Source organism: Ahaetulla prasina, chromosome 2 (assembly GCF_028640845.1).
Source record: "Ahaetulla prasina isolate Xishuangbanna chromosome 2, ASM2864084v1, whole genome shotgun sequence".
In the NCBI taxonomy this organism is placed as follows: domain Eukaryota; kingdom Metazoa; phylum Chordata; class Lepidosauria; order Squamata; family Colubridae; genus Ahaetulla; species Ahaetulla prasina.
In genome coordinates, this window is record NC_080540.1 from 1,066,542 (window position 1) to 1,200,685 (window position 134,144).

Below are 134,144 nucleotides of genomic sequence, written 5' to 3' on the forward strand. Positions count from 1 at the left end.
GGCTGATTGGCTTGGAAGCCTGGCAGGATTCTCCGCCGCCCAGGCCAGATGCCCTCACCTATCAGCCCCAGCGCCACGGCCAGGGAGGATGGGAACCCCAGGGGTGGCCGAGAGGCTGCGACCCGACCAGCCACGTCCGGCGGAGGGGCCTGGGGGAACCGGGAAAGCAGCCGGCGCTCTTGGCTTCCCTCCCCCACCCCGAGACCCCCCATGGAAGAAGCCTGCGCCCCCCGCCCTCCCCCCCCGGGAGCCGAGCCGAGCCAACGGACCGGGGTCCCCACTGCGGCCCCTTGGGAAGCCCGAAGGCTTCGCGGACGCAAAACCGAGTCTAGGAAAGGCCAAATCTTTTTTTTGGGGTGGGGGGGGCGGCGGCCTTGAAATGCTCGCCCCCTCCCCACATTTTTCTCTCGGGTTTGCTTCCAGTTCCCCCAAGTCCGCTTCCCCTCCTGAAAGAGCCGCGTCCCCAGGCTGGGAAAGGCCGGGCGGCGCTCTGTGCACGCCCAGAGGACCCCTTCTCCCTCCCATCCCCACCCGCCCCCGCGGGCGCCTCTCTCCCGGCGCTCTGCACACGCTCAGGAGGAACCTCGCCCGCTGCTCAGCTCAGAGCCGGCGCCCTCTGCACATGCTCGCCGTCCCCGCCGCTCCGCCCGAGCGGTCACAAAAGAGGCTGGCTTCCTCCGGGGAAAGCGGGGGCGCCCCTCCCCCCACTGCAGCCCCCCCCCCGTCCCGCCGGCCCCCACCTTCTTTCCCGCGGCGGGAGGGGGAGGGGCGGCGCCGGAGTCTTTTCCCCGCTCTTCCGTCCTCCGCCTCCCGCTCCGTCTTTCCCTGCCGGGAGGCGGGCGAGGGTGGGAACCTCCGAGCGCGTCACTTCCCCTCCCCGCCCCGTGACGTCACGAGAGGGGTGTTCCCCCACCAAAGTCGCCCCGCCCCCCCGGACAGCTGCTCCGCGGGAAGCCCCCCCCCGCGAGACCCGCAGGTGCAAAGCCCCCTCCTCCCCCCAGGGGGCGGGGGGCCCGTCAGCTCCTGCCCTTCGGGGTCCCCGGACCGAGGAGGACGGGGGAGGGGAGAGATGGGGGCGGATCGGTTCCGCCCCCCCCCGCCCGAAAAGTTTGGATTAAGGGGTGCCTTCTCCCTTTTCCCTCCGAGCAATCAGGGTCTCCCCAAAGAAAAAAGGCCCGGGTGGGGGGAGTGGAGGCTTGCGGTGGGCTGGGCCAGCTGCCCTGACTTTATTCCCCCGATTTTAAATGGGTGGGCCATAAACCTGATATATTTGCCCCAAAGAAGGGAAAAAGTGGGGGGGGGTTTCTTCCAAAAATTTAATGCGAGTGGAGGAAAACACAAGAGCGCCTAACTGATCTTGAACTCAGAGCAGGGCCTGGGATGGGGGACCACCAGGCGATCCCAGGTTGTTCCCCAGATGCATCAAGAGCTCTTCAGGGCTCCTGCCAAGCAGGGCTGATCCAGGGGGGCTTGGCCAGAGGAGCAACGGGGGGTGATCATTGACCCCAGCCAGGGCGGGAGATGTCTCTGGCTCCTGAGCCTGCCTCTGGGTGGAAGGGGGGGCGAGGGGGGGCTGGACAGGAGGCTGGGAAGGCGGGACTGGCCTGGGCCTGCAGAAATGCCCACCTCCCTCCCAATTGGGGGGGGTCCCTTCCAGGCTTTGAGGGGAAGTTAAAGGCCAGCTTCACCCCCACAGTGAATAAGGGGGGGGGGGAAGAGACCAGTTGGGCCCAAAGCCTGTGGGGGTGGGGTCGGCTCCAAGTTTTGTTCTCCTCTGTGGAGGGTCGGCCGGAGAGAGGCCTGGCTGCTGGGAAGGGCCGGCCGGTGGGCCTGGACGGAGCGAGTGGCTGGAAGGATCCTGAAAGGGCCTGGACCACCCAGGCGGAGCCCGCCCACTCTGGCACAAGAAAGGGGCCTGAGGTGGGGGGCCTGAGGTGGGGGGCAGGCTGAATGAGGCTGGGGGGGGGACCGCTCTCTGTTGTCCCCCCTCCAACCCAAAGAGATGGGAAGCCCCCCTTTTTTACATGGGAAATTGTGGGTTGTGGGGGGAGACTTTTTGAGGGCTGGGATGCAAAGGAAGAGAAGTGGGGCTTCAGCCCATATTACACACCAGGAAGGTGAGGCCAAGAGAGATCTGGAGAGGAAGAAGCCCCCCCCCTCCGCCCCTTTCCCTGCTTGCAGAGGAGGGGGGCACCAAATTGGAGAAGTGGAATTTGGGGGAAGGGCTCCATCCTTCAGTGGCTCCATTTCCTTGCTCAGACTGTCCAGAGAACAGCCTCCGGTCAGTTTCCAGCATTCCACAGAAGGTGAGACATCAGGGAACAGCCAGAGGCTCTGCATCACTCTGGGCCACACCCTCCAAGTGGGACTGCCCCACTTTGTCATGATGGAAACAGGGTCTGGCATCAGACGCTGTTCTGGTGCCCGGGAACTTATGGGGCTGCCGTTCCCCACTCACACGGCCCCCCATGGGTGCAACTCTCAAAAAAAAGGCAGCGCAGCCGCAGGGCGGATCTGATGGGACTCCCTTTTCCTTGGAGGGGTGGCCAAAGTGGGAGGAAAAGCGCTTGGGGGTCGCAGCCAAGGTGGCTTTCGAGTCGGTCTTGGGGGTGCTGTGTGGGGCAGAAGCTGGAGGGTCTCCTCGGAAGAAGAGTTGCTTGCGCCCACTCGGACCCAACACCGAGGGCACTTTCTTTACTTCTTTCTTTCCAAAACTAGACCCGAAGCCCCCCCCCCCAGCTGAGAAATAAATACCCCTTGAATCCTGTGCCGCAGGTCCTTCGGAGGGCTGGGCCCCTGGGGGCCTCTTGGGCCGCTGACCACCAACCCCGGCTCTTGATGTCCAGACTCAACTCTCGGTGGAGAGACAAGAATTGCGTTTGGACAATCACAAGCCGGGGCTCCAGGTTGAGGGGAGGGAAAACCGAGAGGCGGCCATTGGAGTTAACAGAGCTCCGGGCCCCGGCTGGCCCCGAACGTCCCCGGGAAGGGAAGAGTGTGGTGTGCCAGCCAGCTGCCCCTCCCAAGACAGGCCCTCTCCCATCCTTGCCCCTGCCCGGTTTTCCTCCTTCTGTATGTGTCAGTCTTTCCAGAACAAGAGTGTTGGAAAGGACCTCGGAGGTCTTCTAGTCCAACTTCTAGTCTAGGACAAATGGCTGTCCAGTCTCTTCTTGAAAACCTCCAGCGATGGAGCACCTGCAGCTTCTGGAGGCAAGGAGTTCCACTGGTTGTCCCCACTGGCAGGAAGTTTCTCCTTTAATCCCAGGTTGCTTCTCTCCTTGGTTGGTTTCCATCCCTTGTTGTTTCTTCTCCTGCCTTCTGGTGCCTTGGAGAATAGATGCCCCCCCTCTTCTCTGTGGCAGCCCCTCCAATATTGAAACACTGCTATCGTGTCACCCCTGGACCTTCTTTTCTCTTGACTGGGCATCCCTGTTTCCCTTCTGGCCATTAATCCCTCTGACCCTCCACAAGGAAGTTGCTTCCCATAACCTGCCCGAATGTGCTTCCTGTCCTGTCCAGTGGCGCACGTGGGCAGCCGGTTGTCTCCCTTAAGAGCTTTTCTGAAGTTGGTTGTGGGTGAAGCTGCAATGAGTGAAGCTTTGCCACATTTTTGGGATGTACTGGAAAAGTGTCTCCAGTTTCAGACATTTTCCTAGACCAGAAAGTAAGCTAAGTAAGCAACAGATTAAATGTATTGTGTTAGATGTGTGTTGTGTGCATTTTTTTCAAAGCACCTGAAGCAGAGGGGCAGGTTCTCTTACCTTGGCCCCCCAACCCCTTCCTCTTGTGCCCAGGGCCAAAAACTGCCACCCTTTTGGAAGAGGAGGACAACCGTCAACTTCCGGACCTCCGAACCTTCCCTTGCGAGCTCAAGACACATTTATTCATCTGTGCAGGACTGGCTTAGATTTTAAATTTATAGGGGTTTTAAATTTATAGGGGTTTTAAATTGGTTTTAATATTTATATTTCCATTTTAATAATTGGGCATTAGAATAAGTTTTTTAATGATTATTTTAATTTGTATATTGATGTTTTATATGCCTGTGAACCGCCCTGAGTCCTTTGGGAGATAGGGCGGTATATAAATTCGAATAATAAATAAATAAAATAAATAAACCCTGGAGGGAAGTTTCCAGAGTCAACTAAAATTTATTTTTCTTTCTTTCTTTCTCTTTCTTTCTTTCTTTCTCTCTCTCTCTCTTTCTTTCTTTCTTTCCCTCCCTGCCTCCCTCTCTCCCTCTCTCTGCCTTCAGCCTCCCCTCCCCGCCTGCTTGGGGGCTGCTGGGACACCCAAGCGGAAGGAGCAGCCCTTAACCCCACTGAGAACAGCTGCTGTCCCAAAGCTTCCTTCCTCTTCCCTCCTCCGGCATTTTTCCTTTCGTGTTGTCACCATGATCCCGAAAGAAAAGAGCAGCTGAAAACAGGAGGCCTGGGCTCTCGCCTCCAATAGGTACAGAGTGCAGACTTCAGGACTTTTTTGATTTGGCAAATGTTAATAATGTTAGCAGGGGGAAAAAAATCACATAAATCTGGCTTCTCTCTCTCTCTCCTCCAAACCAAGGACAAAAGAGGATTTAAATTTGGTTTTAAGTGCTCCACATTCTGATTTTCTTGCTAACCGCCCTGTGTGGCCGATGTGACCAAAGGGAGGTTTTATCTCTGAAACCAGGACTGCTCGACTGACCCTCCTCTTTTGACCCCTCCTGCGTGGGGCATCCTGGCTCTCAGAGCTCCTTGGGATGCCAAAGGGCAGGGAAGCTGCTTCTTGGAAGACCAGGGTGGTGAGGATGGTTCTGCTGGCTGCCGGGAGGAAAATTCACCACCCAAAATGGCAGCCTGGATGGCCAAAGTGGCTCCCTTTCCTGCTTCCCAGAGAGCCGGGTGACCACCTCCTCTTGGTGCCTTCCCTCCCTCCCTCCCTCCCAGGCTGGCATTCCTCAGCCATGGCACCGGGGAGCCTGGAGGCCCTGCCGGTTTAAGGGCGAAGGGGGCAGGAGCAGTCTTGAGGAAAAGGATTGGGGTGCAAAAAACGGCTTTGGCGAACGGGGCACTGCAAGGGGGCTGGGAGAGGCTGCCTTTCGCCTCCTCTGCCTTTGGGATGGGGTGGAGGGGTGGGACCCCCAGGCCCTACATTGCCCGCCCTACATTGGCTGCTGAATCCAGGACCTCCCGGGGACACAGCAGGCGAAAGCCAGCGCGACTGGACCTGGCGCAGGATGCAGCCCTTCGCGGGCTCCGTCGCAGCTTTTCCGTCGGGCTCCAGATGTGCGCGGAACAATACCTGAAAAGAAACCCGGGCGGGGTGGGGGGGGTGAGTGACGTCATCCTCCCTGCTAAGGCGGTCCCGGGAAAGGCGGGCGAGAGGCGGCTGGCCCCCTGGTGCTGCCGCGGCGCTTCCGACCGGCTCCCCTTCTGCCCCGGGCGACAAAGGGCCGCCTAAAAGGCGGCAGCCAGAGCCCCGCAAGATAGCAGAAGCTGCGTTCAGACGACGCGCCTTTCCCCAACCCGGGTCAACTCTGCGCTCAGAAACTCTGGAACAAGAGCGAGCAGGGACGGCCCCCCCACCGCGTGCCGGGCTCCGCGCCAGGCTCCGAGGCAGCAGCCGTGGGGCCTTTAACTAGCTGGCGGTGTCTGGTTAAACCATGTTTAAAGGAAGCTTTGCTTGGGGAGCACCCAGATCGGCACCTCGGATCGTTTTCTCTCTCTCGCTTCCCTCCCAGGGTGGCTGGGGGGACCAAGGAGGGGGAGTCAGGGACAGGCAAGGGGGGGACCGGCTGCCCCGCTCCTCTGCCCGTGGGAACCCACTGGGGCTGGACTACAGTTCCCATCACCTAGCATATGGGAGTAGTAGTCCAATGCAGAGTATTCTCGTAGCTAAGAATGGGAAATCTACCTTGAGGCCATCTAGTCCAGCCCCTGCTTGGTCCAGGGAAGCAAATAACAGGCGTCTCTGCAGCGAATATGGGGACCAGCTGCCGCCACCCCTCTCTCGGTCACGTGTTCCTCAACCCAGCTACTCCCTTAAACGGATTCTGGGCACCATCCATCTCAGCCTACCTTGCCTGAGCACATCTGCTTATTGGCAGAACTAAGGACAGGCGTGCTGTGTGAACGTACCTGACGAAGGCTTCCTCTTCTCTTGGGGGGGCAGCTACCCTTGTGTGGGTCAGAGAGCTTTGATGCAGCCTCCATTTCCCTGGGTCTGAAAGCAAATCCCGTTTCAACGGGGGAAGAGCTGGAGCGCTCCGTTTTCAAGATCCCCCAGTCGTGGGTGTCGTGTGTGTCCCTTCCATGACTTCAGCCCCAACCGCTCCCTCAGCTCTGCCCCCAAACTGTCCTGCGGGGCTGCCCTCTGCCCCCCTCCAGCAGCCCCCGGACCAGAGCCGGCATCCGGCTCCCAAGAAACAGCTTTACGGAGCAGCTCTCGCAGAGCGTCTTCGCTGCCCTTGGCTGGGGAACTTCAAGGGGGCCGGTCGGGGCCCTTCTCTCCCCCGAGTTGGAAGCAGGGAGAGCGGGGGCTTCGGCGGCGGCTCAGCCCCAGAGGAATGGCGGGATATTTCAGACGCTCCAGAAGAGAGGAAAGGGGCGACCGAGGCCGCAGCAGGGATCGCAGGGACGGTCCGTTCCCCAGGCTTGCATGAAGGACGCCCCCACCGGACTTGGGCCGCTCTTGTTCCAGAGCACCGAACGCGGGAGAACGGATTCCGACGAAAGAAGAATAGGAGCGGGACCAGAGCCCGGGACCAGCAGCCAGCGGGTAAAAAGGCCGGCCTCGGCTCTACAGAGCCTCCACATTCAAAGGCAGTATATCCCGGAATACCAGATCTTGGCAGCCATCTCTATTTCACTGGATCCAAATTACCCGCAACTCCCATGAAGTGACGGGCCCCAAAATAAGGCCAGCGGTGGGGAAGCCCATCGACTTCAGCCTGGTTACTGACTCTAACCCCACCCGGCTCCCCCGTTTCTGAAGCCTGCCGAGACGGCCAGCCCGGCTGGGCTGCGCAACAGGAGGAAGGCGCAGAATTTGACCCCCGTCCCGCTCCGCGCGCAAGAGCGCCCGCGAAGGCGTTGACTGACCTGGTTGCCGGGCGGGTGGTGCGAAGGCAGCCGCGGGACCCTGGGCGGCGAGCGCTCCTCCTCCGGGACGCTTAGCCCGCTCGCTCAGCCTCCGCCACCCCGGCAGCCTCGCTCAGGTGCCGCCGCCCTGGTGCCGGGGCGGGGGGAGGCGAGGAGGGCGCGGCGGCCTCGGCGCTCCAAGGCCATCCTTGCAGGTCGTGGGACTCCGGAGCGCCCGCCGGCCCGGAGCCTCCTTCCTGAGCCTCTCCGGCGCCGCCTTGAAGCCTTAGCCTTTCTCGCCTCCCGCGGAGTTGTGCACCCCGCTTTCCGCCACGAGCGCCCGGGCGCTTCTCTCCAAGTTCCCGGCCGGCACCGTTAATCCCTCGGACGATCCCAGATAAAGCTCAGTCCCGCCCCTCGCCCCCCAACGCCGATGGGAGCTTGGGAAGGAAAGTTATTCCCCCGGTCCCAAATGGGAGGGGGTGGGCGGGCTTCCCCACCTCCTCTATGGATGCAGAGGCTGAGCGACCCCCCCTCCCCAATTTCCACCCAGCGTTGCTTCCTGGGGGTCTTGCTGTCAGGAAAGTTGCCCCTTCTCTCCGCCCCCCTTGGGGGAGAATTCCCCGCCTCCCCCTGGCCCGGCTGGCTTCTCGGGGGGCCTGGGCAGCTGTGCCCACAATAGGACGGAGGGAGGGGGAGGGAGGGGAGGCGAGTGGCTGAATAGGGGAGAGGCCGCCTTCCGTCCCCGCTGAGGAGGGGGGGGCGGAGCCACCCAGGGAGACGGGGGTCTCCTGTTGCCCTGGAGATGGGAAGGGATGCCAAGGAAGGCCCCGGGGGTGAGGGCGACCGAGGACCCTCCTGGGGTTGGGGAGCACCCACCCTGGGCCCCGGTGTGTTTGGGGGGGAGGCGGACCAGCTCCCGCTCGCATCCCCTTTTATGCCCTCTTCGGTTGCCCCGGGTGACGAGGCCGTGAATGGGAGGTATGGGGAGCCGGCGGCTTCAAACGGGGCCCAGAGAATAGAGACCCCGGGCTAATCCCTCCCGCCTTCCCCACCTCCTCACCCCCGTGCTCTGCCCGCCCCCTCCATTCATCCCGGCCAGAAAGAAAGGCTGCCAGGCCTTCTTCCCGAGTGTGTGTGTGTGGGGGAGCTGGGGGGGTGTTGTGTATCCCAATTTTGGGAGCTCCCAAGACGCAAGGAGACCCAACTGATCTTCTGTGGAGGGGAGGGAGGGGGGAATAGCCCCCCACTCCAGACACCCAGTTCCACTGGGATGACAGAAGCAGGATAGGCTCTTCTTAACTCAACACCCACCCCCCTTTAGCCTGGTCTCCTCTACCTTTTCCAGCTCTGAGCCAGACGGAAGTACCACCGGTGAAGCTCTCCTCAGCGCTTAGAAAGCCACCGAAAACCCTCCCAGGGTTTCTAGGGCATGTTCACTCTGCAAAAGGATTGGACTAGAATGCCCATTATCCACCGACCTGTGACTCCCGGGGACGATGGTGACTGCTTCCCACTCCCTCTAGAGAGCGCCAGGCAGGGGGGAGGACCAGGAAGATTTCAAGGAAAAGGGTCCTCCTGCCCCTGGAGGGTTGAGGGGGCCGGTCTTCCCTCTGCAAACTTTTCTTGACTCAGGTGGGGAGGGTCCAGGCTCGGCCTGGCCTCCTGTGGACCTCCCTGGAGCACTCTCTCTCTCTCTCTCTCTCTGTCTGTGTGTGTGCAACAGATTTGGAGAAAGGAGGTTCCGGATGCCCTCTTTGGGATCTGACTTGGCAGAGAAAAAAATGGCCGCTTTCCTTGACCCACAACCTTACCTGGCCCAGAAACTCAGCAGGAAGAAGCTCCCTGCGCTCCACACTCTCTCCCAGAGTTGCTATTGGGCGGGGCACTAAAGACCTCGGGGATGTTACCAAACTGCCCAGCCTGATGGTTTCTCAAACCGTTCCCCAGGAGAGCCATCCTGCGATAAATTGCCGTGGGAGGCTGAGCTCCAAGGGGGGCTGAAGAAATTCACGTGGCCTGGAGGCAGCTGGGGTCCAGGGCCACAACTGGCTTCATGGGTCCGTCCTCGAGCCCCTGGAAGACCCTTCCCCACTGCCTAGCCAGAGCCTGAGTGCTCCCAGAGAAGAGATCCCCTCCCTCAGTAGTGCTTGCGGTTGGGACTAACTTCTCTCTGCAACCACTTAACCTTAGTAAAAGATCCTGCCACTTCAGCCACATGGAGTCGAGGGTTTTTCTTTCCTAAGGACCTGAGCTGAGGCAGGGCTGACACTCCCTCCCTTCTGCCCTTCAGGTGGGGCTGGGGACACAGCTACCTCACACACCCCGAGATGGTAAGGCCACGGTTTGGTCACATGACATGGGGCCTGATGCAACCCACTATGCCTTGCAGGCCTGCCCCATGGAAGGTTGCTCCTGCTGGGGCCTGTTGGCTCGGCATGATGGAAGGTGTAGTCCAGCACAGAAAGACTGTTCCAATTCCAGAAACTCGGTTTTGCACAGTTCACAAAAGTCCTTGGTGGAAATGGGTCGGCTCATTGTGGGAAGTTGTGTGTTGCATTCTTGCTCCCCAGGGAGCGGGTCGGTTAGGATCCTGTATTATATGAACGCAGCCGCTGGGGGTGTCAACCTGCGTGGAGGATGGGGAGCATTTCTGCCCCTCGGCCCTTGTGGGCTGATGCCTTCTGCTTGATCTGTCATGCTGGGGGGCGGGCTTGTTGAGGGGACCAGAGAGGCCGCTCCCCCCCTTAATCTTTAGAAGAGTCCCAAATGGTCGGAAGGGGCCTGTGAGCCCCCCACTAATCCTCTACCCCACACCATCCTTCCACGCAGACCCCGGTAATCCTTTTGGCAAACATTGGTTAGTGTGCCTGCATCCCCAGCCCAGCTCTCTATAATCCCTGGGAGGAGGGGGCCTGCTGACCCCCAACTTGCAGCTGGCACCTGCCCCCCACAACCCATTGGGGAAAGAACCACAATGAGGTCACGGAAAGCACCCCCCCCCCAAGAGGCCCCCCTCCCCCACATCTCCAGGAAGCCGGGGGGGGGGGAAGGCCACTGGCCAGTTTGGAGTGCATATCCCCACTATAGCAAGGGTGCCCACATGATGATGGGTTGGCCAGAGCCTTGCCAAAGCCCCATCCAAGCCAGAAGGGGAGAGGAGGTGGTGCAGCAAAGCCCCTGCCGGGTGGGGGAGGAGCTCACAAATTGCCCAAGCTGTGCTCCCAGAAGTCTCCCAGTAGGACCAACCCTCCCAGTGTAGATCCCATGACGGGGGGGGGGGGGCTAAGGGGGGGCAGGCTTTTTAAGGGTCTTGATCATTGGGCTATTTGCATATTCCAGCAAGGTTTTGAGCTGGGCTGTTTATCAAGCGTAGAGATAGCAAGCAATTTTCAAGAGGGCCCAGAGGGGGGCACAGGTGGGGGATCCTTCCTGCAAGGAGCCTTCCAGAGGCCGGAAAAGGCTTTGGTGGTCGACACCCCTCTTCCCTCAATGGGGGGGGGGGGAAATGGCACTGGCACTAGACCTGGGTCAGCCTTCCCCACTCTGCCCCCCCCCCCGAGACCCCTTGGGAAAAGCCGCTTTCTGGCTCTGCTTATAGTTCCAAGCTCCCTTGTATGCCCAGCACCTTCACCCTGTGCAAATTCCTCTGTGGGTAACTCATTCGTGGCTTGCGGGCTCCCCCTGGACTGGTGAAGGAACTCTGCTTCTTCTCCGAAGCCTTCGCTCCAACACAAATGTGGGCCCTTTTTTCAGCTTAAGTGAAAACGCACCTTTATTTTAATTCAACCGATTGCTTGATTAATCCACAAGTGAATATAAAATTCCTCCTAGTCACCACCAGCCTGAAACAGCAATTGCACCCCTCTGCTGCGGAGGGGGGAGCCTGGGCAGGAAGAGGCCCACTCCCTTCCGTACAAGTCCAGGGCCCATCCTCTACGGCCCCCTGGCAGCGATGGGCATTGGCCGAGGGCCAGGTCCGTCCATGGATGCAGCGTCTACTGAAAGAGGCCCAGAATCCTTCCTGGAAGTGTGTTCGTGAGGGTCTCCCCAGCAGGGGGCGGCAGAGGCTCAGATGAAGAGGCCCCCTGGCGGAGGAAGAGGTGGTCAGAGCTGGGAAGATCAATGCTTGAGCAGCCCACCCACCCCCCACTCCTAGCCGGCCCTACCTGTCACTTCCAGGCTGGCCCCAGTGATATACCGGCTCTCGTCCGAAGCGAGGAAGGCACAGACGTCAGCCACATCTGGGGGAAGGAGGAGGGGGGGTGTCAGAGTGACCCCGGAAGAGAAGACAGCAAAGAGCAGAGCCCACTCCAGATGCCGTGTGTGTGTGTGTGTGTGTGTGTGTGTGTGTGTGTGTGGGGTCAAGCAGGTCCCTGCAACCAGGCTGTTTTCCTAGCCGCCAAACCCAGCTGCGAGATCTCGGAAGGAGCCCGAAAGCCCATTTTCCAGCTGAAATTTTATTCTAGGGAAGAAGCTTCTGGAAAATTCTGGAAAAGGGGCTTCTGCCCTTCGAGGTCTGGCTCCCGAAATGCCTTGCGAGCTCCGTAGCAGTGTTGCATCCAGTTTTGGTCACCAGACTATAAAAAAGAGGTTGAGACTCTAGAAAAAGTCCAGAGAAGAGCAACCAGGATGACTGGAGTCAAAAACATAGGAAGAACGGTTGCAGGAACCGGGCCTGGCTAGTCCAGTGAAGAGAAGGACCAGGGGAGACACGATATTCCAATATTTCAGGGGCTGCCACAGAGAGGAGGATGGGGGTCAAGCTGTTTTCCAAGGCACCCGAAGGCCTGAAGACAAGGAGTAATGGATGGAAACTGAGCAAGGAGAGATTCAACCTAGAAATGAGGAGAAGTTTCCTGACAGTGAGAGCAATCAACCCGTGGAACAGAAGCTGCCTTCGGAAGTGATGGGAGCTTCATCCCTGGAGGCTTTCAAGAAGAGACTGGACTGCCATCGGTCAGAAATGGTGTAGGGTCTCCTGCTTCAGTGGGTGGGGGGTTGGACTAGATGACCTACAAGTCCCAACTCTGTGATTTTGTTCTGTTCTGAGTTGAGGCATCCTGTGTGGAGCCAGGCCTTTGGTCCTCTCCCCATGCAGCCCAGGCTCAGCCCCTCCAGGAGGGATGCCTCTTCTCCCCACTGGGCCCATCTCTTCCTTGCCCCATAGCAGACTCCAGCCCTCTTTTCTGGGATCTCCCCCCTCCCCATGGACAGGCAGAGGCAGGGAGGAACTCCCCAGATGACACAGGGACGGGCAGCCTCTCCTCAGCGGCAGGCAAGAGAGGCACTCTGGGGGTGAGCAGAGGCACCCTTTCCGTCCGGGTCCCCCCCATTGCGGCAGCTGGATGAAGGCCTCACCTTCAGGCTCCCCCAGGCGTCCCATTGGCACCATCGCAGCGAACTGGGGAAGAAACAAAAGGAAATCGGCTCTGGGACCCCAGCTCGTGTCTCTATACACACACACAGAGGTTCTGCAGGAGGTGCTGACCTTATCCAGGACTTTGGGGGGGACCTTGTCCGTCATGGGGGTGCGGATGAAGCCCGGCAGAACGGTGTTGCAGCGGATGCTGTACCTGGGCAAAGGAGGAGGAGGAGGAGAAGGAAGAGTTGGCGCTTCTCTCACCATTCGCCTGCCTGGCACAACAGCACCTCCGTTAATTGTCCTCAGAGGCTCCCTCTTAAAGAAGACCCCATGGAGTACGGGCAGTTCTCGACCTGTGACCGTTCATTTAGCAACCGAAGGGACATTGGCACTGAAAAAAGCGACTTAGGACCATTTTTCACATTTACGACGACCTGGTCATGTGATCAAACTTTAGATGCTCAGCAACCGATGCGTATTTATGACGGCTGCGGTGTCACCTGATCCCCTCTGGAGACCTTTTGACAAGCAAAGTCAAGGAGGAAGCCGGATTCTCTTAACAACCAGGTTGCTCATTTAGCAACCGCAGCAATTCACTTAACAAACGTGTCGAGAAAGGCCGTGAAACGGGGCAAGAGTCACTGAACAAAATTCCTTCCTTAGCAACAGAAATTTTAGGCTCTGTTGCGGTCGTAAGTCGAGGACTACCTGTGCATCAAGATCGAGGCTCAGTCATTGCCCGTGGGATTCTGGCTGAAAACTGCAGCGCAAGAGGTAAAGTAGAGGAGGAGGGAAGAGGAAAACCGACAAGACCCCATCAGCCTTCCACTCCTTCCCCAGGGAGCCTGGCCAGCAGGAGACAAGGGGGAGGGGGGCCTTTCGCGGATGGCCCAATCCCCCCCTCCACACCCAGAGGGAGCCTCACCTGGCCAGCTCCTTGGCCGCCGTCTTGGCCAGGGCCTCCACCCCTGCCTTAGACGCTGCGTAGTTCACCTGGCCCAGATTCCCCACCTGGCTGGGGCGAGAGAGAGAAGGTGGGGAGGGAGCCCTCCCAGCCTCTCACCCCACACACCTCCCCAGCAGGGAGGGACGGCCGTCGCACCTTCCCTACCACACTGCCCAGGTGGATGATGGAGCCCCCGCTGGCCCCGCTCTCCACCAGCGCCTTCGCCACCGCCTGCGTCACCAGGAAGGCCCCCTGCGAGGAAGGGGAGAGAGTGAGTTGGAGGGAGGTCCTTGGTGGGCTCTGAGCTTCTTGGCTTTCTTGCAGGCATTGCAATAGATAGAAGGGATAGGGAATAGGAATAGGAATAAAATAGCTGGAAGGGACTTTGGAGGTCTTCTAGTCCAGCCCCGAGCCCAAGCAGGAGACCCCAGGCCATTTCAGACCAAGCGACCGTCCAGTCTCTTCTTAAAAGCCTCCATTTGCCAAACGCGGATGTCACCCAAACCTCCAAGGAGCGCTGATGCCGTTCCCTAGCTGGGTGATGAGACGTCTTGCAAGGAAAGGTCCCCCCCCCCACCTCCTCCGGGGTCCCCCTTTGTTATTCTCCCCCTCCATCGGGGAGGCACCTTCAGGTTGACCCTCAGGACGGCCTCGAAGGCGGCCTCGCTCTGCCGCAGCAGGAACTCGTCGCGCGTGATCCCCGCGCAGTTCACGCAGACCGTGGGGGGCCGGGAGAAGCGCGCCTGCGCAGAAAGAGGAGGGTGAGGAGGAGGCGGGGCCCCGGGGGTTCAGGCCCCGCCCACTCCCGAGAGCCCCGCCCCTCGCCCCACCTGCAGCCCCCTCAGCAGCTCCTCCACGCTTTCGGCGCAGCCCACGTCCACCCGCGCGGCCTGGTGGTCCCCCGGCGGCAGCGCCCGCAGCGTCTCGCCCGCCGCGGCCTCGTCCACGTCCGCCGCCGCCACCGTGGCGCCTTCGCGGGCCAGGCGGAGGCTCACCGCCCGCCCGATGCCGCTGCCGGCCCCTGCGAGGAGGGAGACCCTGTCAGGCCCAGCCCGGGAGCCCTTCTCACCCGCCCCCCCGCCAAAACCGACACGCCCCCCCCCTCACCGGTGACCAGCGCCAGCGCCCCGCGGAGCCTCAGGTGCGCCGCCATGGCCGGAAGCCCCTTCCCGGAAGAGAGCGGCGCTCTAGGCGGCGCTCTCAGCGGCCTCGGTCCTCCCGAGGGAGCGGAGCGAAGGGTGCGCAGGCGCAGATCAAGGCAGCTTTTCCCACCGGGATCCACGCCCCTCCCGTTCAAATCCATGGTCAGGCGATGGGGCCAAACTTCCTCGGGGGGTGTTGGGGGGGGGGAAGAACGATTGGCGCCGCTGCTGCAAGGGCACCTGGGGCAGACACACACACAGAGTGGGGCCCTGAGGGGCTTGTGGGAAGAGAAACCCTGCAGAAGCCCCCCTCCCAGCTAGGCCTGCTGCAGGGGGGCTCAAAGGGATGGAGAAGACCACCTCCCAGTCTGGCTGCCTTTAGAGACAGTCCTCCACTTATGGCCACGCTTGAGCCCCAAATTTCTGTCAACACCCCCATTTTACGACCTTCCTTGCCACAGTTAAGCAAATCACAGCAATTGATAAGCTGGCAACCTGGTTGTTAAGTGAATCTGGCTTGTCAGGAGGTCGCAAAAAGGGGATCACGTGACCCTGGGAGACCGCGACCGTCATAAACGTGAGCCGCTTGCCAAGCATCTGAATGCGACCATGTGGAGGTCGCGACAGTGTGAAACTTTTTTCGCCTTTTTCAGTGCAGGTTCGAGGCGTCACAAACGAACGGTTGTAAGTTGAGGACTTCCTGTGTTGTGGAAGGAATCCCTTTCCCCACGGGGCACCCCCGGAATCCTTCCTTCCAAAGGCCCCATTGCTCCTTTCCAACCGGATCGGCTAAGAAGGGGGCGAGGGCCCTCGTGGGGCACTTTAGTGGGACGTGCACAAATTGATTCCTGTGGCAAAAACAGAACACAGCCGGATGGGACCTTGGAGGTCTTCTAGTCCAGCCCCCTGCTCAGGTGTGGCGGGAGAGGGAGGGACGTGGGAAGCTGCAGGAAGGGAGGGCCCTCAGCACCCCCCACATGGGGCCGAGGGGGAGGGTGTTTCCCGCATCCGGAGCACAAAAACCACAGGAGGACCTCTGGAGTCTGGACGTGTTTATTGAAGGAGTTCTTACTCCCTCCCTCCCTCCTGGAAACACAAGCTGGGTGACCAACCTCCTTAGATAAGAGGCCGGGAGCCCTTGGCAGCTTTCCAGGGGGCAGCCCTTCGCCTGTTCAGCCGTTCACCCCGCTTCTTTCCCCGCTTCTACCCCACCGTCATATAAAAAAGGAGATATGAAAGAAATGTACGCCGGAACCTCTCTCGCACGCCAGCTGGCTCCCCTGAAAAAGCATGATTTTTGTTTGTCTCTGCCCCTCTTCCCTCAGCAGGCCAGGCGTGGGGAGGAAGACAGAGGGCAGGAAATGTGATCCATGTCTGCACTATCCGGCAGAAAGATGGGAGGGGGGCTGTGCAAATTCTGCCCCTGGAATTGCAAGGAAGTGCCCAACTCGCTGTCACCCCCCCCCCTTCTCTCTCTCACACACACACACACATACAGTACAGGTGCAGCAATTCCCAGGGTGCCCCTTGGGACAGACAAGTTGGTCCCCTGGACGGCCAGACCCGTTTCCTGCTCCCGTCCTTGCCCTGGAAGGCAGGAACAGCCAGGCCTTCCGTGGAGCAGCGTGGGGGGGGGGGGAGAGGCACCCACGCGAGCAGGGGCGGCTCCTTCCAGCGGCCTTGCGCCCCCCCACCCGACGCCAAATCTCCTCCTCCTCCTCTCTACTCGTATCGGGCGATGAAGACCATCATGACTACGCCGCCCAGCAGGCTCAGCACCTCCAGCAAGGACTGGACCGGCCCCGCTTCCTGCAGGAGCTCCGGGATCACAGAGACGGTGGCCACGTAGATGAAACCGCCGGCCGTGAAGGGCAGGATCCAGGCAGTGGCCACCTCGCCCACGCCCTCCGCCAGCAGGGAGCAGACTGTGCCCGCCAGTGCCCCCAGGGCCGTCACCAGCTGCAGCTTCATGGCCTGGGCGGGAGAGGAGGCCGGTCAGCCAAGACCAGGGAGACAACCCCCCCTGCCCCTCTTTGAACCAAGGACCCTTGGTGCCCCCCCACCCCCAGTCCTCCACACACACATGCACCCCTGTCCTCATAGGGAAGAGCCCGCCTCCCCACCCACCTTCCGCTTCGTGCAGCCAGACTGGACGAGGATGGCGAAGTCGCCCACTTCATGGGGCACCTCGTGGAGCAGCACAGTGAGGGTGGTGATGGCGCCCACGGTACTGCCCGCCACGAAGGAGGCGCCCAAGGCCAGCCCATCCGTGAAGTTGTGGGCGAAGTCAGCAGCCAGGTTGAGGTAGCCGGCCACACGCATGGCTGGAGGGGGGGAGAGGAAGGGAGCAAGAGGTCAGTCGGGATGCTCTGGCCGGCCAAGCCCAGCATGCCCGCCCCTCCGGATGCCCCGAGCCCCCCTCACCAGACTCTGGGGGCGCCTCCGTCTTCCTGGCAGGCCCTCGGAGCCCCTCCTTCTCCCCTTCGTCATCGCTGCTCTTGGCCTTGGCAGCTGCAGGAGAGACGGAGGAAGAGCGTGAAGCAGGAGGCGTTTAAGGATGGGACCTCCCTGCCCCAAATCTCCCGGGGGAGAGACAGGCCGGAGGGTTTCGTCCACCCGGAGTCGTCAGCGGACTGAACGCAGAGCTGCTGCAGCCACAGCCCTTAGAGTAACCGAGTCAGCTTCTGGCGCCCAACAATCTGGGTCCTCATTTTACCATCTCAGAAGAATGGATGTCTGAGTCAACCTTGAGCCGGTCAGGATCGAACTGCTGGCTGTGGGAATGCGGAGTCTGCCTGCAATGCTGCATTCTAGCCCCTGCCCCACCGGAGGCCTTTAAGAGCTGCTATGGGGCAGAAATTCCAGAGGGATCCACCTCCCAGTCCCCGGGGGGGGGGGGGGAGCTCCCGAGTCCTTCCTCAGCACCATGGAGGTTGCCAGAGGGAGCCGGCAGCCGTACCCACCGTGAGCGTGGCTGTGGCCGTGTCCCCCTTTGACGTGTCTGACGAACTTCTCCACCACCAAGAAGGCCACGAGGCCACTCAGGACCCAGAGGCCGACGGCCATTGTGTGCTGGTGCTCGGGGCCTGGAAGGAGGCGAGGGGGGCAACACTTGAAGGGGGGAGGGCTCTCTGTTTAAGGATTCCTCCCCACCCCATAAAAGCTGAGGAAAAGGAAAGCTCCTCCTCCATTTGTCTGGCCGCTGGGGGGAAAGGTGTCCAGACACCCACTTCAGAGTTTCCCCTCTTCGGCCACCAGGACTTTGCATCACCCCCTACCTTGGTGGGAGTGGCCGTGGCCGGAGGGCTTGGTGTGGGAATGGCCGTGGCCGCCACCGCCTTCTTCTCCGTGAGGAGCGTGGGACTCTGTGGGGGGGGAGGGGAAGAGAAGCACGGGGAGTGGGACCTCTCCGCTTGGGAGAGGGGGCCACGCACACACACGCACAGACCCCCTCCCCCTCCCCCTTGGGGGCAGCCTCCGTGGGGGGGGGGAGGGACTCACCCAGGGCGTGGGGGATGAGGTGCAGGAAGGCGTCCCCCAAGAGGCCCCCCGAGGCGAAGCTGAGCAGCAGCTTGAGCAGGGCCTGGTGCTGGGGGCTGTTGGACTCCACGGGGATCAGGAAGAGGATGAAGTAGGGGGCGGCGCTGATGAGGAGGGTCGCCCCAGGGCCTGGGGGGGAGGGACTCACCCAGGGCGTGGGGGATGAGGTGCAGGAAGGCGTCCCCCAAGAGGCCCCCCGAGGCGAAGCTGAGCAGCAGCTTGAGCAGGGCCTGGTGCTGGGGGCTGTTGGACTCCACGGGGATCAGGAAGAGGATGAAGTAGGGGGCGGCGCTGATGAGGAGGGTCGCCCCCAGGGCCTGCGGGGGGGGAAGGGGAAGAGCAGGGTGGGCGTCAGTCCCCAGAGGGCGGCCCCGCCTCCAGGGGGGGGAAAGAGACCCCCCCCTGCCCCACCCCGGACTCCTCCCCCGCCCCACTCACGTAGCTCCACAGGCGGAGGGGCTCCAGCTTCTCCCTCCTGGGTGGGGGCCCGCTCTGCCCGGGACCCCCGTGGCCCTCGTGGGAGTGGGCGTGGCCCTGGTGGGCGGGATCTCCCGGGCCGGGCCCGTGCCAGATGTGCTCGTGCGTGTGCCCGTGGCAGCCGTGGCCGTGGCTGTGCGTGTGCCCGTGGTGCGCGTCCCCGTGCTGGGCGGAGGCGGCACACAGCAAGGCCGCGCAGACCGCCAGGGCCAACGGAGCCCCCCGGAGCCCTCCGCCGCCGCTCATCGCCATAGCCCTGCCGGGGGAGACGCGCCTTAGCCGGACTCCGGGCAGCAGGAGCCCGCCCTGCACCCGCTTCCCAGCTCCCCCGCCTCCGCTCTGCCCGGACTCTATGGCCGGGCGCCCCCCCCGGGGCCCCCTCTGCGCCCGCACTCTATGGCCCCCGCGGGACCCCCAGGCTCACCCGGCTCCCAGAGACGCGCCGGGCTCAGACCAGACGTGGCATCCAGGCCCCGCCCACCTCGCAAAACCCTCGCGAGAACATACACGCGGCCTCTCTCGCGCTCTCTCGCCCGTCTCCGACATGGCGCCGCGGAGCGTCCCGCCCGCCGCCATCATGGCGGCTGCGGCTGCTCCGTAGAGGAACGAGAGGTTCGCCCTTAACAAAGATGGCGGCCGCCGCCCGGACTACGCGGGCGAGGAAAGTTTTCCTCGTGAGCCTTCCCGGTTCCGGCATCTGGGCTCTTCGCGGCACCGGAAGGCCCTTCGCGCACGGGAACTCTCTTTCCTCCCGCGGTCAGAGAGGCCCCCGCGAGGAAAGAGGCCCCGTCTGGGTGCCGCTCAGGCCTGCCGCGGAGCACGCCGGGAGTCTCCGCCAGGGCCAATCGGCGGTCGCTGTCGCGGGGCATGCCGGGAGTCTGGCCAAGGCCGGAGAGCCGCGGCGAGGGGCCCGCGGTGCATGGTGGGTAAGCGGCGGCGGCGGCGCCCGGCGGGGGCGGGGGCGGCGGGAGGGAGCGGAGTCCGGGGCGCCCGGCGGGACCCAGCGCGGCCATGGGGGACGCGGGACGGGGAGGAGGAGGAGCAGGTACGGGCCGCCCGGGGGAGGGGAGGGGAACGGAGGGAGGGAGGGAGGGCGGGCGGCGCCCCGGGGATTCCCTCCCGGTCTCCCTTCTGCCCCCCGCGGCCCCCGCCGATCGGAAGGTCCCGGGACGCCCCGATCGACCCCCGGCCCAGCGCTCCGGATCGGCGCTTCTCCCGGGCGGCCGCCGGTCCCTGCCCGTCCTCGGCCTCGGCCGGAGCTTCCCCCGGGATTCCCGGGCCAGGAGCGCCGGAGCCTCCCCCGGGAAGGGAGGAGCGGCCTCGGGAGCCTCCCTGCCGGGTTCCTCCGACCCGGGTCCCCTTTTGGGGAGGGGGCGGGGGGGCTTCCAGACGGAGCCCCGCCCCTTCGCCCCCACCCCCCCCACGGAGGGAGGAGGGATCTGCCATCTGAGCCCCCCCCCACCCGGAGGCTTGATCTTTTTTTGGCGGGGAGGGGTCTCTCCTGATTCGGTTGGCAGCCGCCCCGTTTCCCTCGCAGGCAGCCCCGGGCTTGAAAGTCCTCGATCCCCGGAGAGGGGGGTGGGGGTCTCTCTCTGAGCCCCTTCTGGCCTCTGGGCCTCGAGGCTTCCCACTTCGCTTGCAGCCCCCAGTTTCTCCGGGCGGGGGGAGGAGGAGAGGGGCGGCTGGAGTTCCCCCCCCCAAAAGAGCCTTTTTCCTTTTTCTCCTTTTTCCAAAAGGCAACTGGACTTCCGGGCCTTTTTTTCCCCTCCCTTGGAAAACCTTTCGCTTCTCACCCAAGAAGCTTCCCTGGTTCCAGGGAACCGAAAAAGCTTCTTCGAAGAAGAGCGAAACGTTTTCCAAAGGGGGGGAAAAAAATCCTCAAGTCATTCCGGTTGCTTTTTTTAAGGGGGGGGGAAGGGAGGCGTCTTTGGGATGGAGGGTCTCCCCGGACTTTGCCGTCAGGAGGAAAGACGGGCAGCCCCCTCCCCACCCCTGGAGCTCTGCGGTCATCAGCCTCCCCCCCCACCAGCCCCCTCATCCTCTCCCTCCCTCCCTCCCGTTAAGTGTAAAACTCTCAAGTGGGGGGGGGCAAAATAGGCTGGGGCCTCTGAGCCCACCTGGGTGCTGCTCTTGGCTTGCACCTCCTTGGGGGCTGAGCCCTTCTGGCCTCCTAACCGTTTCGGCTGCCCCTTTTTCCTGACATCCCCCCCCCCATATCTCCTCCGAGAGGCCCATGACTGGTTGGGCCAGTCCCTCTTGTCCCAGCTGGGATTTCAGGCAGCCTCCTCCAATCTTTCCGGAGCTGCAGGATGCAGAATCCAAGCCCCATTGGCACAAAAGGAAGGAAATGGCTCCCTCAGCTCCCCCCCCCCCGTGCCCCCCTAGGTTTTATGATTTGGGACGGGAGCTGGCCAGAGGCAGAATTCGCCCCCTGCGCCCACCAGGATGCGTGGCAGTCCAGGCAGAAGAGGGGATGGGGGAGAAAGAACCACCCCAGCCCTCCCGGGGGAGTGGGGGGGGGTCCTCAGGAGGGGCTGGGCTGGGTCTGGCCAGTGGGGCAGCTCTGGGGTTCTGAGCCCCTCTCGCAGACGGTGGCGGCTGTGGGCAGAACTGGAGGCTGCCCGGCTGCCCCTTCCTTGCGTGAGGCTGGCCCACCCAGGGAGGGAGCCCAGCTGGGGGGCTGCTCGCCCAGGGTCTCTTTCGAGCTTTGCTTGAAATGCTGAAATGCTCCCCCCCCCCCAGGAGGCCTTCCCATGGGGCTGAGCGGGTGCTGGCAGGCTGCCTGTGCAGGGAAAGATGGGCTCTGGAGGGGTGGGGAGAGGGAAGACTCCCCACTCCTCCTCCTCCTCCTCCCCACTCCTCCTCCTCCTCGTGTCCCAGGAAGCAGCAGCAGGAGCGGCTGAGCACCAGCCGGTCATGTGACTGCCAAAGACCTTGCAAAATATCCGGAGAGGGAGGAAGCTGTGGGAGTCTGGGTGGGGGCTGAGGAGGAAGGAAGTCCTCAGGGAGAGACTCTGCAACCCGGCATCTTTGGGGGCTCCGACCGTTCTATTAACGCTCCCCCTCCTTTCTTTCTCCTCCTCCTCCTCCTCCTCTGAAGACTGCAGGAGTCCCGACAGCTCTTCGCTCAGCAGCTCTCCCCCCTTGCGGGGCCTGGGACCCTCCCCGCCGCCTGAGCCTCCCCCCCCTCTGCACCCCTCCATGATCGGCTCGGCCATGACCAGCTCCATCGGCGGGCTGGGCTCCCCCTTCCCGGTCATCAGCTCCTCCATGGGCTCCCCGGGGCTCCCGGCCACCCCCTCCATCGGCTACGGGCCCGTCAGCAGCCCCCAAGTAAGCAGGGGCCACAGATGAGGGGCGGGTGGGGCAGGCGGACCCCGGGCCCTGGCTCTGACGGCCCCTCCACCCCTTCCAGATCAACTCCACGGTCAACCTCTCCGGCCTCCACTCGGTCAGCAGCTCAGAAGACGTGAAGCCTCCGGTGGGCATGAGGGTCCTGCCAGGGCACCCCCACAGCGGCCTGATGCCCGGGAAACGGCTCTGCGCCATCTGTGGGGACCGGTCTTCAGGTAGGTGGGGCGGGGGGCCCCTCTTGTTTGGGGGGGCACTGGAATGAGGGAGGATCGTTTTGGGGGGTCCTGATCTTTGGATGAGCTGGGATTTTTTTAAGAGCCGAGGCGGCGCAGTGGTTAGAGTCCAGTACTGCAGGCTATTTCTGCTGACTGCCGGCTGCCTGCAGTTTGGCAGATCAGATCTCACCAGGCTCAAGGTTGACTCAGCCTTCCGAGGTGGGTCAAATGAGGACCCAGATTGTTGGGGGCAAGAGGCTGACTCAGAGAGGGGCATCGAGCACTGTGAAGCGGTATAGAAGTCTAAGGGCTATGGCTATTTTTGCGGGAGGGAGGGAGGGAGGAGGAGGCCGTGCCGGGCACAGGGTGAGCCCTCCTGTGCCCCACAGGGAAGCACTATGGGGTCTACAGCTGTGAGGGCTGCAAGGGCTTCTTCAAGCGCACCATCCGGAAGGACCTCACCTACACCTGTCGCGACAACAAGGACTGCATCGTCGACAAGCGCCAGCGCAACCGGTGCCAGTACTGCCGCTACCAGAAGTGCCTGGCCACCGGCATGAAGCGTGAAGGTAGCGCAGGGGGAGTGGCAGGCGGAGGGCCCAGGGAGCCTCCAGGGCTGGGCACAGGGGCGGCATCCCTCCCACTGCTTGGTTCAAGGAGGGAGAGGGCTGGCCCCCAACAACGCCCACCACCCCTTTTGCCTTCACGATGCAGCCGTGCAGGAGGAGCGCCAGCGGGGCAAGGAGAAGGACGGGGAGGGGGAGCTGGCCGGCACCGGCGCCAACGAGGACATGCCGGTGGAGAAGATCCTGGAGGCCGAGCTGGCCGTGGAGCAGAAGTCGGACCAAGGCGTTGACGGAGCCGGCACGGGGGGCAGCTCGGTGAGTTGGGGAAGGGGAGCAGCGGGATCAGAGCGGTCCCTCCACCACCCCACCGACACAGATGAGGTAAGGGGGCCGGGTGGGGTGGAGGAGGGGGCCGGGTGGGGGAGGCAGGGAGGAGGGGGAGCTGCCGGCGAGTGGCTCCGCCCGGCGTGGGGGTCCCGGTGCTGGCTCAAGCGTCCCCCGTCCCACCCTCCACCTGCCTGTTGCCCCCCCTCCTTTTCTCCCGCAGCCCAACGACCCGGTGACCAACATCTGCCAGGCTGCGGACAAGCAGCTCTTCACCCTGGTGGAGTGGGCCAAGCGCATCCCCCACTTCTCAGAGCTGCCCCTCGACGACCAGGTCATCCTGCTCAGGGCCGGTGAGTCAGCCTGGGGGCTGGCCTGGACGTCGGCCATCCGGGAGGGTCTCCTGGACGCACACAAACCCCTGGTCTCACGGCGGCCTCTCTCCCCCCCGCAGGCTGGAACGAGCTGCTGATCGCCTCTTTCTCCCACCGGTCCATTTCGGTGAAGGACGGGATTCTGCTGGCCACCGGGCTGCATGTCCACCGCAACAGCGCCCACAGTGCCGGCGTTGGGGCCATCTTCGACAGGTGCGGGGCGGGCGAAGGAGGCTGCCCCCTCGGGACCAGAGACCCCGGTTGCAGGAGGTGGCCGGTGGGGGATCCCCCCTGGCTCTCCACACCCCCCCCCGCTGAGGTTCCCCTACCAAGGCCGGCTCTTCTCGTCCTCCCCCCCCCCCAGGGTGCTGACTGAACTGGTGTCCAAGATGCGCGACATGCGGATGGACAAGACGGAGCTGGGCTGCCTGCGTGCCATCATCCTCTTCAACCCAGGTGGGCCTTTCATCCCCACCCCACCTCCCGGGAGCATCGCCTCCCCCCCCCCGGTGTGATCCCCTCCCATCTTGCTCTCTTCCCTCCCCCCCCCCCAGACGCCAAGGGTCTCTCCAACCCCGGGGAGGTGGAGTTGCTGCGCGAGAAAGTCTACGCCTCGCTGGAGTCCTACTGCAAGCAGAAGTACCCGGATCAGCAGGGGAGGTAGGGCTGGTGGTGGGGGGGAGGGGAGCCGGGCGGAAGATCCCGGGCCCTCCAAGTGGGGAGGGAAAATCTCTGCCTGCCTAGGCGTTCTCCGGGGGGGGGAAAACAAAGGAGGGGCTTCCTACTGCACTCCCTCCCTCCAGCCCCCCCCAGCCCTTCAGAGCCATCCTGTGGAGGGAGGAGAGCCCCCCCCTCCCCACGGAGGGCCTGCCCTTGGCCCCCCCCCTCACCCCCTCCCAGGTTTGCCAAGCTCCTGCTGCGTCTGCCAGCCCTGCGGTCCATCGGCCTGAAGTGCCTGGAGCACCTCTTCTTCTTCAAGCTGATCGGGGACACCCCCATTGACACTTTCCTGATGGAGATGCTGGAAGCCCCCCACCAGATGTCCTGACCCCCCCCCGCCCCCCCACCCCAAGGACCGAAGGATTGCTGCCAAGAAGGCCGGGAGCTCACACAGACACACACACACCCCGGTGCTCTGCTGCATTGAGGCAGGGGGCTGTACTTCCCAGCCATGGGGGGGGGCTAGCCCCCTCCCCACCTTTACATAAATCACGGGGTTCCCCTCAGCCGGCCTCTGAGTGCTGGGGGGGGTCCTGGCCCGGGAAAGGGGCTCCCTGTAACACTGCTCCTCCCAGTCAGTTTGCGTGAGAAGCCCCCTGGGGAGGGGATGTGCCAGGGATCTTGGGGGGAGGGCAGGAAGGCTCCTCCCCCACTCCATTGCAGCTTGGGAAGTGGCCCCCTCCTGCTGCCCCCCCTTCCCCCAAGCCGGCTTTTTGGCAGCCCCCATCATGGTTCTGAAGTGGTTCCCATTTCTTGGGGGGGGGGGCTCCTTTGAGCCCCACTCCCTCTCCTCTTCTGGCTTAGCACTTTGACTGTATTGGCCCTCATCTATGCAAGGGGCAGGGCCTGTGGGGGGGGGGGATAGAGCACACCCTCATGCCAGACAGCCTGCTCGCCCCCTCCTGGCACAGAGGAGCCCATTGCCCCACGTCCTTGGGGTGCCCGGGGGCTGAGCTCCCCCTCTCACCCCCCAAGAGGGTAGGGAGCTGCCCTGATTGGCCGAATTGGAAGCCCCTCCCTCCCTCCCTCTGCTGATGCCCTTCCCTTGTGCCCTGAGCACTGGCTTTGTAAGGCCTGAGTGGGTGGGCAGGGAGGTCTCCTCTCCTCTCCCTCTCCCCACTGCAGGCCCTTCCTTTCCTCCCCGTCCCCATTTATATGACCTCCCCCAAAGAACCATTTTGGGGATCCTGTTGGTTTAATCAACCTGCTTTTTCCAAAGGGCAAATCGTTTGCGCCCCCCCCATCTTCCCTCCCCCCGCTTTGTTTCTCTTCCTTCCCCTATTTTAATTGTTTGGGCGTCCGGGCACTCTCTTTGCTCCCCCTCCCCCTTACCCTGAATCAGGAATGCAGAACTTCTGAGCATGTGCAGAGTGCCAGGCTGCAGTGTCGCCAGAGGCTGCCCAGCTATTATGGAAGAGTTGGACCTCCGCCTTTTGAGGGGGGGGGCACGGATGTTGAAACTTTGGGGGCCTCCCTGAGCATCCCCTGGACGGTGGCCACAGGCGGTTGGAAGCGGGCCAGGCGAGACCGGCACTCCCTCCGGCTGCAAGCCAGGTCCTCGGAGAGCCGACGGCCACCTCTGCGCAACAGACTACGTTTCAATAGTTTGGAATCCTAGTTAGGTTTCTCTGTGGCTTCTGCTCAAACCTGGTTAATAAAACACAGCTGTTGTGTTTGCATTATGTACCATGCAAATAAACCATGTATTGTGGTTTTAAGTTAGCAGTCTGATTTCTCGCTGGGTGCAAAGCCCCCCCATCCACCCCCCAAAAAAGGCCGGCTCATTCTTTGCCTGGGTTAGGAAAAGTTCCTGAGTTTTACTCCCTGCAGTTCTTTCCTCGGCCGTTAGGGGGCAGCCGCACCTTCTCACCTGTGAAGGGCCTGAATCCCCGCTGCGCCTCCTTTGGGGGCAACTCCTCCCCCTCCCCAACCCTGGATTGCTACCTGGCGGGCCGCCGCTTGGCCTCCCGGCCTTGCGATGCCGGATTTGGGGCGGGGGTCTCCTCTGGCCCAAAGCATCCCAGAAACCAGGTCTGGGTGGGGGGCTGAAAGATTCGGGGCGCCCCTTCGGCCCATGCCAGGCAGGAGACCGGTTGGGTTTCTTTTGCAAAAGAGCCGCGATGCCCTTCAGGAAATGCCCCGCATACCGTCGCCTGGAAAAGGCAGTCCGGGCTCCGCGCTTCCCTCCCGCCCCCTCCGTGGCCTGGGCTGACCCCCGTTGCCGGCCGAGCTGCGCTCGTCTCCCCCGAGGTTTCCCGCAGGCGCCTCTCGCCCGACGCGGCTCCTCTTCAGCCCGGAGGCGCACAGAAGGGCCTTGTCCGCCTCCCCGCTCCCGTCGGGAAGCGTCATTGGCCCGACGAGGACTCGGCCGGCCGGCCGGACGCGGAGGAAGGGGGCTACCTGCGCTGGGCTGAGCTCCGGGCCTCCTGAGCATGTGCAAAGGGCGGGCACTTGCGAAGGGCCGATGTAGGCCCCCCCCCACCCCCGCCTGCTGCTGGGGTCCCCGGAGCGCTTCTCCGTGGCTGGCAGGGCGGGTGGCGGTTCTGCGGCCGGACCCGCCACACCCGCAGCCCAGAATAGCCGACCGCGCATTCCTCGCCGTCCAGCGGACTCCACCCAGGGTGCCGAGGGGGGCGGGGGGCTTCGTGAGTACCAGAGGAAGGGTCGGCTCTGGGCATCCCCCCTTGCCAGGCTGCCCCAGGGTCTTCCCCCTCTGGCCTTGGGATGCACAGGGCTCCCCACGCCAGTCGGGGAAGCGGGTGCGCTTTTGGGGGGTGGGGGAAATGGGGGGAGCTGGGTATTAGGGGGATCCCACCAGAGAAGGGAGGAAGGAGCAAGACCTTCCTGGGGGGGGCATCCTCCCATCTGTCCCCCACCGGGTGAGCCAAGAAGCCTCCCCCCTCTTAAGTCAGCAGCAGCTCTTCCTCTCTGCATCAGCCCCAGAGGAGAGGGGCCGGCCGGATCCTAGGAAGAAGGCTGCAATTAGGCAGGGTGGAGTGGGACAGCCGCAGCAGCAGCAGCACCCCACCCACCCCGTCTGCCCTCCCTCCCCCACCTGCAGCCGGGACACTAGAGGCGCCAGAGCCCCTCTGGACGCCCCCTCCCCTCCCCTTCACCTGCCTTCTGCCTCCTTCTCAGGACCGGCCTGGGTCTCGCCTGGCCGGCCGAAGCACCCACACGTGTTTGTGTGAACAGCCGTGATTTTCTCCTCCCTGGGGCTCCTTTCTCAGTGAGGATGGCCGCCTCTGCCACCAGCCTGGCTGGGGAGACGCAGGGGGACCTGCCAGGTCTCGTTCTGGGCCAGGTTGCGCAACGGGTGCACTGAGACCCCGGCTGAGGCTGGGAAGGGGGCGGGGGGGGCAATGGGAGGGCCGCCTGAGCTGCGCCTTGTTGGCTGCGGATGGCTGAAGGATCGCATGGGCCTTTCCTGCAACTGCATCACAGCTGGGGCTCACTTTTGTTTGTCTGTAGCTGCCTTGGTTACTTTTTACAAATAACAAGAGTTCATGATCCTTTCTGCAGGTGCTGTGTGCCAGTATGCGCCCCCCCCTCAACGCCCCCAAACCCCTGCCTTTGTCTGCCTTTGCATTCTGTGGGGCCCAGAGGTCTTGTCTGAATCCAGCAAACGTCTCCCAGTGTACGAGCAGCTCAGAAAATCCCTCGGCCTCTTGCGGAAGGCTGCTCTGAGGCTCAGCTCAGGGGCCACTTTAAGGACTTGTGGACTTCCACTCCCAGAATTCCCACATCATGGCATGGCTGGCTGAGGAGTTCTGGGAGTTGGAGTCCACAAGCCTTCAAAGCTTCCGAGTGTGGAGACCCCTGGCTCAGCTCAATGGCAGGAATGGAGATGGTGTTGCCCCCGGCTGAGACTCCAGCCACTGACCCCGGGAACAGGAGGGGCAGGATTGCTTCTCTTCTGGAAGGGTCTGGAAGGGTCCAGAGACTCGACTCCCAGGTGGGGAACCCGCATGGGCGAGAGCGGGTGTGTGTATGTGCTCCTCATTGCAAACTGGAGGGAGAAGTGGGGACCAAGAGACTGGGGGTCCCTGATGCTACTCTGCAGGAAGAGTTGGGAGGGAGGGGCTGCCTTCCCCACGGGCTCCACATTGGCCAGGCCCCACATCACTCTGAGCCACGGAGATGCTTGTTTGGCTCAGCCCAATTTTAATGATTTCTCTGGATCCAGAGAATGACGGTTTGTGCAGGAAACCATGGTTTAAGCAACCGCATTGTGCGATGCCAGCCTTTGTCTCCTTCTGCTGGGTCAGGATCTGGCCAGGAAAGGCCAGATTCTCTCTGTGTGTGTGTGTATGTATGCGCACGAGTGCACGCAGGGATTCCGCCTGCGATAGAAGTGGGGCTGTTCTCCTGCTTCCAGTGGCCTCCTAGCCTGCCCTGGGGAGGGGAGGGGAGGGGAGGGCACAGCTGGGATTCCCCCTCCCAGCACCTGCTAGCATCTTTTGAGAAAGTTGAGGGTGTCACACCTGTTGCCTCCCCTGCGCAAGCAGGACTTCCCCCTCCCGAGGCAGGGAAATCTGAATTTTCCAAATATTGTGTTTGTTTGTACAATATTGTGTAGTGAGAAATCTGATGCTGATTTCAGCTCCTTCCCCCACCCCCCCCACCCCCAACTGAGCCTGGGAGGATCTCTTGGGGCAGCACCTCCCCCCCCCATCAGCCCCACAGTGCAGGACAGGAAGGCGGCCGGCTAATTTCGGCCTCCTAATTACAGTGTCTGTTCTGGACTCCTGGCTCAGCCGGAGGGAGCAGAGGGGGGGAGAGAGGGAGGCCCCTGCCGGCCCGAGGAGAGCACTGTGAAGTGGCACCACATCTGCCGGAGGGATGTCCAGCTGTGGCCAGAGAGGGTTTTCGAGGCAGAAGAGCTGCGGTCAGGGGAGGGCTGGCTGGGAACAGCTGTGAGAAGCAGCGGCTGATGTGCAGAATGGGCAGCTATCATGCTGGGGGAGGGAGGGAGGGAGGGAGGGAGGTTCCTGGCTGCTGTTTGAAAATGGGGCCCTCGTGGGGATGGGGAGACCCTCTTGTGGGACAACAGCAAAGGCGCCTCTGCGCGCACACACACACACACACAAGCACAGCTACTCTGAGTAAGGTGGCACAATGGTGGCCTGTGGAACTCGTGGCTACAAAGAGGGCCAAGGGCTCAGGTGGGTTTAAAAGGGACTGAAAACTCCTGGGGGCAGTGGGGCTGCGACTGAGGGTTTGGAGGAAGAAGGGAGGGGGCCCCACAAAGCAAAGCTGGCTGAGGAATTCTGGGACTTGAAGTCCACAAATCTTAAAGTTGCCAAGCTTGGAGACCCCTGGTCTAGAATTGTGTTTGCCGTTTAGAACCCTGTGGGGGTTTCCTGTGAAATGGCCAGACCCCAATGCCAGGCCCTTGGGGCAGAATCAGGCACAAGCATCCAGACCCAAATGCGTAGAATTCAAGCTTACGACTTGATTGCATTCTGCCCGTCGGACAGGAACTGCTTGGGAACAGATAGGCAGAGCGCTATGCAGTTAAGGAAGGGGTGGGTGGGTTTGAGTTCTGGACCCCTGGCATCTGTGCAAGGAGGACTCGAGCCCAATTCTGTGCTTGAGGCGTTGCCCCCTACCTGGCTGGTGTTTCTCCAACATCAGAGGAGCCTCTCTGGACAATATGAGATGCACCCCACAAGCCCACGAGGCTACCTCTTGATCCTGTCCACCGGGAAAATCTCAGCCCTCCCCTCCCCTCCCCTCTTTTGATAACGGAAACAATAACAGGAACAGAATAACACAATGGGAAGGAACCTTGGAGGTCTTTTTTTTTTGTCACAACATTATATACAAGCACATATAATGAAAGAAAACAATAGGACAGGAATGGTAGGCACTTTTGTGCTCTTATGCACGCCCCTTACAGACCTCTTAGGAATGGGGTGAGGTCAATAGTAGACAGTTTTTGGTTAAAGCTTTTGGGAGTTTGAGAAGAGACCACAGAGTCAGGTAGTGTGTTCCAAGCGTTAACAACTTTGTTACAAAAGTCATATTTTCTGTAATCAAGATTGAAGCAGTTAACATGAAGTTTGAATCTATTGTTTGCTCTTGTATTATTGCGATTGAAGCTGAAGTAGTCTTTAACAGGAAGGACATTGCAATAGAAGATTCTGTGTGTTAAACACAGGTCATGTCGGAGTCGGCTGAGTTCTAAATTTTCTAATCCCAGGATTTCAAGTCTGGAGGTATAAGGAATTTTGTTGTTTTCAGAGGAGTGGAGAACTCTTCTTGTAAAATATTTCTGGACTCGTTCAATTGTTTTGATGTCAGAGATGTGGTATGGGTTACAGACAGTCGAGCTGTATTCAAGAATGGGTCTTGCAAATGTTTTGTATGCTCTGGTTAGTAGTGTTTTTGGAAAAGAAGCTACGCAAAATTAGGTTTACAACTCTTAGAGCCTTTTTTGCTATGTAGTTGCAGTGGGCTTTGGCACTTAGATCTTTTGATATGAAAACTCCAAGGTCTTTTACAGGGCGGGGGTCATCAGATACCAGGAGCTTTTTCAACATTATCTTCTGTGAAGTCTATATGTGTTAAGTTGTTGTAATCATTGTTGGTACAATTGGGGAATGTCGGATATGTGCCATCTTCTTGTCCACCCTCTGCTCAGGCAGGAGATCTTTTATGATTCAGGACAAATGGTTGTCCAATCTCTTTTTAAAGACCTTCACTGATGAAGCACCTACAACTTCTGGAGGGAAGCCGTTCCACTGGTTAATTCTTCTCATTGGGAAGTTTCTCCTTAAGTCCAGGTTGCTTCTCCCCTTGATTAGTATTCATCCGTTGCTGCTTCTCCTGCCCTCTGGCGCTTTGGAGAATAGATGGACCCCCTCCTCTTCTTTGGGGCAGCCCCTCAGATACTGGAAGGCTGCTATCATGTCCCCCCTTAGTCCCCCTTTTCACTAGACTGGCCAAACCCAATTCCTGCAACCGTTATTCTTCATATGTTTTAGCCTCCAGCCCCCTAATCATCTCCGTTGCTCTTCTCTGCACTCTTTCCAGAGCACCTGCTCCCATCCTTTGAGCCAAGAGGGGTATTGCAAGGGGGGGATCTTCTGGTTTGACCCCCAAAACACCGTTCCTGTGGGCCCCGGAAGAAAGCCTCTTTCTTTGAGGGTCTCCTGGGAGATTGGAGCTCTGGGGTTGGTGGGGGACGACAGTTCTGGGTGTTGCTGACATAGCAGGAAATTTCTGAGGAACTTGCAGCTGCCTGTGGCTGGGCTCACTTCCTTGAGCTGGGCGCAGCCAGGGGAAGGGGGGGGGGCTCTGCTCCCAGCATCAGTAAAGAGGCGTCTCCTTTGATGGACTTTTAATGTGGATTTGAAGCTGTATTCTTACCTGCACCCCCTGGGGCAGAAGAGATGGGGCATCAGTCAAGGAAGGAACGCCCACCTCGCCCTGAAATGAGGAAGGGAGGGCAGGAGGCTGCCCTCAGTATCCACTTGGGGGTCCCAAGGGTCCTGTGACTCGTGTCTGCCTGTACACACTCCCTATCCCTGCAGAGGAAGGGGACCATCTGGGTCTGGTGGTTCCTTTGGGGCTCCTTGGGTGCCAAGCAGATGCTTTATCTAACCTTCCCATGGGGTGAGGTGGGGGGGGGGCTCAAAGAAGGGAACAGAACTGCAAAGAAAGAGCTTTTCCCCTCTTTGGTGGGGGGGGCAGGACGGAGCTAGAGGAAAGGCAGGAAGGAAGGGGAGATGTCTTCGCTGCGTCGAGGGCCCCCAGAGGAGATCTAGCTGGCTCCAGAGCGGGCATCCAACCGGTGCAGAGCAGCTCAAAGGGAAAGGAGACGGGGCAGGGCGGAGGGAGGCGCCCACGCGGGAAGGTGGCTGGCAGGGCGGGGGCGGTCAGGCCAGGGCGGCCCTGGGGGTTGGGCGGGGCGGGGGCTGTCCAGGCCGGCCGAGAGGCAGAAGGACCGGACGGCGAGCCAGGCTGCCTGGGGCTGCGCCGGAGTCACAGCGAGACCGCCGCTCCTGCGCTCCGCAGACATCACCGTTGTCCCTCATCCCGACGGAAAGCCGGCCCGGGTCGCCCGTTCCGAGGGTCTCATAGCCTCCGAGGGCCATGGAGCTCGCCCGGCGGCTGCTGGCGCTGGCGTTGCTGGCGCTGCCCGCCTCCCTGGCCGGTCAAGCAGGTAAGCGCCGCGGACGCGCCCTCTGGTCGCCCGTCTGGAGGTGGCTGGGGGACGTCGGGCAGTGCCCGGGGGGAGAGTTGGGTCTTCGCCCGAGAGCCCAGCCCAGCCCTGCCCGCCCCCGCAGTCTCCTCGGGCCGGGAACAGGAACAGCTTTGCGGGGAGGGGGTGGCCAGGCTGTGGGGAGGACCAGAAACGCTTCATTTGCGGGGAGAAGCTCGGCTGGGACGTGTCGCGGTGTGTGTGTGAGAGAGAGCGAGAGCGAGGCGAGCGCTTATTTGGCCTCCGCAGCCCGTCGAGGTGCCAGGCGCGGTACTTGCTAGCTCCAAGTTTAGAATAGAGTAGAGTAGAGTAGAGCTGCGAGGGACCTTGGAGGTCTTCTAGTCCAGCCCCCTGGTCAAACAGGAGACCCTCTGCCATTTCAGACAACTGGCCGTCTAGTCTCTTCTTCACACACGCGCGCGCGCGCCCAGTGATGGAGCGGGCACGATTTCGGAAGGCCGGCTGTTTTAGCGGCTCGCCTCAAGCCCGGCAGGTGGCGGGCGCGTGTCCGACGGGCGCCGCCACGTGGTAAGGTGCCTCCCGTGGCCCGCTTGCCCGCCCGACTGGGACCGGGCGGCGGACACCGGGCAGGGAGGGGCAGGCGCGGACGCGGCGCCGGGCTGGAGGGGCGAGCCGAAGTCCGTCCGGTCGAGCGCCTCCCCCGCCCCAAGCGCCAACAGGCAGCGCTTGTCCGGGTTGGAGAGGGAAGGGAAGGGACGGCAGCGGCTGCGAAGCGTCGAGGCAGACGGAGAGCTGGGCTCGCAGCGGCCGCCTCGCCTGCCCAACCCTCCCCGCTGCGGCGCGGCGCTGGCCAGACAGGGCGGCCTTTGTGCGGCGGGAACAGAGGCCGAGTGTGCGGTGCGCTGCCTCCCGGGCGGGGCTTGTTTGCCTTTGGGCGGCGGCCCGAAAAAACTCCGTGGCGGCCGCGTCCCCCCTCCCCATGCCAGGCAAGCAATGCCTTCCATCCACGCGCCGCTTTCTCCGGGACTCTGCTTTGCCCGCATTGAGCCGGCGCCCCACTTGGCTCTTTTGCCTTTCGGGGATCCCCCTCCTGGCACCCGCCCACCTGCACCTCCCACCCACCCCCAGCCCCTCTCGGAGAAGCGAATCCGCATCCCACCCTCAAGCATCCCGGGCCCTCCCTCGAGGACGGCTTGTGAGGAGGGGCTGCCTAGAGTAGCTTCGGGTAGTAAAATAGGCGACATATAAATGTAATAAATTAAATAATAAGAGAAGAAAGCCTCTTTCCCACTGTGCTGCCCAGATACCCTGGCACTCATTGCCACTTGATGTTCCCTTGTCCCATTCTTGTCCCGGATGATGGGGTGGGTCAGCCAGGCAGGGGTCGCCCCCCCTGAAGTCACCCAGTTAGATTGGGGAGGCCTCAAAAATAGGTGGAAAGGCGGGAGAGGAATCAGGCGCCATTGGGGGGCTGGAAAGGTCATCTAGTCCATCTTCTCATCAGGGCCTGCAGGCCTACAGGTGATTTGGGAGGAGGGACCAGGTTGGGGTCACATCACAATGGGGGAAATCGGTGTGGTTATAAGAACAGAGGGATAATAGCCACAAGGTCACTGGAAAAGGATACTATAGTTTTAAACACTTGGAGTATTTTATGCAGTTTTGGTCACCATGATACAAAAATATGTTGAGACCCTGGAAAGAGTGCAGAGAAGAGCAACTAGGATGATGAGGGGCCTGGAGGCTAAAACATACGAAGAACGGCTGCAGGATTTGGGTATGGCCAGTCTACTGAAAAGAAGGATTAGGGGAGACACGATAGCAGTATTTCAATATTTGAGGAGCTGCCCCAAAGAGGAGGGGATCCACCTATTTTCCAAAGCACTTGAGGGCAGGAGAAGAAGCAATGGATGGAACCTAACCAAGGAGAGAAGCAACCTGGAATTAAGGAGAAACTTCTTGACAAGTTAGAAAAATTAATCTGTGGAACAGCCTGCCACCAGAAGCTGGGGTGCTCCATCACTGGAGGCTTCTAAGAGGAGACTGGACAGCACCTGTTTGAAGTGATGTAGGGACTCCTCCTTGAACTGGGGGTTGGATTAGAAGACCTCCGAGATCCCTTCTAGCCATAGAATTCTATGATTGTAATAGCAATAGCAATAAGCACTTAGACATATACCGCTTCACAGCCCTCTCTGAGCGGTTTACAGAGTCAGCCTGTTGCCCCCAACAATCTGGATCCTCCTTTTACCCACCTCGGAAGGACGGAAGCTGAGTCAACCTTGAGCCTGAACTGAGATTTGAACTGGCAAATTGCAGTCAGCCAGCAGGCAGCAGAAGGAGGACTGCACTCTAACCACTGCGCCACCTCGGCTCCTTGCGGTAATCATTGCAATTGGCCCAGCCTCCCACCTGGAGAATGATGGGCGCTTTGTAACCCTCCCAGGCTCTCTCCAACGGTATGATGAAGGGTGGCACAACTGTATCTGTTGGACTTCTGTCTGTATGCGCTGTGATCCCCCTGCTGGGCTTTTACTGGATGTCTTTGGGCCCAGCCACTTCCTGCCAGCTCAGCCTACCCCGTAAGACCTGGTCTATAGGCCACAATTCAGGCAAAAAGTAATCGAGGAAGGTTTCTGCCTTGCTGAGGTTTAGGGGACCTCACCTGTTGGGCTTCTGCCTATTTTACACTCTGAATAGATGACTCCCTCCCTCCTTCCTTAACTACATATTTCTGCCCTCTACCTTGTGCAGAGACTGGTCAGGCTCGGTCAGGTCCAGCATGTGGTTCAAGAGACCAGGAAATACCACCCCCCTTTTTGGCAGGAAGAGGGGGGGGGCTCAGCCTCTAGAGACCCCTTGGGGGTGTGGATGCCAGGAGCCCTCTGCCTTCTGACTCCTTGGAAGGCTGGCGGTGGGTCTGGAGGGCTTGGCCTCCCTCAGCAAGATGGGAGAGAGCTGTGATTGGGGAGGGGGGAGGGGCTGATCCCTCCCCCCCAGCTTTAAAGGTGAAGGTAAAGGTCGTTGCTAGTCGTTGCCAACTCTAGGGGGCGGTGCTCATCTCCGTTTCAACCCACCCCCACACCCGGGTGGCAGCACAGTCCTGGATTTGGGGTGGCTCGCTCTCTCTCAACCCCAGGCACACGCTCCAGAGGCCGAGTGTGTAGGAAACCAGGGTTGACAGACATCGATGCTAAACCATCATCATCATCATCGCTCACCTTTTAACATAAAACTGCAGGGGGAAAATGTTCCCACACATCAGCCAAAGCTCTGATGCAGCTGCTAATAAGGCTGAGGCTCTTCTGGCTGCATTCGCTAGAAAGATTTGCTCCTTCTGTCTTCTCAGACCCACGAAATTTATTCATTTGTATTTATTGATTGGTATTTCCAAACCTCCCTCCTCCCTCAAAGAGGAGCTCTGGAGGGTGCATGATGTAAGATAACCCATCCTTATAAATCCACCCAAATATAATTTCCCCTGATTTATTTTTCAAACGTTTAAAACTCTCCATCTCTCTCTTATCATGTCTATCATTTTTTTATTGAGTTTTATTGAATTTTAACAAACAATTTTATTCAATTTATAAACAATTTATTCAACTCTTGTGCATGACTGTGACTTATCATCCCATTAGTGTTCTCCTATACTCAATATAATTTTACTAAATTATATTACTAATTCTAATTAGAATTACTAATTCTTAATAATTCTATTATTTTTTTTTTAATTTGAATTTATATCCCGCCCTTCTCCGAAGACTCAGGGCGGCTTACATTGTGTAAGGCAATAGTCTCATCCATTTGTATGTTATATACCGGTATTTGTATTTATATACAAAGTCAACTTGCATTGCCCCCCCCCCAACAGTCTGGGTCCTCATTTTACCTACCTTATAAAGGATGGAAGGCTGAGTCAACCTTGGGCCTGGTGGGACTCGAACCTGCAGTAATTGTAATTGCAGGCAGCTGTGTTAATAACAGACTGCATTAGCCTGTTGAGCCACAAGGGGCCCTCTGTTATTTCCTCTTTTTTCCTATTTTTGACCCAATTATGCCATTTCTCCCATATTACATAAACATCCAAATGGCATTTGCGCAATGTATTTGAGAAGCTCAAATGCAACCCTCTGAAGAGTTAATAATTAGAAAAGTATTGGATTGCGCTGAGATGGACAAAATGACACCTGAACTGAAAGGAGGGATGGATTCGGATTTTCATGTCTCTCATCTATTCTCTCTCTCCCTCCCTCCAGTCAGAGGTGGGCAGGCCCCACCTCAGCCACATCTTCTCTCCCCTGGTTGTTCCCGTGAAAGGGCCTGTCATGAAAAAGTGCCCCCCTTCTGGGCAGGAGGAGATTTATTTATTTATTTATAAAATTTATAGGCTGCTTATCTTATTTCAATGGGGCCCCAGCCAGGGTGGAGAATTGGGGGCCTTTATGGAAGAGCCCTGCATGACTTTCCTGAGGAAGAAGGGGAGGAATTGGGGGGGGTTGCAGGATGGCCTTTAACACCCGTCCCAGAAGCCCCCCTCCCCGGCCTGGCCCAAAGGGGGGGGAGGTGCACCCTTCAATTATGCTTCCCACCCTGGCATCCCCTCCCCTGGGTGTGGGCTGGAGCTGTGCTCCCTGAGGGCCTGTCGAGGCCCAACCTGACTGGGGTGCAAGTGAGGAGCCCCTCCCTGGTTGGTCCCCTTGTGGTGCCCCCTGTGTCGGGGGGGGGGGAGGGGAAATGACACCGAAACCTGTAGGTATCACTTTGTGGTCTCCCCTTCCCTGCCTGGTCCTGGTGTGGGAGAACCCTGTTTTGCTATGGGCAGCCCCCTTCGCTCCCAACTGCATCCCAGAGGTGCCCCCTTCCTTCCTTCCTGCTGTGTGGGTTTCTGCACCGTGTGTGTGTGTGTGTGTGTGTGTGTGCGTGTGTGCGTGTGTGTGTGTGCGCGCATAGTGTGCAGGCATGAACAAAGAGCCTTTTCATGGCCATTAAAACATTTGGCCTGGCAAGAGAGAAGGTGGGCATCGGATGTTTCTGCTGATGCCCGAAATGGGGGGGGGCTCTGCTCACGTGGAGACCCCCCCAAAGAGAGGCAACCTCCAACCTGCCTGGGGCCCAACTGGAGCCACTAAGCAGCCCCCCCCCGAGACCCAGTGGGTGAAATTCTAGAGTTGAGACTCTAGAGAAAGTGCAGAGAAGAGCAACCAGGATGATGAGGGGACTGGAGACTAAAACATACGATGAAGGGTTGCAGGAACTGGGCCTGGATGGTCCAGTGAAGAGAAAGACCAGGGGAGACAGGATAGCCGTTTTCCAATACTTGAGGGGCTTCCATAGAGGGTGGGGGGGGGGTCAAGCCATTTTCCAAACCACCTGAAAGCCAGACAAGGAACAGCAGATGGAAACTGAACAAGGAGAGATTCAACCTAGAAATGAGAAGGAATCTCCTGACAGAGAGAGCAATCAATCCAAGCAATCAATAGAAGTTGCCTTCAGAAGTTGTGGGGGCTTCATCACTGGAGGCTTTCAAGAAAAGGCCGGACTGCCATCGGTCAGAAATGGTGGAGGGTCTCCTGCTTGAGCAGGGGGTTAGACTAGATCAGTGGTCACCAACCGGTGGTCCGTGAGAAAATGTTGGTGGTCTGCAGAAAAATTATTTGCATTTTTTATATCGCGCTAAATACTATTTATCTTTTTTAAAAATTCATATTAGTGGTCCTCGGGATTTAAAATTATGAATTTAGTGGGTCCCTGAGGTCCGAAAGGTTGGTGACCCCTGGACTAGATGACCCTATAAGGTCCCTTCCCTTCGACCTGCCAATCTAAGAAATCGCCCTGCAGGAAGAGGAAGGAGGCGTCTGGACCTGGGGGCCTGCCAAACTGACCCGCTGCCCTGCCCTCTCTGCTCCTGGCTGGGCTGGGCACGGGGTCAGTTTCTATGGAGCAGCTGCGGAAGGGGGCTTTCGGTACAGGCAGTCCTCGACTTACGACCCCAATTGAGAATTTATGTTGCTAAGTGAAACATTTGTTAAGTGAGCAATGCCCCGTTTTACAATTTTCCTTGTTATATTTGCTAAGTGAATCACTGCAGTCGTTAAATTAATAAGACGGTTGTTAAGTGAATCTGGCTTCCCCATGGACTCTGCGACCGTCATAAATGTGAACCAGTTGCCAAGCTTCTGAATGTAAATCGCGTGACCCTGTGGAGGCTGCAATGGTCAAAGGTGTGAAAAGTGGTCATAAGTCCCTTTTTTCCCGTGCTATTGTAACTTCAAACTGCCACTAAGGAATTGCTGTAAATTGAGGACTTCCTGTATTAAGGCTCCCAGAGGTCATCCTTACTGACCCCGCTCTGAGGCCTCAATGACTGGCCATGGGGGATTCTGCCAAGGGGCTGCCCCCTTTTGTGACTGGCCCTGCTGCCCTGCACACACACACACATCCAGCTGTGCCGGGCAGAGGAGCAAAGGCCCCAACACGGAGAGCAGGCGGGAGGGTCTCTCTCGGGAGGCGTGGGGAGGGGGTCCCAGAGGCGTTCCTGGGCAGAAGGGGTGGGGGGGGTGAAGCTGGCATCCCTTGGTGGGTGCAGGGCCGGCCGTGGGGTCTGGGGATGGATGGGGGGGGCAGCCGAAGGGAGGGGATTTGGGGAGGGGGCTCCGTCCTCAGCCAGCCTGTCCTTCCTCCCCGTCTCCCGCAGCTGAGCCGGTGGTCGATGTCCTGATGGCGCTGCAGCTGCAGAAGGAGCCCGAGGGGGTCCGCAGGACGCCGGGCTTCTGCCCACAGAGGCGTGGGGGGTCCGGGCCGGAGGCAGCCTTCCGGATCTCCAGACGGGCCCAGATCAGTGCCCCAACGCGGCAGCTCTTCGCAGGTACCCCCCAAGGCTGCAGGGGGGATGGAGGGAGTTTGGGGTCAGGTGTCTCCCCGGGGCTCGTCCTTCGCCCAAGCCCAGAAAAGGCAGTTGAACCCCAACTGGTGGCCGCTTCAGTCGCTGCATCGTCAGCGTTGCAAGCAAAGCCTCACCTGGTGAGCTCCGGCCTGCAGCGCTGTCCAGGGTGGGGGTCGCTTTTCCCCAGCCGGCCTTGGGGACCCAGAAGCTGGGAAGGGGCGGCGGATCCCCCTCCCACCCGGACACGGATCCTGCCTGTAGCCGAGCCCCCTCTGCAGCTCTTCCCCCGCCTCCCCAGGTGAGTTCCCCGAGGACTTCTCGGTGATGGCGCTGCTGAAGGCCAAGCCGGGCCGCCCCGTCTTCCTGCTCTCCCTCTACGACCGGCACGGCGTGCAACAACTGGGCATCGAGCTCGGCCGCTCCCCCCAATTCCTCTACCGCGACCAGAATGGCCGCCCTGCCCCTGAGGACTATCCGGTCTTCCGCGGGGCCAACCTGACCGACGGCAGGTGAGTCCCCTCCGCCCTCTGGGGAGCCTGGTCGGCCCCGCTGTGCCGGTTCTGGGTGGGATGTCCTCCTGGGGGACCCTGTGAGTGACGGCCACTGGAGGCGAGACACCCCGGACAGCTGGTTGTGGCAGCGAAGCCTGTCTCTCCCGGGCAGGGAGGGGTCCCTAGGGGGGGCATTGCCTTCAGCGGCTGGACAGTTCTCCTTGGGGCGCAGAACAGCCCGCGGGGCCCCAGAAGGCGGCTTCCATTGGGGGTCCCTGCAATGGAGGAATAGGGCGAGATGGGGGGTGGGGTGGGGGGGAGGAAGGATCCCCAGGGTCTCCTTCCCTGCCCATCAGCCTCCTCCATCCCCCAGCTGGATCAAGGCACTCCCCAGGTCGGGTAGAGTCTTGCCTGTAGTGGAAGCGGGGGTGGCTCCCCCTTTTTGGCTACATGCTCCAAGTGGAAGCCGGACCCTCCAATTGGTGGGGCTTCACTTCGGCTTCGTGCTTGGACTGGGAGGTGGACTGCATGACCTCACAGAGCCCTGTAGCTTTGGGATTCCCCAGCTCGTGTTCCTGGGCCGCGAGAGGCCCCGGGGCCTTCCTGACGCTGCCAGGGAGCGTTCAGTCTCGGGGTTCCCCTCCCACAGGGCCCTTTGGCTCCAGCCGGCAAAACCAGAACTGGAGACGGGAAGAAAATTCAGGGCTCTTCAGTCCTTCCGCCCCTGCCTGGTCCTTGCTCCAGCGGCTTTTAACTCTTCCTTATATTTAAAATTAAGGGGGGGCTGTGGGTGTGAGAGGAGGGGCAGGTGGGAGAGAGAAATGAGCCAGAGAAGAGAGTTTAACTCAGTGGGCCTGAGAGCCACCGGGAGGATGGAGCGAGAGGCTGCTGGAGGCTCCTGCCCAAAACACCCACCCGGAAGGCCAGAAGTTCCTTACCTGGCACTGCAGATGGGCAGATAAGTTGGCGCCTGGCAGGCTCCGGGCCCGACAGGCCAAGCTGGGTGCCAGGCGCCCTTCTGCCAGTCCTTCTCTGGATGCCCTGAAGTGGCTTGCGGGGGCTGAGTGGGGGGGGCCGCCTTGTCCCTGCAGGTGGCATCGGGTGGCACTCAGCGTGAAGAAGAAGCAGGTGACGCTATTCCTGGACTGCAAGAAGAGAGCCACCCTGCCCCTCCCCCGGGGGAACAAGCCCCTGCTGGACACCAAGGGCATCACCATCTTCGGGGCCCGGATCCTGGACGAGGGGGTCTTTGAGGTAAGGGAGCCCCCATCACCCCTGCCTCCTGCTGCCCTCCCCTTTGAGGGTTCAGACCCAAAACTTTTACTACCGGTTCTGTGGGCGTGGCTTGGTGGGCGTGGCAGGGGGGAAGGATACTGCAAAATCCCCATTTCCTCCCGATCAGCTGGGACTCGGGAGGCGGAGAATTGATGGGGGTGGGGCCAGTCAGAATTTTTACTACCGGTTCGCCGAACTACTCAAAATTTCCGCTACGGGTTCTCCAGAACTGGTCAGAACCTGCTGAAACCCACCTCTGGTCTGAGCCCCCCCTCACCCCCATGCCTCTCACCCCCCCCCAGGGAGATATCCAGCAGCTGCTGATCAGCTCCAGCCCCCAGGCTGCCCACGACTACTGCCCAGATTGCGGGGGGCCCCCACAGAAGCCCCAAGCCCAGGAAGCTCAGCAGAGGCCCCCCAGGCCTGAGGTGAGGAAGGGGAGAAGCTGGGTGGGGAGCGTCTTACTGGTGTTTGGCACTGAAGGTGAAAAGGAGGTTTGGTGGGAAGATTCAAAGCCCCAGAAAAGATCACCCCAATTTTAATAAGTGTGTGTGGGGGGGGGGAAGGGGGAGCAGGCTGGGGTCTTCTGAACGGGAAGGAGGAAAACACAACTGGACTCCGTGCCTTATTTGAATGCCAAAGGGAGCTACCATGGCACAGAGTCAGGCTTTACAATTCGATGAATAAATAAATGTATTTTTGTCAAAACCCCTTTGAAGCCCGATGAAGCTTCCAGCTGGGGTGCAAAAGAGTTTTGAACTGGGAAGGGCCTCAGGGTTCGTAGGATTTTAGTCGGGAGGGATATTTTGAGGCCATGTAGTCTGACCCCCAGGCAGGCAGAGTTGTGGGAAGGAGACCCCTGACTTGTCCAGGTCATTGGTTCCCCTGCCCAAGAGGCCTCCGTCCGAATCTGCTTCCTGGATCTCCTGTTCTGAGCCTCGTTGCGGGAACAAGAAAGTCTCGTCTCGCTTCTGGGTCTAAGCCCTTCCCCACCCACCTCGGCTTCCCTTCTTGGTCCCCCTCGGCCCGAATCCTCCTTCCCAAGGGCCAGAGTCAAACGGAGGGATCAAGAAGCGGCTTTTTCCTCCGGGTGCAGCCGGAGAAAATCACTTTGGCCTTTTCTGCAGCCGCCTCACCCGCCTGGCTCAAAGCCGCTTTTGCAGCCGAGTTTTTCCTTTTTCGTAAGAACCCGATCAAAACTGCCACAAAGTCTCCACCCTGGACGGATCTCACTCAATAAATGACTTCAAGGGATAAATAAATCCGGGAGAGGTTTTGACCTCCGAGAAGACATTTCCCGGATTGTTTTGGCAACTTTCTGGGCCAGTTGGGAAAGACAGAGGCTCTTTCAGCAACGGTTAATCGCTTAATTATTGATAGGTTTATATAGCTGTCCATCTCACAAATTTCACACAGATAAGTCCTCAACTTACAACAGTTCCTTAGTGACCGGCACTGAAAATAGTGATTTATGACCATTTTTCAAACTTATGACCATTGCAGGATCCCTAGAGTCACGTGCAAGGGTGAAATGCTACCAGATCGAATCGGATTGGATCGCGTGATCCAGTAGCGATTGTGGCCGGTAGTTCCGCAATCCGATAGCGGTTGCCCACCCACCCGGGTGTCATTACTTCCTGGTTTTAACCAGGAAGCCGTGTGTTTTTTACCTTCTGCGCCTGCGGAGACCGTCTGGGCACGCATGTGACGCTGAGGCTTCACAACTGACTCGTATTTACAACGGTCGCAGTGTCCCCGGGGGGGTGTCACGTGACCCCCTTTTGCGACCTTCTGACAAGCAGAGTCAATGAGGAACCCAGATTCACTTAACAACTGTGGCAAAAACGGTCGTAACAACAAAACAACTTAGCAACAGAAATGCTGGGCTCAAACATCACGAAACCCGAATGTTCTCTGAGGCTGAAACAATTAGACCCCTCCCCCCCCTAAAAAAAAAAGGGAGCAAGGCGCCCACCAAATCTAGCAAGGAAGCTCCTGCAATTAAACTGGGATTAAACCCCACCATCGTTGCTGGAACGGATGAAGGGAACTTCGCTTCAAACTTTGCAAAAACCGCTCATTTTTCTCCCTGAAAGTTTTGTGAGAGGCTGTAATGGATCTTCTCCCCAGGGTTCAATGGGCCGGGGGGGGGGGTGTCCTTCTCCCCCTCCCAACCTGAGCCCATTGTGAATTGTTCTCCTCTGTGGGGCCGGCCGCAGAGCTGAGCCGTTTGAAGTCCGGCGAGGACTCAGCCTGCCAAGCCACACAATTCAGATGAAGACGAAAGATTTGGAATTCTGCGTCCGGTTCCGGTCGCCACGATATAAAAAAAGAGGTTGAGACTCTAGAGAGAATAGAGGTAGTCCTCGGCTTAAGACCACAATTGAGCCCAAAATTTCCGTTGTTAAATGAGACATTTCAGTGAATTTTGTTTCATTTTACGACCTTTTTTGCCTCGGTTGTTAAGTGAATCATTGCAGTTGATAAGTTAGTAACCCGGTTTTAGGTGCATCTGGCTTCCCTGTTGACTTGGCTTGCCTGGTCGCAAAAGGGGATCACGTGACCCCGGGGCGCTGCAACCGTCATAAATATGAATCAAGCGTCTGAATTTTGATCGCCTGATCATGGGGATGCTGGAAAGGTCGTCACTGTGAAAACTGGTCATAAGTCACTTTTTTTAGTGCCGTTGTAACTTTGAGCTGTCACTAAATGGACTGTCATAAATTGAGGACTACCTGTACAGAGAAGAGCGACGAAAACAATTAGGGGACTGGAGGCCATGAAGAACGGTTGCAGGAACTGGGCATGGCTGGCCTAGTGAAGGGAAGGGCCAGGGATGACATGATAGCCGGGGTCCAGTATTTGGGGGGCTGCCACAGAGAGGAAGGGGGGGTCCACTTACTCCCCATAGCACTGAAGGCAGGACAGGAAGCAATGGGTGGAAGCTCCTCAGAGGGAGACCTGGGCCCGGGGTGGGTCTCTCTTAGGGCTCCGTCTGTCGAGACCCCCCCCCAGCTCTGCTTTCTGCTGGACCGGCCCTTGCTCAGGCCACCTTCCTCCATCATTGCCTTTGTGGCCCCCGCTAGACGCCGGCCAAGTCAAAGCCCCCCACCAACGCCAAGGCCAAGCAGCCCCAGAAGCGCCAGCTGCCCGGCCCTTCGCCCATCGCCCTGAAGACGGATGCCCCGAAGGGAAAACGGCCCACGAGCGACGGGAAAGCACTCAGCAACGGGAAGACCTCGGCTGCCGGAAAGACCCCCAAGGCCAACAGTCCCAGTGCCAAGGTGACCTTGGCCAGCAAGGCCTCTGCAGGGAAGAAGGCAGGGGCCTCGGCCCAGGCAGCCCGGGGGCCACGAAGCAGCTACCAGCAGGTAGAGCCAGAGGGAGGGGCTGGGGTTGGCAAGGGGTGGGGGGGGAGCCCCAAGCAAGAGAAACATTCCTCCTTGGTCTGGTCTGGAGTGCATGGGGGGGGACCCCAGCTTCTCCCCCACCCCCTCCAGCTGTGGCTGTGGGTTCCTCTTGAACCCTCCGATGGGCCTGGATCAGCCCTGGTTTCCTGGTCCGGCTGGGCGCCAGACCTTCTGCTTCCCCGATCCGTTGATTCCTCTGGGCTTAAATGATCCCCTTTGCAGAATTGGGCCCTGGAGCCCAAAGGGGACATTTGCACTAACCAACTAATCCTCTCTTCCGTCTGTCTCCTTTCTCGCTTCTTCTCTCCCTGAATTCACCGCCAACCCTGATTTTGGGTGCCCCTCCCAGGACGCGGGTCCTCTTCCCACTGAGCAGCCCCGGGGGGCCCCCCAGCGCACCAGCCGCCCCCCACCTCCTGAGGCTACCTCCCAGAACAGGGTCCCCACACGGGAGGCCTCACCTCCTCCCCTTCCAGCACCACGGGTGGAGGTAAATGACGCCCCCTCCCCGGGACCCCAGCATGCTGGTGCAGAGGGGCTTGGCCGGGGGGCAGGAGGGATGGGGTGCGGGGCTTCCCTTGCTGCTGGCAAGGGCTCAGGTGCTGCGGGGCGCTCGCGGCAGACCTCCCTTTCCTGGGCTAACGTCCCGTGGGTTCCCGTCCTGCCCGGGCCAGGAGGAGGCGGCGGAGGAGGAGGAGGAGGGTCTCGTGCCCGGCGTGGGTCTGGACCATGGAGACGGCGACCTCAACCCTGGCGAGATGGGCCCCCTGCTCTCAGCCCAGGCCCCCTACGAGGCCGTCGTAAGTGGGAGCCTCCCTTGTGTCCTGTGTCACTGTCTCTGTCCGTCTGTCTGTTGCCGGTTGCTGACTGGCTCTCCCGGTGCCGTGATTCAGGCTGGGCTGCAGGCTGGCTTTGTATGTGTGTGTATGTGTGTGTGGGAGTTTCCCTTCTTTGGCGGATCTTTCGCTGAACCATGTGATGTTGTGGGCCCTTCCGTGTTTCCCGTGTGTGTCCGTGTCCGTGTCCTGGTCTGGTGGGTGGCTGCGGGTTTCCTTCTGGATCCCCTCTCGGTTGGCACAGGGGCTCCTTCCTGCCTTTCCCACCACTCACCACTGGGTGGCAGCAGCACCTCCTACCCCTTCCCCTATTTTGCCATGCTCTGAGCCCCTCTCTAGGCTTCCCCGTCTATGGCTTCTCCTGCACTTGCTCCCTTATTTGCATGGCTCAGTCACCTGTCTCTCTCTTGTGTTCTGTGACATCACCCCTTTTGATGATGTCACTTCCTATGAAGTTGTGTCACACGACGTCACCCAATTGATGGTCATTTCCTATGAAGTTATATCCTGTCACATCACTTGTTTGATGATGTCATTTCCTATGAATTATGACCCGCCCCATCTGTCATATCATGCTTTTGATGACATCATTTCCTACTAGGATGTGACCTGCCCATCCTTACGCCTCAATCTCTCTAACCATGAAGCTGATTTCCATGGAAATGCAGAGAGGCCTTTTCCCCAGTATAACAATGCCACTGGTCCCAATTCCTGCTATACTGGAAAAGGCATCACCCCCCCCCCTCATCCCGCAATTAGCACACAGTAATTCCAACCCCGTTCCTTCCTGCCCCCCCCCCTTCGATCCGGAGCGTTTCAGGAACATTTTTCAGAGTATTTTTTTCGCAATAGGATTTCTTTCCAAATATTTTTTTCTTTAAAGTTGGAGAAATTCTGTGTATTTTGGCAGATTTTTTAAAATTCCAAATGTGGGACCCATTGGGTCCTCGTTTCAGGGCTACTTGGCGGATTTCTTGGTGCCGTGGCAGAACTTCCGGTTGTCCTTGAAGAGTTCTTAACGATTCGGAGCTCCCGCCTGGACAGGCAAAACCTGGGAGACGTCCGGAGAGAGACGATGGTTCTGCCATCGTCAAATGAGCCCTTGTTGAACTGGGTGCCGAACATCAGCTCAGGAAACGTTCGATGACACTTGGCATTATGTCGTAACCTGTTTTATAACCCCTGCAGTTCTCTTTTAGCCAGCTTTGCCCCCCCCTCCCCGGAAGTGCTTTGCCATTGCCTCCTTCTTAGGGCTGAGAGGGAGTGACTGGCCCAAGGTCACCCAACTAGAACTCACCGCCTCCTGGAACTGGCTGTCATTCATACATTAGCCGAGAATTCAGTCCCTTGGGTCTGAAAACTGCCTTTTCAGTTATCCATAGCTTTAGCAGCCGCCTTTAATTATCTCTATGAGTGAAAGGGGCTTCAGAACCGGGGGGGGGGGAGTTTTCAGCCTAGTTTCCAAAGCCTCTGAAGGCAGCAGGAGAAGAAGCAACAACGGGTGGAAACTCACCAAAGAGAAGCAACCTGGAACTAAGGAGAAACTTCCTGACAGTGAGAAAAATCAACCAGTGGAACTACTTGCCACCAGAGGTTGTAAATGCTCCAACAACATTGGATGTTTTTAAGAAGACACTGGACAACATTTGTCTGAAATGGTCTAGGGTTTCCTGCCTGAGCAGGGGGTTGGACTAGAAGATCTCCAAGGTCCCTTCCAACTCTATTATTATTATTATTATTATTATTATTATTATTATTATTATTATTATTATTATTATTATTATTATTATTATTATCCGAGAAACTTCTCCAGTTCAGAAGCTGAAGAAGCTTCTTGGATGAGAGGTGAAACGTTTTCAAAGGGGGAAAAAAAGCAAGAAAATCCAGTTGCTTTTTCTAGCCTCTTACGGGGGCGACCATGACGGAGACTCTCTGCAGGCCTCTTCCCACCGATGGTCTCACAAGGGCCCCTTTTTCTGCTCTTTTGAGCCCGGGTGCCTGCGCAATACTCAGGATACTTGTGGGGGGGTGTTCCCCGAAGCAAGTGGGCTTAAAATAAAAGGCTTTAAATGAACGAAAGTGATGCATCTCGCTCCTTATAAAGAACCCTAGAAGGCAGGGGCTAGCAGGGGCCCTGGAGGCCATCTAGTCTACCCTCCTGCCCAGGACAAAGGAGAGCTCAGCGACAGTTGAGCTTCCGATGATTGAAGCCCATTTTTAGAGGTAACTTTTGCAGGGATTGTGGTGGTTGTGTGAAAGGCTTGTGTGTGCGTAAGGGTAGAGTTCTGCTTTCCCTCCGGTTGGGACCTTCCTTACTGCCTTCAGGTGTGGCACGTCTCCATGCAGAGGGGGGGGGGAGGCATTGCCTGGGCATTCAGTGTGTGCGCATGTTGTGTGTTTGTGTGCACGTGCTGCAGCAACACAATGCTGACAATCTCCTTCTTGTGGCTACATGTGTGCAACCCCCAGGCAGTTCTCGGAGCCCGAGGCCTGAAGGGAGAGAAAGGGGAACCGGCTGTCTTTGAACCTGTAAGTTTCCATGGTTGTCGGGGTGTGTATGTGTGTATGTGCGTGGGGGGGGTGTTTGTGGGGCGGACGGTCTGAAACCTTGGCTCCACTCCCTTCCTCATCCACAATTCCAGCTTTGTCCTTTTCCCCCAGTCTCGTTTTGTCACCTTTTGATCTCAGAAAGTCCAGAGTTGTCTCCCCCAACCACACGCCCCTCCCCACCTGGGACAGAGACGAAGGCGGCCAGCGGTCTAGATGCTGTCCAGATACCCCCCCAAAGTGGCATCTGGGGCCACCTCTGGCTGGCCTTGGCTGATGGGAAAGGAGATTGGCAAATCCTGGGCTTTAGGGGCAGGGATGGGAGGCCATCAGGCGATCCCAGGGCAGGGAGGAACCTGGTGGGAGAAGGGCAGGACCCCTTCCAGAGGGGTCAGAGCTGGGCTGGTGGGAGGATCCTTGGGGAGGGGGGCAGTTTTGTGATTGCGCTCGGGAGACGCTGAGCAAATTGGCTTCCATGCATTTGTCAAGGTTGACAGCTTGAAGAAGGGTGGACTTCAACTCCCAGAATTGCCCAGCCAGATGGGAGTTGAAGTCCACCCACCTTCAAGCTGCCAACACTGAGAAAGAGAGTCTTCTACAGGAAGACCAAGCCATTGCGTGTGGGGGGGTTGGGTTAGTGCCTGATTGCTCCCGGTCACTGCAGGGGGAGGTCAAAGGTCAAGATTAGCATCCCCTCCTGGGTCTCCCTCCCTCCCTCCCTCTCTTCCGCTCCAATGCCCCGTTTTGTGCCCAGCCAAGCCGGCCTCCCTATGCCCACCTCCCCAGACAAAAAAAGGGGGAGAGGGTCTTTTTTTCCCGCCCACCTGACCTCCTATTTTCTTCTGCAGGGGATGATCGTGGCCGGCCGCCCTGGTCCCGAAGGACCCCAGGTAAGAGCTGCGGGCGCTGGGTGCTGGGAGGGGAGGGGAGGGGAGGGGAGGGGCAGGGGGGAGCCCCGAAGAGACAGATGCCCTTCTTCCTCTGCAGGGCCTGAGTGGGCCGCCCGGCACCCAGGGGACTCCCGGACCTCCTGGCGACCCCGGAGAGCGGGTGAGTGGGGCACCCTCCCCATTGGGGGGGTGGTCTAAAAGGGGCAGAGGGGGAGGCAGGATGGGTTGGGGGCTGTGCACCTGCAGCTTCTGAGCATGCGCAGAGTTCTACTATCGCGGCTCACCAGGTGCCCCTGATTCCGTCTTTTGGAATCACAACAATGCCAGTTGTTCCTGAGTGAAAGGTAAAGGCCCTCTGCACATGGACCAAAGTGCCCTTCTTCCCATTGGCTGCGCAGCCCAGTAGTTCCATAAGGTTGGAGCCCAGGGTCTATGGGGCTTCCCCCCAAGCAGGTCGCCCGGAAGGAGTCCGAGGACTTTTCTGTAAGGGTGGATAGGAGGTGCCTGCCCCCTACTTCCCCCTCCCCCCTCCCAGTTGCTGAATGCCAGGCTTCAGGGGGACGATGGGGGTTGTAGTCCGGCTAACGCAGAGGGCACCATGTTGCAGAAGGTGACATTCCTGCTCGAGGAGAACTCCGTCCCCCATGGGTCACAGCCAGGGTCTGGAGCGCAGTTGGGTGCAGAGTTGTGCGGGGGGCGAGGGGGAGGAGGGATGTTGTGTGTTTGTGGGTTCCGTCAGCCCCTCTGCCTCCTTCTCAGGGTCCCCCTGGACGGGCCGGATTCCCGGGGTCAGATGGACGTCCAGGGCCCCCCGGCTCCTCCATGATGCTTCCGGTGAGTCAGGGCAGGGAGGGCCTGCGTGGACGGAGCTGGGGACATCCCGGGGGGCATCCGGCTGGGGGTCGGTTCTGCCCCCGGATCCGGGAGGAAGCGGCTGTGTTCCTCCCCTGAGGCTGGCTCCCTTCTCCCTTCCTGACCGCAGTTCCGTTTCGGGAGCCCCACGGGGGGCCAGAAGGGGCCGGTCGCGATGGCCCAGGAGGCCCAGGCCCAGGCGTTCCTGCAGCAGGCCCGCGTGAGTCCCGCCGGCCCCCTTCATATGTTTATGGGGTAGGGGCTGTGGGGTGGGAGGAGCTGGAGGGATTTGGGAGAGCAAAACAAGCGTCCCCTTTTTGGGAGCTCCCAATCCGGGGCCCTGCTTTTGAACCTCTGGGTGCCCCCGACGTAAAGACGGAGGATGGGTGAGCAGCCGAGAGGACCCATGGGGTCTCTGGGGTGGGGAGAAGGACACAGTGGGGATGGGGAGATTCATGCCAGCCAGGGGTTGGACCTGGGGGGGGGGTGCCAGGCGACCCCCTTTTTCTTATCTCTGGGTGGAGAATCAGACAGGAAGCCCCAAACCAGCCAAGGTTCAAACTAACCTGGATCGGTGGGTTGTGCATGTGACCCTAGTTAAGGCTGTTGTGCGAGGGGGGGGCGGCTGTCTGGAGCCCTCCAGAATGGGGTGACCGAAGACTCCCCCCCCCAGCCCCATGCCCGATGCTCCAGGGTCTCTGGGGCTGCCTCCGCTTGGGGTGCTTCCTTGACCCTTTTCCTTCCTTGCCACAGCTGGCCTTGCGTGGCCCTCCAGGACCGATGGGGTACACCGGCCGCCCAGGACCCATGGTAAGTGTCGGGAGGGGGGCTGGATATGGGGAGGGGTGGCCTTCAGGCCCTTTGGCGCTTCAGCCCCTGGTGGGCCCCTGGCTGGGGAAGGCAGCCTGCCGCGTTTGGCCCTTCCCTACCCAGGGGCCCGGCTGCCACCTCCCCCTGGTGCTTCCTCTCTCCTAGGGTGAAGCTGGAGCCTCCGGCGTGAAGGGAGAGCCCGGAGACTTTGGGACCCAGGTAAGGTGGACTGACTTGGGGGTCCCCTCCCCTCCACACCTCTAGGGCAGTCGATACCTTTGTGCTCCCCACTCTGCTGAGGGCCCACATGGGATTGGGGTGCCTGTTCTGGGTCAGTTCCTGGAAGGGGGGGTTCCCTCAGATGGCTTTGCCAGCCCCCGCTAGGTCACCCCTTTCTTGCCCCCCAAATCTTGGTCTCTCTCTCTCCCCCTCCAGGGGCCCCAGGGACAACAGGGACTGAGTGGCCCCCCAGGGAAGGCTGGCCGTCGCGTAAGTCCACTTTTCTTAGTTGAAGGGGAACAAAAGTTGTGTAACAATCACAGCACAAGGGGGGAGGAGGAGGAGGAGGAGGAGTCTCTGAGCGGAAGAGGGGCCCCTCCTGACCCCCTCTGTGTGTCTCCAGGGCAGGGCCGGCGCAGACGGCGCACGGGGGATGCCTGGGGTGTCGGGCCCCAAGGTAAGGATCCTGTTTCCACAAGGGGAGACGACTCGAACTCGGGTCTCCCAGTCCTCACCCTCTGCACGAAGACGGTGCTGGCCTTGCAGCCAAACACACTGGGGTTCCCCCCCCAGGCCCTCACTGTTATCCGTGGGGGGGGACGCTCCCTGGCTCCCCTCCCTTGGGGGACCCCTCATCACGGTTGCCCTGCCCTGATGCAGAATTGTGGGGATCTCCCCCCCACCCCCGTTCCTGCCTTTTTCTGCTGCTCCCGCTCCTGGGGCGGGTCTCCATGTCATCCCTGCAGGGGTCCCTTGGGGCCTCTGAGCCCCACATCTGCTGCCCCCCTTTCCTCACACTCTTCTCCTGCAGGGCGACCGGGGCTTTGATGGGCTGCCCGGCCTTCCGGGGGACAAAGGATACCGGGTGAGTCGGGAGGAAGGTTGGGGGGAGGGTTGTGGGGGGGCTTGGGGGTGAGGGTTGGGGAGGAGATGTTGGGGACATGCTGCCAGGGTCACCCTGAGGGGCCGCCGCTCTTGGTGGGCCCTTGACCGTGCTGCTTCCGTCCTTGGCAGGGGGACCCTGGTGCTCAGGGGGTCGCTGGACCCCCGGGAGAAGACGGCGAGAGGGTAAGGCCCGCGAGGACCGGAGGGGAAGGGGGGAGTGCAGACATCCCTCTAAAGAAAACATCCCCACCTTGAGGACTAGCAACCTGAGCTTCCATACCGACCCAGGGGAGGTCCTCAGGCGGAGGGGTTCTGGCGGAGGGTTTCCATCTGCCTCCAGAAACAAAAAGTTGGGGGGGGGGAGAGATAAAAATGGAAGCCGATTTGCCCCCTTGCAGACCTCCTTCCTTTCCCCCCACTGCAGGGAGACGATGGAGAGATCGGGCCCCGTGGCCTCCCGGGAGAACCGGTGCGTAGCATCCCCAGTGTGGAGGGGGCTGGCTTGCATGGAGAAGGGCATTTAAAGACCCTCACCCATGTCCCCCCACCTCAATTCCTTGGGCTTCCCCAGAGGCAATGGGGGGGGGTGTTGCACGATCAGCAACCCCCTCCCCAGGCTCCTCTTTGGCCTCCCACCCATTGTCCTTTTCTTCGCAGGGACCGAGAGGGTTGCTTGGCCCCAAAGGGCCCCCGGGCATCCCAGGGCCACAGGTAAGTGCTGGGGAGGAGGGACTCCCCCTGAAGCCTCCCCCCCTCCCTCGGGCTTCCTCCGGCCCTGCCACTGACCACTGACCCTTTCCCTTGGCAGGGCGTGCGTGGCGTGGACGGTCCCCACGGACCGAAGGGGGGTCTGGTAAGTGGATGGAGGCCGGCCGGCTGAAGGCAAAGTAGTGGCTGTGGGTTTTGGGAGGTCGGCCAGGGCTTGCTGAAGAGCTTCTGAGCATGCACAGAGCACCTTTCTGGCTGCCTCAGGGGGTCGGAGCTCGGAGGGAGCAACTTCCGAGGTCCCAAAAAGGCCCCTCTGAGGAAGACGGGGCCCCTTCCCCACACCTGCAGCCGTGACGCTCGGTCTGGGCCCTTAGGGGAGGTTTGGTGGCCGTCCGGTGTTGCGAGGGCAGTTGTAGTCCTATAGTGGCTGCCAGGGATGATGGGAGCTGTAGTCCAGGACTGGCATGGGGGGGGTCCCAGGCAGAGGAATGAGGCACAGGGGAGGGGGCTCTTTGTATGTTCACAGACAGTGATTAGACGGAGAGGCCGGAGAGGATGGCTCAGGAGTAGGTCCCTGCCCTGGGAAGGGGTTGGGCTGGATGATCTCCAGTTACCTTTTGGGAGACCGATTTCGGAAGTTGAAATGGGATTGGTTCCCGGAAGGGAGACTACCAGGAGATCCCAAACAGACCCCAAACAGGCCAGGGAAGCCACTTCGTTTAGGCTGCTGGGGAAATATCTAGGGCGCATCCAAGAAGCCCCCCCTCCCCCTCCCCGGGGCTCTGTCTTGATCTGACGCCTCACTTCCGTTTGTCTGTCCCAGGGTCCGCAAGGGGAGCCGGGACCCCCCGGCCAGCAGGGGCTTCCTGGGACTCAGGTAAGTCCAAGACGGGCAGAAGGAGACTGGGGTGGGTGGCCGGCTGGCCGAGGCTCAGGGGCTGCTGCTCACAGGGGCCTATGCCGCTCGTGGCTTCCCAGCTGTCACTTCCTTAAGGTAGACTGCTTTTGATTATGGAGGTTCGGCGGAGGATTAAGAGTAGCTTTGCAGCCTTGTCCGTGCCTTGAGTCCCCCCAGGGCAGCTGCTAAAAGACTCTGGAGGGAATCAGGTGCCCCCCCCCACAAAAAACACCAGGGCCCTTCATATGCCCGGGGGGGGCAAGGGTAGCCCCCCTCCTCTCCCCAGGAAGGGCTGTCTGGGGGGGGGGCTGGTTTGCTAGGTTCCCCTCCACTCTGCCTCCCGAACAACAGTCCTGTGAGGTAGGCAGGTGGGGGGAGGGTCCTGGCAGAAGCTTTTTTGCAAGCTTTGATTCCCGGTTTGGTCCCAGTTCATCTCTGTTTGTGATCCGAAGCCTCTCAGGCTGCCCAAAAACTGCAACTCCAACCCTCGGTGGGTAGGGGTGGGGGACGGAGGGAGGGAGGGGCTTGGCCTCCAGGACGCCTCTCACCCCCCTTTTCCTTCTCTGCTTCCAGGGTCTGCCGGGACCGCAAGGCGCCATGGGGGCCCCGGGGGAAAAGGTGAGAGGGGGCTCGGCTGGCAGGGGGCCCAGAGCTATTCCCAGAGCTTCTGGGTCCAACAGGCTCTGCTCCTTTCTTGCAGGGACCCCAAGGGAAACCAGGCCTTCCTGGGATGCCCGGCTCGGATGGACCCCCGGTGAGTGCCCCCCAGCACCCCCAACCTTTCTGGAGGGGCCCAACCTCCCACCTGGCCCTCCTGAGTCTCAGCCCTGCATCAAGGGAAGAAGCAACGGGGGTGGAGGGCTGCCACGGGGCAGAATGGCCTCCTCTCTACCTAGGCCTGCGTGGGGTTCCCTGGCAGAGGCCAAGGAGCCAGCGGAGTGGGGCTGAAGCCCCATGGTAGGGCTTCCCTGAGAGAGACTTTGGGGGCCCTCTGACCCCCCCTGCCCTCCTCTCCCTGCAGGGCCACCCGGGCAAAGAGGGACTTCCTGGCACCAAAGGCAACCCGGTGAGTGGACGGGCAGGGGGGCTGCCCTGGGTTGGCAAGGCCTCTGTGGGTGGCACCCGCCTGCCCCGGCCAAGAGAGCCCCTGGGGGCGAATGGCGGGGCATGAAAAGGGTGGCTCCGTGGGTGCCAAGGCCCCATCCTGGCACGAAGGGGACCCTCCCGAGCGGGCACTGCTGTCCCCCATCTGGGGGAGGGAAGGAAAGCAGCAGTGGGAGGGGGCTTTTGGAGGGAGGGGGTCTTCAAGCGGAGAATGGAAGCTTCAGGAGAGGAGAGAGGGGTTTTGGGGGTGAGGGGTCTCCTGCCTGGGAGGATATAACTGTCATATAACTGCAGGGGGCTGAGGAGGCCCTGTGAAGTGAGGCAGAGACGATTAGGGGCCCACAGACTCTTATTCCATTGGGCTTTTTCCATGGGGCCCTTCTGGAGGTGCAGTTCCACTTTGAGCCACCAGGGGGAGGAGCGGGAAGCAGCCATCCACTTCCTCCGTTCTCCAGCAGGTGGCAGATCTGAAACAACACCCCCCCCACAAACACTAAGTCCAGGCGGGACAGGGCAGGTTTCCTGCTGGTGGGGGGCATTTCAAGGAAAAAGAGAGTGGAGGCATAATTCTTGAGGGGGGGGGAGAGTGAGTTGGTGGGTGTGGGGCCTGATCCTGCCTCTCCCTCCTCCCTTGCAGGGCCCCTCTGGCCCCCAAGGCCTGGTGGGCTATCCGGGTCCTCGTGGAGGAAAGGTGAGTGTGCGCTGGGACGACCTCCCCCTGGGATCTTGTGGGGGGGGACTCAGGAGGAGGGCAGTGTGTGGCTTTCCTGGGTGGGAAAGGGGGGGTCATGCTGGGTCTTCCCCCCCTTGGAGAGGGGCTGAGAGGACTGGGTGGGGGGGAGGCTGGAAGCAGGGAGAGCTCCGGAGGGAGAATGGGGGAGGGGCCAGGGACAGAAGGGGTCTCAGGAGCCCATCTTGGGCCCCCCCCCCAGCAGCGGGGAGATCCAATTTTTTTTACTACCGGTTCTGTGGGCGTGGCAGGGGAAGGATACTGCAAAATCCCCATTCCCACCCCACTCTGGGGCCAGCCAATGATGGTGTTTGCTGGTTCTCCGAACTGCTCAAAATTTCCCCTACCGGTTCTCCAGAACCTGCTGGATTTCACCCCCCCCAGTCCAGAAAAGGGCCCCTCCCTGCACGCCTGGTGTGGCTTGTTTTATTTGTGCACTCAGGGAGAACTTTCTCCCTTGTCCTGGGGTCGCTGCCGGGAAGAATGGGGCTTGTAGTCCGACCCATGTTGCTGAGTCCGTGTTCCCCCTCAGGGTACCGACGGCGTCCGTGGCTTGAAGGGGCAAAAGGGCGAGAAGGTGAGAGCTTCCCTTTTGCTTAAGGCTCTGGGTCCCCCCCCCCACACCCCTGCAAGCCTTGCATCCTCACAACAACCCTGTGAGGTGGACTGGGCAGGGAGGGGGAGGGGGAGACGGGCCCAGCGATACCTAGTGATTTCCATGAGGGGGTGGATGGGAATTTGAGTCCCCCCCCCCCGTCTGATTGCCTGATGGCTGCATTAGAGCCCCCTCCAAGGGAGTAACCGCCCTGCCCCCCCCCGTGAGACAGACAGGGTTGCTTGAGGTCATCCAGCCCACCCTCCCTTGCCCAGACTCTGTTTTTTTCCTGCAGTTGTGGCTGATGGGCTTCATGCCCTGAATGGAGGGGAGCCTCTTTTGCAACCCGGCCCCTTGTTGGGGTACCCCCTCATCCTGAGAGGAGGGACATCTGTGGGGCTTTGGGGGCTTTCGTGTGGGGTGCCCCGTTTCCCTCCCGTGCTCTGAACTGACCCAGCTGTGAATCACCTCCATGGGCCCCCCTGGAATGCAGCTGAAGCTCCCCAACTCTGAGCACTTCCCCTTCGCCAGCCCCCCCCCATTACAGGGGACAGCAGGGGGGTTGTCTGAGTGGAATGGGGGGGTCTATTCAAAGCCCCCACCCTCCTTTTCCTTCTGCTGTGTGATTCTGCCTCTGAGCTGGCAGGTTGGGGTTTGGGGGACCTGGCACGGCTGTTTTGGGGTCCCACCGACCTGTCCCTTTCCCGCCCCCCCTTGCTGAACACTGCCCTCCGCCCCCCTCCTTTTCTTCCTCTAGGGCGAAGAAGGCTTCCCGGGCACCAAGGGTGAGGTGGGGCCGAAAGGCGACAGGGTAAGTCCTCCCACGGGTGGGGGCGAGGGGGGGCATCTGGACTGGTCGGGCCGGCCCCTCGGATGACCCTCTGCCTTCTCTGCACAGGGTGAGTTGGGAGTCCCGGGATCCCGTGGGGAAGACGGAGCCGAAGGCTCCAAGGGGCGGACGGGCCCCGCTGGCGACCCCGGCCCTTCCGGACTCCTGGGCGAGAAGGTGAGTAATGGGACGGGGAGGGGGCTTCGGAGTTGGACCTCCCCCACCTCCCCCACCTCTGCTGACCCTCTTTCTTCTCCTTCTGGCAGGGCAAACTTGGGGTGCCGGGTCTCCCCGGATATCCCGGCCGACAAGGCCTCAAGGTGAGTAGGAGCGGAGCAAGTGGGGCCCCGGGCGGGAGAAAAGACCAGGGGGTGGAAGGGAAATCTGGGGCTCCCCATTGGGGGTCGAAACAGCCGAGCGAGCCGGGTGGGCTGGTCCCTCCTTTCTGACCCCCCCCTTTCCTCTTTCCTCCCCAGGGTTCACAAGGTTTCCCCGGATTTCCCGGGTCGAGCGGAGAGAAGGGGCTTCGGGTAAGTAGCGCCTCTTCTTTTTGGGGGGCCCTCCTGGGGCCACTCAGAGGCCTGGAAGGGCCCTCAAGGGAGCCGAGAAAGGGGCCCAAGCTCCTGCAAGGAAGCGAGGAGGCTGCAGAGGGTCTCCCCAGTCCCAGAATCTCTCAAGAGACCCCCACCCCCGACTCAAAGGGGTCCCAGCTTCCCTGGTATCACCTTCAGTTTGCATAGTTGTTGGTTGCAGCTCCAGGTGAACCACGTTTGTGTGGAACCCTGTCCTTTGTCCCTATAGAGGCTCAGTCTTATCTCCTTCCTTCCTTCCTTTTCTTTTTCTTTTTCTTTCTCTGTCTCTTTCTCTTTCTCTTTCTTTATTCTTTCTTTCTCTTTCTTTTTCTCTCTCTTTCTTCCTTTCTTTTCTCTCCCACTCCCTCTCCCTTTCACAAAAGTTGACCTCAAAGAAAAAGCCTGCAAAGTTTCTCTTGGACACTTTTCCGAAGAACTCTGCACACGCTCAGGGCCCTTCCAAAGCAGGATGAGGGGCCCTTGTGAGGGATCAGGAAGGAAGGCTTCCATTCGTGTTAGGGGAGCCGGGATCCCCTCCACGTTTGGGGCGTCAGTTTGGGGCCCCCCGGAATAGCCCCTCCTGGGATGTCTGGGTGCAGAGGGGGAGGGTGTGGGGGGCATGTGGGGGGGAGGGGCTGCTTCTTAGACTGGACTTTGCTCTTCCCCCCTGCAGGGCCTTTCGGGGAAAATGGGACCGCGAGGCGAACGAGGACCCTCCGTGAGTGACAGGGAGGAATTTTGGGGAGGGGTCTGGCAGGGGATTTGCCCCACTTCCCTGCCCCTTTCCCTTCCGGCACCAAGTGCGAAGGACGGGGGGTGGTGGTTTGGTGGGGTTTGGCGCCTGCTGGTGGCTCTAAAGTGGGGGTGGTGGCCCCCGGACGGACGGACGGACTCTCTCTTTTAGGGCCCCAGAGGACAGCGGGGGCCACGAGGAGCCACCGGGAAGTTCGGAGCCAAGGTGAGCCTGATGGTGATGGGAGGTTCAGAGGTAGACTGCGCCTGGATCTGGAGGTTCCATGTCGGGAAGGAGGGAGGGAGGGAGGGAGGGAGGGAAAAGTCGATAGATTTTCAAAATCCGAAAGAAAAATTTGGAGGGGAAAGGAAGCCGGTTGCACATACCGCTTGTGCATTTGTGCGTGATAAACTGGGACGTTTACACAAACCATTCCCTGAGTATGGAAACCGCGATGCGTTTCTTCCTGGTCCTTGTGCTCCATCTTCACACAACTCAGAGGAGGCTCTGGCAGCCTTCGTGCAACGCTTTTAACGCTTGGTGTTGGTGCCAATCCTCCCACGTGGGTCTCTCTGATGCCGACGCAGAGAAGCTCAGGCCGTCCGGCGGGCTGACCGCGGGCCCGGGGGCCCTGCCCTATGGCCTGACCCCTCTCTCCTCTCCCCCCAGGGCACCTCTGGTGGCGAAGGGCCCCCGGGGCCCCCAGGAGAACGGGTAAGCTGAGGCTCCTGATTTGGCCAGGTCCAGCGACTGGACACCTGGCCGTAAAACACCTGGTGAAAGGATGGGTCCCCCTCGCCCTCCGTCCTCCGCCATGGGGGCTCCCGGCTGGAGGCGGATTGGGGAGGGGGTGTCTTTGGAAGAGCCCCAGAGACCATAATCCTTTCCAAGCCAGGGCTGCTGAGCTCCGGCTGGCCGTCTGGAGGTGCTGAGTTCCCATTTGGGTCCAGCTTGGGGTGGGGAGCACCATGGCAGGACCCCTAATGGGGGGCTCTCCTCTTCTTCCTCCTCCTGCAGGGGCAACCAGGAACTCAGGGGCCAAACGGATTCCCTGGACCTAAAGGCCCCCCGGTGAGTCACGAACCCCTCCCCTCCTCTGCCCCCCCCCTTTCTGCCCCCTCCCCAGCCACTGACTCCTCCCCCTTTCTTTGTCCACAGGGGCCCCCCGGGAAGGACGGGATGCCAGGCCACCCGGGACAGCGCGGAGAAGTGGTGAGCGACGACCCTTTTGTGGCCCTGCCTTGCGAGGGTCCCCCAGCCAGCTGCACCCCCACCTGTGGGACGATGGGGGGCTCAGATTAGCCCCCGGGAGCCTCTCCCCAAATCAGCCTTTATTTTAAATTTTGAAACCCTAAAAAGATCAACTTTTTAGACTGACGTCTCAATCAAAACGGTTCCTTCCTCCAGCATCCAACCTTTGAGATTAACATAATAATTGTGCATATTTTCTGGAGGTTTTATCTGGAATGGTTTTCTAACTCAAGCCCACCTCACGGGGTTGGTTTTTTGGGGGGTGGAGGGACTAGGAAGAGGAAGCGTCAAGCAGGCCACCTTCAGCTGGGCAGAATGAAAGGGGGATCTTAGTCAAACAAGCCAATAAATCTAATAAATTTCTAGCCAGAGGTCTGTACTCAGAATTCTTCAGGGCACTCTGCACATGTTCCAGGGGCCTCTTCCCCATGGCCCCCCTACCTGTTCCTGGCTTTAGAGAGTCACAGGGGAGACTCTGGTCTCGCTTTGAGAGGGTTCCGGGTGTGAATTCGGCCCTTTCCTGGCTAGGCCAGGGCAAACACTGCCAACCAGGGGTGCTCAGCCCCAGTCGGGCCCGGTTTAGAGGGGAGGGGGTCTCGCTGCCCCCCAGCCTCTCCCTGCCACCCTCTTCTTCTGTCTTCCAGGGACTGCAAGGCAAGCCTGGCTCCCCAGGCGGCCCCGGCGTCGTGGGGCCACAGGTAACGCATGGTTGCGGAAAGGGGGTGGGAGGGAGGGAGGGAGGGGAGGGGGCTGCTGGGAAGGGGAGGGGCAGCAGCCCTTCAAACGCTCCCCATCCCTGTTGCTTTTTCCGATAGGGGTCTGCGGGGGAAACCGGCCAGATGGGGGAGAGGGGCCACTCGGGGCCCCCAGGACCTCCAGGAGAACAAGGCCTGCCAGGGCCCGCCGGGAAGGAAGGGACCAAGGTAAGCCCCCGGGGCCAGCCGTGCAGATGCTTCCTGCCACCCCCTGTCCCCCTCCCCACCCTTGTGGCCCCTACGGAGGGAGGTCCCCTGGGGACCCAGGGCTGGGCACCCACTTTTCCCCCTTTTAGGGGCTGTCCACCCCATCCCCCGCCCAGCTCTCCCTCGTCCACCAGGCCCTCCCTGCGAGGGGTGGTTTGGCTGTGCAGAGAATTTCCCTCGTCCTCCGCTGTGGGGCCTGTGGGGTGGGGGACATTGTGACGCTCCGGGTGTCTTTCAGGGCGACCCAGGAACCATCGGAGGCCCCGGGAAGGACGGACCCCCAGGGCTGCGGGGCTTCCCCGGAGAGCGAGGCCTTCCCGGCACGGCTGTACGTACCTGGGCTCTTTCTCCAGGGGGTGGGAGGGGGGAGACCCCATCTGGGGAGGGAGCAGGAATAGGAAATCCCCACAGAGTCTGTCTGTCTTTCTTTCTTTCTTTCTTTCTTTCTTTCTTTCTTTCTTTCTTTCTTTCTTTCCCTTCCTTCCTCCCTCCCTCCCTCTCTCTCTCTCTTTCTCCCTCCCTGGGCCAGGAGAAGCGGAGGCACCTCCGACTGTCCCTCACAGACAGACGGACGCTACTGATCTGCTCTCGAGGGGTCCTTGGTCCCCCTGGAAACGCTTCCAGGACTCTCCGACTTTCTCTCTTGCTTGGCCCGAATGAAAGGCAGCAAGTCCCGCATCTACAGAGCCAGAGCCGGAGGCACCTCAGAGGTCATCTAGTTTAGCCCCTGGCCCAAGCTGAGAGAGAGAGAGAGAGAGCGAGAGCCACCTGCTCCCAGCATCCCAGTGGCTCAGGGGCTGCCCCATGGCAACGGTTACTCAGTGCTCGACGGCTCCTGAGCAGGAGGTTTCCTTGGTGCTCCCCAGCTGCCGGCCACCTCCTGCCCCTTGTTGGATTAGGAGGGTGTGGGGTGGAGGACTCTCTCTCTGCTCCCCCCCCTCTTTTCTCAGGTCTGACCCACGCAAAGCCCCCCGGGGGGGGCTGTTAGCCTTGCAGGAAAAGCCCCCTCCTTCCTCTCCCTTGTCCCCCCTAACCTGGTTGGGCTCCAGGGCCCGCAGGAAGGCCCCTCCTCCCCCAGGCAGTGGGGCAGAGGGAAGACTTGCAGGCCATGAATGGCATGACTCAGGTGGGGGCAGAGGGAGAAAGGACCACTCGGTCAGGCCCCCTTTTCCAACGAGGCCAGTGGCCAACAGGGGGGCCTTGGGGGGGGGTGTCCTGCTGACCCCTCCTCCCAGAGACCCAAAATCCAGATCTGCCCTAGGGTCAGCTTCAGTTGGGGTCAAGAGCTACCCGTCTGTCTGGGGGTGCTCAAAAGGGCCTACCAGAGCCCCCATTTCTGCGTTGGTGGGGCCCTGATCCAGGGGCCCGTGGCCCTAAGGACAGCATCCTTCTGTGGCTCCTGAAGCAACAGAGCTGGTCACTCTTTGAAGCAGCCAAAATTGGTCAGGAATGGGAAAACTCACCCACCCACCCCCGGAAAACAGTCCAGACCTGAGGGTGGGGCGGAGGGGAAGGTGGGAGAGGGCTTTGTGGGGGGGAGGGGGGTTTTGGTCCGCCTGTCCTTCATCTGGGGGAAAGGCATCAAGGGGAGGTGGGCCGGCTAAGCCTCTTCTCTTCCTGAGCAGGGGGGCTCTGGACTGAAAGGCAACGAGGGACCTGCCGGCCCCCCAGGACCAGCAGTGAGTATTTCGGCCCCTCCCTTCCAGTCACCCAGAGATCCGGTTTTAGCCCAGGGCGGGCAAGTCACTCTTACTGGATCACGATCTGTGATTTGATCTCCGTGATACAATTGGAAATCTCCAGGCCCTTCTGGACCTGGGCTGGGCTGCTTCCTTGACAGACACCCCTCAAGCATCCCCACTGCTCGCAAGGCCAGGGGGCTGCGGTGGGAAGGAGGGAGGGGTCCAGCCTCAGCCCCCCACCCCCTCATGAGGGGCCCAGAGGAAAAAAGAAGACCCCCCCACTCACTGCCTTGAACCCTCCCGGTAGAAGATTCCCAAGCCTTTGGTCCCCACTCTCTCTCTGCCTGGTCCCAGCCTCCTTCGCTGACTAGGGATGATGGGCTTTAGAGTGAGAGGCAGGGTCAGCATGGAAATGTCCTGCCTCTCCATTTGTGCCCGTCATGTCCAGGCTGGAACTGAGCTCCATTTTCTTTCTCCTTCCAGGGATCTCCCGGAGAGAAAGGTCCCCCAGGATCAGGAGGCCCCGTTGGGCCCCCAGGCAGACCTGGCCCCCAGGGGCCACACGGACCGGCTGGAGAGAAGGGCCTGCCGGTGAGTAGAGGCAGATGCCTTGTGGTGGTGGGGAGACCGGGAGGGGACACCGAGGAGCTGAGGTTGGGGGTCTACGGGTGAGGAGGAAGGGGAGGTGGAGCAATGGGCTAGCTGAGGGGGGTAGTCCATCCGCTCAGCCTCCCTTTCCCTCTCCCCCACCAGGGTGAAAAAGGGCCCCTTGGCCCCGCTGGTCGTGACGGTGCCCAGGGCCCTATTGGGCTGCCCGGCCCTGCAGGACCACATGGGGGCCCGGGTGAAGATGGTGATAAGGTGAGTGGTTGGTGGGTTGATCCGGGTGGGCGCATCCCCGTCCTGCCCCCCATTCCCTGAACGGAGCCTTTGGTCCCTCTTCTTTTTCTTTGTCTCTGCAGGGAGAAGTGGGGGACCCGGGTCGCAAAGGGCCCAAAGGCGGCAAAGGCGAGCAGGTAAGCTGAACCCCTGCACTGGAATCGCCGTGGGGCAGAGGGAGCCGTTGTCTGCGGCTGTGACTCTGCTGGTTGCCCAGCTGATAAGCTCCTCTTTCTCCTCCAGGGTCCCCCTGGGCCCCCAGGGTCGCTCGGTTCTCTTGGGCAGCCGGGTGCTGCGGTAAGTATCCGCAGGGTTCCACATGTGGCACACTTTGTTTCGTGTGGGTCTTGCGGTTGTACCTCTGGTCCTCTGGGTGCCATTGCTTAGGCGACCTGGAGTAAGGCGAGGGGCCCCTTGGCCTCTGTAGGGACCCCCTCTTGAAATGGGCAGGAGGGAGGGGAGGAGATTTAAGTTTTGCTCTCCTTTGGGTACCAGCTGTCTAACTGCCTCTTTCTATGGTGCCTTTAGGGTGCGGATGGTGAGCCTGGAGCGAGGGGCTCCCAGGGCCCTTTTGGGCCGAAGGGGGACGACGGCATCCGAGGATTCAATGGGGCACCAGGACCGATTGGCTTACAGGTAACAGACGGCCGTGGCAAGGGTCACCCTGCTGCCCACTGATGAGCCGGATGCCACTCACACTCTCTCTCTCCATAGGGGCTGCCCGGACCATCTGGGGAGAAGGGGGAGACCGGCGATGGGGGACCCCTGGTAAGTGCCACCGCCTTCCTCAAAGGGAATCCTTCCCAGACTCCCAGACCCCCCCCCCCATGTGGTTCCTACCCAGCTCTGTTGTCAGGAAGCGAGATATGTGGACGCTCATCAGTATTTTCTTGCAGGGACCCCCGGGACCCCCGGGACCACGAGGCCCAGCTGGACCCTCCGGAGCTAGCGTGAGTGTGTCTCCCACCCTCCTCTCCACTTGATTCCTTCCCTCAGTGGATTCCCAGGGCTGAGTCCGGTTGGATCTCTTTTTCCCACAGGGTCCACAAGGCCCCCCAGGAGGGATCGGAAACGAGGGGCCGCCGGGACAAAAAGTAAGTGGGTCCCAGGGGATGCTAGGCAGAGGACAGGGCGTGGTGTTTGGGGGAGAGCCCCAGAGGTTTTCCAAGCTCCTTGGGAGGATCCCACATCAGAGGTGGATCTTGCCCACGGTCCTTGTGGCTCTCTCTGCACAGAATCCCTCCTCTCCCACGAGAGGAGACCTCTTGAGACCTCTTAGACCAGGGCCCCCCAATACCTGGGACTTACCCCGTTCAGAACCAGGCCGCAGAAGCATCGGGCGTGTGCAACAGGCGAGATTGCAAGCACACACACGCGGCTCCGTTTGTGTGAGCAGTGGGCACATGTATTTGCCATTCGCACAAATGGAGCTAATCACACAGATACACGTCCGCTCTTGTGTGGAACCGTCCTCCCTCTGCCGCCTCCTTTGTTTGCAAAGCCGGAAAATTTGCAGACTGCCGTCTTAGACTGATCAGCTCTCACAACCTTTGCTTGTCCAGCCGGGCTGGACCATCACTCCCATCATCCCCAACCACAGCAGGGACAGCTCCTGCCCTCCACTTCAGGGCCAAAGACAGCTTTGGATCAACTGTCTCGCTGGGATGACCGTGTCCTGGGAACCAAGCGGTTGTCTGCAACCGGCCGACTCCCCAAGATTTTGGAGGGTCAGGAGGCCAAATATAGCAGAGGGGGGCCTGATCCACTAACCTCCCTTCTCCCATCCCAGGGCGAATCAGGAGAGCAGGGGGGACCGGGAGTCCCCGGAGAGCCCGGCTCGAAGGTACGTCTCTTTCTTCTGCCCCCACAGTTGTGTCGCCATACCTGCTGTGTCCCCCTGGACCCCTCGTCCCCTCCTCCTCCTGGCCCTTGGCCCCAGAGTAGAGCTCCGTGGCCCCGGGTCCCGCGTGGAGCAGGCTTCACACACCCTCCTCCTGCACATCAGGCTGGGAAAGTGTACCATCCTGTGCCCCTGGCGCCACAGACCCCTCCCCCAATATGGCCTGGCTGCCTCCCCCCAGCCGAAGGCTTAAGAGGGGCTTTGGGGCAGCAGGGAGCCCTGTTTTCCACTTCCTGTGTGTTGAGTGGTATACTGCCCCTGCATCTGGAGGCTCCGTGTCAGCTCCTCGGCTCTAATATCCTCTCGTCTCTCCTCAGGGCCCACGGGGTGAGCAAGGAGAGAAAGGGGAAGCCGGAAGCGCTGGTGTGGCCGGACCCCCCGGAGGGAGAGGCCCCGTTGGGGACGATGGGCCCAAGGGGAACCCGGTAAGGGAAACGGCAGAAAGGAGGGGGGCGGGTGGGGGGCAGGCAGGAAGTCTGGGGCTGGGAGGAGCTGCCTCCCCCACTCTAGACTCATGTAGACTACAAGCCCCAGCAATCCCAGAACCAGATAGGAGATGGGATTTGTAGTATAGGGTCAGGAAAAACCGGTGTAGCCATTTTATTGGTGAATAAAGCTGACGCAATGGCCTGTTTTGTCCAAGTGTTAGCAAAATCTGGTGGTTTTTTGGAGGGAGGAAATCTAAAGGTGAGATGAGGCTAAAAAGTGCCAGATTCAATATTTATCTCGGGGGCGGGGAGAGAAATGGGAAGCCGGACTCTGGTGACCTTTGACTTTTCTCTGGGTGCAGGGCCCAGTCGGCTTCCCTGGAGACCCCGGACCCCCTGGAGGAATCGGGCCCCAGGTGAGTATGACCCTCCCCTCTTGGCTGGGACCTCCCCCTCTGAGCCTGCCCTCCACTAAGGCCAAAAGACCACCAGACCCATGTGCCTCTCCCCACAGGGCCAAGACGGAGCCAAAGGCGAGCAAGGAGAAAACGGCGAACCTGGAGAGGCGGTGAGCATTTTGGGGGGAGGGGGAGGTTTAGACCCTACCCGGGATATGGCTGGGTCGAAGCCCCTTCCCCACTTTCCAGCGATGTCTGCCTCATGGCTTCCCACTACAACCCCCTCGGTGGCCTCCTGCTTGTGTGTGCCCCTAACCTCTCTCCTTCATTTCCAGGGGTCTCCAGGACCACCGGGGGAGGCTGGTCCCCCTGGGCCACTCGGGAAGAGGGTAAGTGTGGGGGGTCCACCTCATTGGGGAGGCCAGGAGATGCCCACTCCCCCCCACTACACACAGAGGGGCCTGGGATTGGGAGTCACGGGACAAGCGGAAGAGAAAGGCAGCCAGGGTCCATCCCAGCAAAAGACCACCCCCAAAATCCGGGCTTGGGGACCACTTCTCCTCTGGATTCTAAGTGCAGTGTCCTCCCCCCACTCCTTCAACTGCAGGGGGCCAAGGAAAGCCCCCCCACTTCTTGAGGGAGAGCAGAGAACAAGGTCTCTGGACTGCATCGGCCCCTGTTTCCGCCCAGCCCCACCTCTCCAGAGGGGCAAAGACCCCCAACCCAATCCACCCAATCTTCTTCCTTTTCTCTGCAGGGCCCCGCTGGAGCTCCAGGCCCTGAGGGACGGCAGGGCGTGAAGGGCAAGAAGGTGAGTGTGGGGGGGGTCACCACGCCCCCTAGAAGGTGTGGGGCTGGGCTGGGCCTTCCAGAGGGCAACTAAAACTCCAGACTCCCTCACAGCCCCACCCCCAAAGAGCCTTTAATCCTCACTGAAGGGTCCTTTCCAGGCAGAAAAGGGAGGGGGGGAGATGAGAGTTCAGGAAGGATGGGGGTCCCAACTGCAGCGAAGGAGGCAGGGCCGTTATCGGGGCAGGAGCTCCCAGTCCACCTCTTGGGGCCCAGAATTGGGGAGGGGGCCTCCCAGGCTGCGCTGGCCCTCCCAGCTGGTGCTCTGCTGGTGCTTCCGTCTGGACCAGAAGCTGAAGGGGGTTCCATCCTGAGTGGGCATCGCAGGGTGTGCGACTGGGGAGGGACCGTAGAGGTCATCCAGTCCAACCCCATCAAAGCTGGAAGGAGCCAAGCTAAGCCCTCTCCTTGGTCTGACCATTATCCCACCATTATTCTGCAGGGAGAATCGGGAGTCCTCGGGCCCCCTGGCAAAACCGGGGCCGTGGGACCCCAGGGGACCCCTGGAAAACCCGGCATGGAGGGCTTGAGAGGCATCCCTGGATCTGTGGTAAGAGGGGGAGGAGCTGCCTCGTTGCTTGGGGGGCTGTCCGGCTCATGCTGGGAAGGTTGGGAGGGGGCGAAATGGAGCCCCTTCCAGAGTCATGGAGGGGGGATTAGAGTTCTTGGGGATCAACACTATTTCTGACTTGCTAGAAAGGGAGAAGTGAGAGGCCCCTCGCTGAAGTGGGGGGCTGACATTCATGTCTGGGCCTTTGGTCTCTTGCAGGGGGCGCAAGGCAAACCAGGGGCCACGGGCCAGGCTGGGCCCCCAGGACCTACGGTGAGTAGCCTCCCTTTGGGGGGGAGACCAAATGGGTGGGTAGGGGGGCTGTCAGCCACAGGAGGTGCTTAAGCTTCCTTGGGGTGTTTCTTCCCACAGGGCCCCCCTGGACTGCCCGGCCTGAAGGGCGAGACGGGCCCCAAAGGAGAGAAGGTAGGAGGGGGCCAGGCCAGCTGGGTTTGGCTCTTGCCCGAGGCGAGCAGCCTTCTGGGGCAGGGAAGGCAGGCCCCCCCACCATCTGCTGATCCCCCCCCCACCCTCTCTCTCTCTGCAGGGCCACCCGGGACTCATTGGCTTGATTGGACCGGCCGGAGAGCAAGGAGACAAAGGGGACCAAGGGGCCCCTGGCCCCTCAGGGAGTGGGGGTCTTAAAGGAGAGACTGTAAGTGCTGGGGGGAGGGGGGCATGGGAGGGGGCTTGAGGGGCAGGGAGCAGCTTAACCCCACCCCTTGCTCTCTCCCTGCAGGGTATCCCTGGACCGACCGGCCCTCTTGGCCCCGCGGGGCCCCCTGGACTTCCTGTGAGTAGCCCCTGACCCCCATCCCTGACCCCTCTTACGCCTCCTGAACAGAGACCCCAACTCTCCCCTTCTCTTTCAGGGATCTCCCGGTCCTCAGGGCGCCAAAGGAGCCACGGTGAGCGATGCAGCCCTGCCCCATAGCGCTTGGGGGTGGGGGGAGAGAGAGAAAAGGGAGGAAAGTCTCTCCTTGAGGACTAACCTCTTGGTGATTTGGTTCCAGGGTGAAGCTGGACCCAAAGGACAGCGGGGCGTTCCTGGGCCCCCTGGAAAGCCGGTAAGACCCCAGACTCACTCCGCCCTGCCTCGGTTTCCCCTTGGCGGAGGAGATCCAGGAGAGGCCTGGGAGAAGGCCGGGGGTGCATTTCTTCGGTTTTAGCCCCAGTTCTTCCAAATCGGCCTTAAAAAGTTTCCTAAAATATTTTTAAAATAAAATAGCAGAGATACGGCTATTTTACGGCCCTGCATCTCTGGCAGCCGTAAGTGTGAAAAATGATCATGTCACCTTTTTAGGGCCCTTACAACTTCAAATGGTCACTAAGTGAAGTGTTATTTATTTATTTATTTATTTATTTATTTATTTATTTATTTATTTATTTATTTATTTATTTTATTAAATTTTTATACCGCCCTTCTCCCGAAGGACTCAGGGCGGTGTACAGCCAAGATAAAACACGAAATATATACAAATTAAAACATTTAAAACCTAGCAAATTACAAAAAGGCTGATAATTAAAATTTAGTTTTAAAATTTTAGAAATATTAATAAAACCCCAAATTAAAATTTAACATTATTATGCCAGTCCCGCTTGAATAAATAGGTGTGCTTTTAGCTCACGACGGAAGGTCCGAAGATCAGGCACTTGACGTAAGCCAGGGGGGAGTTCGTTCCAGAGGGTCGGTGCCCCCACAGAGAAGGCCCTGCTCCTGGGGGCCGCCAGCCGACACTGTTTGGCGGACGGCACCCTGAGGAGACCCTCTCTGTGAGAGCGTACGGGTCGGTGGGAGGCAAAAGGTAACAGCAGGCGGTCTCGTAAGTACCCGGGTCCTAAGCCATGGAGCGCTTTAAAGGTGGTAACCAAAATCTTGAAGCGCACCCGAAAGACCACAGGAAGCCAGTGCAAGCCGCGCAGGATTGGTGTTACATGGGAACCACGAGCGGCTCCCGTTACTACTCGCGCAGCCGCATTCTGGACTAACTGCAGCCTCCGGGTGCACCTCAAGGGCAGCCCCATGTAGAGAGCATTGCAGTAATCCAGCCGAGATGTAACCAGAGCGTGAGTGACCGTGCATAGGGCATCCCGGTCAAGGAAGGGACGCAACTGGCGGACCAAGTGGACTTGGTAAAAGGCCCTCCTGGAGACGGCCGCCAGATGTTCATCAAAGGACAGCCGGCCATCCAGGAGGACGCCCAAGTTGCGAACCACCTCCTCGAGTTATAACTGGAGGAACAACTGCACCAGCCACCTGGAATCCAAAGCAACTTTCGACCTGGTTGACACCATTTTCACCACTCGGCTGTTTCTTGGGTTCAGGCAAGGAACAGGAAGTCCTCAACTTACAACGGTTCATTTAGTGACTGTTCGAACTTACAACGTCACTGAAAAAAGTGACTTAGGACCATTTTTCACACTTGTGACCTTTGCATGGTTACATGATCAAATTCAGGCAATTGGCAGCTGACTCACGTTTACGACGGTGGCAGCATCCGGGGATCACGTGATCCCCTTTTGTGACGAGCCAATTCAAGGCCGAAGCCGGATTCACTTAACAACCGTGTGGCTAACTTATCAACTGCAGAAAAGTCATAAAAGGGGGCAAAACTCAACAAACGTCTCATTTAGCAACATAAATTTTGGGCTCCGTTGTGTTCGTGTAAAGTGAGGACCGGCCGGGAGGCCCCAACTTGCTTGAGGCGCCCCACCGGAGCCTCGGGCATTGTGTGAACGGGCCTAATCTCTTGGGCAGGGTCCGCCGGGTGAGGCCATCCAGCCGCTGCCCATCCAGCGCCACAAGAAGAGCCGGCGCTCAGTGGATGGAAGCCGGCTGGTGGAGGAGGAGGAGGAGGAGGAGGAGATGGCGGCCGACGAGGCAGCGGGACAGCCGGCCTCCCGGCGCGTGGAGGAGATCTACGGCTCCCTGGAGTCCCTCCGCCAGGAGATCGAGGGGATGCGGAAGCCGCTGGGCACCCAGGACAGCCCTGCCCGCACCTGCCAGGACCTCCGGCTGAGCCAGCCTGAACTGCCTGACGGTGGGTGTAACGGGATAACAGAGCTGGAAGGGACCTCAGAGGTCTTCTAGCCCAACCTCCTGCCCGAGCGGGAAACCCTGGACCCTTTCAGACAAACGGCTGCCTGGGAAAAAGGGAGATTGTAAGCCTTCCCCCAGGGAGATTCCTGGGCCCTCCCGAGTCCCCCCCTCCCGAGGCTTCTGCCCTGGGGTGTGTGTGTGTGTGTGTACAACCCCCTTGCCACCGGGGGGGAGGGGCGTTATGCCATGGACTGCATTGGTGGGACAGCCGTTCCGGGCCTTCATCGAACTCAGAAACTGCTGGACTAACTACAACAGCCAGAAGCCCTTGCCAGCAGAGAAGGGGGGCAGCCCCAGGTCCTCAGATCTGTCCCCCCACCTCCTCCGTGCCTGGACCCCACCCGGGGTTTTCCCTGTAAGACCTTTGGGGCACGTTTGGAAGCCAAACATGAACTCCTAGGGGGAATATATAATCACCACCATCAAATGGCGCCCTGTCTTTTTTTTGGGGTGGGGGTGGGGGGTGGGAGATGAGTTTGCAAAGGGGCCACTGGAGTCGTGGGACACCCCAACCCCAACTAGAGGCTCAGTGGGGAATTTTGGCCCTTCCTTCTTCCCAGGCGAATACTGGATCGACCCCAACCAGGGCTGTTCCCGTGATTCCTTCAAGGTCTATTGCAACTTCACGGCCGGGGGTGAGACCTGTGTCTTCCCCAGCTGGGAGTCTCGAGAGGTGAGGAGGGGCCCTGGGCGGGGAGGGCAGGGGAGGGCTGGCCCCACTGGGAGAGCCTGCTGCCCCCCCGCCCAGCAAATGCTGAAAACGGATGTCCCCATTTCTGCCATTTGTGGGTGGGCAGTTTATGAAAATGAGGATGGGTCCCGAAATAGGGAAGGTGGCACCCCTGGCAATGTTAGGTTGGCCCTCCTGGAGTGGGGGACCACCTGGTTTGGGCACCCCTATGTTGCTCCAAATGGCCGTGGTGGGCACAGCCTGTCCGGGCAGGGGGCAGAGGTTGCGTTTCAGGGTGAAGGGCTTTGCCACAAGCCTCTTCCGGCCGAGGCTGCAGTTCTGTGGTTGCCTCTTGGTCTCCCATCCAGGTACTAACCAGGCCTGGCCCTGTAAAAACCAGGCTGCCTTTGAATGGGACAGGGTGGCCGTGGGTCTCAGCCCCATGGATCAAGCCCTCGGGGCTGTGTGTGTGTGGACCCCTTTAGAGAGCCAAGGGGCAGAATTTGCCTTTGGAGCCAGCCGGAACAAGGCCCCGCTGCTCTTGGGTGCCCCTCTCTCTCTCTCTCTGGGTCAGAAACGGCTTCCTTCGACCCCTCCTGGCTCAAGAAAGACCCCCAGTTTCCTGACGCCCCCTCCCACTCCGTTTGCAGGTGCCAATGGCTGCGTGGGAGGAGGAGACGCCCCCAAGGTGGTTCAGCCAGTTCCAGAAGGGCCATCGGGTGAGTCCCCCGGCTGGAGGGTGGGGTGGCTGGCAATGGGTCCTCCCCCTCGGTCTCTCCCCCTCGGTCTTTCCTGCACCTGAATCTCTCCTCCAGGAGGGTGTTGGAAAGACCCACAGGAACGAGGGCTCCGATCCCAGGAGGCAGCCAGGATTCCTGGGCTGGAGTGGTGCCTGACCCCAAAGTTTGTGATGGGGAGACCTCTTACTTGGGGGTGGGGAGCTCTGGGGGGAGGCGAGGGACAGAGGTCTCATCGGCAAATCCTCCTTCCATAACGGACTGCCAACCATGGTGGCCACTCAGTGGCTCAGTCCTTGTGCTGCGTTCACGCGACACCCCCAAATTTCATTCAAAGGATCTGGAGTGACCTTTGTGAAACTTGCCAAGCCTGGGAGGGGTGACCCTGTGTGAGGGTGGGGGTGGGGTGTGGGGGTGGGGAATTGACTTCCTTTTTCTTGGAACATGGTGAGTTGTGTGAACACAACCCGTTTGGTTGATTCTGGATAGGGACACCAACACAGGAAATGTGTTTCCCGAGTGCAGGGTGTGCTTGTTGGGCAAAGGGATCTGTGCGGTGAGGTGGGGAGGGGAACCCCTACAGAGGAGTGACAGAATCCCCTTAAGGCCATCCAGTCCACCCTCCCGCTTAGGGTCCAGCATCCTCTGCTTGAGAGCAGCCACTCCACCCCATCCCCGATCCTCATCTCCCCCTCATCCCCGGTCCTTCCCCAGTTCTCCTACGTGGACGCGGAGGGCCGCCCGCTGGGCGTGGTGCAGCTCTCCTTCCTGCGCCTGCTGAGCACCTCTGCGCGCCAGAACTTCACCTACCACTGCCAGCACTCGGTCGCCTGGCACAGCTCGGGGGCCCCCACCTTGGAGGGCTACCAGCGGGCCCTGCGCTTCCGGGGCGCCAACGAGGACGACCTGAGCTACGACAACAGCCCCTACATCAAGGCCCTGGTGGACGGCTGTGCGGTGAGCACCCGGGAGGGGACAGGGATGGGGGGGAACAACCACAAGGGAAGGGCGGAGGACAGGACCCCTACTCAGAGAGGGCAGGACGGAAAGCCTTGCACCTTCCCTCCTCACCTGGATGGATTCTGGGGCTTCTTAGATGCCTATTGGGTGCTGGTGATACGACGTTCCCACCTTCCTGACTGGTGTACGGCTGGTGGAAAGCGGGGCTCCCGGCTTCTCTTTGGGGAGGGGGGCAGTGACCCGCCTCCAGCATTGACCCTTCTCTTCCCCCCCCTTCCCAGGCACGGAAAGCATCCGGTGAGACACTCCTGGAAGTCAACACCCCCCAAGTGGAGCACCTGCCCTTACTGGACGTGCACCTGACGGACTTTGGGGAGCCCGGGCAGCGCTTTGGCTTTGAGGTGGGGGCCGCCTGCTTCCTTGGCTAGAACGGAGACTCCAGCGCAGCCGGCAGGAGGAGGACGACCACCTTCCTGGGGCCCACCAAACAATGGAGACCATGGGTGGGGAGGGGTTGGGGGGGGAGGATCAGCCAGAAGCCCGGCAACTGGAAGATCTGTGGGGCGCAGAGACACCCAGCCATGGAAATGTTCTCCCTCCAAATTCTCTCCTCTCTGTGCCCCTCCCCAATGCTGCTGAACCCCCTTCCCTGCCAAATCCCCCACGGGGTCCTGACCCCCCCTCCTCAGATGGACCCCATCCTGCTTCAGAGCTTCCTTCCATCCATGCTGATGGAGACCTCTCCCCCGCAAATAGCAGAGTCCCTAGTCAGCAATGGACGCCACCCACTGAGCCCCACCTACTTCAGCCCTTTCCAGCCCCACTGAGGGCAACTTCAGCCTTGCCCCCCTCCCCTTGAATTTGGTGGCAGGCTTGGAAATGGGGTGGGCTTCCCATCGGCCAAGGAAGCCCCTCCCCAGCCATTTCCCTCTTCTTCCTCACCCCCCATCCCCCTTCCTTTAATCTACAAAAGTAATTGGTAAGAAGAAAAAAGAGGTCTGAATAAGAAAGAGGAAACAGTATATTTTATTTTGTTTTTATACAAAAAATAATAAATTAATTATATTATTTAATGGAATCAATATTAAAAAGAACATTTTTTTCCCTTGCTGCAAATTTGTAATCTTGAAAATGGATGTGTGTGTGTGTTGGGGGGGCATTAAGTGAGCTTGAGATCCCACTTCTGGGTGCAGGAAGTTTAAAGGAATATATTGAATTTTCTATTGGTCGGCCGAATGTCCGAAGAGCCAGTGACCAGTGGACTTGGGGAATGTTGGAACAGATCAGCCTTCCTGTTACTGATTTTGGGGGGGGGGTTTCCACTTCTTCTTTCCCTGTTTTAAAGGGAGGGTCCCTCAAGACCAGGTGCGCCTCCCCCTTGTGGGTTGTGGAGAGATGGTTCCTGCCAATGATGCTTCCCCACCTGACCAGATCAGGCCCACCATCAGAGGTGCCCAACCACAGCCACTTTAAGACTTGTTGGACTTCAACTCCCAGAATTCCCTAGCACAGCTAAACCCCCTCTTTCCCTAACGTCTTGCATTATTTTTAACTTTATTCTCGGTTTTTTACCCTTCCATACAAAATTATTAATCCCTTTTTGCCATTCTTGTAAATTTGCATCTTTCTTCAATATTGGAATCATTTGAAACAAAAATAAAAATCTAGGTAAAACATTCATTTTTATAGCTGCCACTCTTCCCAACAATGATAATTGTAACTTCTTCCAATTCTCCATTTCTTTAATTACTTTTCCCCACAATACCTCATAATTATTTTTATATAATTTTACATTCGATGCTGTAATATATACTCCTAGGTATTTAACCTTTTTAACTACTTCATATCCAGTTATTCTTTCTAGTTCTTCCCTCTGATGTGTATTCATATTTTTAATTATCATTTTTGTCTTCTGTTGATTCACTTTAAACCCAGATACCTTACTATACTGATCAATTGTCTCCTTCAGATATACAGCTGAATGTATTGGTTGAGATAAAGAAACAACCAGATCATCTGCAAACGCTCTTAATTTATAATCTTGATTTTTAATTCTAATTCCTTTTATTCGATCTAAACCACGTATCTTACTCAATAATATTTCCAAAGTTAGAATGAATAATAATGGTGACAAGGGACATCCTTGTCTAGTCCCTTTCTCAATCTTGAAAGATTCTGTTAATCCACCATTTACTATTATTTGAGCTGTTTGCTTTTGATATATAGCCTTAATTGCTTGAATAAAATAATCCCCAAATTGCATTTTTTCTATTACTTTAAACAAAAACTGCCAATCCAATCTATCAAAAGCTTTTCGCATCCAAAAAGAAGAATGCTGCTGAGACCTGGCTGTTTCTTTCCAAATATTCAAGTAAATTTACAATTTGTCTCATATTATATCTCATCTGTCTCCCCTTAATAAATCCTGTTTGATCATTATGAATTAATTGAGTCATCAGTGGCATCAATCTATTCGCTAATATCTTAGCAAATATCTTATAATCAGTATTTAAAAGCGATATTGGCCTATAATTCTCTGGTTTAACACCATCTCGATCTTCTTTAGGTATTAATGAAATAAAAGCTGTCCTCCATGAGGGAGGAGCTTCTCCTCCCCTTTGTATTCTGTTAAATAACTCCTTAAGTGGTACAATCATCTCATTTTGTAAATTTTTATAATAAGTAGTTGTCAAACCATCTGTACCTGGTGCTTTATTCGCTTTAAGCTGCTTAATTGCAAACACTATTTCCTCTGAAGAAATTAATTGATTCAACTCTTCCCTTTGATCTACTGTAATTTCTAAGATACCGTGGTCCTGTAAATATCTATCTATATCTTTATCATTAATCACATCTCTAGAATATAACTTAGTATAATATTCTAAAAAAGCTTTTTTAATCAAATTTTGCTGATATACTTCCTTACCTCTATATTCTATTTTATCAATTATCGTCGTTTCTGTTTCTTTCTTAATAAATATGCTAACCACCTTCCAGGTTTATTAGAATTATTAAACAAATTATGTTTTGCATATTGTAAATTAGTTGCCACCTGATCTGCCATTAACATATTAAATTGACCTCTTAATATATTTATTGACTCTTTTATTTTACTATCTCCTGGATTACATACCAATAACTGCTCCTTCCTTTTAATTTCCTCTTCTAATTCTTTTCGCCTTTTCTGCAATCTATTTCTATATTTATTATTCCTATCTAATAAAATTCCCCTCATATAAGCCTTGCTGGTGTCCCAAACTATCTCTATAGGTGTCCCTTTATCCATGTTCAAAGAAAAAAATTCCTTCATTAGAATTTTACATTCATTTACATTTTGTTCATATTTAAACAAGTTCTCATTCATCCTCCACGACCTCCTGGCCTCTTTTTCCCGATCTAGCTCAATCCAAACCGGGCTATGATCAGACAAAGTTCTAGAACAAATTTTTGTCTTCTTCACTTTGAAAAACAAATCATTAGTAATTAAAATAAAATCGATCCTAGAAAAAGATTGATGTCTGTCAGAAAAAAATGTAAAATCTCTCTCTTTTTCATTGCGTTCTCACCATACATCTCTCAATTCTAAATCTTCCATCAAATCAAAGAACGAAGGAAATATTTCTAAGACTTCTTTTATCTTTCTGGATATCCATCACTCCATTCCAATCACCCATTAATATATAAGTTTTATAATCCCAAGATGTTATTCTTTTATGTAAAAACTTATAAAATTTTTCGTTGTTGATTTGGTGCATAAACTCCTATTAAAAGTATTTTTCTCCCCTCCAATAAAAGTTCAATAGCAATATATCTTCCTTGATTATCCGCCTCAATTAATGTTGCAGATAAATTACTCTTTATATAAACAACTAGTCCATTCTTCTTTTCTGTAGCAGATGCAACAAAATGTATTCCCAATTTTGAATTTATCAAATATTTCTGGTCTAATGTTCTAATATGTGTTTCTTGTAAACATACAATGTCATTTTTAAATTGCTTCAAATAATGAAATATCTTTCTTCTCTTTTGTGGTGAGTTTAATCCATTAACATTCCAAGATAAAAGTCTAATTGCCATTATCAGCAATCGGAAACTTTTGAAGCACCAGCCGCAAATCATATCTTTCTTTGGGCCTTGCTCCTCCCACTGTTTCCGTCTTGGTAATAGCAGATTGAGCCTGTTGAGCCTTTTCTTCTTGTTCCTTGCGTTTGACAGCTGCTCTTGTCATCCTTGGCTCTTTTGGAATCTCTGATCCCATCTTAGACACATCCAACACTTGTAAAAGGTCTTCTTCCATTACTATCACTTCTTTTTCTTTAATTTCGCCTTCCTTTCTCCTACCATCCGGAGATGGTGGACTTCCAGCTTTAAGCACATAAGCATAAAACTCTCGTGCTTTACTGACTGTATTAAGACGATGTGCTTTCCCTTCATAGTAAACTATTATACCAGTTGGGATGTCCCATCTATACTCAATCTGACGTTTTTTAAGTTCGTTCACCAAAAAAGCAAACTCCTCTCAACATTTTTTGGGAATTTCCTTTAGTATTAAAATATCTTGGCCAGCCGCTTGAATCTTGTCTCCTTTAAAAGAAGCTTGTAAAATCTCATTTCTCACTGTTCTAGTAGTAAAATAAATAACAATGTCTCTCGGAAGATTTCTTTGTCTTGCTATCCAGGAATTCACACGATAAATTTTATCAATATGAAAAGCCACATCTGCTGGCCGAACTGCCAAAATCTCTGCAAAGGCCTCAGAAAAAATTTGCTTCAAATTCTCTTGTCTATGTTCTTTCAGGCCACGTATTCGTAAAGCAAGTTCCATAGCTCTATATTGTAGCAGAACAATTTCATCATCAACTTTATCCATTTTACTTTGAACTACCTCAATCTTATTTTCCAATTTTAAATTAACTTTCTTTATTTCTTCTACTTCCTGCTCCAGTAAAATCACATTTGATGCCAGACCCTGTACTGCTGACACCAAACCTTCTTTGACTTCTTTATTTCCAATTTGAATTTCTAACATCTGTTTTTTCATCTCTGACATTTCTTCTGTAATTAATTTAAACTTATCTTCTATCTGAGAAGTTTGCAAATTCATAGCATCATTAAGAGATTCTTTCATAAAATCTTTCAGATTATCCTGAAGTGCTTCCAAATTTAGTGATTTTGTATCTGCTGTATGTGCTGGAGAGACTCCCGGTGTTGATGTTCCTGGGGTTTTTGTAACAGTTGTCTTTAATTGTTTTGCTGCCATCTCTTAAAATTTCTCTTTAACTTAATGTTACATATAAATCTTCTAAGTCTTTTTTTTAAAAAAAAACAGTCTCAATATCTCTTCTCCCTTCTCATTACAATGTTTTAAAAAATGTCCAGCTGGTCTTCAGCAATAAACAGCAAACAGTGAGAATTGTAACACTTTCGTTTTCAACTGAGTAGCTCATTAAAGAACAACCGCCATTTTCGCTTTAAAGTCAACTCCAAAACTTTAAAAAATAACAACAGGGAATTGATTTAATTACTTGCTTTTATAGTTAAAGCTCTCCTGTTTCTGTTCAGTCTGGTATTTTCTTCTTTAAGTTAAAATTGGTCACGGCAGTTGGTCGTGGCAATTAGGTCTGCCAAAGCAGGAAAAAAGCCTCAGATCTGGAGCGTTTTGAAGTTCTGAGGGGGCTTAACCCTTTGAGCCTCCTGGTGTCTTCCAGGAGTTCTAGGGAAGCTCTACCTCTGCTTCTTTCGCTCACCTCCTCTTCTTCGTCCGAAGAGGGGGAATTTCGAACCGCTGGACAGCTGATTGTCGCTGTCTTAGCGGTCCAACACGATCCAGAGGTTGGTGATCAAACAGTTCACCTCCATTGCCAACAGAGCCAACCAGGAAGTCTCCGAAGTCCACAAGTCTTAAAGTGGGCAAGCTTGGACTCCCCCAGCTTGGAATGTACCAAAACATAGGGTGTGCTGGGAGTTGGAAGTCCACAACTTTAGAGTGGCCACGGTTGGACACCCCCAGCTTGGAATGCACCACATTTGTGTGTGCGCGTGCAAACCACCCTCCTGAGCCAATATGGCTGCCTGCCTGTCTGCCAGCTGTGTGTTTGCAAGTCGGCCTCCAGGAAAAGGGGTTGAGGGCCCTTCCGTGCAGACACAGGCTGCATCCTGTTTCGGAAGCAGTTTTTCTGCTTGTGGATTGTGTGACTGTCGAACCACAGCTGATGTGGGAGAAGGGAAGGAGGGGCCAAAGCCATCAAAAGGAGGCCACCATCATCGATCTTGTGGTGTGGAGTTCCGACTGCATGTTGTATTGAGGGGCTTCTCAAAACCTCTCTGGATAAGAATGGAATACATTTGGTCCGTAGCTTACGGCCGTTTGTTTAGTGACTTGACGTTGCGACAGTGCGGAAAAGTGTGACTTACAAGCAGTCCTCACACATATGACCACTGCAGCATCCTCATCGCAGTCGTGGGTTCGCAATCTGGGCGCTTAGCCTGGCATTTGTGACCACTGCATCTCGTGATTGCCATCGGCAGCCTTCTCAACCGGCTTTCCACAATGGGGAAGCCAGCGGGAAAGACGGCAAATGGCAGCTGCTGACATCTGGCTTAAACCATGGCCAAAAACGGTCGTAAAATTGGGTGCAGTCACATATGATGCCTCGATTAACGACTGTGGCCTGAGGTTGAATTTGCCAGTCCCAATTGTGATTGTACGTCAAGGACTGTCTACATTTGGGACCCAAAGAATTGTAACGTTACAAATCCGTGGCATGATAACCGGGGTCAGTTTTGTCAGTCGCTGCATTCACACACACACAGTGTTTACTTCTCTAGGGAATGACAGGCAGTCCTCCACTTAACAAGTTCATTTGGTGACCGTTCAAACTTATAAATGGCACTGAAACAAGGGACATGATTTTTCACACTTACAACTGTTACGGCATCTCTATGGTTACACGATCAAAATTCAGCCGCTGGGCAACTCATATTTATGACGGATGGAGTGTCCCGGGGTCACATGATCCCCTTTTGCGACCTTCTGACAAGCAACGTTAATGGGAAAACCAGATACAGTTTACAACCGTGTTACTAATTTAATAACGGCAGTGATTCACTTAACAAACGTGGCAAGAAAAGTTGTAAAATGGGGCAGAACCCAGTTAACAACCGTCTCAGTTAGCAACGGAGATTTTGGGCTCAATTTGAGGACTACCTGTGCTCCAGCTCATCTGACAGACACTCACAAACCCTGAACAAGAGCAGCAACTAACAAGCTGCTCCCATGGTGATGGTAGGGGGGGGGGAAGTGGCGAGTGTGAGTCTGGCCCCCAATTCCAGTGCCCCCCCCACTCCCCACTCGCTTCCAGGGAGGCCACCTGAGTCAGAAGAGAGTTTATTGACAGGACTGTACAAGGGGAAGGGGGCTGTGTGTGTGGGGGGAGGAGCTAAGGGGGGCTCCGCCCTCAGAAGTTGGGCCGGTGCTTCTTCACCTCGACCATCAGGTGGTGGATGTTGATCAGCTCCGAGCGGACGGGCAGTGACTTGAGGGGGGGCAGTGCCAGGACCTTGTGGAAGCGATGGTAGTACTGGATCAGCTGTGTCAGCGCCCCCTGCAGGCGAAGGCAAGGCAGTGAGGAGGAGCTTGGCCCCGCCCCTTCCCCGGGCCCCGTCCCCCAACAGGCCCCACCTCCCCCACCTGAATGATGGTGGTCCCGTTCTTGAAGTTGGTGAAGGAGCGCATCACGTCCTGGCTGAGGGTCTCCACCGAGGCCTTCCAGGTTGCCGCAAAGCCGCGCACCAACTGTGTCACTCGGGCTGTGGGGCAAGGAGGGGGGAATGAGAGGCGCCAGGACCCCCTCCTCCTGCTCCTCACCCCCTTAGAGTCTGTGCTCCACTCACCTTCCTCCCCTCGCAGGCGGTCCAGCTGGCCCCTTTCGGCCAGCCCCTCCACCTCCTTCACAAAGGCAATCATGCCCCCGAACCCTGGGGCCAGAAGCTCCTCAATGAACTCCTGCCAGGGAAGGAGAAGGGGGAGGGTGAGCTCAGCTGAAGCAGGAACCCCCTCCCTGAGGCTCATCTCAGGGCATGGGGCGCCCCTCACTCTACCCACTGAATGAATCAACTCCCTGACTCTACACAGGGAGAACGTATCAATCCTGCATCTGAGCCAGCTCTGCGTTAGGGCCTGGTGTGTACCCCAAACACCTCTCCCCCATTACCCCAGGGGAGGGTAAGGTAGGACCCTCGCCCCTGAGATGTGGCTGGAGACGCCCCCTGGCTTCTTGGAGATGGGGGGGGGCCTCCTGCGAATGGAAACTGCAACACCGGCCAACCCCGACCCACCTGTGTCCGAGCATTCAGCAGCTGCTGGAACCCCTCCACCTCTTTGCTCTCCTCCACCGCTCGCTCCTGAGGAGGGCAAGGGGCCAGGCATGAGGGGGGGGGAGGCCTTGCCCTATTAACCCTCCCTCCTCCCACTGGGCACCCCCTCAGCAGTCTACATACCATCAAGACACCCAGCATCATGTCATAGTTGTTGATGAGGAAGATGAGCTGTTCTGTGCGGGAGGAGAATTCAGCCGCCACACGCAGGACAAAGTTCTCCACTTCGGTCTGGGTGGGAGGGCGGGAGAAGCAGGCAGCATCAGAGGAAGGCCCACCCCCACCTCCAGACCACCCCCACCAATATTAGGAAATGCAAGACGCCACCCTACACCCAATGGGCAGGCTGAGGCTGGAGATTAGCAAGATGAGCCAAGGAGAGGCAGGATGCAGGGGAGTATCTGCCCAGCCCCTCCCCACTCCTCCCCCCCCCCAGCCCCGACATCAGTTTCTGGATGCATCTGGCATGCAGAGAACCAGGAAACTGGACAATTCAGAAACATTTGCTACACTGTGGGTGATGCCCCGTGCGAAGAGCCAGGGAGAGGAAAGGTCCCCTCGAGGCACCTATCTGGAGAGGGTCTTCAGCAGCACGGATGAGCTGCTCCCCTTGCAAGGAGGGTCTCTCCTGTCCTGCGGAAAAGCCCACCTGGAGCTGCCCCAAAAGGGCCAAAGTTCGCTCGTGGGGGAAGGTCTGGTTGATGCTGACAATGGCGGAGGAGAACTCTGCGTACCGCCGGGTGATCTGTGGGTGGGAGGACAGGAGAGCAGAGAAGTGGGATTAGGGGTCTCTGGACTCCCCAGCCAGACACAGCCACGGAAATTCCCTCCTTCCTGCCCGGGGATACTCACCATAGGCAGGTGAGTGTCCCAGGATCCCTGCCAGACCCTCCCCAACGCATCGCCAGGTCCTCCCCCCATCTCCAGCAACTTGGAGCCTGCTCAGTCTTAAGTCCACAGTGCCTTTTCAGCCCTCCCCACCAAGAACGGAGGGCATTCACCCCTCCCTTTCCGAGGGGGAGTGCCACCCCCACGCACACGCACGTACGTAGTGGGGCCGCGTGTCGAGGAAGCCCAGCTTCTGCGGGTCTGTGCTCTGGATGCTGTGGATGTTCAGCTCCAGGATGAACTCAAATCGCGGCCAGAGGAGCTCCAGCAACGTGTCCCAGTACCTGGAAGGTGTGTGTGGAGGGAGCGTCACCCAGACAGAAGCCCCCCAGAGAGCCTTGGGGGGAGGGGCAGGCAGGGAGGGCAAAAAGGGGCTCACTTGTCAATGGCCGGGACGTTGCGCTTGGCCACCAGGGCCTTGAAGCGAAGGACAATGTGGATACAGAGGAAGACGGCAATGCTGTCGTAGCAGTCGCTCACATAGGCATCCATGTGTTTCTGTGGGAGGAGGAGGAGGAGGAGGAGGAAGGAAAGGTGAGATGAGACGCATGGGAGGGGCCCCCTGCCTCTTGGACCCCACCCCTCCCAAAGGGCTCTGGAGCCAGGCTTGAAGGTCCCACGGCCAGAAGGATCTGGAAAGAGGTGGATAAGGGGCGTCTCCAAGTTATCCCTGAAATTTCAATTATTTTGTGTTCCTCACCAAAAAAGAAAAAAAGTCAGGAAGAATAACAGAAAAGCAGAGTTGGACGGGGCCTCCAACCCCCTGCTCAAGCAGGAATCCCTAGACCATCGGACAAGTGGCTGCCCAGTCTCTCCTTAAAAACCTCCAGCGATGAAGCACCCACAACTTCTGGTGGCAAGCCATTCCAATGGTTAAGAAGTTCTTACTGTTAGGAAGTGTCTCCTTAATTCCAGGTTGCTTCTCTCTTGGATTACTTTCCGTCCATTGCTTTTTGTCCTGCCCTCAGGTGCTTTGGAGAATAAGTGGACCCCCCCCCCTCTTCTTTGTGGCAGCCCCTCAAATACTGGAATACTCTTATCATGTCCCCCCCCCAATCATTCCTTTCTTTAAATTTGATTAAAATGTTTCGATTCCCAAGGGACGGAGCCCTCTTGGTCTAGCCCCTCCCGCATCGGGTGCAGCCGCAGATGCTCACGAGGAACATGGCGAGGGTCTTGCCCATGACGGCGTTGAAGAGGTCCAGGGCAGGGGTCCCGGCCACCAGGAAGAAGTCGCAGAGGAAGAGGTATTCTCGGCAGCTGTTGTCCAGCAGGGCGTAGTGCTGGCTTCGGAAGAGGGACTCGAAGGGATACTGCGCAGAGGGGGGGGGGAAAGGCAACGCTGGCAGGGCTGATGGAGCAGACCCTCGGGACCCCCGGCCCTCCCTGGCTCCCACACCTCCCTCCTTCACAAAAATCCATTTCTTCCCAAGACTTTCCGTCGGACAGGAAAAGCAAGCAAACCCCAAATGGAACAACCTGCCAGCCGGGTGCTCCCAGGCTCTGGACTACAACTACCCTCATTCCCAGCCAGGCTCTGCTTATGGGCCAAAAACCTGCCGATCTGGAGGCTCCCACCCTGCATGACACGAGGCTCTTCTACTTAAACCAAAAGCCCCCCGAAGGACATAGAAATGCAGCCAGTGCCAGAGTTAAAAGAAAGAAGGTCAACGAAAGAAGAGGCAGCAGGTCAGCCAAGACCCCCGCCCTTGAGGAAGCCCCCCCATCGCAGGGGTCCCCAACCCCGGGACAGTTTTGGAACCAGGCCGCGGAAGCAAAGGAAGCTGGATGGGTGTGCGCTAACCCACCACTCATATGGAACCGTCCCCACAAAGCCAAAAAGGTTGGTGAAAGCTGCCCTCCTGCATTCTGGGAAGAGGGTTGCCATCACTGACTGGGGTGGGTGTGGGGGGGGACGACAGAGGGGCATACTTAGCAGATGCTCCGGGCTCTCCCGGGAGCCTCCCATCTTAACTGGCGGGATCTGCCAGCGCACAACCTGCCAAGCCTTTGGGCCGCTGCACCTGCCCCGCCTTTTGCAGCGAGAGGGGCACGTCGGACTTACTCGGACGTCGCTCTTCTGCGCTGAGTGGGGGACGATGATGGGTCCTTCCAGCTCGGCGCTGCTGATCACGTTCCCCCGGTTCCCCAGGGTGAAGATGGTGTTCCGGCTGCGGAGGGACGGCTTGGAGAAGAAGCGTGTAGCCAGCCGCAATCAAGGAGAAAGCGGCCACTCTGTCTGTGCCCCTCCCTCCCCCAGCCCCAAACACGAGCCACGAGGAGTGCAGATGGGGTGGGGGAGACGTAGCCAAGCTGCCTGCAAACCCCCCCCCCCACGCGCTGGTCTGGCCCCCTCGGAAAGGATATCCTTCTTGCCCGTGTCTTCCACCCCCATCAGGTCGTCCTTCTCAGCCACCTCCTCGTACTGCAGGTTCGGGAGACAGAAAACGGGGCCCAGCTTGGCACGGAGGGACCATGGAGCCGGAGGGAGAGGGGCCCCCGATTCTGGGGGAGGGGAGACCAGGCCCCCTGCCCAGGGAGCTCACCTGGAGCTTCATCAGGCGGTTGGTGTAGGACTTGAAGTAGCTGAGGTAGATCTTGCTCATGGTGTCCACATATTCGTCCCGCACCTCCTTGGCGATGACCCTCTCGTGGCCCAGCAGGAACTGGTAGAAAAACCTGTGCCCCAAAAGAGGAGGGACTTCACTTGCCCCCACCCCATGGAGGAGGAGGAGGAGGAGGAGGAGCCTCTGCAAGGTGCCCCTTGGCCTCCCAGTGCGAGTGGGCCCAAAGCATTCTGGGAGACCCCAGCCCGCTCCCCAGGGAGACGCTGCAGCCGCTTGGCCCGGCCTCCTACCTGTACTTGAGCAGGGCGTTCTGGGGGATCTGGTAGTTGGTCATGGGCTTACGGAAGGAGTAGACTTTCTGCAGGATGAACTCTCGGATCTTGGCCACCGCCTGGTGAAGGAGGGAGAACCACCCGCCTAGCACCTCTAACCAAAAGCTAGGCATGAGGGCCCCCAAAAAGTCCGACCCACCCCCCACTCCCCTGGCAAATGCTGCAGCAGCCAAGGCCAGGAACACCATCGGTGAGGCCACTGGGCAGACAGAACCACCTCGAGGGACAGAAGGAAGAATCGCAACCGAGACAACCGATAAAAGAAAGGGAAGTTCGGGCCACAATGGGTAACCTCGGAAAGCCCCTCAAACGTGACCCTCCCTCGTTCTCACAAAAACAGAGGAAAGGAAGAGGAAGGGCATTCAGACATGCAGGTCTCTGGAGATTCTCGGTCATCCAGGTCACGGTTGCCCCAAAGGGGCTTTTTTTCCAAGAGGCAACTGGACTTTCCTGTTTTTCCTTTTGAAGACGTTTCGCTTCTCGTCCAAGAAGCTTCTTCAGCTCTGACTGGATGGTGGGGAATGGAAGGATTGATACTCCTTGCAGGGAGCTGGTCATTTGGGACCTCAGGGACCAGCAAGTTCATAATTTTAAATCCTGCGAACCACTAATATGAATCCAGTGTGCCGCTTGCTGAAGCACCTGGACTCCCAGTGATGGGATGGGGTCCTTCAGGCAGTGTCCCGCCTCTCTCTTTCTGCCCCCCTCCCCTCTCTCTTCCACTCTTTCTCTCTCATTCTCTCTCTCCCCCCTTTCTCTCTCCCACTCTTTCTCTCCCCCCCCACTCCCACTCATTCTCTCCCTCACTTTCTCTCTCTCCCACTCTTTCTCTCTCATTCTCTCTTTCTGTCTCCCCCCTCTCCCACTCATTGTCTTTTTCTTCCCCCCCCCTCTTTCTCTACCTCTCTCTCTCTCATTCTCTCTTTCTCCCTCACTCTCTCTCTCTCATTCTGATTCTCTGTCATTCTCTCTCTCTCTCTCTCTCTCTCTGATTATCTTTGATTCTCCGTGCGTCCCTTTCAGAGCCAGGCGGCTTCAAGCAAGAGCTGCGAAGATAGCAGCCCCCCAGTTGACATCCCTGGGGAGGCGGGCAAGCCGGGTGGCAGAGTGTCCTTTGAGTTTTCCCTCCGGCTGAATAAGCAGCCCAGAGACTCCGGGAGGAGGAGGAGGCAGGCAGAAGCGGAGGTGGGTGGGCAGAGTGCTCCAGAGAAACAAGGCATGCCGGGAAGGACTGCTGCCTGCTGCGCCAACCTCATGAAATTAAGGTGCGGGGGGGGGGTGTTCGATACTTAATGCAAGACTTCCTCCATTCGCTCCCCGCCACTTCTTCCAAGAAGGCGGTGCTCTCTCTTTCCCTCTCTCTTATTCTCTCTCATTCTCTCTTATTCTCTCTCATTCTCTCTCATTCTCACTCTATGATTCTCTCTCTCTCTCTCTCTCTCTCCCTCTGTCTCTCATTCTCTCTCTTTTACTCTGTCTCTTTTTCTCTATTGCATTTTGCGCAGCATCAGCATTCCGCCTCAATATATTTGCCCAGGCGGTGGTGCAAAGCAGCCCTCGTCTCCTGCCGCTTGGGACTTGGAGCAGTAAACGGTGTCTGATCAGGGGAGCAGCCGGATTTTGCTCTTCATTGTGGACACCAGACAGGCCCCCTGCAAGCTCTCGTGTCTTGAGGAGCCCATCCGAAATTTCCTGTGCTGCTTCAGCGAGCGTTCCTCGAGAGACGAGAGCTTGCAGGGGGCTGATTTGGCATCCGCAATAGAAAGCAAAATCCGGCTGCTGCCTGGACCAGTTGCCATTTACCACTCTGAGTCCCAAGCAGCAGGAGACGAGGGCTGCTTTGCGCCATCAGCTGGGTAAATAAAACGAGGCGGAATGCTGAAGCTGCGCAAGTGCAAGTAGTGCTTCACTCCCCCAGCTTCCAGCCATCGCAATTGCTGCTTCAGCCCACTTGCGCCACAGCTCCTCCACCAGGGTGTACCGGCAAAAATACAAAGATTTCTCCATGGACCACCAAAATTTTCTCACGGACCACCAGTGGTTTGTCTGGAGGTTTGTCTGTGTCCTCAAGGTCACCTCCAGGTGGCCTTAATGACTCTCTAAAAGGACCCAAATGACCAGCGGCCTGCAAGGAGTATAAATCCTTTGGTTCCCCATCATCCAGGCAGAGCTGAAGAAGCTTCTTGGATGAGAAGGAAAACGTCTTCAAAAGAAAAAACAGGAAAGTCCAGTTGCCTCTTGAAAAAAAGCACCTTTGGGTTAGACGTGCAGGATTCTTTTCCTATAACTTCTTAAAATAAAAATGTTTTTAGCTTGTGCATCGTTGGTTTCTGAATTTGGACCATTGTGTGCCGCAATGGTTAGAGTACAGTACTGTAAGCTACTTCTGCTGACTGCTGGCTGCCTGCCTGCAGTTTGGCAGTTTGAATCTCACCAGATTCCAAGTTGACTCAGCCTTCCATCCTTCCGAGGTGGGTAAAATGAGGACCCCCAATTGTTGGGGGACAAGAGGCTGACTGTAAACCGCTTAGAGAGGACTGTAAAGCACTGTGAAGCGGTATATAAGACTAACTGCTATTGCTATTAGTATCCTGCAGGGGTGACACCAGCAGAGTCGAAGGGCCCGGTAGCGCCCTGCGTTGCTTCCAAAGGGAGTGGGGAATCCAGCGTCTGAGCCCCGCTGCTCCAGCCCTTAGTTCCCTCGCGGCCCTGGCCAGGATCCCGGCTTCTCACCTTGGCCTTCAGCTTGTCCAGGATGTCGGCCACGTCCGTGCAGGCCATGGTCTCTCGGAAGGCCTGCTCTTTGACGGCGTTGATCTTGTTGTTCAGCTCGTGCAGTTGCTCCAGGAAGGCCTGGTCAGTCACCGGGGTCTCCAGGATGGTGCTGGGGACGGGGAAGAGCATCAACGGGACGTCCTCTCCCCCCCGCCCGCCCCGGTCTCCTCTCTGCCAGATCTTCTCCCCCTCCCACCGCCCTGCCGGACCTGATCATGACGTTCGGCACCACCAGCTCGTCCACCAGCTGGGAGAGGCGCCCACGGACAGCCTGGCGGTTGCGCAGCCGGACGTTCATGGCGACCGACTGCTCCTGCAGCGTCTGGATCTCACAGCTGATGCTACTCAGGTCGGACTGGAAGGAGCTCAGCATGGCCTCCATGCGCTGGGGGGGGGAGGAAGGGACCACCCTCAGTATTGGGGGGGAATAAGCAGGACAAATCCATCTTATCCTCCCTCCAAGGACAAGCATTCTGGGTAGGGGAGAGGCAGGAAATGGGTCCGGATCTGCATATAGGAGCCCCTATATAGATATATAGATCAGCCTCCCTAACTTCTACCAAAAGGGGAAAGAGGCATCCAGGCAGAAGCCCCCCCCCTTGCCCCCTCAGGGGCTTTGGGAGAAGCCCCACAAGGGGCCACTGCTGAAGAGGGGGACTCTGGCCTCAGAATCCCAATCCTGCCAGGCTGTTTGGGGACTTTGTTCACACAACAGGACAGACTTGAGGGGTCCCTGAGGGAGGTAACATCATCAGTGCCCTAGTTTGGGTCCTGAAACATCTGCAAGAAAACATCCAAGCTCAGAGGGCACCGAGGGGGCCCCTCATTTCCACCCAGGGCTACAAATATTCTCCGTTATTAAGACAGACTTGGTTAAATAGGGTTGGTGTGATGTGTGAAGGGCACCTGGGAGTCAAGCCATCTTGACCTTATAGAACTGGAGCCGGTGGCTTTGGGAAGCCTTGAGTTAGTCCACGGACCTTCTAAGGCAGGCTGTCAAACTCAATTTCATTGAGGGCCGGATCAGGGCTGGGTTTGACCTTGGCGGTATGTGGCCAGTGGGGGAGTGATCAGCTCAATGTCACTCATTTAGGATCCGTTTTCAGCCGTGACAGCCTCCTGCAGCCCTCTGCCAGCGAAAATGGAGCTCGTGGAGGCCGTGTGCCGGGACTCCATTTTCGCTGGCAGAGGCACCATGGGCCGCTCCTTCACTGTTTCCAGGGCAGCCCTGTGGGCCAGATCTAAGCACCCCCAGGGGGCGCATCTGGCTCACAGAGTGCTTAGATCTTGAGTTTGACACCCCTGCTCTAATGGCACAGTCCTTCCCTCCCAGCCCACTCCAGGGAAGCCCAGATGCTCCCTCCAGAGAGGAGAAGGGCGAAGTCCCCAAGCGGAGGAGAAACGCGGGGAGGTTCAGAGCTCACCTCCAGGACGGCGTCACAGGCCGTGATCTGGGTGTGCAGGGAGGCAATGTTTTTGCTCTCCTTAATATCTGGGGTGCCTGTTAAGGACAACAGTGGGCTAAAAGGGTGAGGGGAGGAGTTTCTTCTGGTACTAGCTCTGCGGGGGGGGGGGTGCAGGGCAAGGGAAGCCCCCAGGATTCAGCCTCCCCTGACCAGGCAGAGGATACAGTCTTTGATGGAGGCGTTTTCGATCTGCTGCAGCTCCTGCTCCACCTGCTTGGAGTACTGGCGGAGATCCACCCCCTGCCAAGGCAGAGAGAAGAAAGGGGAGTGAGGGGAGCCCCCACCCCTCAGCCCCATGGCTTCCCCACCTCCCAGCCCCGGCCTTTCCCACCGTCTTCAGGGCCTCCTGCACCAGGGCATCCTCCAGGTTGGCTTGGATGTGAACTGCAAGAGAGGAGGGAGGGAAATAAGGCCGGGAGCAAACAGACTTTGCCCCCCCCCAGGTGAGCTGAACCCCCTCAGGTGCTGCCCTGGGAACAGAGCCCGCCCCCCACACACACACTTCCTCAGCTGCACCAGTAAAAACGTCCTCTTGCCAAGCTGGAGGGAAGGAGGGGGGCTGTTGAGACACAGCAGCTCCTACTGGGAGACTGGGAATAGCTCTTCCCAACAGCAGATGCTTCCTGGGAGAACTGGGAATAGAAACTTTCTGTACATCTTTCCTGCAGTGTGATGTGTGATGACAAAGACACTACGATGGATGCAACATCACTGTGGCTTCTCCTGGTCACTTGAGTTTCCACCCTCTCTTGAAAGTGACTATAGAGCAGGGGTCTCCAACCTTGGCAACTTTAAGACTTGTGGACTTCAACTCCCAGAAGCTCGCTGAGGAATTCTGGGAGTTGGAAGTCCACAAGTCTTAAAGTTGCCAAGGTTGGAGACTCCTGCTCTATAGTGTGTGGGAATCCTCTTTTACTCTACGTTTTGGGGAGGGGGAAGTTTTCCTTGGTAAAGCATCAGCCCCCTGACCGAAAACCACCACAGTCCCAGCTGTAGAGGCTGCAGGGGTGGGAGAAGACAAACATCCCCCCCGCCCGAAAAAATGTATGCCCAGCTTACTGTCCACTTCGTCCAGGATGAACTCTTCGGAGGTTAGGTCCAGCTCTCCCAGGTTGAGGGGCAGTGCCTCATCACTCTGGCCCTGGGGGGGACACACAGGGCCCCATTAGGCCCCTGATTTGTGGGGGGAGGGGAGGTCAAGCAAGGGAGCCCTGTCCTGATACAAAGGGCCTTGCACCCCACCCCCCACCCTGCTCCCAGCAAGGTTGGCAGGGATTCAGTCTTCGCTCGTGGCTCTGGGCCCGAGAGCGTTTAAGGGCAGGGGCTGCTCCAAAGGGCTTGCAAAGAAGAATGATCCATTCAGCAGGGAAGGATGGGCCATGTAGTAGTGCAGAGGGCCAGAAGGAGAGTGAACTCTTGTGCTTTTACCCCTCCCTCAAGGAACTTTTAGAATAGATAGAGCTGGAAGGGACCTTGGAGGTCTTCTAGTCCAGCCCCCTGCTCAGGCAGGAGACCATTTCAGACAAGTAGCTGTTCAGTCTCTCCTTAAAAACCTCCAGTGATGAAGGACCCAGGACTTCTGGTGGCGACTCGTTAATAGTCCTCCCTGTTAGGAAGTTTCTCCTTAATTCCAGGGTGCTTCTCTCGTTCATTAGTTTCCATCCGTTGCTTCTTGTCCGGCCTTCTGGTGCTTTGGAGAAGAGCTTGACTCCGTGTGGCAGCCCCTCAAATATTGGAAGACCCTAATCCTTCTCTTCATTAGACCACTAGGCATACCCAACTCCTGCAGCCGTTCTTCCTATGTTTTAATCTCCAGGCCTTTTCATCGCCAACAAAAGAATCACCAATGAGAGCAAATCCCATTTCTTACTAGCCCTGATGACGTTCCCTAGTCAGATAATGGAACACCCGTGCGCTCTCATAGAGAGGGACTCCTCAGGGTGCCGTCAGCGAGGCAATGTCGTCTGGCGGCGCCCAGGGGAAGGGCCTTCTCTGTGGGGGCTCCCACCCTCTGGAACGAACTTCCCCCAGGACTTCGTCAGCTTCCGGACCTTCGGACCTTCCGCCGCGGGCTTAAAACATACTTATTTAATTGCGCAGGACTGAGCTAGATTTTAATTTATGGGTTTTAAATTGGGTTTTATTTTCATATTTTTAATTTAGGCTTTTAGAATAAGTTTTTTAATTGTTTTTAGACTGTATTTATCTATTTTTAAATGCCTGTAAACCGCCCTGAGTCCTTCGGGAGATAGGACGGTATATAAATTTAAATAATAAATAAATAATAAATAAATAAACACCTGCACAAAAAACAACAACCCAGCAAGCACCCAAGAACCCTCGTGTCAAAAGATTCTCCTTTATGGATTTTATTCCCTCCAACCCAGAAAGTCCATGGGGGGAAGCCACTTATCGCCTGTGTTACTAATTTAAAGACTGCAGTGTTTCACTTAACACTTCACTGTGACGAGAAAGGTCATAAAATGGGGCAAAACTCACTTCATGTCTCCCGCCACAAGAGAAGCGGTGGGCTCAATTGTGGTCGTAAGTCGAGGAGTGCGTCCAAACCCAATGACAGGTTCAGACAATGCAGGCATATGAGCCACGCTGGCAATGCAGCAGGCCAGGTAAAGCATTAAACTTGGATGAAACCAGGATAAAATCGCCATTATATGGAACCCTGGAATCGCCACAGGGCAGAGGTCCAAGGCCCCCCTCCCCCCCCCGTTGTGTGAGTGAGTCAGAGAGGGGAGGGAGGGAGGAAGAAAGAGGAGGGGGGTCTTCCCCCCCTCTGCAGTCAGGTGGGGGAGGGGTCAGGCCAAGCCCCCCCCCCTCCCATCCCATCCCATCTGCGGGGCCCCAAACAGGCAGGCTGCTGGGGCACAGGTGCAGCTGACATGCGCAGACCAGGCTCCCTGCCGAGGGGCATTGTGGGAAGGCCTCGGTCAGCAACCCCCCCCCCTCCGGAGGGGTTTGGGGGGCCGAGTGGAGGCGTCTTCAGCCCCCCCCCGCCCCGCCCCGAGGGAGGAAGGCCCGGAGGCGGCCTTCCTTGCACGGGAGTAGCATCTCCGCTCGTGCCGCCTGCAGGCAGGCCGAGACTCCACCGGTGCGTCGCCTCCGGGACCCCGAAGGCCACAGGCGGCCATCCGCCAGGTGCTGCCGGCCGGGGGAAGGGTCAAAGGTGAAAGGGGGCGTGGCCGTGAGCATGAGGATGGGCGGTCGCGGAGCGAGGCCGAGGGAGGAAGGGAGACCGAGCGCCGCCCACCTCCTCCTCCTCCGTGTCTCCCGGGCCGAGCTGTCCCTGCGGGCGCCGCCGCATCTCCTCCGGTTCGGAGCCCACCGCGGACGCCATCGCAGCACCGGCTCAACCACTTCCGGGTTGCGGGAGGCACTTCCGGTCCCTTCTCAATCTGGGCCGAAGGGACTCCGGCTCCCAGGAATCCCTGCGGCGGCGTTAGCCTCCACGGCAGGAGTGACTGAGGCTTCCTTCCGTCTGGAAAAGAAATAAAAAAGATGCTTCTAAGTGTTAAGCGGGTCGGAACTTTTGTTTCTCCTTTCTAGTTTCCCCTCCGGACACAATAGGGCGGGCACACTTCATCCCTCGCTCGAAGAGGTGTACCGACTGTACGATATGCCCTCAAGCCTCGTCAGGGCACCTCTCTACATTTTATATCTCTATGATGTAGACCCAAGTGGCTTAGTTAGTCTACTCTAAGGCGACTAGGGCGAGCGGCGCTCCTTCGTTTCTAACTCTATGATCGCCATGCCGGAAGTGTCGGTAGTTTCACTTCGGCTGCGGGGGCGGGACCGACGTCGGGCCTCTCGCGCTGCGCCGCTTCCTTTTCCGGCCGAGTGGAGAGCGAGAGGAGCCGGTGCGCAGCCATGGTGAGTGATGGGGAGGCCAATAATCCACCGCCATCCGCCGCGGGGGCTGCGCTCGGCGGGTCAGGAGGTGGTTCGGGGCCGCCGGGGATCTGCTATGAGGCCCGCGGGGCTGGAATGGGTCGCTCCCCGGGCAGGGCAGGGCAGGGCTTCACCTTCTCCAGGCTGCATTGGAACTTCAGCCTGGCCCGGGGGGGGCTTTGACATCTGTCCTATGGCGACTCTGGGGCCCTACAGGGTGGCGATTGTATCATGGTTTCATCCTAGTTTAATGCTTTACCGGGTGTGTTGCATTGCCAACGTAGTTTATATGCGCGCATTGTTTAAACCTGTAATTGGGCTTGGACGTCTGCATGTATTCCTCGATTTACGACCACAGTGGAGCCCAACGTTTTCTGTTGAGTGAGACGTTGAGTGAGTTTTTACGCCCTTTCTTGTCACGGTTGTTAAGTGAATCGCTGCAGTTTTTAAATTAGTAACACAGGTGGTGAGTGAATCTGGCTTCCCCCTTGACTTTGTTGGTCAGAAAAGAGGATCGCAAGACACCACAACCGTCGTAAATATGAGACGGCTGCAAAGCATCTGAAATTGTGCAAAACGGTCACAAGCCAGTTGTTTCGGTGCCTTTGTAACGTTGAACGTCACTAATTGAACTGTTGTTGAGTGGAGAACTAGCAGTAATACAGCTTATTAGCATTCTGTATCAGTGTTTGCATGACCTCTGTGGGCGCCCTGGGCTAAATAAATATTGAACCCGGCCCTGGTGCCAGGCGGCTGCTCTCCTCTTCTGCAGCCTTTGTCTCTGGCGCAGCGGAGCTCAGTGGGGCTTCCTTGGCCCTCCGGGGCAGCGCAGGAGTCCCAGGAGAAGCAGGAGTCCCCTCTGGGCTTGTTTCCCCCCCCCCCCGCCCGTTTCTCACACAAGTCGTCGTCTTCCTTCCTTCTCCCCACAAGTCTCTCGTGATCCCAGAGAAGTTCCAGCACATCCTGCGTGTCCTGAACACCAACATCGATGGGCGGCGCAAGATTGCCTTCGCCATCACTGCCATCAAGGTGGGTGAGAAGCCGCCGGGCAGCCGTGGGCGGTCCCGGTGGGGCTACTGTATGATGGCCAGGGGGCCGTGGGGGGGGGGCGGGAGGGTGGCCCTTCCTTTCCTGGAGCTGGGCGAGAGAATCCGGGAGGCCTTTGCTGGGCCAGTCAGAAGCGGGCATCTTCTGTACAGGTAGTCCTCGGGTAATGACCACAGCGCAGCCCCAAATTTCTGTTGTTAAATGAAATATTTGCTACGTGAGTTTTGCCCCGTTTTACGACTTTTCTTGCCACTGTTAAGTGGAATCATTGCATTTGTTAACGTTAAGCGGATCTGGCTTCCCCTCCTTGACTTTTGCTCGTCCGAAGGTCGCAAAAGGGGAATCGCGTGACCCCTGGACACTTTTGACTGCCATAAATACGAGTCAGTTGCCAAGTGTCAGAATTTCCATTGCATGACAGTGGGGATGGCACAGCGGTCGTTAAGTGTGAAAGAGGGGCCTCTGGTTGCTTAACAGGCTAAGCAGTCTGTTATTAACACAGCTGCTTGCAGTTACTGCAAGTTCAAGACCCACCAGGCCCAAGGTTGACTCAGCCTTCCGTCCTTTATAAGGGAGGTAAAATGAGGACCCAGATTGTTGGGGGCAATAAGTTGACTTTGTATATAATATACAAATGGATGACGATTATTGCTTAACACAGTGTAAGCCGCCCTGAGTCTTCGGAGAAGGACGGGATATAAATTCAAATTTAAAAAAAAAACTAAGTCACCTGTTTCAGTGCTGTTGTGACTTCAAAGTGGTCACTAAGTGAAGTGTTGTAAGTTGAGGATTGCCTGTATGTGCAGGGTCCCCACAGAGCTGCCTTAGGGAGGTTTAATGCCTGAGAAAAGGCATTTGATTGCATAAGCCTAGAAATCAAATAACATTAATAATAACTGACCGATGCTTCCCTTGAGAGCGGTTCTGCTCCGGCCAGGCCAGCCTCCTTGACACCCAGAGCTGAGTGAGGAACTTGGGAACCCCCCAACCTACCCACCCACCCCGGCCTTTCATTGTGGGGGCTGTTCCGGTTCCACCCACCTGGCTCAACTTCCGTTGGGGCTCAGCTGTATTGGCTTGGGGGTGGGTGGGCTTTGTTCTGCTCAGGATCTGAAAACGTCACACTCCCCCCCTCCCCCCCCCCGCATCTTGGCTTGGAGCCCCCTCTGGACTCGCTAAGTTATGGGAATTCACGAAGCCAGGTGCCTTGTGAATGCTGATGGTGGAGTGTTTTGTGCTGGTCCCAGAGGCACAAGCAACATGGACCAGACTGCCCGGGGGCGGTGGGGGGGGGTTCTGCCTGGCCTCCCCTGGGGTCCCCTCTGAGCGTCTCCCGCTTTCCTCTGCAGGGGGTGGGTAGGCGCTACGCTCACGTGGTGTTGCGGAAAGCGGACATTGACCTGACCAAGCGGGCTGGGGAGCTCACAGAGGATGAGGTGAGAAGAGCTGGGGAGCAGCGGGGGGGCTGGATTTTGGGGTGGGAGGGTGTCCCAGGGAAACCCAGGAGTGCCCAGAGCCTCTTTTGGGGAGCCGGGAAACCCAGGACCCCGATGGTCCACCTGGAGGCGGAACAGATGTCTATCCTGAGTGACTGGGTGGGTTGTGCAGGAGGTTGGATGACCTCTTAGGTCCTTCTCTGATTCTACCCCCATCCCCTCTTTTGCACCCCCCCGAGGGGAGGGGCCTGGAGCCCCAAAGCAGGGCCTTGTCTCTTCCCTGGAAGCCGAGGCAGAAATCGTTCCAGCCAGGGCCTTTCTGCACAGCATCTGGCTGGTTGTCCAGCAGGCACCGGGAGCGTCCCTGGGAGGCTGCTCATTGCCAGCTCGGGGGGGAGGGGAATGCGTCTGTGGGGTGGGGTTGTCAGTGGACCCAAATGGCGTCCAGCTAGAGCCCCTCCTCCCCCACCCTCGGCCCCATACCAGGCTGGACCATCCACCGGCCTCGTGCCCTGCCCAGTGGGGGCCCTCTGACCTCTCGGTCTCCCCAGGTCGAGCGCGTCATCACCATCATGCAGAACCCCCGGCAGTACAAGATCCCCGATTGGTTCCTCAACAGGCAGAAGGACGTCAAGGACGGCAAGTACAGCCAGGTGAGAGCCGGGGGGGGGGAGGGGAGGGGAGGGGGGCTTCTGGCATGGGCAGAACTGGCAGCCAGAGGGCCTCGGGGATAGTTTGGGCGCAGAGGCCGGGCAGGGGACTCTGGGCAGTAGAGCCCCAAGGGGAGACGGGGGCCCTTTGCTGAGGCCTCCTCCCCCTCCCCTGACAGGTCTTGGCCAACGGGCTGGACAACAAACTGCGGGAAGATTTGGAGCGCCTGAAGAAGATCCGGGCCCATCGGGGCCTGCGCCACTTCTGGGGGTGAGTGGGGAAGGCAGAGGGGCAAGAGGGGGCCCAGCCCTCTGCCCCAAAGGCCACACTCTGGGCTCCTGGAGTGAGCGGGGGTGGATGGCCTCAGGGACCCCTTCCTGATCTGTCGTCCTCATTGGTCCCATTCTTTCCCCCCTCCCCAGCCTCCGTGTCCGTGGCCAGCACACCAAGACCACCGGGCGCCGTGGCAGAACTGTGGGCGTCTCCAAGAAGAAGTAAACCTTTTGTGCTAATAAAATGTTTTCCTCACTGGTCTCTCGATGTCTCTTCCTTGGGGCGGGTGGGGGGCAGAGCTGGGTGCCCGGCGAGTGCTGTGGCATGGCGGGGCCAAAGGGGCGGGGCTTGGGGCTTCCAGGGGGTCTCCCGTCCAGACTGCAGGACTGGGCCATTGCCAATTGTGGCTGGGGGTGGGCTATTAATTTTCCCTGGGGGCCACAGGAGAAGCTGGGGCTGAACATAAATGTTTGTGAAGGTGTGTAGGCATGCACGGACACACGCAATGTGAATTGAAAAAAACAAAGGCCACTTGCAAGCTGAAACCAGGAGAGTTGTCTGGTGTGGGTGGTGTTGGTTTATATACATTTGATCTGATCGGCCTCATGGGAAGGAGAGCCGGACGTGGCCCAGATGCTGTAAAATGTCCAGGTGTGGTCCAGGTGCTTCTGGCTGGGGATGAGAGTTGCTGCAGTGCGACTGGACAGAGATGCATCGGTTGCATGGCTGTTTTCTGCTTCCTGGTGGGCTGAGGAGCTCTTTGCAATGGTGGGGGGGGGTAGACTGCACCGGTGGGATTCCTGCTTGTGGCTCCATTTCAGGCTGTCCTGGAATTGGCTGGGTTGGCACAACTAATTGAGGGTAAAATGAGACGGCAGAGGGGGAGGCTGTCCTTGGCTGGTTGGCAGCTGCTGGGTGCGAAAGGTGGCACAAGAGGCTCTGCCTGCCCCCCTCCCCCCTCCTTCCAGCCCAGCTGTGCCCTTTCCTGGGGGGGGCAGCCAGTTCCGAAATGGTCTGGGGGGGGCAATGAAGCCCCCACCCGAAGCACAGGGGGACTACAGCTCCCATCGCTCCCCCTCGGCCGCAGCCTTGGCCGCAGCCCTCAAGCCAAGCGAGCGACTGCGGCGTTTCCCGGGTCCGCCCCGCGCTCGGCCTGCCTTAACGAGGCAGGAAGGAAACGTCCGAACAGCCGGTCCGCTCAGCGGCCGCGTCTCCGCTTTCAGCCGGATCCGCTTCCAGGCTTTGGCGCGGCGCCATCCGGCCTCTGACCTCCTCGCACCGGCTTCCCGTTAGAGCCGCCTCCGGCCCAGGAAGGCTCCGGCTCTTCCCCGAGATGCGCCTGGACGGCTAGAGCCGGCCGAGGGGCTCCTTCGCGGGAAGCGCCGCCGTCGCCCGCCCGCCCGCCCGAGAGCCCTTCCCGGAGGCGCGGCGGGTCCGGATGCTGAGCCGCTCCCTGCGCTCCCTCCTGCTGCCGGGCGACGGCGAGGGCGAGGCGGCGGTGACGCTCCGAGCCGTCCGCAGCCGCAGCCCCGATGCCCAGGAGCGGCGACAGCCGGACGCGGAGCCGGTGAGCAGCTCGAGGGTCCCGGCCGGGGGCTCTGCGGGCATCTCCGCCCCCGCCGCGGGCTGCCCCTCCGCTGCCCCCCATCCAACGCGCGGGGCAACCGGGGCCGGGCTCCGGCGGGGCGGGCGAGGCGTGCTGGGCGTCCCCGGGGCTTCCCTGCTGCTGCGGAGCGCCAGGGCGGCGGCGGCGGCGGCCCGGGAGCTGGAATGCAGCCCGGCCTGTTTGGGGAAGTGGCGCTGGGCGGGCGGGCGGCGACGAAGCGGAAGGCGCAGCAGGTTGGCGGGGCAGGCGAGGCCCGGCGGTGGGTGGCGGCTCCCCCTCCGCCCCGAAGGCTCCCGCGCCGCGGCCCCCTCCCCATGAAGGGTCTCCTCCGCCTGGGGGGCTGCCTGGAGCCGGGGGGCGCGGCCGAGGGGCCCCCGCTCACCCGCACGCGCTGGTACTGCCTGCCCGCCAAGGTAGCTGGGGGTGGGGGGGGAGGTGAGGGGGCGAGCGGGGGTGGGGGTCTCCCGGGCCATTGCAGACCCTTCTTCTCCCTCCCCCCCCCCGCAGGCCCCGCTGACGTCGTGGGAGGAGGCGGAGGAGGGCGCCGTCTACACCGTGAGCGCGCGGGGGCCGGAGGGGTCCGGCGGAGGCGCCGGCTGCGGGGTAAGTGGGGCGGCGGGGCCGTCGGGGGTCGCGCGGGGCTCGGGGCGCCGCTTCCTCCCCGCTCTCCGCCTGCCTCCTTCTCCCCCTGCAGGTCGAGGGGGCGGCCGGCGTAGCGGAGCCGTCCGAGGGCGACGCGGGATCTTCCTTTCCTGCCGCCGCCGCCGCGCAGTCCCGGGCGCTGAAGGCCGGCTCGCTGCCCCGCCTGGTGCGGCACCTGCTGGAGGGCCCGGCTCTCGGGGACGCGGGCTACCGGCCGGCCTTCCTGGCCACCTACCGCAGCTTCGCCCGACCGGCCGTGGTTCTGGGGCTCCTCCTGGAGAGGTGGGTGGTCTCGGGGGGGATTCCACAGGTGCTGCCCGCAGAGATCCGGGCTGGGCGGCCCTGCATCTCCCTTGGGCCCCATCTTTCTCAGCCTGGCCCACCTCACAGGGCTGTTGTGAAGATAACATGGGACCAGCTCTTGGGGGAGGGGAGCCATCCTTCTGTTTTTGGAAGCTGTTCTGTTTCTCTCTCCCTCTCCCCCCCCCCCAAATAGGCTCCAGGCAGTGACCGGATCCAATGCTCGCAGCCCCCAAAAGATGGAGGAGCTGCAGCGGTGAGTCTCCCCCTTCTGGCCCTCATCCCTCCCCAATCCGTCCCCCTTTTGCTGGTAAAATTGGGGGTTCTCCTTCCGCAGTGGCTGACCCTGCCATGCTCAGAGGCACCCCTGTTCTGGATTGGGCCCTTTTCATCCTTTGCAGCTGCATCTGTGCCCCCCCTCCTTTGCAAGGGCTGACCCTCAGCTGGGCTTTGCAGCTGGCCGGACCATGCCGGCCTTGGGGTTGCCAGCCTCCACCCAGGGTGGGGAACCTGACCAGGGAGGGGAGACAGGCTGTCTCCCGGCACCTCCCTCCTTGCAGCTGCTCAGGCTAAGCAGGGTCCGGTGGTCTTTGTGCCCCTCATTTGGGGCACAAAGCTGGTGTGGACCAAAGAAAGACCCAGACCAGCAGCTGTTTGCCTGAGGGCTCTGCAGAACCTCCAGCACCAGGAGCAGTCAGTCTCAAAATACCAGGGCCCTGCTGGTTGGTCAGCGAGGTCATCCCTCAGGGATTTTGTGCTGGGAGGGTTTGCACCATTGCTCCTCGTTGGTGCAATGGGGGGTGGTGGTCCAGCCCTGATTGTGTCTCCGTCTTCCCCCTCCCCATAGAGCCCTGGCTTCGCTGCTCTGCTCCTGGCTGGACGGCTACCCCCAAGACTTTATGGGGCTGGAGCCCCACCTGCGGGAACAGCTGGTGAGCTGGCTGCACTGGGCCTGGGGAAGAAGCCCAGGGCCCGAGAAGAGCCTGCCAGATGTCCCGAGCAGGAGGGACCCTCCGGTGGCTGAGCGTGGAGGAGAGGAGGGCACCGGCCAAGATGGGGACCCCGATCCCCACTACATCCTGGGGCTGCAGGCGGAAGAAGTGGCCGCGCACCTCACTGCACAGGACGGGGTGAGTGCGGAGGGCCGGGCTGAGGCCTGCATTCCCCCTTCCAGCTGTGGCATCCCCTGGCCACAGAGTGGTGGGGAGGAAAAGGATTTTGGGGAGCGCCCTGCCAACGGTTCAGGCTTGGAGGGCCCAGAGCTGAGCTCTGCCCCCTTGATTTTTTCTCTGTGGAATACCTGGAAGTTGTTTTTTCCTGCAGTGCACCTAAATTTTCCTGCAGTGCGCCACCTGGAGGTGGTGGGCCTCCATTGCAGGCTCCTTAGAGGCCTCCTTTCGGCTTTTATACTTTCTGGTTCTTTTCTTACCTGTGGCTCTCCCAAAGGTGCTTTTTCAAGAGGCAACTGGACTTTCGGGTTTTTCTTTGAAGGCATTTCGCTTCCCATCCAAGAAGCTTCTTCAGCTCTGACAGGATGGTGGGGAATGGAAGGATTTATGCTCCTTGCAGACAGCTGGTCCTTTTGGAGGGTCATTGAGGCTGTTTGGAGGCTTATCTGTGTCCTCAGAGTCACCCGAGTGGTGCAAATGGGTGTGGAGCCTTCTTGGAATGGTTGGAAGGACTGTGTGGTAGACTGGAGGGAGGTGTTGTCGTCTCCCTCCCCCTCTGTTGAGAGACGGCTGCTCAGTTTTGACACAGATGGCCTCTTGGACCTCTCTTTCAAACCAGCCAATCCTCCCTGTCCAGATGCTGGACTTTGCTGTCTTCGAGAGAGTGGAACTTTGTCTTTTAAATGCAGATGGATTGCTGAATCTAGTCCTGGTGGGTTTCTTCTCCTGTGTTGTGCCATTTGTTTGTGAAGTGGCTGTTTTGTTTCCCCAGTGATCTGCACATGGCTCACTGCATTGTACTGCGTTTAATACCACATTGCTCAGTTTCTGTCTGGGTGTTTTATCTTTGGGGTGGACAAGCTTCTGCCTTAGTGTATTTTTGGGTTTAAAGTGTGTGTGTGTATGTTATGTTGGCTGAAGATCCTCCTGAGCTGTTCTGAAATGCCTGCAACACACGGAATGAAAACGTTGCTTCGTTTATTGTTTTCTTCGTTATCCGTAGGGTCTTTGCTGCCTCTTGAAAAAGCCCCTGGAGCCCTTTGCCAGCGAAAACGGAGCTCCGGGAGGCCGTGCGGGACCCTCCTGAGCTCTGTTTTTGCTGGCAGAGGCACCGCGGGCCAGTCCTTCACTGCTCCCAGGGTGGGCCCACGGGCCAGATCTAAGTACCCCGCAGGCCAGATCCGACCTCCGGGCCTTGAGTTTGATACCCCTGCCGTAGACATTTACCTGTGGCTCATTTTTACTTATTTATTTGCTGCCCATATCTCTGTAAGACAGTTTCTCTAGGGTGTGTGTGTGTGAAGGGGGTGCTCGTGATATATCTGTTGTTTCTCTTTGGAGTCTGGTCAAAAAAAGTGGTCACAAGACTGTGATCGAAGAGCTTCCTGCATAACAACCCCCTGTTTCAGAAGAGGGTGTGTGTGTCTCTGATTCTGGCCTCTGCTGGGCCCTGCTAGCTCTCTGACCTTTAGCACTGGCCGTGTTCTTTCCAGTGCATTTGTTTCCTTCATGTGGACTAGAACTTTGGTTGATCTCAATGAAAGCGAAGGTTACGATCGTGTTCTTTCCCCTGGTGCAGGGGTGTCAAACTCAATTTCATTGTGGGCTGCATCAGGGTTGTGTTTGACCTTGGGGGGGGGGAGGAGCTGTGGCCAAGGTGAGCGTGGCCAGCTTGAACTCGCGCCTGTGGCGACCTGAGTGCTCTGCCAGCAAAAACAAGATCCCGAGCTCCGTTTTCGGCTGCAATGGCCTCCTGCAACCGTCTGCCAGTGAAAACAGAGCTCGGGAGGGCTACGTACGGCACCACGGGCCACCCCTTCGCTGTTTCCAGGGCGGCCACGCGGGCCTGATTTGAGTACCTTGTGGGCCAGATCCGGCCCGTGGGCCTTGAGTTTGACACCCCTCCCCTGGCATATCTGCTGTGTGGTTGCGTGGTGTCTGTTTTGGGGTAAGGAGAGACACGGCCGCTCTCCGGTGACGCCTCTCTGGCTGTTCCCCTCCAGGACCTCTTCCTGCGCCTGGTGCCCCACGAGTGCCTCGGCTCCGCCTGGTCTCAGCGCGACAAGAAGGGCCATGAGGGGGACTGCCCCACCGTCCGGGCAACCGTGGCCCAGTTTAACCTTGTGGCCAATGCTGTGATCTTTTCCTGCCTGTGGGACACGGGGCTGCGTGCCACCCAGCGGGCCCGGCTGCTGGAGAAGTGGATCTGCGTGGCCGAGGTGGGTCCCGATTCAGCCCTCTTCGGAATGGCCTCCCGGATCAGGATCCCAAATGCCCCCCTCTCCTCCCCTCTCCTTTCTCTCTCTCTCTGCCGCTCCAGGAGTGTCTCCTCCTGCGCAACTTCTCCTCGCTCTACGCCGTGGTCTCCGCCCTGCAGTCCACATCTTTGCACCGGCTGAAGCGGACCTGGGAGGAGACCTCCAGGTGGGTGAGGAGGGGGTGGGAAGGCGCCACCAGCTGCCTCTCCTCGCTCCCCTCCCCCACGCCGCATGCTGCGTGCCTGATCTGTGGGGCAGGAGGAAGACGGGCCCTGCCCCTCACCCCTTGTAAGGCAGTTGAAAGGGCCCCGGCCAAGATGGAGATGTGGGGGAAAGGGGAGACCCCTGTGGAAAAAGGGGGTGCTGCTTTTTCAGTGCTGCTAGTTGGGTATAATCTCTCCCCCTTAAAGTGATTTTAAGGAGTGTTACAATACGGGTAGTCCTTGACTTACAACCGTTCACTTAGTGATTTTGAACTTACAACAGCCCTCCAAAAAATGCTTTCCACACATAAAATTCAGGCGGCTGCCAATGAACATGTATTTGCGACAGTTGTAGCGTCTTGTGTTTGTGTGTGTGTGTGTCACTTGATCTCCACTTGGGATCTTCCGAGCCAGCTTCCGGATGAGTAAAGCCAATGGGGGAAGTCGTACTCACTTTATGACCGCATGATTCACTTAATGGCAGTGATTCACTTAACAACAGTTGTAAAATGGAGCGTAATTCATTTAACCGCTGCCTTGCTTAGCAACGGAAATCGAGGAATACCTGTAATGCAGAGCCAGTTTCCAGTATAGGAGGAAATGTGCTTTGATTGATAATTCTGAAAAGGCTGGGGCAATATTCCAGATGCGCCTAAAAGTCCCCCAGAAACGGGGCTGGGAGAAGGGAATTTTGGGAAGCAGCTGCCATCCCAGGAAGGCCCAGATCCTCTGCCTCTGAGTGCCGCAGTGGAGGATGGGCTCTGAGTCCCCGGGAGCCCCATTTTTCAACAAGGGGCCATTAGTCCCATAATGGCAACCAGGAGCGTTTCTGTAGGACCAGACTGATCCCCCTGGTCTCGGGGGTCTGGGGTGGGGTGCTCCCCACCTCGAGAAAACCAGGCGCCTTCTCTGTTGGCAGGGAGTCTGCCCGTTGCTACGAGGAGCTCAGCACCATTTGCTCGGAGCAGGATAACTACAGCCAAAGCCGGCAGCTCCTCTTCCAGGTAAGGGCCCATGGTGCTCTCCTCCCTGCTGTCCAGGCTGTGAGTTGGGGGTGCGACACCTGCAGGGGGGGGGGGCTGGAAATTTCCACTGAGGTGCAGCCCCATCCCACACATTTCAGCAAGAGAAGGAATTGCGAGAGGGGAATAAATCTCTTTTATAGAATAGAATAGAATAGAATAGAATAGAATAGAATAGAATAGAATAGAATAGAATAGAATAGAATAGAATAGAATTTTTTATTGGCCAAGTGTGATTGGGCACACAAGGAACTTGTCTTAGGTACATATGCTCTCAGTGTACATAAAAGAAAAGATCATCAAGAATAAAATATCTATACCTCAGGGTTGAACCATGATTGTTTGAATTTTGGCTGTTTCCTTATGAGATGTTTTGTTTTCCAACTAGGTAGCATCATCAGTGTGAAGGGGTGTGGGGTTTGCTCCCCATTTATAGAGAATAGCTTGCCTTGCCAGTGTTGGTGGGAGTGTGATTTCCTCCTTGGTTTGGTTTTGTGCTCGATAGTTTGTCTCGGTGGTGAAATCCGAACCTGTTTGCTGAGAGACCCACAGAAGCCCTAGAGGAAAAAAAACAGGAGTCATCCACAACATACGGCAACAACCATTGTCAAAGATAAATAGGCAGATTAGCACAGGGGTTTCCAACCGTGGCGACTTCAAGACTTGTGGATTTCAAACTCCCAGGGATGATGACTGAGGAATTCTGGGACTTGAAGTCCACAAGTCTTAAAGATGCCAAAGTTAAAGACTCCTAGATTAGCAGATGAATCCATGAACACCAAATGGTGACAACTCAGCATATGGACAGACCTGACCATAGTTTCTCCTATGCATCCTAGACCAGGGGTCTCCAACCTTGGTCCCTTTAAGACTTGTGGACTTCAACTCCCAGAGTTCCTCAGCCAGCTTTGCTCTGGGAGTTGAAATCCACAAGTCTTAAAGGGACCAAGGTTGGAGACCCCTGTCCTAGACCAAGCTAAAGGTAAAAATTATAGGGAATTCCTGCAAGGTTGGCATTTAGACAAATCAGCCATCAACAACCACAAAGAGATGAAACACATTCAAACAAGACAGCAAGAAAGCTAAGAAGAAAATGAAAAGTACCAGAACAGATCCCCTCCCAACAGGCCACACCCAGATAAGCAGGGATTAACCCCAGACAAATAACCAAGCAGAAAACAATGACATAACCAAGGAACTACAAACAGTTGTTAGGTGAGATGGGTGGTATTTTTTGTTGTTGTTAGTTGCAAAGTTGTGTCCGACCCATCATGACCCCATGGACAACGTTCCTCCAGGCCTTCCTATCCTCTGTCATCCTCTGGAGTCCATTTAATGGGTGGTATAGAAATTTGATAAATAAATAAATCGACTCCCATTGTGAAAAACCACACCTGGTAGGACAAACAACATGTAAATGAAGACCCAGTCAAGCAGGCCAAAAGTATCTAAAAAGGCAACTGGACCTATTAAACTGAGACGTTTTGTTGCTCATCCAAGTAATTTCTTTAGTCAAAATGAAAATAAAAAATTGGGTTAAGTATAGAGAGTCCATTGAAATGAATTAACTCTGCCATACTGACAGAGTATTCATACTGACATGAAATGCAATATGCAAATTGTTTTGGGGAGAAACCCCTGCAGTCGGTATGGCAGAGTTAGTACAGATACAGTTTAACAGAGTTGGAAGGGACCTTGCTGGTCATCTAGCCCACCCCCCTGCCCAAGCAGATCCACACCATTGTAGCACATTGTAGTACATTGCAACAGCTCTCCATGCCTAACCCAAAACATGTTCATTTTCACTGAAGTTACTTGGATGAGTAATGATGCGTCTCAGTTTAATGCGTCCAGTTGCCGTGATTTTCACCTTTTTAGATGCTGTAGGGCAGCGCCCCCAACCTTTGGGGCACCAGGGACCAGTTCTGGTGGAGAGGCTTTTCCACGGACCGGGGGTGGGGCTGGTTTCCTGTGCTGCCTGCATCCCACGGAGGGGACTTCACTTGTTTGCATGGGCCGGTTTCTGGCATGCCACAGCCTGGTGCCCTTCCACGGCCCAGGGGTTGGAGACAGACAGCAAAGCCCACCCTCCTTCCTGCTGCTGGTGGGACCTACTTTCAGCACACAAATTTGCGTTTCTCGATGGGAAGAGAGGAGTGGAGAGAGGAGAGGCTGAAGCAAGTAGAGAGAGCAGCTTTGGAGGCTCGTGTAGTTGTTCGTGTTTAGATAAACGGGGCTTTAAAATCTTCATTTCTGTGGTGCCCGTTTTCTGGAGGAACGGAAAACGCGACTGCGGTATTCTCTCGGCTTGGAAGTTTTGATTGTTTGCGCTCACACACCCAGGCTTCCCCAACATGGGTGCCTCCCACCATCCTTGGGTTTTCAACTCCCGTCACCCTAGCAGGGAGTGATGCCTTCTTCCAAGATTTAGAAGGGGATTTGAAGCTTGGCTTGATGGTGGATCGAAGCTGGGTGTTTGCTGTGCACCCCCCCCCACATTTCAATGCTGCATTATGGGGGTTCCTGTAGGCCTTGGTGGGGGTGTTTCCTCCCCCTCCCAGCTGTTTCTGTTTTGCTCTCCCAGGAAGGTGGGCCTGGAACAGCAACCGGAGGGGCCGAGCTGCCCCATCGCAAGCATCAGCGGAGGCTGCTGGAACAACAACGCCCATTGGTGAGGGGGGGGCTCTGATCTCAAGGAGGGGGGCTGGACTTGGGGAGGGGAGAGGAGGAGGCCCATGGTCCTTAACCTCAAGTGTCCCTGCAGGGTGTGATCCCCTACCTGGGCACCTTCCTGAAGGACCTGGTGATGCTGGATGCGGCCACTCCCACCCGCCTGCAGGTGAGTCTGGGGGGTGGGGATAGCCAGAGCGGCTTTGCTGCTGCCCGTCCCCCGGCAAGGGGGCTTGGGTGGCAGAGGGAGGGGGCTGCAGGCCAGGGTGGAAAGGGGATAGCAGCAAAGCTGGCACGCCTGTTGGATGCCCAAAGTGTTGGCTGAGTTGTCTGCACAAATGGTTCTCAAGTTACAACCCTCTACTGATCGTTCAGAGATATGATGACACTGAAAAGAGTGAATTAGGATTGGTTTTCACACTTACGACCAAAGATTCGCTTAGCAACTACAGTGATGCATTTAACAGCTGTGGCCAATAAGGGTAAAAAAAGGGGGACAAAATTCACTTAACAACTGCCTGGCTTACCAACGGAAATTTGGGGCTCCGTAGTGGTTGTAAGTCGAGGACTCTGTGTGTCTCTGTGTGAGCGTGTGCAGTGTTACATCAGCATCTTCCAAGGGGGCCTGCAAGCTGGCTGAGGAATTCTGGGAGTTAAAGTCCACAAGTCTTTTTTTTTTTTTTAAACCTTAAAAAAACCCAAAATGACAAAAACAACAATAACAACAACAAAAATACATTGAAAAATACATCACAAACATGGTTACATATTTTACAGCTCGTCGTATCGGCGATAGTATGTATTTTTGTTAATCAGACCTATACATACTTATCCAATAGTTTATCTTTCCTAATTCCAGCTCAGTCAGATTAACAGTCCAATTTATAATTTTGATTTCTTTTTTCCAACCAATCATACAATTTATTCCACACTTTATAATAATCCGACTCTTCCCTTTCCTTAATTTCTAACGTCATCCTGTCCATTTCTGCACATCGTAAAACTTTATCTTTAATGATCACCAAAATTTATAATTTTCTCTTAAGATACAAAATGAAAGATGAAACAGTAAAAGAAACGATGATCTGTTGGGCAAAAAACTTTGGGCACAATATAGAATTAGAAAAATGGGACAGATTGTGGGATAGAAATTATGAATTAACAATGGCAGCAGCCTATAAAGAAAATTTGTACAAAATGTTCCACAGATGGCATCTGGCACCAGCAAGATTGGCCAAAATGTTCCCAAATTTACCACCAAACTGTTGGAGATGTGGGTATAAGCTAGGCACATACTACCATATGTGGCGGATGTGCCACAAAATAAAAAATTTTTGGCAAAAAATTAAAAATTGGCTAGAGGAAATTATCCAATTAAAAATGGAATTCAAACCTGAATTTTATCTTTTGGGAATGATTAGTTTAAAAATGGATAAATCTTTGCAATATCTAGCACTTTGTATACTAACGGCAGGAAGGATCGCTGTAGCACAGGCAGGGAAACAAAATAATGTTCCAGCAGAGGAAGTCCACAAGTCTTAAAGTGGCCAAGGTTGGAGACCCTTGGTGTAGCGGCCCAGATCCTCTGTGTTTGTGTGTGTGTGTGTGTGTTTGTCATACAGGCAGTGGGACTCAACAGTGACCAGTGCAGCTCCCTGGGGTTGGGGGGGGCAGCGTCCTGTGTACCCGGCGGTCCTTCTCTGAAACGGGGCCAGTCTTGAGGCGGGGGGGGGGGGCTTGGGTATGCAGCTGGGCCTGGGGGCTGACCGGGCATCTCTCGGCTCTCTCTGCAGACCAGCGGCTACATCAACTTTGAGAAGCACCGGAAGGTAAGTGCCATGTGTGTAGGGGGTGGGGGTGGAGTAGGGGACCCCCTTGGCCCCCTCCCCCCTTGGCAGGCCCCCCTGCTCCTCTCTCTTCTCCTTCTTCCCTGCAGGAGTTTGAGATCCTCACCCGGCTGCGCCTCCTGCAGGCCAAATGCCGCAACTACGCCTTGGCCCCCGACCGGGCCCTCCAGCGATGGCTGCGGTGCCTGCCCCCCCTCAGCGAGACCCAGAGGTGGGTGCGGGGGCTCTGGATGGGAGTGGGCTGGGCCTACACCCCCAATCCTCTCCCCCTTTCCCATTCACCGGCCTCTCTCCCTTCCAGTTACCAGCTGTCCTGCGCCATTGAGGCCCCCAGCGAGGGAGGGGCTCCCCCCAAGCCCAGCAAGCCCACCTTGGTGATCACGCGCTGCACAGAGTAAGGAATGGGAGGGGGAGGGTCTCTGGGGTCTCTTCCCCCCCATTTCCCACTGACCCCCCTCTTTCCTTTCCAGCCTGATCACCTTGCTGGGAGTGAGTGCCCCACTGCCCTGGGACAGAACTGGCTCCCCCCACGTCTCGCCCAACCTGCTGGGCCCATCGGCTGCCTCCCCCACCGCCCTGGGGGCCCCCCAACCAGTCCAGGTGAGTCAGCCCTCCTTCCTCCAGACTCTTTCCGAAGTGGAAAGACCTCAGAGTGTTGCTGAGCCAACTGGCTCCCCCAAGTTTCTAGTCCTCAGTATTATTTCAAAGCAAAGCCACGGAGAGGGCAGGGTTCTTCCTCTCATGGGTTCTTGTTTGGTGGGCCCCAAACTTGTTCTCTGAGATCTGATGGACTTCAAAGGGCCCCTTCCCCATGCCTCACGGCCCCCTGCATGGAAGGGACTTTGCACTGTGAGTCCATCACCCTAGACAAAAAAGGGGCCGTCACCCCTTTGGGGCCGCTTCTCTGCTTCCAAGGGGGACCCACATTTAAGGAAGCCTTCGGTGCTCCTTACGGGGAGGCAGTGAAAATTGGAACGGTCACAGAACAAGGGGAGGAAGAGAAAGAGAGGAAGAGAAGAGGAGGAGGAGGAAATGTGGAGGAGGAGGAGGAAGAGAAGAGAAAGAAGTAGGAAATAGAAGAGAGAAGGAGAGGGAGGAAGAGAGGAAGAGCAGGAGGACAAAGGAGGAAGGAGGAGGAAGAGAAGAGGTGGAGGAGGAAATAGGAGGAGAAGGAGGAAGAGACAATGAGGACCAAGGAGGAACAGGAGAGGGGGAAGAGGAAGGGGGAGGTGGAAGAGAAAGAGAAGAAGTGGAGGAGGAAATAGGAGGGAGAAGAGACAGGAGGAGGACAAACAGGATGAAGAAGGAAAGAGGAGGAGGAAGGGGGGAAGAGAAGAGGAAGAAGCAGGAGAAAGGAAGGAAGAGGGGGATGAAAAAGGAGGAAGGAGGTCTCCAACACGGATGGACCAGTGAACATGCATGTAACACAGGTGGAGGGGCCCCTCCTGGGTCCTCAGGGCCAGTTTTCTGCCAGGACAGCTTCCCCAGGGAATCTCCATGGCTGGGACCCAGCTCCGGTTCCCTCCGCCTCACTTCCCTTCCCCTCCTCCGCAGGGCAAGTGGCCCTCCGTCTCGGCCTTGGACACGTCGCCCCCGTCCTCCCCCGGGGACGGCCTGGCCCCCCTCCCCGCCACAGGGGGTGGCTTCATCAAGGGCCACCGGCGCTCGGCCTCCTGCGGCTCCGTCTACCCCCAGGCCCCCGACAAGGGGGGCGCCTCCCCGTCAGACTGCTGCATCATCCGGGTCAGCATGGCGCTGCAGAACGGCACCCTCTACAAGAGCATCCTGGTGAGGGGGGATTTGGGGGGGATTGGGGGGTTGTAGCATCCCCACCGTCACCTGATCAAAGGTCAGATAATTTGGCAACTGACTCCTCCTTATGACGGTTTCCGGGTCCTGGGTTCATGGGATCCCCTTTTGCGATTTTCTGGCAAGCAAAAGTCATGAGGGAAGCCAGATTCACTTAAGGACCATGTTACTAACTTAACTACTGCAGTGATTCACTTAAGGACTGTGGCAAGAAAGGTCGTAAAAAATGGAGCAAAATTCACTTGTCTCGCTTAGCAACAGAAATTGTGGCCTCAGTTGTGGTTGTAAGTCAAGGACTACCTGTATTTATTTGTTTTATTAAATTTATATACCGCCTATCTCCCCGATAGGATGGGCAGCTTATAGACTATACAAAGATAAATAAAAAGCAATTAAAAATGTTTAGAACTAAGCAATCCCCCATGCTAGTAGTTCAGCTCTCTGGATTTCAGGGACTGAGTTCCAGTGCTGAGCTTTTCCTCTGACCAACCGGACCCCCATTCCACTGAGAGGTCCCCGGAAGGGCTGCAGATGCTGGAGAGGCCAGGCCAAGCGTGGGACGGGTGCTGATCTTGCTCGGCAAGCGCTGAATGGCATTTCTGTCCATGGGGGAGGCATCGGGGGGGGGAGGGCTGGCTGGCCGACCCCCTTTCTCCATGTTCCATCCCAGGTAACAAGCCAGGATAAGGCCCCTACGGTGGTGGCAAAAGTGCTGGAGAAACACAACCAGGACCAGAATCTGGCACACAACTACGAGCTGGTGCAGTTGTTGCCGGATGGCCGAGGTGAGGGGAATGGGGGGCTGTTGGTGGGGCTTGGCCAGGCTGCCCCACAAAGGGAGCTGGGAGGGGAGGGGGAAGTGTTGTGGCCAGTACAGAGCTTTTTTTGGAAGTCAACCTGGGAGGGTGGGGTCACTGCAAATTTGATTCCGGAAAGCGACATCTCTGCACACTCGAGACCCCAAGGTCCTGTGTTCAAATTCAGTTTTGAGAATGGCAGCCTGATGAGGCCTGGCCAAGATGATGTGTGTCGGGGGGGGGGGGTGTTTGCGGAGGAGGGAGGGGCCTTCCTCTTGGGGCTGCCCCCTTGATCCCCCCCTTTCTCTCCCACAGAGCTGGTCTTCCCCCCCATGGCAAACGTCTTCTACGCCAGGAACGGCTTCAGCCTGGACTTCCTGCTCCGGCCCAAGGGGCCACCGAGGAAGACCCCCCCTCCAACCCCCCCACCCAGGAATCCCCGAGCCAGGGAGACGGACATCAGCGCCACCTTCCCGAAGATCAAGGCCACCGGCCGCAGGATCGCCAGGGCCCTTTTCTGAGCGGGAGGAGCTCTGCAGTGGGGAGGGGCCCACACACGGCTCTGTTGGGGACCCCCAGGTCAAGACTGGGACCTCCACCCAGGAGGAGAAGAAGTAGAGGGGGGGGCTCAGCAGCCCCCCGAGTCTCCGCTGCCCAGAGGACCCGAAGGCAGGAAGGACTGTGAGGCAGCCGTGGGGCTGAGTCCTGGCAAAGGCCCCTCAGGTGGTCTCAGGTGATTGAAGGGCCTTTCATGGCTGCCTCTTTAAGGAGAGTCTCGTGTGTGTGTGTGTGTGTGTGTGTGTGTGCACGCCCACCTGCATGCCTGTTCAGCAGAGTCTTTGCTGAGATACGAATATGGGGAGGGGGGGGCTGAGTTTGCCCCTCCCCCCCATCCCCCTTGGTGGCTTCTCTGCCCTCCCAGCGTCTCTCAAACGACCCATTTTCTGGTCCTCCTTCCCAGAGTGATGGGAGTTGTGTTGTCTTTTTTGGGGGGGGGGCTCATAAAGGTTGCGGGAGAAGCTGCTGACCAGGCTGGGTCACCTCTCAAGAGCGGGGGATCTCAGGCTGGCTGAAGATCCCTCGATCCTCTGGGGTCTTCCTGGATCTAGTGGCCTTGGCTAAGGGCAAGAGGGATTTCAGCTGGAGGGTCGCAGCCGTTGCTGTGAGTGGGGTGTGTGTGGTCTCAGCTGGTTGGGGGGTCTGGAGCAACAGCCCAGCCTGGGCAAGACTAGATGGCCTCTACCTCCTCCCTCAAAAGAAAGAGAGGAATCCGGGGAGCCTCAGCAGGAGAAGGTCCAGCCATGAGTCTTCTCACCAACCTGCCAGGTTTAGTGAGCCTTTCAAAGATTGCAGAAAAAAACAGAAATTCATCAGCTACAGAAAAACCAAAATCCGTTTGCACCGGATAACCGGATCACGAGTGCTGTGGGGGAAATGAGGAAGAAAATTAGATCATGAAATAAAATCTTTGGTGTAAATATTTGTGGAGAATCTATGGGGAAAACCGGACCCCTTCCCTTTCAGCTTCCCCTCCCCCCCCCACGAAGGCCCACACTGCAGGGGGGTGGTTGATGGGCAGGGACCTGAGGGAGGAGAAGGCTGGGAGGATTCAGAGGATGCCTCCCCATCTCCCCTCCTGGGACTTCCAAGGGGGTCTGAGCTCAGCCGTGGGGCTCCAGGGTGACAAGATGGAAATTATCCCTAATTGACTTAATTAGAGGGTTAATCAAAGGGGAGGCCTCCCCTCCCTCAAGAGGTTTCCCATTAACCAGGAAGAAGATGGGGCGACCATGGGGGAGGCAGGAAAGGGGGGAACCAGGCGTCCCTTGGCCAGAAATTGTGTGAAATGTCACAAGAAAAAAAAGGGGGTGTCAGGAAGGCCAAATTACAGACCTGCAGTGCTCCCTCCCCCTCCCCCAATGACAGGAACGCCCCCACTTCCCTTCTGCAGTATCCCAAAACCTGGAGGAATTTTTAGTGCCTTGTGTGTCTGTTTTGGGGTTTGATGGCACCTCGTGGGAGTTTTGCATAAGGAAAATCTGGCTGCAATTTCAACACTTTCATTCGCCTGGAGCACGGAGGCCGTGCAGGGTGGTTCAATTTGTGTAGAAACATTTTGTTTTTTTAAAAAAATGGAAGAATTAAAGGGTTTTTAAAAACTGGGAGGGGAAATGGAGGAAGAGGAGAAACTCACCTGCAGGAGGTTGGCAGGAGTTGCTGGAAGCAGAAAAAGACCCAGTTGGGACCCTTCATGGGCTGGGGGATTCAGGGGAGCCCCCTCCCCATCGATAGATTGCATGACATCTCCTGATAGGAGAAAGCTCTCCAAATAGATTCCTCCACACTGCTTCCTACCTACCTAGACAGGCTGGATCCCTCCATCCTGTGAAGAAGGGATTATCCAGATCACACACACCTCCATTACAGGTAATACTTTGCACTGCAGATGTTAGGCATCCGGCTCCCCTCCAGAGGTTGGGGCTGCTCCATCCCTGGAGGCTTTGAGGAAGAAACTGGGCAGAAGGATGGATATAAGGTCTCCTGCTCGAGCAGAGGGTTGGGCTAGATGACCTCCAAGGTCCCTTCCAACTCTGTTATTCTGGATGCTGTGTGTTACATTTCCAGGGGTCAGAAAAATCCCCAAATACATTTCTTCACACTGACCTCAACCTATCTAGGCAGGATGGATCTCCCAGGGGTCAGACTCCCTGGCCCAACAAGACCTTCTATGCAGTGGTGGGATTCAAGTAATTTAACAACCGGTTCTCTGCCCTAATGATTTCTTCCAACAACCAGTTTGCCAAACTGCTCAGAAAGTTAACAACCGGTTCTCCCGAAGTGGTGCGAACTGGCTGAATCCCACCACTGCTTCTATGTACGGGTGAAATGTAAAATTTGTTACTACTGGTTCTGTGGGTGTGGCTTGGTGGGGGGTAATATGGCTGGGTGGGCGTAGCCAACTTTTTTTTTTACTTTTAAAAGCATTTTTTTACATTTTTTTCAGCCGAAGAGGTAAAAAATGCTTTTAAAAGCCTCTGATGATCAGGCAACTCAACTGGGATCGCCAGAGGATCCTTTTAAAAGCTTTTTTTTTTTACAACCTCTTTGGCCGAAGAGGTTGTAGAAAAGAATGCTTTTAAAGGGTTCTGACCAGAGGTGAGTTTCAGCAGGTTCTGATCAGTTCTGGAGAACCAGCAGCGGAAATTTTGAGTAGTTCAGAGAACAGGTAGTAAAAATTCTGACTGGCCCCGCCCCCGTCTATTTTCTGCCTCCCAGGTCCCAGCTGATCGGGAGGAAATGGGGATTTTGCAGTAACTTTCCCCTGGACTGGGGAGGGAATGGAGATTTTACAGTATCCTTCCCCTGCCACGCCCACCAAGCCACGCCCACTAAGCCATGCCACACCCACCAAGCCACGTCCACAGAACCAGTAGTAAAAAAGTTTGAAACCCACCACTGGTTCTGACGATCCCAGATGAGCCCCGCGATCATCAGAGGCTTTTTTTTTTACTTTTAAAAGCATTTTTTCGGCTGAAGAAAAAATGCTTTTAAAAGCTGGCTGAGGAACTCTGGGAGTTGAAGTCCACAAGTCTTAAAGGGACCCAGGTTGGAGACCCCTGCTCTAAAGGACTCCTTGGTGGCTCCTCTGCCTGGAGACGGATGACGCTTCCAGAGCTCGATTTTTCATTGGCTGGGCCCGGTGTTCGACTTTCTGGAAGTCAGAACTAGAATTCCGCAGGATGGGACTTTTGGTCTCCTACCCTTGGTGGCACCTACTTCTCCTCCAGCCTTCCTCCTGGGGCGATTCTCTGACCTTTCTCCTCGGGTGACCCGCCCTCACCGATTCCCCCCGTGCAATGGGCCGCGCTCCCTCCGTCAAACGCGTTTCGGTGTGGCGGATTGGCAGAAGGAAGGGTCGTCCTGGGTTTTCCGCTGCCCGGGAGAGTCAGCCACCAACCAACGCCGGCAGCCAAAGGCTTGTTAGAAGGAACAAAGAAAGAAACAAAGAAAAAGGAAGGGAAGTGCGGGGGGGCGGAGGGAGGGAGGGAGGGGCGGTAAAGTCCTAGACCCAAATTCCATGGCGCTGCCATTCCCTCCTCTTGATTTAACTTTCTCCCTGCTCCCCCTCGCTCTCCTCCCTCCCTCCTCCCTCCTCCTTCCCCTTCCCCTTTTCACTCCCCCTCCTCTTAACCCTCCCCTCACTCTTCCCCCTTGCCCCCTCCCCACTCCCTCCCACCCCCCAGTTCTCCATCCGGCTCTGCCTGGGCAGCGTCTCCTCCCTCCTGATGCAAGACTGGGGGTGGGGCTTCCCCATGCACCTGAGACGGGCAGGAAAGCGGGAGATCGGCCCCAGGGGAGGAAGGCAAGGGGGCTTGAAGACCCCCAGTTACCTCCCTTCCACCCTGAGCCTCAGGAAGGCTGGAAAGGCTAAAAGGCTCCTGTAGTTAGAGGTGGGGGAAAGGACCAAGGAAGGTGAGACCCCTCCCCCTTATCTCCCTTTAGGGTTTCCACTCCACTCTAGCCTTGTCTCTCTCTCTGGACAAGGAGAATTGGGGTCCCATGAGGTCTTCCAAACGGCAGGAACTGAGAAAGGGGGGAGGGGGAGAGTTTCGGGGAGATCAAGCAAGGCTAAGAGAGGAATGGGAAGTGAATCTTTTGAGGGAGGCAAGTTCGAGGAGGGCCTGGAGCTTCACCCTCCTCTTAACCCTCCCTCACTCTTCCCCTTGCCCTCCCCACTCCCTCCCACCCCCAGTTCTCCATCCGGCTCTGCCTGGGCAGCGTCTCCTCCTCCTGATGCAAGACTGGGGGTGGGGCTTCCCCATGCACCTGAGACGGGCAGGAAAGCGGGAGATCGGCCCCAGGGGAGGAAGGCAAGGGGGCTTGAAGACCCCCAGTTACCTCCCTTCCACCCTGAGCCTCAGGAAGGCTGGAAAGGCTAAAAGGCTCCTGTAGTTAGAGGTGGGGGAAAGGACCAAGGAAGGTGAGACCCCTCCCCCTTATCTCCCTTTAGGGTTTCCACTCCACTCTAGCCTTGTCTCTCTCTCTGGACAAGGAGAATTGGGGTCCCATGAGGTCTTCCAAACGGCAGGAACTGAGAAAGGGGGGAGGGGGAGAGTTTCGGGGAGATCAGGCAAGGCTAAGAGAGGAATGGGAAGTGAATCTTTTGAGGGAGGCGAGTTCGAGGAGGGCCTGAAGCTTCACCCTCCTTGTCTTGGAGGAGATTCAGCCTATAAAGTGGCCCAGTGTTGTGGTCCGTCAGCAGCCTACAGAGCTGGCAACAGAGTCGGACAGCGATGAGGCTGAGGTGAGGCCAGGGCAGGGGTGAAATCTAAAATTTATCCCTACCGGTTCTGTGGGCGTGGCTTAATTGGTGGGCGTGGCTTGGTGGTCAGGTGGGCGTGGCCAATAACAATAAATAATAAAAATAATAAACAAAGTATAAAAAACAATAAGAGGTACCAAAAACCAACTTTCACACTTTACACACACACAACACAACACAACACAACTGACTCACACACAATGTAAAAGCAGCTGCACTTCACACTTCACATAGCCACAAAAAGCTCAAAAATCAACTTTCACATTTTACACACACACACACACAATATGCCACATACAGCTTTCTGAGATTTTGTGTGTTTGTGTAGTTAGAGTGAAACACTGCAGAAACACACCAAATCTCAGAAAGCTGCACAAATATTTTATTTTATTTTATTTTATTGTGGACTTCAGATCCCAGAGTTCCTCAGCAAAGCCAGCCAGTTGATCACCGAGGAAATAGATTAGCTGAGCGATTGATTCTGTCTGACTGAAAGTGAAACTAGAGCTTTCGGGCTGGAAAGAGAGCCATGCGTTCATCAGTAATCAGATAAGTGCCTTAAAATCTCTACTTTTACTTGTAGAAAACATGTTTTCTACACGTAAGAGTACAAGTAAGGTTCTGCTGTTTTTTACTTTTAAAGGCCTGTTTCTGCTGAAGCAAAACCAGCTTTTAAAAGTAAAATAAACAAACCTCTGCAGATGATGCAGCTCAGCAGAGGCAGGGAGGGCGGGGCCAGGGATTTTTGCTACCGGTCCTCCGAACCAGCAGCCGCCATCGCTACCGGATCGCGCGACCCCCTCCGATCCGGTAGCATTTCACCCCTGGGCCAGGGCCATCGGGGAGTGAGGTGCGGACACTAGAGCCTCCAGAGATTGATAGTAGTGAGGCAGAGGAACAGGAGGAGCCTGTTCCTAATGCACGCATGAGAAGAGCTGCCAGAAGGCAAGAGCAATTCAAGCAGAGAGGACAACTCGGGAGTAGGGCCAAGAGATGATTAGCCCCACCCATAATAGAATAGAATAGAATTTTTATTGGCCAAGTGTGATTGGACACACAAGGAATTTGTCTTGGTGCATATGCTCTCAGTGTACATAAAAGAAAAGATACGTTCATCAAGATACAACATTTACAACACAAAAAAGAGATTGGTGATGGGAACTATGAGAAGATTAATAGTAGTGCAGATTCAGTAAATAGTTTGACAGTGTTGATGGAATTATTTGTTTAGCAGAGTGATGGCCTTCGGGAAAAAACTGTTCTTGTGTCTAGTTGTTCTGGTGTGCAGTGCTCTATAGCGTCGTTTTGAGGGTAGGAGTTGAAACAGTTTATGTCCAGGATGCGAGGGGTCTGTAAATATTTTCACGGCCCTCTTCTTGATTCGTGCAGTATACAGGTCCTCAATGGAAGGCAGGTTGATTCTCTGACCTTTCTCCTCGGGTGACCCGCCCTCATCGATTCCCCCCCCCCCGTGCAATGGGCTGCACCCCCGCCGTCAAACACGTTTCGGTGTGGCGGATTGGCAGAAGGAAGGGTCGTCCTGGGTTTTCCGCTGCTGGGGAAAGTTAGCCACCAACCAACGCTGGCAGCCAAAGGCTTGTTAGAAGGAACAAAGAAAGAAAGAAAGAAAAGGAAGGAAGTGCGGGGGCGGAGGGAGGGAGGGAGAGGCGGTAAAGACCTAGACCCAAATTCCATGGCGCTGCCATTCCCTCCTCTTGATCTAACTTTCCCCCTCTCCCTCCCTGCTCCCCCCTCGCTCTCCTCCCTCCCTCCTCCCTCCTCCTTCCCCTTCCCCTTTTCACTCCCCCTCCTCTTCAGTCTCCCCTCACTCTTCCCCCTTGCCCTATCCCCACTCCCTCCCACCCCCCAGTTCTCCATCCGGCTGTGCCTGGGCAGCATCTCCTCCCTCCTGATGCAAGACTGGGGGTCGGGCTTCCCCAGGCACCCGAGACCGGCAGAAAAGGGGGAAATCGGCCCCAGGGGAGGCAGGCAAGGGGGCTTAAAGACCCCCAATTACCTCCCTTGCGCCCTGAGCCTCAGGAAGGTGGGAAAGGCTAAAAGTCTTCTGTAGTTAGAGGTGGGGGAAAGGCCCAAGGAAGGTGCGACACCCCCCCACCTCATTTCCCCCATAAGGTTTCTGCTCCACTCTCGCCTTGTCCCCTCTCTCTGGACAAGGAGAATTGGGGTCCCACGAGGTCTTCCAAACGGCAGGAACTGAGAAAGGGGGGAGGGGGAGAGTTTCGGGGAGATCAGGCAAGGCTAAGAGAGGAATGGGAAGTGAATCTTTTGAGGGAGGCGAGTTCGAGGAGGGCCTGAAGCTTCACCCTCCTTGTCTTGGAGGAGATTCAGCCTATAAAGTGGCCCAGTGTTGTGGTCCGTCAGCAGCCTACAGAGCTGGCAACAGAGTCGGACAGCGATGAGGCTGAGGTGAGGCCAGGGCAGGGGTGAAATCTAAAATTTTTCCCTACCGGTTCTGTGGGCGTGGCTTAATTGGTGGGCGTGGCTTGGTGGTCAGGTGGGCGTGGCCAATAACAATAAATAATAAAAATAATAAACAAAGTATAAAAAACAATAAGAGGTACCAAAAACCAACTTTCACACTTTACACACACACAACACAACACAACTGACTCACACACAATGTAAAAGCAGCTGCACTTCACACTTCACATAGCCACAAAAAGCTCAAAAATCAACTTTCACATTTTACACACACACACACACAATATGCCACATACAGCTTTCTGAGATTTTGTGTGTTTGTGTAGTTAGAATGAAACACTACAGAAACACACCAAATCTCAGAAAGCTGCACAAATATTTTATTTTATTTTATTTTATTGTGGACTTCAGATCCCAGAGTTCCTCAGCAAAGCCAGCCAGTTGATCACCGAGGAAATAGATTAGCTGAGCTGACTGAAAGTGAAAGTAGAGCTTTTGGGCTGGAAAGAGAGCCATGCGTTCATCAGTAATCAGATAAGTGCCTTAAAATCTCTACTTTTACTTGTAGAAAACATGTTTTCTACACATAAGAGTACAAGTAAGATTCTGCTGTTTTTTACTTTTAAAGGCCTGTTTCTGCTGAAGCAAAACCAGCTTTTAAAAGTAAAAAAAACAAACCTCTGCAGATGGTGTGGCTCAGCAGAAGCAGGGGGGCGGGGCCAGGGATTTTTGCTACCGGTCCTCCGAATCAGCAGCCGCCATCGCTACCGGATCGCGCGATCCCCTCCGATCCGGTAGCATTTCACCCCTGGGCCAGGGCCATCGGGGAGTGAGGTGCGGACACTAGAGCCTCCAGAGACTGATAGTAGTGAGGCAGAGGAACAGGAGGAGCCTGTTCCTAAGGCACGCATGAGAAGAGCTGCCAGAAGGCAAGAGCAGCTCAAACGGAGAGGACAACTCGGGAGTAGGGCCAAGAGATGATTAGCCCCACCCATAATAGAATAGAATAGAATTTTTATTGGCCAAGTGTGATTGGACACACAAGGAATTTGTCTTGGTGCATATGCTCTCAGTGTACATAAAAGAAAAGATACGTTCATCAAGGTACAACATTTACAATACAAAAAAGAGATTGGTGATGGGAACTATGAGAAGATTAATAGTAGTGCAGATTCAGTAAATAGTCTGACAGTGTTGAGGGAATTATTTGTTTAGCAGAGTGATGGCCTTCGGGAAAAAACTGTTCTTGTGTCTAGTTGTTCTGGTGTGCAGTGCTCTATAGCGTCGTTTTGAGGGTAGGAGTTGAAACAGTTTATGTCCAGGATGCGAGGGGTCTGTAAATATTTTCACGGCCCTCTTCTTGATTCGTGCAGTATACAGGTCCTCAATGGAAGGCAGGTTGGTAGCAATTATTTTTTCTGCAGTTCTAATTATCCTCTGAAGTCTGTGTTTTTCTTGTTGGGTTGCAGAACCGAACCAGACAGTTATAGAGGTGCAAATGACAGACTCAATAATTCCTCTGTAGAACTGGATCAGCAGCTCCTTGGGCAGTTTGAGCTTACTGAGTTGGCGCAGAAAGAACATTCTTTGTTGTCCTTTTTTAATGATGTTTTGATGTTAGCTGTCCATTTGAGATCTTGCGATATGATAGAACCCAGAAATTTGAAGGTTTCTACTGTTGATACTGTGTTGTCAAGTATTGTGAGAGGTGGAAGTATGGAAGGGTTTCTCCTAAAGTCTACCACCATTTCTACGGTTTTGAGTGTGTTCAGTTCCAGATTGTTTTGGTTGCACCACAAGGCTAGTCGTTCGACCTCTCGTCTATATGCGGATTCGTCATTGTCTCAAATGAGACCAATCACTGTTGTGTCATCTGCGAACTTCAGTAGCTTAACAGATGGATCATTGGAGATGCAGTCATTGGTATACAGAGAGAAGAGAAGTGGGGAGAGCACACAGCCTTGGGGGGCCCCTGTGCTAATTGTACAGGTATTTGATGTGATCTTGCTTAGCTTCACCTGCTGCTTCCTGTTTGTTAGGAAGCTTGTGATCCACTTACAAGTCTGTTCCGGTACCTGTAGCTGGTTTAGCTTAGTTAGAAGAATGTCTGGAATGATGGTATTGAATGCTGAACTAAAGTCTACAAAAAGGACCCTTGCATAGGTCTTTGGAGACTCAAGATGCTGTAGGATGTAGTGCAGAGCCATATTAACAGCATCATCTGTTGATCTGTAAGGCTTAAAGCAGACCACCACCGGCATTTGGCCTTTGCCGGAAAACAACGTTGTAGCTGCGTCTTCTGCTTCATCTTCTGCTTCGTCTATGTCTTTGTTTTTCTGGCTTCAGGACGTTTGCCAGGAAGGGCTTTTGGCAGTTTGCCTAATTGGACCAAGGTTTGCAAGATAACTGAGGAATTTGTGTTGGGAGGCATTTGTTTTACTTTGAGTTGAATGATGCTGGGAATGAAGTAATTCCCATCTGTTCGAATAAAGTTTTTTTTTCATGGACTGAGTTTATTACTACCTACTTGGGCCTGGGTCACAACACCCAGGTGCTTCCTGGTGGCCTCCCATCCTCAGGCTAATCAGGCTGATTTCTTTCAGCTAGATGGAGGCATTGGAAGCTGAGCATCTGCCAGCTGTTGAGGACTGAGGATAAAATACCAGCTAATGGTTGGAGATACCAGATCAGAGCCCAGACCTTCTCCCAGCTGCAGCAGGCAGACATCCCACAGGGGGCGTATCCTGAGATGCCCCCAATCCTTTCCTGGCATGGGGGGGGACTGGAGGGGTCAAACTCCCCCCTGGCCCAGCACCAGCCTCAGCAAGCCAGAACTGGGTCCCCACCTGCAGCTGAAGGAGGCGGCAGAGTCCGAATCTTTCCCACAATTGTGTGTTTGGAGACACCCAGTGACACAAAATTGTCCCCAGATCCAGAGAGACTCTGGTGGGACTCCCATCAATCTCCTGATCAAAGCAGAACTTCTAGGCTCTTTTCAAGCTTCCCCTCCCCCACAAATATTGTCCTTTTCTCTGAGTTCTCTCTGCCATCCCCAGACACACACACACAAACACACACACAGTTTCTTTCTCCAGCCCCCAACAGCTGCAGAGGCTCTTGGGCTTCGCTTCCCCAGCCTGAAGCGTTGGGCTCCTCCGAAGCAGAACTGAGAAAGGGGAGGGAGAGTTTCGGGAGATCAGGCAAGGCTAAGAGAGGAATGGGAAGTGAATCTTTGAGGGAGGCGAGTTCGAGGAGGGCCTGAAGCTTCACCTCCTTGTCTTGGAGGAGATTCAGCCTATAAAGTGGCCCAGTGTTGTGGTCCGTCAGCAGCCTACAGAGCTGGCAACAGAGTCGGACAGCGATGAGGCTGAGGTGAGGCCAGGGCAGGGGTGAAATCTAAAATTTATCCCTACCGGTTCTGTGGGCGTGGCTTAATTGGTGGGCGTGGCTTGGTGGTCAGGTGGGCGTGGCCAATAACAATAAATAATAAAAATAATAAACAAAGTATAAAAAACAATAAGAGGTACCAAAAACCAACTTTCACACTTTACACACACACAACACAACACAACACAACACAACTGACTCACACACAATGTAAAAGCAGCTGCACTTCACACTTCACATAGCCACAAAAAGCTCAAAAATCAACTTTCACATTTTACACACACACACACAATATACACATACAGCTTTGTGAGTTTTTGTGTGTTTGTGAAGTTAGAGTGAAACACTGCAGAAACACACCAAATCCCAGAAAGCTGCACAAATATTTTATTTTATTTTATTTTATTGTGGACTTCAGATCCCAGAGTTCCTCAGCAAAGCCAGCCAGTTGATCACCGAGGAAATAGATTAGCTGAGCGATTGATTCTGTCTGACTGAAAGTGAAACTAGAGCTTTCGGGCTGGAAAGAGAGCCATGCGTTCATCAGTAATCAGATAAGTGCCTTAAAATCTCTACTTTTACTTGTAGAAAACATGTTTTCTACACGTAAGAGTACAAGTAAGGTTCTGCTGTTTTTTACTTTTAAAGGCCTGTTTCTGCTGAAGCAAAACCAGCTTTTAAAAGTAAAAAAAACAAACCTCTGCAGATGATGCAGCTCAGCAGAGGCAGGGAGGGCGGGGCCAGGGATTTTTGCTACCGGTCCTCCGAAACCAGCAGCCGCCATCGCTACCGGATCGCACCCCTCCGATCCGGTAGCATTTCACCCTGGCCCAGGGCCACCGGGGAGTGAGGTGCGGACACTAGAGCCTCCAGAGATTGATAGTAGTGAGGCAGAGGAACAGGAGGAGCCTGTTCCTAATGCACGCATGAGAAGAGCTGCCAGAAGGCAAGAGCAATTCAAGCAGAGAGGACAACTCGGGAGTAGGGCCAAGAGATGATTAGCCCCACCCATAATAGAATAGAATAGAATTTTTATTGGCCAAGTGTGATTGGACACACAAGGAATTTGTCTTGGTGCATATGCTCTCAGTGTACATAAAAGAAAAGATACGTTCATCAAGATACAACATTTACAACACAAAAAAGAGATTGGTGATGGGAACTATGAGAAGATTAATAGTAGTGCAGATTCAGTAAATAGTTTGACAGTGTTGATGGAATTATTTGTTTAGCAGAGTGATGGCCTTCGGGAAAAAACTGTTCTTGTGTCTAGTTGTTCTGGTGTGCAGTGCTCTATAGCGTCGTTTTGAGGGTAGGAGTTGAAACAGTTTATGTCCAGGATGCGAGGGGTCTGTAAATATTTTCACGGCCCTCTTCTTGATTCGTGCAGTATACAGGTCCTCAATGGAAGGCAGGTTGGTAGCAATTATTTTTTCTGCAGTTCTAATTATCCTCTGAAGTCTGTGTTTTTCTTGTTGGGTTGCAGAACCGAACCAGACAGTTATAGAGGTGCAAATGACAGACTCAATAATTCCTCTGTAGAACTGGATCAGCAGCTCCTTGGGCAGTTTGAGCTTACTGAGTTGGCGCAGAAAGAACATTCTTTGTTGTCCTTTTTTAATGATGTTTTTGATGTTAGCTGTCCATTTGAGATCTTGCGATATGATAGAACCCAGAAATTTGAAGGTTTCTACTGTTGATACTGTGTTGTCAAGTATTGTGAGAGGTGGAAGTATGGAAGGGTTTCTCCTAAAGTCTACCACCATTTCTACGGTTTTGAGTGTGTTCAGTTCCAGATTGTTTTGGTTGCACCACAAGGCTAGTCGTTCGACCTCTCGTCTATATGCGGATTCGTCATTGTCTCAAATGAGACCAATCACTGTTGTGTCATCTGCGAACTTCAGTAGCTTAACAGATGGATCATTGGAGATGCAGTCATTGGTATACAGAGAGAAGAGAAGTGGGGAGAGCACACAGCCTTGGGGGGCCCCTGTGCTAATTGTACAGGTATTTGATGTGATCTTGCTTAGCTTCACCTGCTGCTTCCTGTTTGTTAGGAAGCTTGTGATCCACTTACAAGTCTGTTCCGGTACCTGTAGCTGGTTTAGCTTAGTTAGAAGAATGTCTGGAATGATGGTATTGAATGCTGAACTAAAGTCTACAAAAAGGACCCTTGCATAGGTCTTTGGAGACTCAAGATGTTGTAGGATGTAGTGCAGAGCCATATTAACAGCATCATCTGTTGATCTGTAAGGCTTAAAGCAGACCACCATCGGCATTTGGTCTTTGCCGGAAAACAACGTTGTAGCTGCGTCTTCTGCTTCATCTTCTGCTTCGTCTACGTCTTTGTTTTTCTGGCTTCAGGACGTTTGCCAGGAAGGGCTTTTGGCAGTTTGCCTAATTGGACCAAGGTTTGCAAGATAACTGAGGAATTTGTGTTGGGAGGCATTTGTTTTACTTTGAGTTGAATGATGCTGGGAATGAAGTAATTCCCATCTGTTCGAATAAAGTTTTTTTTTCATGGACTGAGCTTATTACTACCTACTTGGGCCTGGGTCACAACAGTCAGGTGCTTCCTAGTGGACTCCCATCCTCAGGCTAATCAGGCTGATTTCTCTCAGCTAGATGGAGGCATCGGAAGCTGAGCAGCTGCCAGCTGTTGAGGGCTGAGGATAAAATACCAGCTAATGGTTGGAGATACCAGATCAGAGCCTCAACCTTCTCCCAGGTGCAGCAGGCAGACATCCCACAGGGAGCCTATCCTGAGATGCCCCGAATCCTTTCCTGGCATGGGGGGCGGGGGCTGGAGGGGTCAAACTCCCCCCTGGCCCAGCACCAGCCTCAGCAGGCCAGAACTGGGTCCCCACCTGCAGCTGAAGGAGGCGGCAGAGTCCGAACCTCTCCCACAATTGTGTGTTTGGAGACACCCAGTCACACAAAATTGGTCCCAGATCCAGAGAGACTCTGGTGGGACTCCCATAGATCTCCTGATCAAAGCAGAACTTCTAGGCTCTCTTCATGTTTCCCCTCCCCCACAAATATTGTCCTTTTCTCTGAGTTCTCTCTGCCATCCCCAGACACACACACACACACACACAGAGTTTCTTTCTCCAGCCCCCAACAGCTGCAGAGGCTCTTAAATAACCGCCCCAGCCTGAAGCGTTGGGCTCCTCCGAAGCAGAACTGAGGAACTGGCCAGGATCCAGCAGGCAACAAGCCTCGAATCTTCCTCAGGGCAGCTCAGGGACTCTCCTCCTCCTCCTCCGCCCCATGGCTGAGCCTCCAGGTGGGGCAGCCACAAGGTCCTCTGGCCCACCGGAAGTGGCTGAAGGGGCCCTTCCAGAATACCTGATGATGGTTCTCTTCTCCTGTTGCGATATTATGCCATATGAACCCCTTTATGAAACTGTTTATGAAATTACTTATGTGCAAATATAAGCATGAGCAAGTTTTGAGAAATTGCTTATGTGCAAAAATATCAGAATAGGTAAGTCTGGCTAATTGTTATCATGTAAGCAGAAATCTGTTTGATGCCAAGGTTACAAAGATGTTTGCCAGTAAATGTAACAACACCTATGAGATAGCCACAGAACATTCCTTCTCTGATAAGGTCAGCTTCATAGAGCTTCAAAAGAAGTTTGCTCCTACACACAATTATATGAGATTTATTAGTATGTAGTCAGGATGTCTCAAGATGTATTTCTGTTTGCTGTACCACGTAGGCAAAAAGCAGAGAACAAAGAACCACTTCATGGTAAAACTCCTCCCAAGAATCATGATCTTTCTCCCAAAATCATAGGCTTGTGGATGTGCTTGCAGTCACGTGTTCACGTGTTGAATATATGCCAATATGTAACCTCCCCTGCTTACCTTTTGTAACCACCCATTTTTACCTATACACAATAAAAGAGTTTGTCTCGGGCTAGCTCGGGGCTTGCTCACCCGAGGAGAATTGGACTCTGCTTATTCATTTCTCACTCCGTCTGGCGCGGGGACTGCCCAGACCCTTTCGTGGCGAGCCCGCTGGCCGCGAGAAAAGCCACATTCTCCTTTCTCCATCAGTTAAAGCACATTAAAGAAAGTAGTCCTTGACTTATAACGGTTCATTTAGTGACTGTTCAAAGTTACAATCACACTGAAAAAAGTGACTCTTTGCCTAATATTTCTTCTTTTTAAAATATTTTTATTTCTTTGAAGGTTTCTTTTTAATATTTTCATGTATATACCTGTTTTTAGCTTTGTTGTATGTGACTCAGAGTCACTTGTTGTGAGATGGGTGGCTATAGAAATTAGAGATAGTGTATTCGTTCACATCAGTGTGTTGTCCGTTCCTTGCAGCCTCTTTAAATACAAATAAAGCCAATTTGTGCCCTTGAAGGAATCTCCTCGTAGAGCCTCCGTAGCTTCTGCCGGCCACAGTCTCCCTAGATTTCTAGTTGGTTTATTTGGCTGATTCCACTGAGGTTTCAGCTTCCAATTAGCTTCTAAAACTTTCTCTCCCTCCCACTTTCAAGCCCTTCGGATGAGGAGAGCCAGTCGGTGTCCAAAGCCGATCTTCTGGGTCCTTGTGAGGGGCAGCTCATCCCCTGCCAGAAGCCCCCCATGTGGGTGTGGTGGACCATGGTCCAAGAGTCCCAGTTTCCCTCAAGAGAACCATCCCCTAAGCCAGGCTTGACTTCCAAGGTGCTGCCTTCCCTCCTTGGATGGTTCCCTTTATAGGGAGAGCGGAAGAGAAATCCACCTGTGCCCCCAACTCTTTGGCTCCCATCCCCACCTGCTCCGAGTCTCTTGGCATCTTTTCCAGGGACTTTTTCATTCCTCCCCGCATGAAAGAGGAAAAAGGGATAAGAATCTGTGGACTTCATTATTTCTTTAAGCCCCTCAGTCACGTCTTTGATACCTTCCCCCCACCTGGGAAACAGCCAACCACCCGAGTTTGACTGTCTACAAATGGCTGGTTCAGTTCCCCTGAACAATGAAGCATCTACCACCAACAATGCTTTTTATTTGTTAAGGAAATCTGATTTTTCCCCCCCCGTCACTGATACATTTGGTGTTGTCCCTTCTCCAGGTGCCCCCACACTATCTTGCAAGGGGAGGTATTGTCGTCAGGAGCCCGAATCTTCTCCGTGTTTGAGACAAATCCTACAATCACACACTGACAGATTCTTTCTGTGGTGACCCCACGACCCCAGATGAGGAAGGGGAGGGGGAAATTCTGCCCTTAAGAGATCGAGGCCTCTGGAGTCCTGCAGAGCCAGTCTGGATGACCTCTGGAGGGGACGAGGCTCAATTGAAGGGCTACTTAGAGGCATCTAGGGATGCTGGGAAGAAGGGAGGGGTCTTCCCTTCAGGGTTGACCCACTGAACCCCTTCCTCTTCCCCTCAGTGACAAATGTCTTCTACTCCACGAATGGCTTAAGGTAGATTTCTCAGAGGTCATTTAGTTCAACCCCCTGCTCAAGTAGGGGAGACCCTTCATCATTTATACCATAAAGCAGGAGACCCCATAACATTAGAATCTGAGCCCCAAAGAGGGAGGGAGGTGTTGTGTGCCAAAATGGGGCAGGACCCTCCGGTTGTGAAGGAGAGAAATGGCTGAAATGGCTGGGTGAATGTAGGGGGAGTCTCAGGTGCCCCCCAATGGCTCCCCACAAGTGCCTGGCAAGGACGGGGTCTGCTGGCATTCTGCTCCTCAAAAGGGGGCTTGAGGGGAAGCAGAGCAAGGGGGCCTTCAAGCAGGAGGGGGTCCCGCCACTCCCCCTCCCTGGATCTGCCCATCCTCCTTTCGAAGCAGTTCTGGCTTCAGACCCAAAGTAGTCCGGATGGTGGATCCAGAGGCAGCGGAGGGAGGAGCCTCCTGTGGGGGCAGGAAAGAGGAAGAGGAGGAAGAGGAAGGAAGGATTCCAGGGTTTCTTACATCAGAAGTTTATTCTTTTATAGCAAAGCGAAGGGAAGTGATTCGGAGGAAGAGTGATGGAGATGAAGCTGCTGTGGGTTCAAAGCCAGGAGAGATGAGGGGACTAGAGTTACAGGTCAGCTCAGCATCCCTGGGGACAGTCTAGATGGTCTCCAACACTCCCTTCCAAGAAAGGGATGCCCCATAGGAAGTTTGGGGGAAAAGGCGTCTCAGCAGGAGAAGGTCCAGGTGCCATTCTCCTCCTCCCCCCAACTTGCCACCTTCAGCCTCCATTTTTAACAGGTTGCAAACAGGACAAAGAGTCATCAGCTACTAAAGAAAAAAAATATCCTTTTGCATCAGAGAGCAGGATTAATTCATGAGTGCTGTAGAAAAAGAGATGGGGAAGAAAATTAGAATATAAAGAGAAACGTTTACTGCAAATCACATATTTTTCTTCCTTTTCAGCCCTCACCCCCAGGGCAGGCCCACACTGCAGGGGGGAGGTTGACAGGCAGGGACGGATAGAGGGAGAATCCGCCCATTTCAGGGAGGAAAAGGCTGGGAAGGACCAGGGATTCCTCCCCATTTCATCTCCAGGGGATTCTGGGATTCTCTCTAATTGACTTAATTAGGGGTTTAATCAAGAGGGGAGGCCCTCTCTCTTCCCCCCTCCCCCTCCCTGCAGACCTTTCATATAAACAGAGAAGATGGGACTACAATGGGGGTGGCAGCAAAGGGGGGAGCCTGGGGTCACTTGAGCAGAAATTGTGTGAATTCTCAGAAGGAAAAGGGGGGTCAGGAAGAACAGCCTCTCAAGGTTCCAACTAATGAACCCAAAGGAGTCTGCATGGGGTGCCCAGAAGGATCATCTCCGACTGGAGGGCTGGGGGTCTAGTTCACGGTGAAGTTTTGGAGGAAGTTCATTAAATTGATAGGTTCATCTCAAGGACTTAGCTCCACCTTCCATCCATGTACGGATGGAGCTTGAGAATGAACTAACGCAATGATAGAACAATACCTGAGATCAGTGGTGGGTTTCAAAAATTTATACTACCGGTTCTGTGGGTGTGGCTTGGTGGGCGTGTCAGGGGACGGTTACTGCAAAATCCCCATTTCTTCCCGATCAGCTGGGACTCGGGAGGCAGAGAATAGATGGGGGCGGGGCCAGTCAGAGGTGGCATTTGCCAGTTCTCTGAACTACTCAAAATTTCCACTACCGGATCTCCAGAACTGGTCAGAACCTGCTGAAACCCACCTCTGCCTAAGATGTTATGTTAATTATCAGCAATTTAGCTGGGCAGATCTCCTGACATTTGCTGAAGTGGCCTACAATACCGCAGGGCACAGTCACGTAGGACTCCCCCCTTTTAAAATAGCCACAGTGGTGGAATTTGTCCCCATGCCTGAATAACCTTGGGAACCCCCCTCCACAGTGAGCCTAACAGAATGGGTGGGTGGCTTACAAAATGGGTGGGGGGATGTGAACCTGGGGTGCTCCCTCCCCAAGGAAGGAATGGGAAGGAATGGCCCCCTCCTTCCCTTCCCTTCTGCAATTTCCCAAAACTTGGAAAAATTCTGGGCAAGATTTTGGCGTTTATGTATGCTTTTGTTTTTGATTGCAATCCTTTTTCAGATCTCTGTAAGGAAAAGCTGCCCAAAATCCAAAAATTTGCTGTATTCACAGCAAGGAGGTTTTCTTCAGGCATGTTTGTTTTTTAAAAAAGAAACAATTAAGGAATTTATAACTTGCAGGAGAGGCTAAGATGAGGGAAGAAGAAGAGAAACTCACCTGCAGGTGGTTGGATGGGAATTGCTGGAAGGAGAAAAAGATCCAATCAGAAACCTTCATGGGCTGCAGGACTTGGGGGGTGGGGTCCCTATCCCCTTTGATAGCCCATAATAGTTTGCAGGATTTTCCCTTAATAACCCCTTCAGGGTTATTTGTTCCTAAAAATATTCCTCAAGGGGCCCCTCTTGGCCACCTGCTAAGCTTGATAAGGGCCTCCCCTAGATGGTCCCCTCCCCTCAACCTCTCCTCCAGCCCCCCAGACTCACCTTTCTTGCTCTTCAGGTAGGAGAAGAGCCCCACAGCCAGGAAGGCCACTCCTATCACGGCCCCCATGATCCCCGTCCAGAGTTTGCTCCTGGCAGAGCTGGAGGAACGGGGCTCTGGGGAAGGAGAAGGAGCCTCACCTGAGCAGGAGGATCAGGCCCATCTTCCCCCAGGAGGGTCCATTCCGGCTCCCCCCACAGGGAAGGTCTCTCCCCCTTCTCAGGGCAGGATGGGGTCCCCAAAAAAGGAAGAGAGGGAGGTTAGGGGCTTACCCCACTGGACAGTGATGGGGGCCTCCAGGCTGGCGTGCTCCACCTTGCAAGTGTAGACGTCCCCCCGCTGGGGCTGGGTCTCCAGCATCACCTGGAGCTGGTAGGTCCAGTCTCCGTTCTGGAGCTCCTCCCCAAAGGCCACACCCTCCTTCTCCGGCTCCCCGTTCTTCAGCCACTGGATCTCGATCTCCACGGGGTAAAAACCCGTCGCGGTGCAGAGGAGGATGGTGTTGGGGGAAGCGGGGTCCATCTTGGTGGGGGAGATGGTGATGGTGGGCTTGGCTGGAGGGAAGGAGGAGAAGGAGGCACAGGAGAGACACAGGAGGGCCCAGAACAGAAGACCAAGTTGGTTAGTTCAGGCCAACATCCGCTTTTACTCCTGAAAATATTATATCTTTTAAGTCAGGGGTGAAACGCTACCGGTTCACTCTGTTTCAGGCAATAAAAACTAAGAAGCTACTGGTTCGAAGCAGTATTTTCAACGATCAGCTGTGCCGCACGGTTTAGCTTTGCTAGAAAGCAGGAAATCTTACTTTCTAGTGAAGCTCAATCGCGCAGTACAGCTGATCCCCCCCCCTCGCTGTTTCACTTACCTTCCCAAACCTCCTTTTGGTGAGCACTGCGCATGTACACATAGGGCATGTTTTGAGCACACTGCACATGTGCACGTAGTGTGTGCTTGACATACAGTGTACATTCGTGCGTAGTGCGTGCTTGGTGCACAGCGGACATGCGCAGCCAGCGAACCAGCAGCAAACCGGTTCAGATTTCCCCACTGGTGGAATGGATCTAGAGGGGATCTTTGGGAAAGGAAAGGTGGGGGCAGTTGGAGGCTGAGGAGATCAGGCGGATCCCAGGATCACAGCAGAACCTTGGAGAGAATCCCTCTTGATCTCCTCCTTCAGCCAATGCTCCAACTGCCATTTGTCAGAAATGGTGTAGTGCTTGGGTGGGGGGTTGGACTAGATGACCTACAAGGTCCCTTCCAACTCTTGTTAGTCTGTAACCTCTGTAAACTCTTGGATGGATTAATGGGGGGGGGTTTAGTCTGCATGAGCCCCCCAAGAGAGTTGACAATGGATCTATTCCAACTCTTGAGTCCTTTGCTAACCATTTTGTTTCTCTTGAGGGATTTTCTTATTAACAGTAAATTCTACGATGCTTAAGAACAACCAATGTTTAAATGGTTATTTGTAATTCCAACCTGGGATCTGGTCAGGTTTCCATGCAGACAAATAGCAACATTTCAGGGGTGGGTTGTTGTCTTTTTTCAGAAAAATCCCATTTACATCTTGGGAGGTTAAAGGCCTTTATGGAATTGCTAAAAGAAGGGAGTGGCTTTACAAACGGAAAATGACCTTTTTTAAAAAACAAAAAATGCAAATTTGGGATGAGAAAAAAAGTCTTTTAGCAAGAAAATGGAAGGATCAGATTTTAAATCAGTGGAAATTCAAAAGCTGCAATTTGGTATTTTTACATTTTTATTTTTATAGCCTAAACCTCATTATTTACAACACTGCAATGTGAAGATTTTGGGGTTCCAATTTGGCCAGATGGGAGTTGCTGGAGATTTTAAGTGGACTGGAAAAAGATATATTTTTTTCTTTTTAAATACCTCCCGAGGGACACAACTTTCTCCCTCTGCCCATCCAGGAATCCAATTTAAGAGACAAATAGAGACCTCTTGATTTAAAACAGCAGGAGTAGAAAGTACTTTTTTTTTTTTTTTTAATTTATATCCCGCCCTTCTCTGCAGACTCAGGGTGGCTTACACTGTGTTAAGCAATAGTCTTCATCCATTTGTATATTATATACAAAGTCAACTTTTATTGCCCCCAACAATCTGGGTCCTCATTTTACCTACCTTATAAAGGATGGAAGGCTGAGTCAACCTTGGGCCTGGTGGGACTTGAACTTGCAGTAATTGCAAGCAGCTGTGTTAATAACAGACAGACTTAGTCTGCTGAGCCACCAGAGGCCCTTATCTTATTTTATTTTATCTGTCCCCCATTTTATTTTATTTTATTTTATCTGTCCCCTTATTTTATCTGTCCCCCATCATGATTTATTAATAAATAAATCTTATTTATATAATATAAGATTTATAATAATAATAATAATATCAGAGTTGGAAGGGACCTTGGAGGTCTTCTAGTCCAACCCCCTGCCCAGGCAGGAAACCCTACACCATTTCAGACAAAGGGTTATCCAACATTTTCTTAAAAATTTCCAGTGTTGGAGCATTTACAACTTCTGCATTTATTTTTTCTTAAATCCCGCCAGGGAAGGGAGGAAAAGAGGAGGGGAGCATGGGATTTGGAGTCTTTGGGCAGCTGATGAAGCTCCTTTCCCTGAAGGGAAAATCCCCCCAGAGACCCTCAAAAGGAGGGAGGAGGGAGGGAGAGACCCACAAAAGAGACACACTCACAACACCAACACAATTGTCAGGGGATCTTCAGGCAACTTTCACAGATTATTAAAAATCATCAGATAAATTAGTACGTAGAAGTGAGGGAATTTCCATGTTAAATATTGCTGGAATGGGAATTATTTCAAATATGGCAGACAAGAAGAATATTGAATTGATAGTAGGAAATAATTCAATGTTGAATATTATCAATCAGGGGATTATTATCTCCAGGGAAACATCCTCTTTGGTGGTAAAAATATTTCAAACTGTCTCTCAAATTTGAGAGAATATCATTTATTTATTTATTTACTAAATTCTAATATCGTATTACATGGATGTGATCATCCTCCTAGCTTTGCTGGGAAGAATTTGGGAGTGAAAATGAGTTTTGCCTCCAGACTGAATATGTGGAGAACAAAATCTCTGTCGGTTCCCCTGAAATAGTCAATAATTTAAGGAAGGAGCAAAAGCTCAGGATCTCCCCATAAAAGTCTTTCTCTCTTAGGATGGGGCTGTTTTTTTCTCTTAAGGGAGAAACATTTTATTTCATTCTATGGCCACAGATTATTTCTGGACAATCTCCTGGGCTCCCAATGGAAACCTCAGACTTTAGCAGTTCTTAAGTGAAGATGATTTCAAGATTTTTCAGTTTCCATCAAAGGAGTAAAATTTCCCTGGAAAGGCCGAATGGCAAAAAGTGCAGCTGGAATCTTTGATTTGCACAATGTTTGGCCTCTGAAACCCCATCAGTTGACAGAAATAAATACAATTATTATTACACAGAGAATGTAAATTACACCAACAATTCTAGGCGATCTGCAAAGAATCTGGAAGAGAGAATGAAAGAATCTGAGGCTTCAGGGCTGAATGGATGCCGGATTTCTTTCTTATGACCCCAAATTCAGTTTTAAAGTTTGTGGGAGTTTTTGGAGTCTCCCCTCCACAAATCAGGAGCCTCCCCTGGAAGGAAGAGGGAAGGGATTTGGCTGCAGGGGAAGCTGAGTCTGGGACCAAAAAGGGGGTTTCAAGGGGGGCTTTTCTCCCAGACCCCCAAAATTGGCTGAACAAAATTTCTCAGCTTTTGAATCGGCTTCTGCTCAAGGCAGAGGAAACGCCAGACCAGGATTTTGTGTGATTCAGGTTTGATTCTTTAATTATAAATTCTACCTGGATTGATTGATTATTTATTTATTATTTTAATTTATTTTATTGTTTAGTTTATTTATTATTATTTAGCTTATTTATTGTATTCTTTAGTTTATTATTTATTTAGTTAATTTTATTATCTATGTATTTCTTTCATTTATTTAGTTAGTTTATTATTGATTGATTGATTGATTGATTGATTGATTTATAGTGAATTTCTATACCGCCCTTCTCCTGAAGGACTCAGGGCGGTTCACAGCCATATTAAAACACAGAATATACAAAGTATAAATCACAAATTTAAAACGAATTTAAAACGAAATATTTAATAGGCCCAATTAACTAAAACAGTCATAGACCGATATAAAACCCTTTAAAATTTAAAATTATAAATAAATTAATTAAAACACACTTAGGCTAGTCCCGCACGATTAAATAGTAAAGTCTTCAATTCCCGCTTGAAGGTTCGGAGGTCGGGGAGTTGGCGTAACCCCGGAGGTAGCTCGTTCCAAAGGGCCGGTGCTGCCACAGAGAAGGCTCTCCCCCTGGGGGCCACCAAGCGACATTATTATTTTTTAATTTTGTTTATTTATTTAATTTTTTGTTTATTTCATTTTAATTTTTTTAATTTTTTTATTTAATTTCATATATTTATTTATTTTACTTCCTTACCTACTTATTTGTTGGATTTAAGAGATGCCGGAGTGGAAATGACTGAGAATAAAGAGTAAAAAGAACTAAGACCTGCAGAGAAAGGAGACCACCATCCGCTTTCATTGATTCCAATTGAACATTCATTGTTTTAATCCTAAAATCCCAAAGGCCCCAGAGGGGAAGGGAGCCCCCCCCTTACTGGCCTTCCGGAAAGGGGTCCAAATGGGGCTCTGGGGCTTTGCTGGGGGGCCAAGAGGAGGCGGCGGCTGTGGGGCTGGTCAGAGCCCTGAATCCCCCTTTTAATTAATGTTTCAATCATTTTTGCCTTTGAAATCTGAAATTGCATATGGGCTGTTTTTGTGGTTTGATGTTTTTTCTCTGCTGCCTCGCAGGATCCCTCTGGGAGCTTTTAAAGTTGGTGAATGAATGAAGTGGATCCCTTGGAGGGATGGAATCGAAGGGATCCCAGATTCCGGGCAGGAGGAGATCTTGGGAGGAAAAGGGAGAGTGATGGGAATGATGGTCGGAGGAGGAATTTGAGGGAGGAGAATAAAAAAGGAGGAAAATCTTCATCCGGGAGAATCTTCCATCAATCAAGGGAAGGAAAAAGGGGGTCTCGGGATCCCCTCCC

General features: G+C 56.2%; 9 protein-coding genes across 20 annotated transcripts in view; 4 read left to right on the plus strand and 5 right to left on the minus strand.

Annotated features, from left to right (window-relative positions):
* RING1 (ring finger protein 1) overlaps window positions 1-872 on the minus strand; it is a 4,423-nt gene extending 3,551 nt beyond the window's left edge. Inside the window, exon 1 of the mRNA XM_058172315.1 lies at window positions 741-872. The gene's annotated coding sequence lies outside the window, so the exon portion shown is untranslated. The remainder of the gene's footprint in view (window positions 1-740) is intronic.
* Window positions 873-10,818: 9,946 nt separating this feature from the next.
* HSD17B8 (hydroxysteroid 17-beta dehydrogenase 8) lies at window positions 10,819-14,613 on the minus strand. 3 transcript variants are annotated; one of them, XM_058172327.1, is made up of 9 exons: window positions 14,480-14,612; window positions 14,203-14,393; window positions 13,999-14,115; window positions 13,529-13,624; window positions 13,352-13,437; window positions 12,553-12,637; window positions 12,423-12,465; window positions 11,231-11,305; window positions 10,819-11,149 (listed from the first exon to the last, which is right to left on the minus strand). In XM_058172327.1, exons 1-9 carry the CDS (start codon window positions 14,523-14,525, stop codon window positions 11,133-11,135), a joined length of 756 nt encoding a protein of 251 aa, XP_058028310.1. In that variant the 5' UTR covers window positions 14,526-14,612; the 3' UTR covers window positions 10,819-11,132. The 3 variants fall into 3 exon arrangements, with proteins under 3 accessions (XP_058028310.1, XP_058028312.1, XP_058028311.1); XM_058172329.1 differs by lacking the exon at window positions 13,999-14,115 and having other exon boundaries at window positions 14,480-14,613; XM_058172328.1 differs by lacking the exon at window positions 12,423-12,465 and having other exon boundaries at window positions 14,480-14,613.
* A 929-nt stretch (window positions 14,614-15,542) lies between these two features.
* Window positions 15,543-19,153, minus strand: SLC39A7 (solute carrier family 39 member 7). The gene is given in 9 exon segments (XM_058172399.1): window positions 15,543-16,488; window positions 16,642-16,838; window positions 16,939-17,025; window positions 17,478-17,600; window positions 17,793-17,879; window positions 18,016-18,190; window positions 18,192-18,371; window positions 18,493-18,787; window positions 18,956-19,153. Coding segments are annotated over 9 exon segments (1,548 nt in total). The 5' UTR covers window positions 19,108-19,153; the 3' UTR covers window positions 15,543-16,236.
* RXRB (retinoid X receptor beta) lies at window positions 19,146-25,170 on the plus strand. Of its 7 annotated transcripts, none has more exons than XM_058172225.1 (10): window positions 19,146-19,453; window positions 21,639-21,864; window positions 21,947-22,100; window positions 22,490-22,669; window positions 22,815-23,047; window positions 23,214-23,343; window positions 23,445-23,577; window positions 23,729-23,820; window positions 23,919-24,024; window positions 24,265-25,170. In XM_058172225.1, the coding sequence occupies exons 1-10, from the start codon at window positions 19,161-19,163 to the stop codon at window positions 24,410-24,412; spliced, it is 1,695 nt and encodes a 564-aa protein (XP_058028208.1). In that variant the 5' UTR covers window positions 19,146-19,160; the 3' UTR covers window positions 24,413-25,170. The 7 variants fall into 7 exon arrangements, with proteins under 7 accessions (XP_058028208.1, XP_058028210.1, XP_058028211.1 ...); XM_058172227.1 differs by having other exon boundaries at window positions 22,815-22,981; XM_058172229.1 differs by having other exon boundaries at window positions 19,254-19,453; window positions 21,632-21,864.
* Window positions 25,171-32,184: 7,014 nt separating this feature from the next.
* On the plus strand, window positions 32,185-72,835 carry COL11A2 (collagen type XI alpha 2 chain). Its single transcript, XM_058174050.1, has 68 exons — window positions 32,185-32,254; window positions 32,787-33,449; window positions 38,949-39,119; window positions 39,436-39,646; window positions 40,720-40,882; window positions 41,206-41,331; window positions 43,990-44,274; window positions 44,663-44,803; window positions 44,988-45,113; window positions 47,619-47,678; window positions 48,545-48,586; window positions 48,684-48,746; window positions 49,346-49,420; window positions 49,569-49,658; window positions 50,192-50,248; window positions 50,414-50,467; window positions 50,684-50,737; window positions 50,871-50,924; window positions 51,279-51,332; window positions 51,482-51,535; window positions 51,777-51,821; window positions 52,010-52,063; window positions 52,161-52,205; window positions 52,884-52,937; window positions 53,532-53,576; window positions 53,659-53,712; window positions 53,980-54,024; window positions 54,700-54,753; window positions 55,325-55,369; window positions 56,145-56,198; window positions 56,286-56,393; window positions 56,483-56,536; window positions 56,693-56,746; window positions 57,462-57,506; window positions 57,693-57,746; window positions 58,191-58,235; window positions 58,539-58,592; window positions 58,680-58,733; window positions 59,417-59,470; window positions 59,588-59,695; window positions 59,973-60,062; window positions 61,360-61,413; window positions 61,900-62,007; window positions 62,170-62,277; window positions 62,379-62,432; window positions 62,539-62,592; window positions 62,824-62,931; window positions 63,010-63,063; window positions 63,192-63,245; window positions 63,336-63,389; window positions 64,085-64,138; window positions 64,513-64,620; window positions 64,986-65,039; window positions 65,138-65,191; window positions 65,357-65,410; window positions 65,779-65,832; window positions 66,313-66,420; window positions 66,640-66,693; window positions 66,793-66,846; window positions 66,968-67,075; window positions 67,160-67,213; window positions 67,293-67,328; window positions 67,434-67,487; window positions 69,179-69,461; window positions 70,081-70,193; window positions 70,841-70,909; window positions 71,642-71,884; window positions 72,169-72,835. Exons 1-68 carry the CDS (start codon window positions 32,185-32,187, stop codon window positions 72,313-72,315), a joined length of 6,177 nt encoding a protein of 2,058 aa, XP_058030033.1. The 3' UTR covers window positions 72,316-72,835.
* Window positions 72,836-78,955: 6,120 nt separating this feature from the next.
* On the minus strand, window positions 78,956-91,805 carry VPS52 (VPS52 subunit of GARP complex). The gene is made up of 20 exons (XM_058172123.1): window positions 91,557-91,805; window positions 89,351-89,432; window positions 88,623-88,675; window positions 88,456-88,531; window positions 88,250-88,317; window positions 87,035-87,210; window positions 86,784-86,934; window positions 84,009-84,109; window positions 83,698-83,830; window positions 83,519-83,576; window positions 83,217-83,350; window positions 82,309-82,464; window positions 81,531-81,649; window positions 81,312-81,435; window positions 80,913-81,008; window positions 80,387-80,494; window positions 80,225-80,290; window positions 79,781-79,892; window positions 79,578-79,696; window positions 78,956-79,491 (listed from the first exon to the last, which is right to left on the minus strand). Exons 1-20 carry the CDS (start codon window positions 91,641-91,643, stop codon window positions 79,345-79,347), a joined length of 2,166 nt encoding a protein of 721 aa, XP_058028106.1. The 5' UTR covers window positions 91,644-91,805; the 3' UTR covers window positions 78,956-79,344.
* Window positions 91,806-92,116: 311 nt separating this feature from the next.
* Window positions 92,117-95,856, plus strand: RPS18 (ribosomal protein S18). The gene is made up of 6 exons (XM_058172382.1): window positions 92,117-92,176; window positions 93,125-93,223; window positions 94,591-94,677; window positions 95,229-95,330; window positions 95,507-95,598; window positions 95,751-95,856. The coding sequence occupies exons 1-6, from the start codon at window positions 92,174-92,176 to the stop codon at window positions 95,824-95,826; spliced, it is 459 nt and encodes a 152-aa protein (XP_058028365.1). The 5' UTR covers window positions 92,117-92,173; the 3' UTR covers window positions 95,827-95,856.
* A 779-nt stretch (window positions 95,857-96,635) lies between these two features.
* Window positions 96,636-111,351, plus strand: RGL2 (ral guanine nucleotide dissociation stimulator like 2). 3 transcript variants are annotated; one of them, XM_058172080.1, is made up of 17 exons: window positions 96,636-97,168; window positions 97,715-97,810; window positions 97,902-98,131; window positions 98,346-98,405; window positions 98,997-99,279; window positions 101,322-101,537; window positions 101,639-101,742; window positions 102,699-102,783; window positions 105,386-105,472; window positions 105,566-105,640; window positions 107,265-107,300; window positions 107,408-107,529; window positions 107,620-107,712; window positions 107,789-107,918; window positions 108,873-109,106; window positions 109,798-109,912; window positions 110,240-111,351. In XM_058172080.1, exons 1-17 carry the CDS (start codon window positions 97,040-97,042, stop codon window positions 110,443-110,445), a joined length of 2,301 nt encoding a protein of 766 aa, XP_058028063.1. In that variant the 5' UTR covers window positions 96,636-97,039; the 3' UTR covers window positions 110,446-111,351. The 3 variants fall into 3 exon arrangements, with proteins under 3 accessions (XP_058028063.1, XP_058028064.1, XP_058028061.1); XM_058172081.1 differs by lacking the exon at window positions 96,636-97,168 and adding an exon at window positions 97,177-97,601; XM_058172078.1 differs by lacking the exon at window positions 96,636-97,168 and adding an exon at window positions 97,234-97,620.
* A 15,637-nt stretch (window positions 111,352-126,988) lies between these two features.
* Window positions 126,989-134,144, minus strand: part of LOC131192807 (H-2 class II histocompatibility antigen, E-S beta chain-like) — a 142,254-nt gene continuing 135,098 nt past the window's right edge. Inside the window, exons 3-6 of one of the 2 annotated variants that reach the window (XM_058172348.1) lie at window positions 129,304-129,585; window positions 129,034-129,147; window positions 128,768-128,791; window positions 126,989-127,361 (exon numbers count right to left, since the gene is read on the minus strand). In XM_058172348.1, the coding sequence (XP_058028331.1) occupies window positions 127,348-127,361; window positions 128,768-128,791; window positions 129,034-129,147; window positions 129,304-129,585 (434 nt within the window). In that variant the 3' untranslated portion in view covers window positions 126,989-127,347. The remainder of the gene's footprint in view (window positions 127,362-128,767; window positions 128,792-129,033; window positions 129,148-129,303; window positions 129,586-134,144) is intronic. The other variant, XM_058172347.1, reaches the window with a different exon arrangement.

Bases quoted from the DNA above. Each gene is read 5' to 3' on its own strand.
- HSD17B8 (XM_058172327.1), bottom strand. From the start codon at position 14,525: ATGGCGGCGCACCTGAGGCTCCGCGGGGCGCTGGCGCTGGTCACCG. The intron at 14,116-14,202 runs GTGGGGCGAGGG...CTTTCTGCGCAG, and splicing joins AGCTGCTGAGGGGGCTGCAG to GCGCGCTTCTCCCGGCCCCC. The intron at 12,638-13,351 runs GTGAGGCTCCCT...TCCTTTGCCCAG, and splicing joins GCGGCCAAGGAGCTGGCCAG to GTACAGCATCCGCTGCAACA.
- COL11A2 (XM_058174050.1), top strand. From the start codon at position 32,185: ATGGAGCTCGCCCGGCGGCTGCTGGCGCTGGCGTTGCTGGCGCTGCCC. The intron at 64,621-64,985 runs GTAAGGGAAACG...CTCTGGGTGCAG, and splicing joins ATGGGCCCAAGGGGAACCCG to GGCCCAGTCGGCTTCCCTGG. The intron at 66,847-66,967 runs GTAGGAGGGGGC...CTCTCTCTGCAG, and splicing joins CGGGCCCCAAAGGAGAGAAG to GGCCACCCGGGACTCATTGG.
- RPS18 (XM_058172382.1), top strand. The intron at 94,678-95,228 runs GTGAGAAGAGCT...CGGTCTCCCCAG, and splicing joins GGGAGCTCACAGAGGATGAG to GTCGAGCGCGTCATCACCAT. The intron at 95,599-95,750 runs GTGAGTGGGGAA...CCCCCTCCCCAG, and splicing joins GGCCTGCGCCACTTCTGGGG to CCTCCGTGTCCGTGGCCAGC.
- RXRB (XM_058172225.1), top strand. From the start codon at position 19,161: ATGGCGGCCGCCGCCCGGACTACGCGGGCGAGGAAAGTTTTCCTCGTG. The intron at 23,578-23,728 runs GTGCGGGGCGGG...CCCCCCCCCCAG, and splicing joins GTTGGGGCCATCTTCGACAG to GGTGCTGACTGAACTGGTGT. The intron at 24,025-24,264 runs GTAGGGCTGGTG...ACCCCCTCCCAG, and splicing joins TACCCGGATCAGCAGGGGAG to GTTTGCCAAGCTCCTGCTGC.
- VPS52 (XM_058172123.1), bottom strand. From the start codon at position 91,643: ATGGCGTCCGCGGTGGGCTCCGAACCGGAGGAGATGCGGCGGCGCCCG. The intron at 83,577-83,697 runs GTGAGCTCCCTG...CCGAACCTGCAG, and splicing joins ACCGCCTGATGAAGCTCCAG to TACGAGGAGGTGGCTGAGAA. The intron at 80,495-80,912 runs GTGGGCTTTTCC...CCTCCCACCCAG, and splicing joins CCCTTTTGGGGCAGCTCCAG to ACCGAAGTGGAGAACTTTGT.
- RGL2 (XM_058172078.1), top strand. From the start codon at position 97,372: ATGCAGCCCGGCCTGTTTGGGGAAGTGGCGCTGGGCGGGCGGGCGGCG. The intron at 97,811-97,901 runs GTAAGTGGGGCG...CTCCCCCTGCAG, and splicing joins GCGGAGGCGCCGGCTGCGGG to GTCGAGGGGGCGGCCGGCGT. The intron at 105,473-105,565 runs GTGAGGGGGGGG...GTGTCCCTGCAG, and splicing joins TGGAACAACAACGCCCATTG to GGTGTGATCCCCTACCTGGG.